Source organism: Oryzias latipes, chromosome 11 (assembly GCF_053564925.1).
Source record: "Oryzias latipes strain Hd-rR chromosome 11, Olatipes_Hd-rR_3.1".
NCBI lineage: Eukaryota > Metazoa > Chordata > Actinopteri > Beloniformes > Adrianichthyidae > Oryzias > Oryzias latipes.
Genome location: NC_136247.1, coordinates 10,699,517 through 10,843,695, shown reverse-complemented (window position 1 = coordinate 10,843,695; position 144,179 = coordinate 10,699,517). Strand labels below are relative to the sequence as shown.

Genomic DNA, 144,179 nt, shown 5'->3' with positions numbered 1-144,179 from the left:
TCAGTCATGGGATTTTCAGGACACGGTCCCAGCTATTTCAAGACAAAGGCAGGATCACCCAGGACATCTTACCAAAAATATGAGTGTTCTTAAATAAAGTGTTTTTAGAATTAACAAACATAAAGTATCTTTCTTGATGCAATTGTCTAAGAACTCAAAAAGAAAAATTACAAGTAGGCACTGGTACTTCCTGTTGTTGTTTTGGACCCCTTTTGCATCCACAAAGCCCAGGATTCAGATAGGCTGATTGTAGGGTCTCATATAACTTGTAGAGATGATTTACTTGAATATATAAAAAAAGTTTTATTTAATTTATTCCTTATTTATTTACAGTAAAACTACAGATTAAGCAACAAACCAACCTACATTTCACCATCCTGACCAGAAGCATCAACAACCATCTGTAGTGTTGTAGTTTCATCTTCTGGAAGGTGTGACGGGAGGACTTCTCTACCAGGTGGAAGGAAACATCACTGCTCTAGTCCAGAGCTTAACAAACTGAAAATTTTGGAATGGTTCTGTATCAATTAGTGTAGTCACACTAAGCAAAGTCATCCTGAACCATGTTCAAAGTGACCTGCCAATTCTTTTTGACTTGTTCCAAATACTGCATTATAGTTATCTGCATCCTTTTCAACTCAAAATGATGCTGAACGAAGCCTAAATATGGATACAATACCAAAAAAACAGATTGACAATAGTAGTAAAGAGGTCAATATGGGGCTTGATTAATATCAGGTAGTTGTGCTTTGACCGCATTAACACAATGGCCATGATAATATCAGGACGACTGAAACAAACTTTAACTTTACAGTCCCACAAAGGAGTGTCTGACATCAAGCAAACTGTTTTGCTCGTACAGCACCAGAAATTTTAAATGACACTGCACCACTGGGTGTGTCTGCCGTCTGCCGTGTCTGGTTGAGCTACTTGTCAAAGGTACAGGACTTGGGGCCTCATTTATAAAACTTTGCGTAGGATTTGCGTCAGAAGTGGCGTACGGATGAAACATAGGATGTGCGTACGCACAGAAATATTCGGATTTATAAAACTGTGCGCACGCACATCCTATGCATCTTTCCCTTAATAAATCACAACCAATTCTAAATGCAGCGCAGCTTTTGCGGCCTCATGACACGCCCATAGTTGCCCATAAATAGTCCGTGAAACGCCCACAAATGAATATTCATTGATTTGCGAAACCATGGCGCACACCGAGAGGAAATCAAAAAAACGTAACTTCACTCAATGTGAAGTAGAAGTTATCGTTGGCGAGGTGGAAAAGAGGAGAAAAGTGTTGTTTGGAGGGCACAGTGTGGGCATTACTAATGCCAAAAAGCCACGTGAGTGGCAGACGCCGTCAATGCTGTAGCCTCACAACCTCGGACCGTGGTTAAATAAAAAAGAAATGGTCGGACATCAAAGTCGAGGCAAAAAAACGTCTGGCGCTGCATCGCCAGAGTGTGTCTGCCACGGGGGGGGGGACACTGGAGCTGACCCCTCTTGATGAGAGACAAGCGGCAAGAATTGGGGAATCCCTTAAGTGGAGTGGTGACTGAGGCGCACCAGATGCACCGGGTGACACACCCCCAAAAGCCCGCAGAGGTCCAACAGGACGGCTCGGGGAAGTCGGAACCGGCTCATAAGCCAGTCGTCCTCGTTTGCCAGCACGTCTTCTTGCTGTCTAAAGATGCGTTCACTCCGAATTCTTCCATTTCCCACATCTTCTAAGAGCGCAAGATCAGCCATTGTGCGTCATTACGCATTGTGATGGGGCATTTTATTTCCCTCCATTTAATTGCATCTGACAAGCTACAGATGTCGGTAATAATCGATGTGGAAATGGGAAATTGTTCAGCGCAAATGTAATTTCTTGTTGCTTTCTGAATGGTCGAGACATACGCCATACATTGTTTTATCAAAAATAAAAAAAACTAAAGGCATATGCATGAATACCATAATTCCATAGTTTATGAAGAAATGTTTTAATATGAAAACAACTTTCCCCAGTGGACAATTAGTGCGTCTGTCCGTCCGTCCGTCCGCACGCCCGCACCTATATCTGCTCCGCCAGACGGACACATTGACGGGAATATCAGTTTTGTACATTATTTCGTTCTGTTAACTATTTTATTTATGAGGATGAATTGCACAACATGCCAATATTGTGGAACATATTTCACTTTTCTTTTTGCAAATAAGTGTTCATTTGAATTTCTGTTGTAATTTTCGTTTGTTGTTTTGCTTGTTTGTTTCACTGCTGATCGATCAAACGGGTCTTCGTGTAGGCTGTTAATTGTAAGACTTGCTTTGTGAAGTCTTCATGTTATTTCTGAGAGGCAGTATTGTCATTTTCACTTTCACGTGTTTCTTCCATCTGCCGACGGTGTCGCCGTTTCTCATTTCACCCGTTTTTGTGCGTACGCCTGGGTCAGAGCTTGCGTGAAGGACCGCACATTTTCCCGTCAAGTTTGCTTTTTATAAATCTCAACTATTGCGTAGAGAGTGGCGTACGCCTTCTTTTGTGCGTACGCAACGTTTATAAATGAGGCCCTTTGTCATCTTGTACTACACAGCACACCATCACACAAAGCTTTTCTATGTCGTATTTGTTTTTGTGACCAATGGAAAACATCCAGAAGCATTGTTTTGCACCTATCTGCATACAAGGATCTTTGCCCTGCTTGTGTGCATCAACGAAAAGCAATCCCATGTATCTGACACACCTTTTCTCTGGCCTTGTTATAGATTTCCTTGGTGAAGTTAGTGTAACAGTAAACAACAAACAAGCTATATTTGGTAATTTAGAAATAAAGAGTTAGAATGAATCATTAAATACACTTCTACACCTGCTTTTTAGAGCATCTTTGTAGGGCTGGTATTTGGTTACATGAATGACTTGATTTTGAAAGACTTGCCACAAAGCGTTAGGTCTTCTTTTAAGGGAAAGCTTTAATTTAAGCAAAAAAACACTAAATTTGAATGTATCTTATTTATAAAAATGTAAAAACATCTTTCAGCTTTAAACTATACGATTTTCCCTGGAGTATACACGCAATTTAAGAAGATTGTCAAATCTCATTATAGCTGCTTTATTCTTTTTCCCTCAATCTTTTCCTTTCTAGTATTTATGTTTTGCATCTCTGTAGATCTCTGTTTTCCAAGTGAAACTGCACGGGGAACATTTTTCAAAACCTCAAGTTACACAAGCCACTTTCTCACTGAACTTTGAAGCAAATATCCTTCACAGACATAGATACAGAGTTTGACCTTTCCAGTTTCTATGCTGTAGCTTTTTGCCATCCATCAGGGATTATTCTTTTCTTCCCCTTTTCAGCTGCCAGCTTTTGTCAAGATAGAATGCTAACTGCTGCTGATTGAAATTTGATGGTAAAGTGCTACAATGGTTGGCACTTTGGCCTCACAGCAAGACATCCTCTGGTTCTTGTGCACAAACAGGCAGACTCCAAGACCTGAGGTTTCTGGAAGATTCTGCCGCTGTTGTCCTAAGAATGCTTGTGTTTTTTTTTTCTTTTCAAAAATGCATTTCTGCAGACTTCTGAATTAGAAAGAACTGACACACAATCATATCCAAGATCATTGCAGAGGTCTATGGGTTGAATCAGTTCCAACCAGTCTTTGTTCAATGACTCATATTTATGCTGTAATAAAAATGTGCAGACATATGCAGATGACACCTGATTCTACAAAACCTTATCACTGGGAGACTTGTTCTACACATACTTTGTATATAAATTATCAGAGCTTTTACCAGTCTTTTGTTTTAGCATCTGAAGCATTATAGCACCTTAATCTGATCTCAGTTCACAACACCAGCTTGTCTCAAAGAAAAGGCCTGAAAATATTCAAGTTAGCTTTGAAGGAGTCATAGCTGTGGCATATACTTTAACTTTACACATAAATCACTGCAGTCATTGTTGGAGAAACAGGAAGAGACACCATAAAAAGCAACAAAGAAAGCACAACTTCCCTGCTCAAGTACACACTTCGGAATGTCAGAAGGAAAGATTAATGAGGCACATCACAAATCCAGCATGAGTAAAGGGTTGATATGAAACCACGCATGGTAATTAAAGCTACCATCAGTTATGCCTTCCTGTTTTCCCCTTTTTCGAGTGTCATATTTTAACCTTGGACATTTCTATTGTGCAGGTTAGCTCTCTACGTGCACATAGCATCTAATTCCTAAATGCTACTGTAAGCGTCTGGTATTGATTGCACAATCATTCTTAGTCAAACAGCTGCAAATCCTCAACAACAAATGCAATCTGTTTGAAAATGCATGCAATTTTGTACTCTTTGTTTGAGGGTTAATTAGAGCTGGAAAATGTGGTTAATTTGTTTCCAGCAGCCAGGATTCCATGACACTTGTCTCTGGGATAAACTAAAGCAGATGCGTGCAGTCCATCTTCATAAGGTCACAGCAGTTAAAAACACCAATCAGAAACCTGTGATTGAGCCTGTGAGCAAAAGAACATCAAGATCCTCTGAAGACCCAATGAAGAGTCTGTAATGTGGATTTTTTTAGGGATAAATTAGTTTCTTTCAAATGAGATGTGAAGCCCCCTCCTAGCAAGGTTACAGAAATGGAGAAATGGAGAACTGGAGCGGCAACACGCTTGAACCTGTTAATGCATGGAAAAAGTAAGCACAAACACTTCTTGTGTTTGAGTGACATCTAAATTGGCCAGCACGTTTTCGTCAGAGCGGGTTCATTTCAAAGTTTGTCCCTGGGCTGATTGATCGGAGGGAGCTGCATTTGAAATGTGTCAATGTGTCACTCCTCTCTTTTTCTCTGCCCAGCGCAGTCTCTCTCAGACACTAAGCTGCACAGATTGACGCTCCTTTTATCGCCATTATTCCATGCATTTTCAAACAGGGTAATGAAACTTGCGAGGAGTTTAAACCAGCGCCACAGACAGCTGAACGCGTCCCCACTATGGACGCAGCTGGGGCCATTGATCTTCCTCTTCTTTTGAGTTTGTTTTGTTGTGGACTGAGGCAAGGCAACATCAAGGGCAAGAACATGCTAAAGGTTTCCATGACAACCACTACCAGGTTGATGTGTAGGTAAGGGCAGTTGGCATGGGAAGGTAGGTCCCTGTGGTGTCAGGATAATCCACAGACAATGCTTGGTGGATGGGAGGTGAAGCGTCCTCAAAGAAAAAGAGGTTTGTACATCTTCCGTTTGAAATCTTTGACTTTTTATGACTTGGATGCCATTGAATTTTCACCAAGACTTCGGTTCTATTGTCTTATTGTTTACAGGCTCGTACAATGAAGCCACAAAACTGATACAATATACAAAATATCAAGATGTCAAATCTGAAATCGAGTATATAAAATTCTATTATTTAAACCTACAGCCTTATTTTTCGGCAATAATTTGTGTTTGTATTTAGATTTTGTGCTAGTCTGTGGTTCACTTTTGGGTGTAATTATTGGTCTGTATTCACTTTTTTATTCACATTCAATGTGAGCTTATTTTGACAGTGACCAGTGGTGTGGCCATGCTCCAAGACCTAGTTAATAGACTCAAACATTACAAAAACTAGGGACTAACAAACGGGGTGACAAAACACATGGCCTGATCAAGAACTGAAAAACCAAACACTTATACAGACTGAGGCTCATTAACACAAATCAAGACAGCTGTGGATGCTTAACAATCTAAACCTGGTGTGATTTACAGGGAAAGCTTGAAAACAGAACATGATAAGAATTAAGGAAATACTACAAAACAATCCAAACTAGAGAACACAATCCTCACAAATTTAGCATTTTGGAGTTATAGATGCATAGTAGGCCAAGATTAAATAAAACTGCTCCTTATTGTCTCATTTTAATAATCTTTAGAGAAGATGTTGATCAAATAATCAAAGGGCAAATTCATCCAAACTCACTGGAGCACCCCTGCAGTTACTTTAAAAAGGACAGTCAGTGAAGACGCCACATTCTTGCTTAGTGCAGTTGCGTGGGGAGTCCGTCTCACGACGGTCAGTTTGTTTACATTGTCTTAATTGCTTACGGTCATCCCCACTCTTCTCTGGATTTCTCTGGAGTGAGTTGTCCTGCCATTCCTGAGTCATCTACATCAAAAACTTTGGCACATATCAGGCTCTTTGCCCTCTCCTTCCTCACTGAGTCCTTGTAAAATCCATGTGTCATAAATGATGTTGTGTTTCTCTACTTGAATCAAACATTTGTCGTCTATGGGGAAAATGGATGACGGTGTTATCTGAGGTGTTAACATCCGATACACATGGGCACAGCGTAACTATAATACGAAATGTTATAAAGTTTTTTTTGAAGTCACGGAAGTTTTAATAAATTGCTTGCAATTTAGTTTTATAAATGGATTTCTTTTTCTGGATATCATTAAAATTTGTTTTGTCTTGTATTTACACACATTGACCGAAAGTGTCAACTCTGTAACGCTTTTTTTCAGCTCTTGGGCTGAACTTTATATTTATAAATTTGAAATCAAGCTGAGATAAATCATATTTAATGTGGTTGATGATTATTATTTATTTTTTATTTTCACAGGTGAAAGGTAGATTTTTTTTTTTTTTTTGCACAATTGCAGAGTCATGAGTCCACCTTTAAAGACTGTCTAAAGAGTTACGTCGAGACTTGCTCAACTCTTTTTGCTTTGCCTTCTATTTAAACCATTCTCAAACTATTTCATACAACAGTAAAAGGTGTTTGGCCACATTTTTTCTGTATTTCTTCTTGTGCCTTCAACACAGTCACACACCTTCATGCACATTTCTTTCTTTTCTTCTTGGTGCATCTCTGCTGTCCTGGATTGTCCTTGTTCTATGACAAAGCCCTCTGCTGCTCCAAAGGAGGGAGGTGTCCGGGCTGTGAAGCAGTCCAAAGGCAGAGTTTGTCTTTTGCTCCTGCCTCATTAGTCAAAAAAGGATGCTCATTTTCAGGGGAGAGAAGAAGCCAAAACTGAAAGAAATCAAGAGAAATAGAAATAAAGGACACATCACACCTCCAGGTGATTTGCACTGCAGTAATCATTCAGCCTGATGAGGTTATGCAGAGAATAGAGGACGTGGGAAAATGTTGCCTACAGAGGGTTAGATGCATGAGAGATTCAGAGAATTTCTGCAGTTGTTTTCGCAGTTTGAGGTCAGAGGATCAAAGCTCAATCACAACGAAACATAGTCATGCTAATGATGGGTAATCATTTTCACACAATCCAATCTTATCTTGCAGTCGCTCACGCCTGAGATGATGTGATACAGATTTTATTTTGGTTTAAGCAACTTTGGACCATTTCAGTGTTGTTTTTCTGATTTGATCCCCTCATGGAATTCTCTAATCTGTAGATATTACTCGCGATTTATACTTGAAATATGGATTTGTGCTTGTTGCTCTTAGGATATATTAACTTTATGATTTGATTTTTCCTTCTGAAACATTACTTTTGAATCAAACAAACAATGTCTGTTTACTCTTTTTGTGGTTGTTGTTTCATTTTTTTCTGGGAATCAACTCTAAAAGGTTATTATTGAGTCCAAACACATGGTTTAAAATAACCTAAGGACAGTTTTTGACTATCAGTTTTTGGAAATAGAATAATAAAGTTAAAGAACTTTTCAAACTAGACTTTAACAAAAATGAAGAACTGATTCATTTGGAGAAGAATTAACTATTTAATGTCATGAAAAAAACACACGCTTTCAAAAAATTGGCAAATTCATCTAAAGTTATGTCAATAGTAGTTGAAAATATAACAAACTGATTATGGCAAACTACTGCGATGGACAAGTTTTTAGACTAACTGTGTGATTGTCAATTCAGAGGCTTTTATATCAATGCCACGGACTATGCTTTACTTTTTGACTGCTTTTTTGTAGTAAATCTAAGTTGAGCAACTCCAAAAGACTGAGTCTCAAGAGTACTTGAGTTAAAAAATTTAATTAAAAGTTCAGTTGAGGTAGACAAAGACAAACAGCAGAGGATAGAATGCAGTATAATCAAAGCCCCCGAGCCCTGAGGTTATAATGGATGAGGTGGGTGTTTTTGGTGAATACAGCAATGGTGAACTTGAGAAAAGTCAATCCGACTCATATGGACATGCATAAGGACTGACACAAATAAGGCTGATGGCTGCTGGATGTAAATGGATAAAAGGTCAGTGTGAGTGCAGAGAAGACAGTTTGGTGATGTATTTAACTCCCTGTGTATCCAGAAAGGGGCAAGAGAGGTGCCAACAATGCCCGGGTGGAAGAAGAATCTGCCGTCAACAGTGGGTAAGAAGGGTCTTCTTGAAATAAAATCTCTCCAGAACTTTGTAATTGCGGTGATTATTCCTGGAGAGACGAGAGGAAGGGGACAGTCCACACGGAGAATCCAAGCGCATAAAACAATTCACAATTCAGGCCCGCCAACCATTATCCAGTTAAAAATCCAGAAGCTAGGTCTACTACAGAAAGATGATCAAAAAAAGAGAAATTGGCAAAGATTTTACTTGATATGAAGACTGGGATGAGCAAAAAACTGGAAATTTGATGGACTGAAACAGAGCAGTGCATAGAGCAGGACACTGATGAACGATATGAGCAAAATCAGTGGATGAAAGGCTAGGAAGACCAAAATTCTAGACATGTGTAAAAACATTGTTGGAAAATAAAGGATAAATTATGCAAAAGTATGAGGGAGATTTGCACTTCTCCTGATTTTAAAGTCAGATTATCTTTTGATCTATGTTCTAAGCATTCCAAGTTCATTCAGTTCATCAGAAATTTTACTCTGAGTTGTGGATGGGGCTGTTAGTGTAGAGTCAGCCGGCCCCCACTTCCTGTCACCCCCCATTTTACACACTGTCCCACCAGCTCACAGCCCCTCACAACCCCAACCTAACAGTACCGGTACAAAAAAGGAGAGCAATATTGGAGCTATCCAGTCATCCAGTTTAGAACCAGATGCCAGCTCAGACAAGGAAAACAAAGACGTTCATGAGTCAAGTCGTCTAAAAGTGGATGAATCAGAATGAAGCGGAGCAGGGAGGTTGTAGCGTGCCGGTTGCGCGTGCCGGAAGCGCCACCGTCATTGCCACAGGCTATTTTAGACAGCATTTTTTTCGTCTGGTCCTGGTTCAGAACAATTTAAATAAAGAAAAACACATGTTAATTTTTTATGTGTCCTCCATTATGAGAAAAATGCTTCCAGAACATATAAAAAATATTGAAAACATGATTTAAATGTGAGGTTTGAGTTGAACTCAAGTTTGTGGAGTATGAGTCAGAAACTGAGTCTAGCTTCACCGCTTGTGTGACTTCAGAGTCTTGAACACACTTTTGATTTGCACCAAGATTCATTTTCAGAGGGACTTGCAATGACCAAAGACAGGAAGTGGGAAATTACATACGCTCCATGTTTATCAAGGGGAGAAACCACAGCCCACAGCTTGAATCTTTATGCTTTTTATCACAGACAAAATTCCTACAGATGTATTTCATTGTTCATTAGGATGAAATCAAATCAAGATAGTAATTTTTGTTATTGTTCCACAGCAGTAAATACTTTGATCATCAGTGAATGTGGCCATTCTTTTATGGTTTGCCTGACCTGTTTTTCTTCTCTGCAGGCTCTTGTGTCATAGGTGAGTTGGTTCCCATCTGCTTCCTCATGTTCTTCAAAAAGGGTCAGAAAACAGCCATGACAGATGCACAGCGTTACGGAATATTAGATGCTTCTCTCTGACACGGGTGCAAAAGGTCAAGCTGCAAAATAAACCCGTGTGCAGCCGTGGATGAATTGCTTTCTTAATCAGCTTTCGGCGTGTTCACAGATGAACTCTGAGGTTTTCAAGATGAAATATTTCATTTAAAGGTTCTTTGATGTGTTGGGACAAAAGCTGACACAAAAGATTTAATCGACTGTTAGAAAAGATACAAAAAAGGGTAAGTAAACATTAAAAAAATAATATTAATAAAGAACAATTGTTCCTTTGAAATGTTATACTTTTCCTTTTTGTCAGTTTAAAAAATAGTTTAGGAAATGCATTTTAGTTTGAGACAAAAAAAAGTAATATAGTCCTTCAAAGTCTGATCATCTGAAGTAGCAATTAAAATTCAACCCTAAAGCTATGGACACACCAAATGTGACGTGCATACAAAAACGCGCTAAACGCAGGCTCTTAAAAACATGTTTATCCATTGTGTTCAAGTAAGGAAGGGCTTCTTCTTTTTTTTTTTTTTTTCTATTGTTCACTAGTGAATGACCACCACCTACAGGAGAAAGAGGCTTGGTGCGATATGTTGGGACGGTGCAAATCTGGCTAATCTTGCTCCACGTTTTCATTTTCACTGCTCAAATCCATCATATGAAAGACTTGGCATCATAGAATTCTGGCTAGGCACAAACGGCAGTTATTAATTACTGCTCAATTTTCAAATGTGACAAATATCTTATGAGTTTCTAGTTAACCGTCTACTCAGACTGTAACTTCTGACATCACAGAGTATATAGAGGAGAGATGAGGCAGAGATGACTGACGCGTCTGATGAAGATCTGCTGCTCGCATTTCCCCAGTGGGGATCTGATGCTGCAGGAAGATGGACATTCATTATGTTAGCGTTACGCTTTTCTCCTTAGAGAATCATAACAAGCAGACATTGGATAAGGGTCTAACTCTGAACGTGAATCCAGAAACTGCAAACAAGTTCAGTCTTTATGATTTCCAAATGTTGTCAGTGAGGCATCTGAGCTGCAGAACTTCATTCCTCCATGGCGGAACACAGAGATGAAGAGTTCCTCTGTGATCTTCTGCCGCTGGGACCTCCAAGTGCTGATTAGGAGGGAGGGGTTGTAGACTCATCTAATATAAAAAAGACTCAGAAGAAGGAGAGCAGAAAGGTCTCATCTTCTAATCTTGGGGAGGACAGAACTGCATGCTAAAAAGTGGAGTAGATGCTTTCTGTAAAGTTCAGTCTTTCCTTAAGTACAGATGACCGTCCAAATTTCTGGATGATCCATGAAGTTCTCAGGGTGATGATGAAGCTGTACACCAGGAAAGATCAGGATGTTTGACTTTGATAGACTAAAGACATTTTTCTCTCATCAATCAGACATAAATTCAATTATCTCAGAAACGAGAATGACTGTCATTTTGTCTGTAGAAAAAAAACGTAAAAGCCGTGAGTCATCTTATCAACTGAAGGAAGGAGATACAGCTGTGGTATAGACTGAGAAGAAAACCCAGTGGACAGGAAAAGCTATAAAAGGATACAATAAAAGTTTTGTCTTCTGCCACGGTAGCAAACAACCTGAACATCAGATTAGGGTAATATCTGGACTTTAAGGGAGGCTGTTTGAATCCGTCTGGATATGAACGAGAAACAGAAAATTCTCTGCTTTTAATTTGAGCTAATGACAGAAGCATGTAGCACAACAGCAAGGCGGGCCACAGCAGAAACATATTTCCATTTTGTCAGCATTGCAGCATTTTCGGAGCTTGTTTGTCTTTGGACCACGAGCCATCATCCTACCTGAGATGAGTCGTTTAAGGATGACGCGAGCTCAAGTAATAGTCTGCTCTGACAAGCTCATTCGGGTGAAATTGCTCGCCCGACTCAAGCTTTCTGCTGCCATTTGTCACACAGAGACGTGCACTTCCCAATGAGATTAATTTGTCATCTTTCTCCAGGAATCATTTGCTTTCTTGTAAATGATCTAACTTGGGGCTTCTTTCACTCAGCTTATTTATGTGAGTGGTCCCTGCACCCCTTGATCTTGTCATTTTGCAGGACTCCAGAGAGCTCCTCCACTCCTGTTCACCACTGACACAGAGCGGATGGATTTAGCGCCTCTGCACCACTTAAGCTAAGGCCCATTTCAGGCTCCATTAACAGAATCGCTTCGTAATGAACCTCTTCCTCAGGAGGAAGTGATTTATAGGAGTGGCCATCCAGGGTTGCATTAGCCAGAAGCGTTACGATCTGCACTCACAGGAATACAAAGGTGGTTTCAGCTCTGTCTCTGCCTCAAACTAAGTGTCGAGTTACCTGGCTCAAGTTATTTACTAAATCCCATGATTTATGTCTGTTTGAAGTCCAAAGCCCCGCACATCTCTACGGCGACCACATGAGACTCCCCTCAAAGCACAGCAGATAAAGGGATTATGTTGGAAAGGATCATTAGGCCTTTTTTAATTCACTTTTACCAGAGAAGGTGTTGGGCTTCAAAGTAAATGAGCAACTTCATCCTTTGGAGTCCACAATTATTCCAAGAACCTAGAAAACAATGAGTGCCCTCAGACAAAAGCACCAGGAGCTATAAGCATGCAAAAGCCAAATGTTAGCTTTAAATCATGCCAAACCCAGCACTGCACTTCCAATATTTTCCTTTAACATATGGTGAAACAACAGCTGCAGAAGATCATGTGTTGCATTGGGGACGCTTTGACAGTCGCATGGCCTCATTGACTTCGGGGACTGATTCATGTTTTGGCAACGATTCAGATACAGATCAAGCAACGGCTCCCTCGGGGACGTCAACTCAAGCTGTGGAGAAAAGCTGTTTTCCACGGCATCAATCCAGTGATCTATGACTTCTAAACAAGCTGTGTAAACTCCGTCAGGCTTGAGGAAAACAGGTCGTTTGGAGGTGCAAAGCTTTTTAACAGACTTTCTCGCCTCTTTACCTGAAACTTAAGTACAGGAAATTAGCACAGACCTTGGCTCCTGAGAGGATTAAGACTGCGACTGCTCTCTTCCGGTGACGGATCTATCAGAAACTGTGAAGAGGAAATAACCATCTTGAATCTTTGACACCCTTAATGAGGTGGAGCGGTGGAGAGTACTCAAAAAGTGGAGGAGCTCCAGAGGACAGTTGGGACTGTCACGTGGTCCAAAACCTGCTGTACTGCTGTTTCATCAGCAACGTTTAGCCCACATGCGAGAACCTTTTAAAGTCACCAGAGGCGCAAGCCATGAAGGTCATTCCAACTGAATGCTCTTCTGTTGTTTTTTTCTCTTTCATTAGCTCATTATTCAACAAGCTGCAGCAGCGCAGCCAGCCGACCTGCCGGAGCTCATCACAGCATAGAGCCAGCCGATTTGACAGACATCCAGAAGCACCCTGTTAATGAAATACAAGTGACGCCCAGGACTGTAATGAGATCCATTCCACACATATGTGTTTGTCCTTGGGGGAAGAAATGGCAAACCATGTGCTGCTCTCTGTGGTCGTTTGATAAGTGACAGTATCTCTGCACTTTGTAGATTTATTAGCTCTGAATGCTGCAAAAATAAATGCTCCAAACCCCAACCTTTTGCTCCCAAAAGTTGACCCAAACCAAAAAGTTACCAAACGTATAATGACCACTGGAGGCAGATTGGAGAAGCAATTTCCTGACTCCTGTTTTGTTGGTGGGTGGGTTGATCCAACAGATATGTCCAACCCAAACACCTAATTTTGAAACAGTGTTGGGGTGGGCGGAGCAAACTATCATTGACATACCTGGATCATTTTTATCATACAAAATCCAATGAGTAAATTAAGCGAATAAAGTTAAACTCCCATTAGCTGTCATGCACCAGCGTGTGTGAAATTTGTTCTCTGCATTTGAGCCATCCCCTCAAGGAGCAGTGAGCTGCAAACACAGCCTTGCTCGAGAACCTTTTGGTGGTTTGACCCCCCAATCCAACACTTTAATGCTAAGCGGGGAGGCATTGGGTCACATTTCTTTGGCATGACTCAGCTATGGATTTCAATTTGCTAGAAGTCTTGGGGCAGACACTCTCCCATAAGGCCACTGTGCTAAGAATACCTGTCCAGTGTTTTCATGTCAGAGATTTGCACACAGCTGCGGAGTCCATCGACAGTGCTTAAGGTCTTAATCACATGCACCGGTGTGGGGGTTGACCTGGATATTTGCTGTAGGTTCTTTGGGTTGTCCGGGCCCAAAGATAGTTGTAGAGAGGAGGAGCTGCATCTTGAGAGGAGTGCAGCTGTGTTTTGCAGTTCCCTTGAGGCTTGTGCAGCCACGGTACATCATGAAAATGGAACGAACGATTGTTGTGTGTGATAAGTGTATCATGAAGTATTTGTAAGAGTGATGTAAGTTATACGCACATATGATGTACAGTTGATGCCTCTGTATGGTGTCCTTCAATAGTCATTCATAAGGTGTGTGTACAAACCCCTTAACACCTATCAGACACTCACACAACCTACGCTCTTATTTTCTAATTTTCTATTAATTTCTAGCAGTCAGGAGTGTACACCTTTCACTTAAACAAAACAAATGGTCTCATTGTGCAGTGAGCAGAATTTGGGGGGGTTGAAAAGTTAAAAATCTTTACAACACATCTCCTTCACCCTTACTCAGAAATCACTTGTTACAAGCTGCTGGTGGCAGGATGCCGGTAGAAAAAAAACATACAAGAATATTTTTACTTCACAGGCTCACCCAGTGGTCCACCACCTTGACGTTTTGTGGCCCGCCCACTTTTCTCCCATACACATCCACTAATAAAGGCGCTAGGGCAAAAGGGAATCTTTTTCTGTAACAATATAGATCAGAAACATAGCATAAGTGATGGTAGTTTACTTTAACAAGCATGTGGGACAAACAAGTTTATTTCTTCTGATAAGTGTTCAAACACACTAACAGAAAAAACACTTTCCACTTTTGTTTTTGGTCTGATCCGGTGCAGTTGAAGAACTTTTTCCATGACTCGTCACTGTCAAGTGACCCCGGAGTCACCGAAGAAGGCTTGTCCTTACTTTAGATTCCCACTGAACCCTGAAGACAAGGTCTGATTGGACTTATCAATTAGACCCGTCTCCTAATGGAGCTGCTGCGAGAGCGCGGCCTCGTCCTTGGATTGCACACTGACTGATTTCAGTAAGACCTCCAGGGTTTCTTTTTTCCAGAATGACTGTGCTGCGCTCTGTCATCGACACACCCCAGGGTCGCTGAAAAAGGCACAATATTTTCCCTTTGACACTTTGCTGGGAGCTTAACTGTGAAAATAGAGATATCCCCCAACAAATCCAGGACTGACAGATACTCCTGCTCATAAAGTGGAGTTAATCCACTCCTCTCATCCCACTGGTCTCCGCCTGACTCATGTTATAGGGTTCTTGCTCACCTGCACAGGTACTTTTAGCTTCTAACCTATGTAGCTTCAACGCCATGAATTGACAATGCAGGTAAGAAAAAAGTTTACACAAAAACAGGAGAATTTCAGAAAGCTTCTGCTTCTTGTTTTGACTCTCCACACTAAATTGCTGACAACTCTTCAATATTAATTTCACTGCTATCAAAACTTCTGCCTGTGGGGTACTGCTGGCAATGGCATTATCAAGATTTTGAAAAAAAATTGCTTGAAAAAAAAATGCTTTTAAAAATGCATCTGCACTGGTTTGAGGTTTCACATGACAACAGCTGAGTTCCTGAGATTAAAAACCATCCGTTTCACACTCAAGGACAGGAACTTCAGAACAGATGAACAGACAGACAGATAATGAATGTACTGTAAATACCCATTAAAACAGCAACATCATGAGTTTTTTTGTTTACCAAGTTACATGCCAGTGTTTGTGGTAGAGCATTATTTTTTATTCTTACACCACCTTATCTGTAAACTACAAGTCTGCCACCCACAGTTTCTTCTCCCTTGACCGAAAGCATCACCAGGTAACCAGTAGATGGCTTTTTACACACACTTCATACAACACAAATCAACTGGAAGATGTGAGAGAGAAGTGAACACAGACATGAACTCACACACAGATAACAACCCCCTTGAACAAATACTTTCAAAATCTTTACAATGCAAAGATATCTGTCGAATACTAAATCAAAAAACCTTTGTGTGAAGGAATAAAAGACAAAATAAAGAAGTGTTTCTATATAGAACATAAAAAAAATGGTAGAAAAAAAGATTCAATTTCAAACTCTTTGAAAGTTTCAGAGTAAGAGAACTTTGTGTTTTGACTTTCAAAACATGGAAGTGCAGGCTAATTAAAAACTGATCATGGAGGAAAAATTACTAATCCTGGTTTGTGCATGGCCAGAATTCTATAACACCAAGTCTTTCATATACTGGAATAGAGTTGTGAAAGAAAAAGTCTGGAGAAAGATTTTCGAGAATTGCACCGCTTCGGCATTTCACACCAAGCCTCTTCTAACTGTAGGAATCATGTGCTAGTAAATGGTATCGACAGTCCAGTGTGAACACCGTACGCTATAATATCGTTCAAGAACCTGCGTTTAGTGCATTCTTGTACGTGTGTTAAATGCCCGGTGTGTTCATAGCATAGTAGTTTTGTGTTGAGCAGCATGGTGGTGTAGGGATTAGCGCACTTACCTCACTGGTTCGAATTCCAGCTGGGACCTTTCTGTGTGAAGTTTGCGTGGTTTTCCTTGTGCATGACTGGGTTTTCTCTGGGCACATGCTTCATAGGTCAAATGGTGACTCCAAATTGTCTGTGTGGTTATGTGACATTGAGATGGACTGATGACCTGCCTGGGGTGTACCATGCCTTTGTTAAACAGTGGTTGGAATAAGCTCCAGAAACGCAGTGACTATGAAAGCGATTAGGTCGGTTTAGACCATGGCTGGATGGGTAGCTTTTCTTCGGGACAATGAAAGGAGCAGGTTACTTGGTGACCAAAACCGCACTGGCACAACAGGAGCTTTTCTCTGTAAAAAACATGGTTTCCCAGAGCAGTGATACCCAGGTCTATCAGACAGGTGTTGGTGCTTTCTGGACCAACAACCACGCCATGTTCAAACCCACATTAAACCGTTAATTTCCAATGCCCAGTTTGAGTTCCAGTAAATCCCATTGCTTGTGTAAGTCTAAGTCTAAGTGCATTAAGCTGCTGGCATACACAAACAAAAATTACTTCTGTTGGTTTTAACACACACTTTCTTTTTTGGAATCAAGATTGAATCAGTGAACATAGAAGCAAGTAAAATGTCCATGTTGTGCTTAGACAGGTTTGAAGAATTTTGAAGATTTTCATTGGAATCACAGCATCATCCAGTTAAACCTTCTTTTTTGAAGTGATGCTTTTGGTTTACCGGCACAATTTTTAAAAACTCCATCAAGGAATGAATCTTTGCATGGATTTCTTTAAAAACATACCATGTTGCAGACCATCACAAACCTCTGACCCCAACTTTCCTTGAGGTTTTTTTTCTAGCTCTTTTATAGCACACATAGTTTGGCATCTGAGGATGACAAATCCTGACTTCACGTTGTCCTCTTCTCTTAAAATAGATACATTCTCATTTATTACCAAGATCTTAAATTTATGAGTTTTAGTTGACTATCAAATGCAAAAAGTAAGAATGTCTTTTAAAATAATCAACAGATAGGTCAGAAAACTACAGAACCTCCTCCATTGACCTGGTAGCCATGGTGACAAGTCCCTCATTGATTTCTGTTTGGGTGTCTACTTCTATATAACTGAGTGAGTTCTTTCAAAAGCCTCAAATGAGTCTTTATGATATTGCAATGGTAGCACACACTTCCACATTCATTTTTAATAGGTTCAGGAAACCTTCAGACTCTGCACAATGTGATTTCTGTCTGACATTCTGCTAAAGCTACTAATGAGGTTTGCTTCTTTAAATTAATCTGGAATAATTAACCAGCCCTGCTCCACTCCATTCTCCACCTGGATCAAGGATTTGGTATGTATGGTAAGGTCACTAACCACCATCAGTATCTAGTCTCTGGGGTTTATTCATCTGTGTTTATCCCACTCATGCAAGATTTCTTCAAAGACTTCTTATTTTGTATCACATATAAATCATTAGTCTTATTCAAAAGATCTCTCCTTTTTGAAAAACTATTTGACCCATCCCCCTGGGCCAAATACCCACCAAAAAAAGTAATATATGATATTTGATGAATTTAATCAAGTTATACATATGATCAAAATTAAAAAATGAAAAAGATTATCACTGCCAACAACAGAATAACCACTAAACTAATTTAACAATATTTCAGATTATTATTTGATTTTCTTGATTTTCTAGTTGCAAGTGTTTTTGTACGGAGATTGGATAATGACATTGTCTTAAAGGGCGATTCTTCTGGCTTTTACGAAAACAGTGAGTTGTGTTTGACTTCTACTTCAGCAAAAAAAAAACATGAATTGATGTATCACAAGATGGTTTGGGAAGCAGATGAACAGTGGGCATGATTGTGTGTTCTAGAGCGGTCAGTTGTAAAAGCATTTGTGTATATGTGCTCTGCAGCGCTACAGCTACAGACTCAACCGTGCAGACAGGCTGGCAGTGAATGAAAGTGAGGCACAGCTCCATACATATAGAATGTGCTTATCTGCACCAATAACAAATTTGTTACAAAGTAAATATGCAAATTATTGGTGATTCAACTGTTGCTCTTTAGTTTGTCATGACCAGACCAATACCAAGAATTCTCTCTCACGTGTGTGTCATAAAGAACTAGATATCTTTTGTCTTGGAAATCTTCCTGTCATAAAACTCCTAAGTTTTTAGAAGTTTCTGAAAGATGAAGCCAAAAAGATGACAATGTGAATATGAAAACTGGACAGAGTGACTGTGACGTCTCTTACATAAAATGGCTTACTTCTGGCTCCAAGGAAATGAAGTCAATTAGAAAAACGTAGTTGAGCAAGAATGGTTATTCTGAAAAATGGAATGACTGAGTAATAGCTGTTTATTTCTCTATAAACGTCTGCAGGATTTAGGCTTCTTGGAGCCAGTGGGTACTTCCGGCCACCAGTGTGTGAATGTGTGAGTGAATGCGTGTGTGACTGGGTGAATGGGTCCGTGACTGTAAAGCGCTTTGTCCTTGTAGGAAGAAAGGCGCTATATAAGTATACGCCATTTACCATTTACCATTTACCATTCCTGTTTGGAACGAGAGAGAGGAGGGGTCACTCAGTTCAGTTATCGTATGCAGTTTATGCTACAGACCTGAAATCTGGATGCAGAAAGAATTCCATGCATGGCCATTTTCTGAATTCACCTGGAATTTTATCTTATATTCTCATGTAACCCTTGTGCTATCCTAGGCACTTTAACATTGGGAGTTGGGTCATCTAGACCCACTAGACAGTGCGCTGAACTTTTTTCTTCAATGATTTGTGAACCTCACTGGTGTCCATGAATTACATGAAATCTTTCCACCTTTATCCACCTTTGTCATGGTAGGGAGAACGCGTTAATGTAAGAGTGGGGTCATCTAAGGTAGCACAAGGGTTAAAGTTGCTCATTCGAAGTTTACCTGGTTGCTCAGGTTACATACATTTAAAACAGTTCTTGCACTGAAGTATTTTTTTATCCTGTAGCATGGTTCGGGTTGAGCAGTGCAGAGTTTCATTAGGGGAAAGCAGATGCACATTCCTGATAGGTGTTGGTGAGATGGGCCTGCGTGAGGGAGCACTGCCTACCGCATTCACAACAAATAAGCACAAGAGAAGAAGAATAAAAGAATAAACAAGAAGTGATGAATTGCGGCCAAATGTAAAAAGAGGGATGAGGCCGAGTGACAGCTGAGAGAGATGCGGGGAAACAGAAGCTTGTGTTTCTGGGGAATTTATGACAGCAACCCACACAGCTCTGCGATGATGGGGTAATAAATCACAAATGAAAAGTCCCCCCACCCCCCCCACACCACCCATTGGTAGACTTTTCTACATGGGCGGCTTTAACGCTGATAGGGGAACCAAGCACGGAGCAGAGCTGAGAGACTCATGATGGGATGGCAGGACCGTGGTTACGAGATAACTGATAGGATGGGCTCCCTTGAGCACTAAAGTTACACCTCAGTGGGTGGTGTTGAGTACGTGGCGGAGGCAGCACTCCACTGCAGCACAGCTCGGCGCTGAAGGTGGACTGACGGCTCCAAAAATAGACCTCATCCTCACTTGTGTTTTGTAACAGGCTTGTGAAAAATGCCAAGTTTATAGCAACAGCTGATGGGAAAACAAAAGACATAGCTTTGCAACAATCACAGATGAGAATCTTGCATCAAGCTTAAAGTCACTTTGATCGTCTTTTGATCTATTTTAAAAGTGTTCTCAGTCTTTTAATTATAATTATGCCATTTTTAGCCAAAACCCAAAAATCTGTGTGGTTTTCTATGACATCATCCAACCGTTTGCACTCTCTTCTGCTAGATTACAAACCCAACATAACACTACTGGTGCAACAAAAATGAAATAAAGTTTGATTTGATTTGATTTGATTAGTGACCAGTAATAAAGTGACACAAAAAAGTGTTGGTTTAACAGTACAGTATTCAAGTTAAATTAGATAAAAATAAGTGAATAGGTGAAGTACACACCAAAAAACAGCCGTTAAAAGAACGAAAAACAAAAAAACCAACTGAGAAACAACAACAACTGCGACAATAAGTATACAAATAAAAGAATGAATGACTGAAAGAGGAACACAGAGTGGTTACATAGTGTATCACTGCAGTCCCGTGTTGTGCAGTCTGATGGCCGAGCAATATTGGCGCTATCCAGCCGTACATTTCTGAGCCAGATGCCAGCTTGGACAAGCACAACAAAGAAAATATTGTCTGCAAATGGATGCATTGGAATGGAGCTTCTACATCACACCTACAAGCTTGTTTGTTTTTTGTCTGCTCCTGATTCACGATTTGAATAAAGAAAAACTGAGAGAAAGGAAAAATGCTAAAAGAATATGTTAAAAAAAACATCTTTTTCATTGGAGTGGGTCTTTAAGCATCTGATCACATGACCACTGGATGCAAACAAAAGACAACAGAATGACAGAACATCTCACCTGCATGGTCCTGTGCGAATTAAAGGGGTTTGAAATGAAGAAGATGGGGCTCTGGCATTATTGCTGCAGGCCACTTGAATTTATTTCAAAGGCAATAAATGCTGCTCACACAGTCTGCCCCTTTTGAAGCTCAGCTTACACAGGACAATAAATGAATTAATCACCCGATCAGTTGTTTCCTTCACAGGGGCTGCTGAACCTGCGCTGGCGCATTGTTTGTGTGTAATTTACCACTCAGGAAAAGATCCCCGGGAATGTTGACAGCGCCTTAATCATAGCTGTCACGCCCATCCTTTCTATCTCCCTGCAGTCCCAGGATCCAATAAAAGGCTAAATAAATCAATGAAACACACAAATCTCAAACATTGGGGCTTAGGGGCTGTGAGGCAAACTGTTTTCGCTTAGTTGTCAGTGATGACTTCATGTGGAAACATTCAAAAATTCTTCCTTCAAAAAGAAAAAAAAAGAACCAAACGCTACATTTATGACAGACAATAATGTGTTGTGACTGAATCCTGGAGTCTCATCTTACCTGGAGAGGAGACGCATCTGGCCAAAGACTCAGCTGTCCATCCATGTCCACCTACTGCCCCCTGCAGCACAAGCCCGGCATGTTTCTTTGTACTCTTCATTATTCTGAAGAACCCCCCACCCCCCCCCCCCACCCCACCCTCTGTTCAAATTTCAAAAGCTGTTGAATAACTGCTTTTTTTCACAATCCAACACATCAAAAAGATGCTATTGTCCGGCCAGCACCAACAGCGATCAATTCTTTTATTGATTTTTCAATGTTTTTTGTTCTTTAAAGTAAATCTATGTTGTGTGTTTTGTTGAAAGAAAAGAAAACGGCTTCACGGAGGTCAGAGAAGCATCTCTTCTTCAGCTGTTCTACAATAAAACTTTAGAATACTGAAAGCAAAGGTGCAGCAGCTTCACCCTCCTCTGCCTACAAATGGAAATTGCAAACAGATCGACAAAACATTTTTAGATTTCACTGAGGATAAAAATCTAGTTAGAACCAAAATCACCAGATTTTGGGGTCTTCCAGAAGTGAGACACAGCTGTAAAGTTGTCAGTCAGAACCACTAATTATAACATTCATAAAACTGACAATTTTGGCAGTTCAATAAACCAAATATTCTATGATGTGTCATCTCTGATCAGTGTTTTCATTTATCTTCTAATATTTTTTAGAGTTCTGGGTCTGGAAGATCAAAATGATCTTTTAAATAGTAAAACAGCTTTTTTAAAAGTTAGTAATACTTTCTGAAATGAATTGCAAGATCCAAAAATCAATCAAACTTATCTTTGCTCTACACCTTTCCAAGCTTTTCTCAAAGTCAGCACTGACAAGAACCCTTTGTCTCATCAAGAGCAAGGATCTACAAGGAAATGACTTTTTTTAAAAGATTCAAAATTATTTTGTTTCATACCCTTGACAGTAGAAAAACTTAATTTAAGACTCAAAAATACACCTAAATGATTTCTTAACATAAGATTTCTTGTTAAGTATACCATTTATTGCATGGACAGATAATTTTACAACTTTTTATTGATTTTCTTCTTAACCCTTGTGCTCTCCTAGGCACGTTGACATTGGGAGTTGGGTCATCTAGACCCACTAGACAGTGCGCTGAACATTTTTTATCTTCAATGATTTGTGATCTTCACTGGTGTCCATGGATTACATGAAATCCTCTTCACCTTTTTCCATCTTTGTCATGATAGAGATAACACGTCAATGTAAGGGGGAGATCATAGGATAGCACAAAGGTTAAGATTAGTGTTCTTTTGTACGACAGAGTTCTAAGGCCAGTTTAATTTTTTTTTTTTTATTACGATTTTAAAGTCCTACATATACGAGAAAAAAAGTCATATAGTTACAAGAAAAAAAAGGTCATTCATTGACGGGAACAGCCACCAAAGTTGTCTGTTTATCGGAGCTTTGCTTGAAGATGAAAGATGATGTGGAACATTTTGTGAAGCTTTATTTTCGGATAGGTTTCAAAAACAAAAAAATTCTGAACCTTTTGGAGACTCAAAATTAAAATTATTGTTAGTTTAGACAGTTTTCCAGGTTTCTGTGCCAGTAAAGCTGAGTTTATGTAAAATAAGGAGCTTATAGACACGTTTGGGTGTAGAGGACCGCTACTTTAACCCTTGTGCTATCTTAGATGACCCCACCCTTACATTGACGTGTTATTCCTACCATGACAAAGGTGGATAAAGGTGGAAAGATTTCATGTAATCCATGGACACCAGTGAGGATCTCAAATCATTGAAGAAAAAAGGTTCAGAGCACTGTCTAGTGGGTCTAGATGACCCAACTCCCAATGTTAAAGTGCCTAGGATAGCACAAGGGTTACAGTGCCTAGGATAGCACAAGGGTTACTCTGCCATCATCATTCACATACCCAGAAGTCTATTTGTCACCCTATGTCGGGTAACTGTCATGCGTACATGAAACACCAAAGTGGAAGGAAAAGAGTGTTACACATGCCCCCTCCTCCAGATGAAATAAAAATAGTGTTACATTAGCATAATAACGTTGAAAATGCCAAAAACTGGGCCTCTTCAGACAAAAGCATCACAGACTTGGAGATGTGGTCTTTGGTGGAGGAAGAAAAGATGGAAGTGGACAGCATGGGTAAGTGATGGCTTCATCATCGGGCTACAGCGAGCCTGTAAGCCACCAATCAATAAATAAAACATTAATAAATTGTAAATCAAACAAATGAGCTTCCAAACATTTGGAACGTTATCAACAAACGTTCAGCTCAGTCAGCTCTGCTGCTGCGCAGCGTTCACTTGCTACAGTCTATGCTCAATTCGACTTTATTCTCGTAATTTTATGAGAAAAAATGTTTACCTTTACAAATGTTTTTCTCCTTATATTACTTATTTTTTCTGCTTTTTTTGGTGGCCCTAAAACTCTGTTGTACTTTTGAGCTTCCACTTTTTGCGTTCCTTTTATTAATTAATTTATTTTCTGTCAGAATGTAGGAAAGTTGTGATTGAGTTCTCCTTTCATAAAACTAAATCCTGGCTTTGAGGCAGGCGCTCCCAGTCCACTGACGGATGTGCTCTAACCTTGCTGGGAGCTTCAGACTTTCACACCTTGTTAAATGTGTTTTAACACATGAGTAATGCCTGAACTGTGCAGAATGAAGAATAAATCCCCAGACTGTAAACATTTCAGAAAACCAGTCGGTTCAGCTGCAGAGAAAGTCCTTGAGGAAATGCCATTAATGCTAAGAGCTATAATCACACTTTTTTTAGAGTAAATATGACAAGTGTTTTATTTGTGTTAAGCTATGGACACACCAGATATGTGACACGCATTTAAGAACATGCCAAACCCGCGTTCATGGTGTTTACACTGGGCAAGTGGGGAAAGGTTCCTTTTCTTTTTCTGTATCAACTGTTTAGTAGTGCATTTCCGCTACATACAATTGGAAATGGCTTGAAATGAGATGTCAAAGCAAATCTGGCTCCAGGCTTTATCTTTCAAAACTTTTCAAAGACTTGGTGTCATTTACTTCGACCGGACACAAACTGCAAATATAGTTTCTCCTCAATGATCAATTTTTAAATTGTTTGCAATTCTGTGAATTAAAAAAAAAGGGTGTCATAACTAACAAATCCAGGTTGTTGACTGGTCAAGGTTCGACCTGGTTTATTCAATTCAATTCAATTCAAACTTTATTTATAAAGCACTTTTAATATGAAAATATAACACAAAATGCTTTACATTAAAACATAAAAAAATATAAAAACAAGCATTGGCGATTTAAAAATCAATAAATAAATAAAATGGGCCCCCCTCCCCGTACCTAGCCCCCCACTCCTTTCACACCTCCCACCCCCTAACTGATGGCAATGGACAATGAGAAATAGGCTGAGCACAAAAACAGGATGCTGGAAACCCTAATAATTGGAACCTCCCCCTCCGTGAAAAGCCGCATAGACAGCCAAATGCAGCATCACAGGCGGGGACCGCTCCACCACAGCGAAGCAATGATGCAGGTCCCCATCTTGAGCCGCAGTGGCTGAACAGCAGCCGACCCAGAGGGAGAGGATCCAACTGCACCGGAAATAAAATTGAATAAAAATGAGAATAAACAAGTAAACATATTGATAAAAACAATAAAACATTAAAATAAGGTTAATTAAAATAATGCGTTAAAAATCAGGTTCAAGTTCATTAAACAAGATAAAATGGATGAATAAATAAATAAATAAAATAAAAATAAAAAGTAGATATAAATAAATAACTGAATAAATACATAAAAGTAGTAAAGCATTAGCTAAAAGCCAGGTTAAAAAGATGGGTCTTGAGCCTTTTCTTAAAAGCATTAATGTTCTCTGCGGCTCTCAGGTCCTCTGGCAGACTGTTCCATAAACGGGGACCATAGTGCTGAAATGCAGCTTCTCCATAGGTTTTAGTTTTCTAAGGTTGGAATGGTTAACAGACCAGTGCCAGAGGATCTCAGGGTCCACGAGGGTTCATACTTTACTAAAAGTTTAGCTTGCAACGCGTGTTCAGCGGCCGCACATTTTGTACGTGGAGTTCGAAAACGTTCTTAGAGATGTGCGTAGCGACACTTGAACGTGAACGTTTTAAACATGGAGACCTGAAATGCGCTTTACATGTAAAAACACTTTCAATTGAAAGTGGTGGCTTAAACACGCATTGCTGAAGGCAATGTGAATGTAGCTTTCAAGCAATGTTACTCTTTGCTTTTCTGGCACTCATTTTTCTTCTCAGGTACCTTTCTATGGAAAAAAAAAAAAAAAAAAAGAAAGTTGTTCTTAGTTTGATGTTTTGTAGTCACAGTGAATTTTTCCCTTCTCGAACCCGGCCACTGAAACCCACCGGAGGAACTTCCACAGATGAGTTTTAGAGAGCATTCTTTGACTGAAGCGTTAAGCAGGTGAACTTCCCCAGCTCTTTGCTGAAACCTTTATGATACGTGTAGATTGATGATATCTGTGCTGTTTAAAGTGCTGTGTGGGTTTTTGTGACTGCAGCACACATTTGCTGGGAAAAGCGAGGTCACGCAGTTTATTGCCCATCACTGCTGCTGTAACAGTATTACCTTCAATTTGCATTCTAATTCTGTACAAATCCGCTGCTTGTTCAATGGGCCTTAGTGAAATAGATGCACAGGTTTATAGTAAACAGGGGACATCATTATGCAAATGAGGGAGATATTACATAGAGGAGTTATAAAAACGACTGATATGTTTTGAGGGTTGTGGTGGAGGGGGTAGGGGCTGGTCTTGAGGAGCGAGGGCACAAATCTGTTCATTGCCTTACATAAATGTCATTAGTCAGATAAGATAGGGAGAGGGACAGAGGCTGGGGAGGGTGCATCTGCATGGCAGCCTGAGCTTCAGTGCCAGAGTGAGTTGAACAGCATTGGATTTCACACATGATGAACGTGACTTTTAATAATCGGGTTTACTGAACACAAAGCAGCACTAATTGTTCTTCAGAGTTTGCTAATTGGCCTTTAGAAAGGACTGTTCAGTGCAAAAGAGGGATGGTGAGGAGCGGATGGGGGGGCCCTGTGTGTGACATCTCAGTGCTTGTGGCTCCTAACTGAAGCAAAAAAAAAAAAATCACACAGTGAGACGGAAGTATTCTGTAGAAAAGGCCAAGTTACTTTTTTGGAGTAAAAATAGCATTTATTTTTAAATTTGTGAAAAAACATATTACTTACATCAGTTACATACATTTAACGTGATATGTGCCCCGTATACACGTTATAAATGTATACAATGGTGGTACATACGTGAAAAGTCCGTTAGACCGCTAGACTTGTGGACATACATGAAATGGTCGTGGAAAGACTGCGACAGACTGGCGACCCTTTTCTGGCTCCAGCAGCCCTGAAACCCCGAAAGGGACAAAACAGGTTTAGAAGATGAATGAATGAATCTCATAAAACTCAAACAAAATTGAGTAGGATTTACATAGTAATTGCGTATAAACTGCATAAAATACTCAAACTGTGTAATTCTCAACCGACCTAGAATTTGAAGCAGTTCAAAACCCATCAGCCGAAACTCTCGACTGACATCTTGCGCACATTGACGAATGACTGCAAGAAACACTTATGAATTGCACATATCACCCTTGTATCATGAAAGACCGAAATTTTATATGTGGAAACTGTATGTAGTGGCTTTGAGACAGGGCCTTTACAACTGGTTGCCCTTTAGCGGTCGTTTTCTGCTAACAACCGCTAAAGGGGTGTGTTAGAGGTGTGTTTATCAATATTTGACAGCAACGCAAAAGAAGAGATGCCATCTAAAACAAACATAGAGAAGAATCTGGTTGTTCTCCTGATCTTGAAGATGTTTATTCTGTTTTCAACGAGACATTATTTTTTTTATTTTAGTTTATGAACACATTTTATGCTGGGCGTGGCGAGTTTATTTAGAGGCATGGAGCTTTTCTCCCCTAAAGTTCGAACTACACTTCGGAGCGACTTATAGGTGTTTTTTTTCTTCTTTATTATGCATTTTTTAGCTCATTTACCTTATCCTCTGGTGAGCCCTGTACTCCAAAATATCTGGTAGTGTTCCAAGAGAACAGTGTCCATTAAGGGCTGCAGAGTCCCAAACCAAAAGAGTCTTGTAAGCCACTGTTCAATGCAAACCCAAGGACGTCATCCTGGCTGGGAAAAACAAGGCTCTGCTTTAAAAGCCACAACCAACACAAGAAGAAATAAAAGAAGAGAGGTTTTTTTTTTTTAAATAGGAGGAAGGTTGAAGGTCAGCAGTTTTTTACTGCAGCATTTGGAAAATGTAGTGTTTAAAGACTTGGACCTTACAGTACAAAACCCTCATAGATACAATAGAAACAAGGTAAGGTAGTCTTGCTGATGCATTCATGGTCATCATGGTGGTTAAAGCAAAACTGCTTTTGTGAGTTTTCTCTGCACAATAGTTCAGGTAAATCCATGCTGGCATAACGTTTTCATGCAATTGCATTCAACATTGTGCAAATATCATTATAAATGACTAGAGACTAGAGTCCTAAAATGAGCAGGATATATAATCTAATATATAATAAAATACATAATCTGCTTCATTTCTTAGTCCAGTGGTTCTATTTGCTGCCACTAAAAAGACTCCCGGCTGTGCATATTTGACAGATTTTGCTGGTCAAAATGAGCCCATTCAAATGCAGAGCTAATGATCATGTAAGTCAGTCAGTCATTTGAACCAGGTATGGTGAGAAATAAGTACAACCTGGTGGGCAGGGACCTTTGAAGACGAGGATGGAAAACTACTGCAGAGCCGACTTCAATTAGCTTTTTGATTAAGAAGAAAGAAGAACATGTACGCCTGCAGTTAGCAGTTTACCGTTTCGTCGCATTCAAAATGAGAACATCATGATGTAGCCCAACCCCCGATGAGATGATGGAGAAGAAGCAGCCCAGAGCCTTTTTGACAACTCAGTTCGCTAACCTTGGCACAGATTGCTTTTTTGCAGCCCGTTTCAAAGCTATCAGTCCCATTTTCTGCGCTTCTTTCTTCACTCGCCTCTATAGTCACACCTGAATGAGGCCATTTCACTTTTGTTTTTGGCTTGGCCCTCAACGCTTGGGGAGCAGAGGCCTGTTTGCCAGCAGCTGATAATGGATGATGGGTGGGTGGAGGGGGTGTCGTATGGTAACTGCTGATCGTTTTAAGGCTTCCCCCTGTTGTAACTAATAGCATCGTGAAAGCCTTTCGCTACAAAAACTATCGATATTTCATTGCCCAAAAGTTTTGAGTCCGAAAATGAAAAGCGAGAACGACTGCTGGGTGATTGAAAGTCAAATGTGCAGCAGGGGGGCCCATAGAGTAAAAGGGGGAGGTGCAGGGAGGGGGGGTAAATGCACCATATGTTTCCTGGCATGTGTTGGTATAACTTACAACTCACTCCTGTAAAATGGATATTTTTGTTTATTGTGAGCTGAGCACCAAGCTGATAAAACATCTGTGCAGATGGCTTTGGGTTAAAATACAGGAGACTTAACATGTGGAAACAAACAATTACTCCCCATCCCACAGGGTACACAAGCGAGGGGAATATCCTTCACCTGTGCAGCGTGCCATAAAGGGTTTAAGCTGTTCATTTAGCTCAGAGAAACCTGTCTGAGCTGATACCTCCTCATCTGGAGTAGATCACACTTTGCTGGCTTTGGCAGAACTTCCTGAAACATTTAGATGTATAAGCAGCCCGGCATCCATCCCAGCTTCCTCAAGCAGTGCAATTCTGCAGCTTTACTCTGAGAAATGCAAAACTGGTTTTGGGAATGGAAGTTTTAAAAGTTTAGCTTAACCTGAGCCGGATTACTGAAGCTATCAGCTGCAGATTTAAGCATGGGGTTGGAGTTTTTTTTCCGGGAAACAGCAGGAAACACCTGTGAGTCATGATCAGGCAGGTTTCTTGAATCTGAATCAAAAGTAATGCACCGCTAGAGACCTGCAATGCAACAACCTGATACCTGAGAGTAGTACCATATTTTACACACTAGTATAGAGCACACAGAATCATAAAGTGCACCCTCAATGAATGGTCTATTTTCGAACTTGTGTCACATATGAGGCACACCAAACTACAAGAAGCATTAAACGAGACAAAAGAGTCAGAGAGTCTATCAGTCAGTCAGGCTTTTTTTCAGTGCGTTCACAGGAACTCCAGAACTAGCTTGTAATACACTACATTAGATGCAATAAATGCAATACCTGTGACTGCAAACATGTTAACACCACGAAAAAAGCAGGACTGATACCACTTAAACAAACCTTTCTGTGACTACGCCAAGTGTGAGTGAGGAGTGAATGAATAATGGACACATTGTAAGCGCTTTGAGCGTCTGAAAAAGCGCAGATAAATTCAATCCATTAGTTAATTACAACATATTTGGTAGTTTTGTCCACTGGAAACACCAGGTTTTCCAAAGGGTGTTGCAGCTCCCCGTGTTTTCATTTCTGTGGGAAACTGATCCAAATGGCTGTTTGAGTGGTAAAGGTTGCTGACCCCTGAGCTAGGACATGAAGCAGAGAGTACTACAACCTGGAAGAGGGAAGGACAAGCTCAAGAGCCTAAATGGAGGTACTTATCAGGTGAGTAGCAGGTGTGTGGCATGCAGAGAGCGTCAAAAACCCAGACTGAGGAGCACATTTTAATACGAGTTTACTTTAAAATAGTATCTTATCATCCTTAAGGTAAACAAAACAACAAAGGAATAATTTTTTGATGCCCTGCATGGACCTCAGTACAAATGCATGCAATGAATGTTAAAGGCATATATAAATACATGATGATTCATATCAGCAGATCAGTTTATGAAAAGATTATTATCTGTATCAGGCGGCATCAGTTTTTTTAAAGAAAATTCTCTCCGATTTTCTTTAACGTGCAACCACACTGGCCATGAATGCATCAGCGCGCCTGAATCCCACTACACTGTGTGTAGTCGAGTCAGGGGAGAGTATATTCATTAAACACTACAAATCCATTATTATTTCTCAAACAAGGGAGACACTTTGTTCTAACTTTTAGCAAAGAATCAAAGATCAAAGGGGAAAAACATTTTCCGCAAGAAATCTAAAATCAAGTGTTGTTAACAAATGAATTTTCCCCTTTGTTATAATAGGTGGCAACATGAAACATTTATACTTCTGGTTCATAGGGGCTGCAGAGAAATGCACCAACGAGGCTGCAGACTTTAAAGAGATTGTTTCAAAGCCCAGGATTTCTCTGAGCTCAAACTCCACCACGCTGGCACCAACATGAAAATTATTGTCTGTAAAAAATATGGACTTTTCTTCTCACAGTGCCTGTAACTCATATTTAAAGGGACTTTTTACTGCCAAAACCTTTGGACTGATTCAGACTCGGCTCCAGAGAAAACAAGTGTTTCTGCTGTTCCACCTGGTGAATGCTCCATTATACTCTCCATGAAGTCTTTTACTGAGAGCTGAGAGGTGGGGGGGCTGGGAGAGTACAGATGGTAGGAGATTTTTTTGTAGCAGGAAAACGACTTATAAAAGCACAAAATGAGAGGAACGTTACAGACCATGAACTCAGACATAAAGACAAATGGCTGATACCCTTCAGAAGGTCCGAAAACACTGTGACCATGGCTTCTGGGGGGGGGGGGGGGGGGGGGGGGGCATCTGCACAGGTCCACTGAGGTCTTCCCCGTATGACATGATCACTGAAGGAGGTGCTCGATCATGCAGGACAGAAGAAAGGTTCAGATCAAATGCTAGATTGAGATTGCTGTTAGGTTATACAGGTAGATTGAGTTTTTGTCTTCACACACAAACAAAAAAAACATCAGGAACTGGTGGTGGAGGACCCAAAATGCAGGAGATCAGGCTTGGTGACAGAAAATAAAATATAACCCTAACCAAACTGAAGCATGACAAAACTATGGGGAGAAACAAAACAGTGAAACAACAGAGCAGATGTCCAGACAAGGATGAACAGAAACCAAGACACTTAAATAGGCTGAGGCTAATCAACTGAACTGAAGACAGCTGTGGATCATGAACCTGAAACTGGAGTGATGACAAAAAGAAAAACAAAAAACATGACCAACAACAAAACACCACAGAATCCTTACCAAAAAACTGTGTTTTTGCTGTTTATAACATGTTCTCGTGGCATTTTTCTCATGATAGAGGACATAAATAAAGACAGTTAAGCTTAAAATTGCATTTCTGATTATTTCTTTAGTCAAATCATTGTGAATCGGGAGCAGACGAAAAAATGCAGTTTGAAAAAGCTTGTAGGTATGACATGGACACTACAATGGCAAGGCACAAGATCCCTGCTGGTAACTGGCTCAAAAGTGTGGCCGGAATATTTCTCGCCATTTTGGTGCACCGCTAATGTTAGGTTGGGGGGTGAGGGTCTGTAAGCTCACAGGAGAACGCATAAAGAGATGGGTGATGGGAAGTGGGGGTGGACTCACTCCACGCTAACAGTTCCGCCCACAACTCAAGGCGAATGTCAGCAGAAAATATGTCCCAGAAAGCAAGTTTTAGCTAAAAATGGCCTAATCATAATTTTCAAATCAAACTTTTTAAAACTGATTAGAAGATGATTGGAGTGTTACATTAAAAAATTATTTAAAAAATGAGGTTAATGAGAGAAAGGTGGAGTATGAAATGGCAGATGTGTGAACTCTGCTCTATGCATGGAGCTGAACGATCGTCTTCCTCCGCCCCCCAGATGTCAACCCAACACTGCACCCATGAGGGCAGCTCATTCCCTGAATTCCATAACCAGAGACAATACGAACACTGTACTTGGGTCAAAATATAAGCTGTGTGAAAGTGTTGTGAAGAACATGGAAAAAGTTCTTGCATCTCCTCTGCAGTCGGAAAATCTGCACATTTTATGATGACGTGAGCAAAAATCTGCAGATTTCCTGAGTGCGTCTGCAGCAGCAGAGCAGCCAGGTGAGCAGATCTGACCAGACATGAGCCTCAGACAACCTAAAATTCAAACAGAAGCTTCTAAGTTCACATTGTCTGAACGCCGACCTACTTCTTCTTTTTTGGGTTCATTGTTTTCCCCCTGAAGTCTCATATTTGATGGTGTGACACAGCAGGCACAAACACCCAAATCCTATATGTTCATATGAATGAATTTGTGTTAACTTTGAAGTGCAGATGAATATTTGCAGTTAAGTGTTTTTCTTATGTGGCAAAAATTGTCCTGCAGCCATCAGGGACTATTACAAAGTTAAGCCGCAGTTCTTCCACATTGAAAAGAGATAGCTGATGGGGTTTGCAGACGAACGCCACATACATGTCAAAGAGTTTGCCGCTGTTGTGACCCAAATAACCACAACTGCTGGATAAATGGATAAAAGAGGAAATTGGGAACATTGGTGGATTTTAGCTCCACCACAGCAACAACAAAACTCGGTGTCAAACTAACAGGTTAGTGGCTGTTATATGAAACGATCCTCAAGTTTTTCTTCCGTCTACTCGTCCTTTTGATGGTTGAAAAAAGCCTTTTGCACCACTAGAGCTTCTGCTAACGTCTGACAGATGCATTACAGGGGTGAGGTCAAGTTTTGAAGAAGGGTTACATCTCCACGAGTTCTGGTTTTGCGTAGGAGTTTGCCAAGCGCCTGCTCCCTTGAACTTGCATTGCAAATATTGATCAAGAGAGGTTGAGGCTGTTTGCTAGCGGCTATCCCATGACACGGGAGCAAATCCAAAGGCTTGAGTGAGTCACGGTGATGCAGCCGCTGCAGTTCTTCCAGGGTTTTCCTGGTTTCCTCTTTTTCTATATGTTCAATTACTCAGACAAATTATGCAAAATCACAAAGACAGGACAGGTAAACCCACCCTGATGGGAAGCGTGCTCCTGCATTTATCTGTGCAGAAAATGAAGCTGGTTTGAAACAGCAGAACATATACGAGTCTGACTCTGGGGATGCTTGATTAAACTGGAAGGAAGCCTAATTACATCAACTACGCTTTGCCTGAGTGAAAGGTTTGTGTATTTGCACACACACTCCGGCTACATCTGTGAGCTCCAGATAAAGATTTATCCGAGAAAATGTTAGGCATAAAAGCGAGTCACCGACAGAAAGGGAGGTCCTCAGCTTCGACTGAAGTTCTTCAGCAACTGATGTTAAATTCTAGTGTGAGGTTGCCGGACGTTTGGCGGCACGGCAACCTGAGCTTTTGTGTCAAGGTGAGGCAGAATCAACTTCAGCTACAGGTTTACAAGAACTGACTGTAACTCTTTTCCAGTTGTAGTCTGTTAAGATGCATTCAAGTAGGCAGAAAAAGGCAATAAAAAAGCTTTCTTGAATTTCACAATGATTGTAAATGGCATATACTCATTTAGCGCTTTACTACCTTCTTTAAAGCACTTTGCAGTCACAGTCCCATTCACACACACGTTCACAAACTGATGACAGCTCTGCTGCCCCACACTAGCACCAACCTATAACCACCAGGATGAATGTGGCGTTCAGTTTTTTTGCCCAAGAACACTTTGACTTATGGGCGGGCAAGGTGGGAACCGAACCTGTGATCATCCAAGCAGAGGTTGACAGAGACAGACCTATAAAGCTTTAAAAATATTTTTGAAAAATCCACTCGATAAAGTTTCAACATGAGACACCCAAAGAGAATAAAAAATGTTAAAAATAAATAAATACGTTTTTGTCATTTCTGTTCTCCTTTGGCCTCATTGAAGCTCCTAGGCTTTGCAGCAGCAGTGGTCGACAGGCTAATGTGATGACATTATTAAAAAAAAATAATAGTAATAGAAACCATATTTTACCATATTTTACAGGCAAAACCAGAAATTACATAGCTGGATTAGCATTGGATAGGGCCACGGAGACTATCAGCTTCTGCTGCGGGTAAATGGTGGTTCCTGTTAGCAGAATCTGTGGCTGTCATTGAATCCACTATGATTTGCACTGAGTGGGACGGTCCAGCCAGTCCGGTCCGGGATTTTGAACGTTTTCACTATAAAATGGACCTAGTAAGGCGGACCGAACCATACCATTTTTGGTTGTAGGTCCAATGAAAAATGAAACGGGCCGGTTCGGGTGGAGCTACTGTTGTCAAACAATGAAACCCGTTGATTGGCGGAAGGTCATTACGACAAAAGAAAGTGCCAAACCAGAGCCAGGGCATTCCTGGACCATTCTAAACTGGACCAGACCAGACTGCTCAGTGGAAACAAGGCTTTCTATGTATCGTTTTGGGTGTGAGGGCAAAGTTGAGGCCTATGGTTAAAGCTTCTCTTTCAGAATGTGAGATTTGGATTGTTGGATTAGTTACGTAGTCTGCTCCTGTCAGGTTCAGCACCAGTTCAGGTTTTTCTTTGTGGCGTTTCATTGTTTTGATCTTCTCTTTCTACTCTTGTTTTCTTACCTAACCTTTTCCAGAGTTCAAGTTTGTGTTGTTTTCACGTTTTGTTAACATTTAGGATTTGCTTTTGAAGTCCTATTAAAAGGATTGATAAAATCTTTGGCAGTCATCAACAGAAGGAGCATGGACCCAGCATCAGATCCTGTCACCTCCAGGTCACCTTTGGCTACAATACCATTCAGTCTGATTGATAAGAGTGGGTCACTGGCACAACCTGTTCTGGGGGAATCAACAATATTCTAGTCTTTTACTCTGGTAGATCCCAGGAACTTTGAGGAATGCCCCTTGTCTCCTAACTTGCATAGTTGCAGAGGTCCAATTTGTTGTTGTTTTTATTGAAATTGTGATGGGGTCAGGATGTTGTGGAAACACTTTTGTACAGCAGATTGCTGTTATAGAAAAAGACAAGCTCATTCCTGAAACTGCCTCTAAAGATCAGTTCAATTCAGAGAGTTCTGATGAAAAGGACACAAGCATTTTCTGAAGAGCTGTAGAGTTTAAACCTGACTAAAATAGTATAACTGGAATGGAGCATGGAACAGAAGACCTAGGTGCAGCTTTGACATTACTACAGTTTACGTTCTGGATGAGGACACAGGGCACAGAAAGCTCCCTGGGGGGCAAGAGGGTAGTTGAAAATTTAAAGAAAAGCTGAAAATTGCTGTACAAAATGGAGACAAAGTCTCAATGCCCCACAACTGGAGTGATTATAAATTTAAAAAAAAGGGGTAACACTTTATATTAAGATTCCTTAACAAGCTTTGTTAACACATTAACAAGCATTATAAATAAATTTATAGGGTGTTAGTAAGACATTTATTAGTACAATAAGTCTAATAAGGTTTATTAAATTACTTAGTTAACACATTTACAAGCATTATTATTAGGATGTTTTCAAGATGCTAATGATACATTTACTGATATTATAGGTGCTAAACAAATGTGTCAGTGTTGATAAGCTTAATAAGATTTATTAACAACCTTTGTTAACAAATTAAGAAGTATTATTATTGTTTGGGGTTCTAGTAAGATATTTATTAGCATTATAGATGCCTGACACAAGCCTAAGTGTTCATAAGCTTATAAGTTTTATTAACTAACTTAACAAATGAATAGGCTTTATTCATTTGTCAGATGCTAGGAAGATATTTATGGGCATTATAGATGTCTTGCAAATACCTGAAAGTGTTAATAAAATTTATTAACATCTAAAGTCAGACCATTGTCTTCTAAATCCATAATACTAAACTGCTTATAAGCTTTACAAATGTATTCATTAACTTTGTTAATAGTTTAAAGTTCTTTTTACAATCTAGGCTTTGTGGTTGTTTGTGGTAAAAAACGTCCACACTTTAGATGAGGTGCTGCAAAACAATTAATAAACTATTAACAAAGTTAATAAATACATTTGTAAAGCTTATAAGCAGTTTAGTAATATGGATTTAGAAGACAATGGTCTGACTTTAGATGTTAATAAATCTTATTAACACTTTCAGGTATTTGCAAGACATCTATAATGCCCATAAATATCTTACTAGCATCTGACAAATGAATAAAGCCTATTCATTTGTTAAGTTAGTTAATAAAACTTATAAGCTTATGAACACTTAGGCTTGTGTCAGGCGTCTATAATGCTAATAAATATCTTACTAGAACCCCAAACAATAATAATACTTCTTAATTTGTTAACAAAGGTTGTTAATAAATCTTATTAAGCTTATTAACACTGACACATTTGTTTAGCACCTATAATATCAGTTAATGTATCATTAGCATCTTAAAAACATCGTAATAATAATGCTTGTAAATGTGTTAACTAAGTAATTTAATAAACCTTATTAGACTTATTGTACTAATAAATGTCTTACTAACACCCTATAAATTCATTTATAATGCTTGTTAATGTGTTAACAAAGCTTGTTAAGGAATCTTAATATAAAGTGTTACCAAAAAAGGATGTTACTGCTTTATGTGAGCATCTTCAAACAACAGCATCAACACCATATGCTGTTTTTTAAATAGTAATCACATGATAAGGTGGCGAGTATGTAGCGGCAGAGGTTTCACCCCCCTCATCAGTGGATTGATTGAAAGAGTTCATGTTCAGACACACTCCACATGATCGCAGATAATGGGTGCAAAAGCAGTTTTGATGCATTTCCTGGTCATGTGAGTGCTGTCCTCTTCCACAAAACTGTCATGAGAATCAAGTGGCTTCTCTCTGGACTTGTCTTCCTCTGCTAAAATAAAGTGCTTCAAGTAAATTAAACCCTGTATTTCTGATGCTATACATGTGCGGTACAAGTCCAACGTGACCACAGTTTATACCTAAATAAGTCCAAGACATAGCAGCGTTCACCCTGCGACTGTTCTGCTGTAGGCGGACCTCAAATACATAATCTTTCAATCAGCGTCTTTGTTCAGCATCAGTTCTACATGTAAATGATATACAGTAGCCTTGCTAACTCAAACCCTGCACAAGGTTACAAACAGATGTGTAATCTAAGGCTGTCTCTGAATACAACAAGACTGTATATTTGTTGGAAAAAAGCATGTTACATAGGTGCTGTGGTGGATCCAGTGGGCATCTAAGTGGTTTAAAGACAGAGCGGTCCCCCTCTGATCAGATGGTCACAGGTTTGGTTCCCACTCTGCCCATTTATGTGTCAAAATGTCTTTGGGCAGAACACAATGAACACCACATTGCTCCTGGTGGTCTTGCAAGGCTTTCAGCCTCTCAGAGTACAGAACAAATTAAAATAAATGTTTGATATTTTTAAAAACTTACACTGAAGAGGCTTACTCAGACTTTGAGTGGGTTGAAAAAAGGAAAGAATCTCTAGGACATGCCTGTGTCTCACCTACCTCCCCCTTGTGTGTTGCTAAAGTGTTCATTACATCCTGTCGGTCACAGCATGCCCATAGAAAAAATGTGTACGAACATTTTCACCCTACACGCTCACCAAGCAGTCTACGACTTGAACATTTCGTCAGTGCCACCTGCGTGTCCTGTACAGGTTTGCCAATTTTTCACCTACAGACGGAACGTATCCAGTAAGGGCAGTTGTGACTCAAGGCTGATCTTACGCTGATCCGTCTGCATCGCATCTCTATTGACACAAAAAATAGAATGTTCATTTAGCAATCAGAATTTTTACTTTGCCTCCGTCATCACCGTGTCTAACATCCATACCCCACAAGCTTTATGCAGGAGCTCTATTTCCAGTCCATTGATGAGTGGATTTTGTGGTAAAAAGCTGTAGAAACTGGAAAGCCGGACCAGGTTTCAAAATAAAACCTTCCGATGTACTTTCAAAATAAAAATGTATAAAATTGTATTATGTATCTAAGGGGGTAACGCAGATTACCACTGTGGATGACACTGCATCCATTTTTGCCGTGGATGAGGAAAGTTTAATTTTGGAAGAATAAAAACATAACATCATTTGTGACCCAAAACATGCATTTCAGAAAAACTCAGTGAGGAATGAGACGGCATTGGGACCAATTGTCAAAGTTTTGTATAAACTACTCGACATGACAAACCACTAGGGGGAAGACAGGTCGGACCGAAAACGCAATGGAGTAAATGTAAACTAACTGATGGTCATGAGGCGGACTCCCCATGCAATGCAAGGGAGACACACCACAGATGGACCAGCGGAACAATGGCATCAGCCATTATAAAGGACCATTGTTCTCAAGAGGACCAAACCAGAGTTCAGGTGCCAAACCAAGAGGACGTTTGATGTGGCTCAAACACATCTTATGTAGGCTTATGGAAACCATAAGCTTGGTTAAGTCATATTTTGAGGGAAAACAATTGATCAAATCTAAGAGCTGCTCTGATTAGCTGATTGTTCTATAGATTTGGTATTTCATATGTTGTGGCTTTTTGGTAATCTGCTGGCACCACAAATGTTTCACAGGACATATGTTTGATGTATTCCTGGTTCTTTATCCAACTCTACTGTGTGATGGAAACGTGCCAAAAAGGAAGGTTCAGCCTGAGATTTCAGACATCACCACCTCCAGCTCCAAATGCTTGGGAGGGAAAAAAAACGCAATGTCAAACTGTCCTCTGCTGTATAATGTGCATTCGGGAACAGGGAGCTGAAGATACAGAAAGGCTATCTATGGTGTGGTAGCACAGAATGATATACAGACTTGTGCAGATATTATCAATTATAGCACCATCGTTTTTTTTAATAAAATGCACACCAGGAATGTTTGAACATCATATTTTTCCAGCACCATCTTTCGGCTCTCTCCTGGACCTTGCAGCAATCTTTCTGAAAGGTCACAGCTGCACCAGTAAATGAAATTTTCTGCTTTTCTGTGCTGACGTTTGTTTCCGTGGAGATTCAAGGTTTTAAATCCCATCACAGAAATACGTTTGACTGGGATGATTTTTTCCTATCAACATTGACGAGTCCTTGAGGGAATCTTTTTCTTTTTCTTTTTTGGGCACACACCATATGCGATCCATACTATACATTATGTTCTCTCAAAGATGTAATTTTGAAATATTTTTGGGAGCAAAAACAAAGCACTTGCGTGTTTTGGAGCTGGCTTTTCTTTTTTGCTGAAAAATGAAAACTGTTCATGTTTACGGCATTTTTGTTTTCAATAACAGTCTTTTCTCATTTTTCTCTTGGATTATCTTTGAGAATACATGGTGACTGTAGGAACCAAAGCTGGTAACAGGATGTCCTTTCTAACCCTCTATAGAAGAGAAATGAGCAACAGAATAGAAACTTACTGTATTTTCTAGACCATAAGTCGCAGGAGCCAAAAAATTAGATCAGGTTTATTTCTTTTGAAGAGTTCTACAAAAGCATCGCTAATCACGTCTCCATAACTAGGTTCATGAGATCATTGTGTGTTTTTTTCCGGTGAGATTAACCTTCTACTGCAGTTGCTGGTCTGAATGATGATACTTTCGTGTCTCTGTGCCCCAGTTTGATGACTTGCTGTACTTCATTAGTCTGGAGAAGGAAAAAAAAAAAGAATAATAATGTCTCTATAAAAATAAGAAAAAATATCAAAAAAGTTTAGGAGGAGAATGATCAGAATGTCCTTAATGTTTGTTTTAGACTGCACTTCTTCTATGTTGTTGTCAATAGAAAGTACTAATGCACACACCTACAGTGTCCTCTAGTGGTTGAAAAATAACAAATATATAAGCCTTAATGTATTTATTTTCAAATCACATATAAGTTGCTCCTGAGTATAAGTTAAACATGGCCCAAGCAAAAAATGCGACTTATACGCTAAATGTTTTTACTGATACTGTCATAATTAAAAGTAACTTCATTTGCCACAAATGTGCAATTTTTGCACAACATACAAGTAAAAAGCTTAAATAGTGCTCAATTTGGAATTGTATTCTTACTTCCTTATAACAGGAACCAAAAGATGTGCTCTTATAAGTGCTCCTTTCAGGTCTTTGCAATAGCTGCCTGTCTGTTTCAGTTGTAATTATAGGATTTTAGCTTTATTATTTTGATATTTGATTGGTCTTGTCCCTTAGAAACTTTCAGGTCCTTGTTTTCAAACACTTCCCTCTGTATGAGCAAAAACCATCAGCTAAGCAAGGGTTTTTCCTCTGGGAATCTTCTGTGGAGATATTTTAACACAAATTCAATTTATCTGATCCTAGGACCTCTGCTAGTTTGGAAATGTTAAAAATCTTCCCAATTTTTTTTTGATCTAATGGCAAACATTTCACATTTCACAAAAACCTGTTTTTTTTTTTTATACTTCTCAAATCTCCTGCCATGTGGAGTAAGCGTATAGGGCACAGTAAACAAAAATAAATATTTTTTCAAGTAAATTGTTGTACTGTAATACTTAAGTTGTACTATCAGAAAAACTAAACTTTACCTCAGTAAAATGTTACATGCGAAACCACCATGGCTTATTTGAAGTATATTTAGCTAATCTGACAAGAAATTAGACATGCTTTAATAAGTTTTTGCAGTGGAGTTTTTTTTTAAGTTGGCGGTCTTAAAGGATCAAATCTTCACTCTGAATGCTGAAAGATTTCAAACTCAAATCAAGCATTGGCCGTTTGGGAAACAGGTGAAAGACCAAAAAAAGAGGAAGAATTTGATTTCTAATGGAAATTCTGCAGAAAGCGACAGGTATCTGCCTCAATAAGTCAAACCCCGAACGATGCCTGGAAGCCACCCGCACGCTTTTTACGGAAAAATTTTCAACCTCCTGCCACTTTTAATATTGACTGCATAGATTTGCTTCTTTAAAAACCCAGTCAGCCGTGTAATAGCGCCTTCACATCTGAGCTCATCGTTTCTCTCCTTCTTTGTTTGATCTGAGTCGGACTCATCTTCTGCTACGATCCTGCATTGATGGAGTTCCTCTGACCCAGCTAAGCACTACTTGCCCAACACATATACACACACACACCTCCACCCAGTTGGAGCTCGCTGCCGTTTATTGTTCCCCTGTGGACACTTTCATTAAGATGATGTCAGGATAGACTCAGCTCCTTCTAAATTCTTTTTCCTCTGAGAGGCTGCGGCTCTTTGTCGCCGTCTCAACAGGACTCAGTTTTTAGGAATGTGTAGGACGACAGATAAGATTTGCATGTGGCACATAAATGATAGTCTCATCTGTGCAGCGTGCAAACAGAGGCAGGTATCTGATGGTATTTTAAAAGTAGTGGGAGACAGACAGGTCAGAGCTTTTGGGGAGATAACTTGAGGTGACTTTTTGTGTTATCAGTGTGGAACCTGAACAATAGTTTGGGCTGAAAAAACTAAAAAAAAGGTGAACACCAGCCATTTCACTTATAAGTCACAATCTGGTGATTTACGGCTGCGTTTATAAAGACAACGGCAGATTAAAAGCAAAGGCTGATGGTCTCACAGCATCAGAAGAGGGCACTTTCACACCAACCTGAGAGAGCTGGAAGGACATACTTTCTGCACATTTATCACCAAAAACAGGCTGCTTTTGTTCATCAAACAGCACAAATGGGAAATTTGTCATGATCTCAGACCGGCGGGGGTGAATATTATTGTCGTAACATTCCTGTAGGACACACAAACACTAAAAACATTGAATCCCTCCCCAGTTATCCTGAAAATCAATGGCTATTCTCAATTGATTAATGTGTTTTAAAGCCCCACTTCACAGCAAATTAAATGTATCTACTAAAACTTGTGCATTATTAGGGGTGTGTCTATGTGATTAGCAGGTGGGCGGACCCATTGATTGAACTCAACAGATTTCTCACTTTGTCCCGCCAATCGCCCATTTTCAGAATGTGGTTGAGTTGAGTGGAGGAAAGTCCAGCCAATATGGCTGACCCACTTAACATGCCTCTTCCAACGTTGGGTGGCAGACATTAATCCAGGTAGTAAACAGTTAAAAAAGAAAAATAAAGAAGAAGCCCTTCCCTACTTGCCCAGTGTGAACACCATAGGCTAAACATGCGTTGAGCCTGTTTTTGAACACATCCCAGTGTGAATGTAGCTTCAAAGTATTTGCTCAAACTTGTGTCAAGAAGAAGCAAATGACTTAACAGGGCATGACAAACGGAAACAATGCACTTGCCATAAAGTCAGATTTTTAGGCAAGGCGACATTCTTCCTGAAAGAGAACGTTACAAACGAGGCTCAAACTCCTTCGTCTTATTTAGTCAAAACCCTCACTTTCCTGTGATTGACGGGATTGACGTGATTATTCTCCGTCATCCTCACACAGCCTGGGAGCATAACTGAAAAACAAAGGGTGACTTTATTTCAGCCACAAAACCAATTAAGAGTTTGTGTTCGTGGCTTCAAGTCAGAATGAAGACGCTGTCAAGTCTGTGTTCCGCACATTGCAATCATTCAAAAAAGGGCCTACAGTCTTGTACTAATTAAAGTCGATTCAATGCAAACTTTTTAAGCTGGTGATGTTAAGAGCAGTCCTTCTATGGGTACATGTATAATTACTATGCACACGAAGGCATTAAGGAGCTGTCATAAAGCAGGTTTTCTTACTGTTCCCACAGCAACAAAGCTGAACTTCAGAGGGTCATCATGGCTTCAAACTCCACGCACAGAGACATCGCTTCTGAAATAAGCGTTTTTTATCACTTGTCAAGTCACAATAGATTTTTCTTGCCCGCTCAGTGGGGGAGCAGCAGCGAATCAATGACTTTTTTCACAAGGACTGGCAGAGCTTTGTATTTCTGCAGTTTCACAGCAATGCTTGTTAAATGTTTGCAGCACCGCCGTGACGGTGACCTGCATTAGGCCGGTTTTGTCAAAAACTTTCTTTGCGAAGCAACCACAAATTGCTTTCTTTTGGTGGAAAAAGTGGATTGCAGCTGCAATCATCTGTATTTTCACCTAAATGACATCAAGCTTTTAGATTTTAACAGAATTCCATTACATCTATACATCGGATGGTTCAAATCGTTTTTCTTCTTCTCTGATGCTGTGTACTCACCAGCTTTTAGCGCGCGTTCAACAACCTGAGCGCAGGTCCTTGAACACACCTGTGGCATACGGTGTTCACACTGGACTGTTAGCACTGTGACACGCATTCAGTGGCAGCGTGCCCTGTACGTAGAACCCAAAAATAGACTTGAAACTTTTGTAGTTATGCGTGAACCTGAGAGTTTTGAACGCAGAAGCCGAAACGTGTCTATATATGCGTTTACAGAGACTTTTCATTGAAAGTGGTTGCTTGAACTCGCGTTACCGAGGCCGGTGTGAATATAGTATCAGTGTTCATGTGGGAGACCATCAAGGATCCATCTTTGGTCTTATCTTAGTCTCTCTTTACAGCAATGATCTTCTAGATATTGGCACAGTGGTGGAGATACGACCATTTGCAGATGATGCAGTGATATTTACTGAAACAGAGACCCTCAAGGTGACTTCTAATTCTCCTGACACGAGAATTAGAATAGGCATCAGTGGCCAGGCACCTCCTGTCTACTGAGTAAACCTTTAAAAACTGCATATGTTGTTGTTCTAGATCAAATGTCCACTTTGAGAGAGGTTAATGGTTGACGTTAATGGAGTTTAAGCACATATGTGTCATGTATGAACTTCATGCTACATATCATGCGATATAAACCCACCTACGTGCCCATTCCGGGCTTCCAGGTTCAAAACTCTGACATTCACACGTAGTTACACAAGTTTTTAGGTCAGCTTTTGGGCTCTACATAAAAAACAGGCAATGATTGAGCATGCATCAAAAGTGAAACCAGGTTAACTTTGACCAGTCAGGGACTCGTATTTGGTAGTGATATTTGGGTAGCCTCCTCTTCAAAAACAGACATGCCAACTGTTTGAAAAATTATCAAGTGATCATGATAGAGAAATTATTTCACGCAAAATTCACAAGATTTGCACCGCTTCAATGTTTCACACCAAGCCTCTTCAAACGGGTGGGACATGTGCCAGCATCAGGTGCTGACAGTCCAGTGTAAATGCCATGTGCTAAAAGTGAGAACAAAATCCCATGTTTAGCGCATTCCGAAACGTGCCACACATGCCCAGTCTGTAAATAGCCTCAACGTTAGGTCATGGTGTAATCAGCAGGTCCCTCAGCTCTAGAACCAACAGAATCATTGATTTTGTACTTGCTGACAAAAAGGAAGCCTTGAGCCTCCTTGTTCCATAATCTCACATTTCCATGCATAAACCTGTTGGATTAAGCCAGGATTAAAGGGGTTAAATCTTACATCAGGATGATTTCCAGCTGTCATGTGATTTTCCAGGTCTGAGATTCGATTGATTCCACATCTCAAATGGTTCTGCTGATTCAGATGTTGAAGATGTCATTTTGTTGGTGTGACATCAGGAAACAAGACAGTGCACTAAAATCTGATGAACCTCATATTGGTGGAGACATGTTATAAAAAAGCCATGATCACAGTTCAGTGATAAGCAACAAGACTCGACAAGAGATAACGTGGAGGGGATAATGTGTGCTGTATCATCTTAAACAGACAGACTCGAATTGGCTTTTACAGCGGAAAGACAAGCAAAGGGAAACACTGCCCTCTAGTGGTGGGTAACAGGTATGTTACAATAAGCTAAATGAAAAAAATGTAACCTTTTATTTATGTTGCCTACCTCATGTTTGTGGCATCAATTTGACTTATTACCCTTTCAAATTGTTCAGCAAATAATACTTGTTTTTTAAACCAAATTATTTCTATTCACTTCCAAAGATATCATATTGCTGGATTTATTTATATTATTACTCTTATAGAAACACATTCATATTCCATAATTCTTTGTTTTGTTTCGTTTGTCATGTTTGCAAGAATCGGTTGGACAAGACCACCAGCAGGGGGAGACAGAGACTGCAGTTTAGTCTTAAAAGGAACTGAGCATGAAGAGTTTTGATCTGTGAACAGAAATCTTGTTGTAAAAACATTTTCACGTATTCAAGTACGTAAAGTTGTATATTTTATTCTTATATTCAGATACATTGAACTGATTCCCAGAATCATATTTAAGTGAAACAAAAGTTTAAATTACATAACTGAATATGATATTCAATAATAAACATTTTCTCTTCTCAACTTGTCAGACTTGATACTAGATACACTGGCTCGTCATTTTTCTGAGATGCAAATATTTTGAGAAAACATAAATTGAATACAACTATAAGCAATGCATCCACCAGAAGACCACTAAAGTTTGAACTAATTTAATGTCCTATTTTTGCAGTATGTGGAAATTAATTAATCAATTTAGCCACAGAAATGGAATTTCACATAACTTGTGCTATCCTAGGCACTTTACCATTGGGAGTTGGGTCATCTAGACCCACTAGACAGTGCTCTGAACCTTTTTTCTTCAATGATTTGTGAACCTCACTGGTGTCCATGATTACATGGAATCTGTCCACCTTTGTCATGGTAGGGAGAACACGCCAATGTAAGGGTGGGGTCATCTACAATAGCACAAGGGTTAAAAGAAAGTATGAACAGTATAGTTGCACATTAGGAACATCGCCCTTTAATGTTTGCAGTATCTGGACCAACAAAGCTCTTAAAGTTATGGTGAAACTAAAGTTAGACACAGAACATCCTTAACTTCTTGTCAGAGTATAAAATGCACTTGAAGGACCAAGCCATGTCCTGGACAAAGATGGCTTTCTGATTTGTTCATTTCCACATTAATTTACCTCATTTAAACTTCACTGTGGGGAGAACAAGCTTAAACTTCTCTTTGGAAAAGAAAAAAATCTGTCATCTAATGTGAAAGTTTAGCTTAGATCATGTGAGTGGATTAAATTAAACATAAGAATCTAGTAGGCCAACCTACTTGGTGACACTTAACCCTTCAGCTTGTGTTTCCATAGAAAATGAGAACAGGAAGGCAGGAGTTGAGTTTGTTTTTATTTTCGTACAACAGTTCCAGTCAAATAGACACTTGTTGTGAGATGCCAGAGGGTATTGCTCTTTGCCTGCATGGACCCCTGCTGAGTGATGATCCTCCTCGACTTGCATGTTAATTCACAGCTTTTTTTTTGTCATTTTTTTAAATACAAAAAGCAATGATCAAAGGGGGAGTGGGATCAGGAGAGGAAAGAGCACAAGCATGAGCGGCAGGAGCAACCTTAGCACTAGAAACACTTGTGAAACAGCCGACGCCTCATCCAACTTTGTGCTACTTTGAGTGTAGAATGCGCGCCAAAAAAAAAAACAAAAAAACGCCATCTTCAAATATGAAACGGGTGGAAGTAAAAGGCAGATGCATAGAAACATGCTTCCCAACAGGATAACACTAATTTCTTTTGGGTTTTCTTTTTTTTTTGTTTTTTTAAAGCTGCATGAAACAAGCTACATGTCAGATGATAGCAAAGGGGCTGGGGGGGGGGGGGGGGGGTGCACATGAATATGAACAGCGCAGATACACTTCAAGCAGGAGAATTGGAAAAACCTTCACAGAGTGGATCTCTCGTCTCAAAAAGGTGAGCACAGAAAAACAAAATACTGGCTGAACGAAAAATAAATCCATCTTTGGATACGTAAAAAACCCTGTACACCCCCCTCCCCCCATCCGCAGCCTTCAGTTTTCTGAGGTGCCCTCTTCCGAGTTGGGATCTTTGGTCTCTTTGTTCTTTCGCACCTCTTCCAACTTCTTGTCCTGTAAGGAGAAGAGGTTTTGAGTGACCCAGCAGGAGGGTGAGGAAGGGGGGGGGGGGGGTGAAGTCACCCACCTTCTCCTTGAACTTCTCGTTCATGGCTGCCATGATGGCGGTGCGGTTCTCCTTGTTGGCCTCCATCTTCTGGTTGAGCTTCTCCTCAGCCATCTTGCTGAAGTTGTTGTTCTCCTCCATTGCTTTCTGTAGCACCTCCTTTTCGTGCTCTCGCTTCTCAGCTAGGTGCTTCAGAACCTCGGCTTCATGGTTCTGAGAAAGAACAGTTTTAGGGGTTGCCCCGTCGACAGCTTAGGACTCGAAGGTGCTCATTTCTTACCTTGCGTCTCTCCTCTGCGGCATCCAGCTTTCTCTGAATCTCCTCCAGGGAGACGTCCTTCTTTTTGGGAGGAGACAGGGGGAAGTCTCCTTTAGCATCGGGGGCGGGAGCACCTAGGATGACCTCGAACGCCTGGCCGGAGGCCCGCTTGTCGAGCTCCTTGACCTGGATGTCTGGACAGGAGGCATACCATTGAAAATCTCAATGCCCTTTTCAGGAGCTGTTCCATTAGAAAAGGAGAAAGTGTTCACCTTCAGCGGCTGCCATGTTCAGCTGTGCTGCAGATCTGTTCACCTGTGCGACAAACGTTCAACTCGGACGCAGATAGACGGCGCTCTCTAGCGGGCAGGTCCACAAAAAACAAACAATGACGACACCCAGCGGCGATATTAGTCACTGCAGGCAACCACCGCCCAATCAATCTGAGAAAAAAAAAAACAGAGGCTCTTTGAGTGGCACGCACGTGTACGCACGCGCCACTTAATAGGACAACAGGGACATTCAGGATCAATGTGCAAACAAGCCGCGCCGGACACTAGAGGGCGGGGCATCAGAGCGAAGGCGTTTACTGGTGATGAAGCTGCAGAAACAAAGAGACGTGATGTGGCGGGCAGCGCGGGGGGGCAGGTGCAGACGAGACAGTGGACGGGAGCGTCTGCAGGTCCAGCCACCTGTGGCGGGGGGGGGGGGGGGGGGGGCAGGGCTGCGATCAATTATGAAATTAGGGGAAACATGTCAACAGACTCTCGGCTTTATGCCCCACAATGCACTAGAAGGCCCCTCCCTGTTTATCCCATCAACCAAACATTTCCATGTTGTCCCGAAAGCCCAAAAGAAAAGACTCGGTAAAGAGCCAACTATTCACAGAGCAATTAGTCATTAGCTCGGTTTAATCAAGCCGGGACCAAACAAAAGGCGCTTGTTGTTGTGAAAGAAGGCGGCAGCAGACAAAGAGCTGACGATGATGACGAGGCTCCAGACCTACACACAAACTGTACTGATCCCGCCTCGACAGGATGACAAAAAAAAAAAATAAAAAAAATATAACACAATACAGCAGCGCTTCAAACCGAAGAGCACGCGCGCAGATCCTCCCCCATTCGTTGGTGCCAATAACTGTGCCTGTGTCCCGGCACACAAAAGGCTAACAGCCCGCCAACCGCAAAGACAAGCGCGAGCTCAAAAAACGGCAACAGCTGTGTGTGTGCAGACGAATGAAGCCCAGTGATAGATCCACATGAAATCAAAACACACAAATGTTAAGTTTACCGTCCAAGACAAATGTGCCAAAAGAACGACGTTAATATACCAAACAAAACAGCTAAAATTAATATTTTAAATCTGGTTTTAAGCCGGCAGGCGTCGTTCGGACGCTGAAGAAGATGCTGCTGTCACACCCACCTTCGCCTTCCCGAGGACGCCGAGCTCCTGTCACCGACTTCTCCACGAGCCCTGTGCGCGAGCTTGGCAGCCGCCTGAATAAAAGGACCGCGGAGGGCAGCGTCACGGCACCAGCAGCCAATCGTGTGCTGTCTTAAAATTACCAAGGACTTTTGGGTAGCGTAGTTAAATTGAGTTCTAAAGACCCACTTGTGTGTGTTTTGGATATTTTCTTCTAGCTTTTTTCTGACAATGAAGAAGATGCACAGATACATTTCAGCTTCAAATTGCATTTCTGATTATTTCTTTATTTAAATCATTGTAAATCAGGAGCAGACAAAAAATGCTGCTGGAATGTGGAAAAAGCTTGTAGTTGATACTTGGAAGCTACAATCAATGCGCCACTTGCTCCCAGTTTGCTCTATTCTGATGCATCCACTTGCAGACAAATGGGTTCATCTTCAGTTGAGTTGTCTGAGCTGGCATCCCGCTTAGTACTGGCTGGATAGCTATTCCTTGCCATTTTTATTGCATCTGTAATGTTAGGGTGAGATTGACAGCACTTCAAAATTCTAGATCTTGTCTTTGCAGGCTTAACAATATCTGTGTGTTGTGCATGAGTCAAAGAATATGCATTCCACCTTACATAAAATAAAAGGAAAAAGTTCTATTCCAACTTTGAAATGGATGACAGAAGGAATATTCAGTTGGATTCTGGACACCAAGAAATATCAGAAGTTATTAAAAAAAAACTGATGGGGAGCTTGGGCACAAGATCCACAACTGAACTAAAGTCCCTTTTACAAATGTTTCTGCTTGTTTCTTTCAGTAATTGCAGCATCTCCTTACTATTAATAAATAAAAATGATCATCCACGCCACGATTCCCTCCATTGTGGGAAATAAAAAAACGCTGTAGGTTGTCGAAATGTAAAGCACAACAATTCAACAGAAACAATTCTAGAATTTCATTTGAAGTTTCAAACAATAATGTTGTGGTAAAAAGAGACAATTAAATACAGATAAAAACAAATAAAACAAATAAAAAGGGATAATTTGACAAGATGCAGGTTGTGTAATTGCATGAAACCAGTAAGCATCTGTACCGGGCCCAACTCTGACTGTGACCTCTGACTCCCACTAAAGGAAGTGGGACGAAAAGGAGGTGTCACCATGAAAAATGGTTTCTTAAACGTGGTTGCTTTCTATCACAAAGGAATACGAAGGATTGTAACTGTGCATGGAGCAGAGGTTTTACTAACAAATCTGCTGGGAGCAGAGAGCTGGAGTCCACTGTTGCTGATCTGTATCATCAGCAAACACAACGCCTCAGTACTTTAAGTCAAATTAGCAAAAAGCAGTCACCCGTGGGTTCGCCTGCACTGCATTATTTTTTTTTAAAAAGGAGCCAGATAATGTCAATTTATAGCATGTGGAAACTGATGTTTTGTGAGTTGTATTTAAATGTGGCAGAGCTCTTCTTCAAACGGCCTTACCCAGACTACAGTCACTGAATTGATATTATTTTTAGCTGATTTTGATGAACAGAGGAGTAGATCGGTGCTTGTTGTGCCACAGTGCTGCTGATCTGACAGTATTTGTAACCGTGGGGCTTACAGCTGGATCTATTTTTATTACTGCAGCGAGCTGATGTCATTTCATGTTGATTTGGCTCAGAGATTAGTGCTGAAGCCACGTTTAGTGCAGAGTTTCAGCGAAGCAAGCGCATGTCGCCTCCAACATCTAGAGTGATATGATGGCAACATACAGCCTGAGGGTGGAGTGGGGGTTCGGTAAGCAGCTTAATGAAAAGAAAACAACAAGAAAACAACTTTCCTTTTCCCTTGCTTTTAATGGTTAGTTTTTTTATATAAAAAACACAAAGGAAGAAAGTCAATCAAATTAATGCTACCATCAAAGTTTGGCGAAGTTCTCTTCAGGCTGGCATGGATGGCTACAAGCTTCACCAAAGCCAACATTTCTATAGATCTGAATAACATCATTGGCAGGAACATTTCTGCTAGCCTTAGTCATGCAACCTGACAACCCAGAGACGAGACAGAGCAGCAGTTTACAACTCTCCTCTGAGCTTCATTGTGCAAACCCCATCCTGGGAAAGTCAAGCAGTTTCTAGCTTAAGCATCTGTGCTGAAAGGCAAGGGAAAGGATTGAACCACAGAAACCTAAAAGTGACAGATACTAGTACTCCCAATAACAACAAGCAGAATTATGATGTAACTAAATTTGGCTTTTTAAACTTCTTCTTTCACTTTCGGCTTCTCCCATCAGGGGTCGCCACAGCGAAACAACCCTCCCTCGAGGATGAGTCGCATGGTTAACTTGCCAATGTTTTTACGCCGGATGCCCTTCCTGACGCAACCCTCTCAATCCAACCGGGCTTGGGACCGGCACAGAAGCAGAGAAGGGAATAGGGAGCAGCCCGGATTGGAACCCTGGTTTCACGGACGGAAGGTGCCACAGACCAGCACGAGCTAAACCGGCACATAAGATCTATTTCGTCAAAATCTCTCTTAGTCAATTCATGATAACAAACTTAGTCTACTAGCCTTAACAGAAACTTGGCTCCAACAGGATGACTCTGTTGGACTGAATGAAACTGAAACTACACTAGTTAGAGTCTCTAATGACTTTTTGTTGGCCTCAGAAAAGGGACTACTCTCTATTCTGGTCCTATTAGACGTCAGTGCAGCCTTTGACACTATCGACCACACTATCTTACTCCAAAGATTAGAGCATGACATAAGGATCAGAGGATCTGCCCTCCAGTGGTTTGAATCCTATTTATCCACTAGGCACCAGTTCGTTAATGTAAATGGACAGTCCTCTCATTGCAATCAAATTTGCTAAGGAGTCCCACAGGGCTCACTTCTAGGACCCATCCTGTTTATGCTTTACATGCTGCCCTTAAGAAACAAACATAATCAGGAAACACAGCATTCATTTTCAATGTTATACAGATGACACGCAGTTGTATTTATCCATTAAACCAAGCCATCGCTGATTGGAGGATGGCGTTTGATTTTTGTTTGAGTTTTTTGAAATGCGACTTCAATGACCACGCACTTATAAAAGTTTTATGAATAGTACGGAGCATATCCAGTATTGCTTCATGCCAAATAACGTTCAGTTGAAATTATGGAAAAACATCATCAATCAGCAATGTCCGATAGTGCCTACTTTTTCCAAAATGGCTCATTTTTATTTTGTTTGTTTTTCTTTTAATCATCTCTCAGTTTTTGGAATTTTGTTTGGATTCCTAATATGTTATGTTGATTTTTCATTTCTTTATTCTGCTTTTTTAAATTTTCTTTGTGATCTTTAATTTGTTTTAGTCTTGAGTGATTTGGTGGTGTGATTTGCACTGCAGGGCCACTGTATTTTACTGAGAAAGGAAGTAAGAACCTTCAAAAATCAATTTAATTAAATGAAAACCACTTATATATTTGTAAAGCATCATGATGATTATACTGTGATGGAGTGTCCAGTGTGTGCCCTGCCTCTGTGAGAGCTGGCCTAGGTGACTCCTGTGACCCTCCTCAGGATGAAACGGATGTAAATGATGGATGGATGAAGATATTCTTTTAAGAGGATTACATTTTTGCTCCGGATCTGGCAGCTTTGACAAACCTGTTAGCAAAACCACCACAGCAGACCACACTTCCATTCCAGAGTCCAAGATGCCGTGACATAACTCCATATTATGAAGAGTCCAGCTATTGAGAGATGTCAAAGCGAGATGTCAAAGAATCTAGCCATGTTTGAAGTGTGCAGTCAGCTGTTTTGTCTATGATGAGAGGCAGATGGAGTTCACGTTTTGCCAGCATTGGGTCTTGTGGATCTGTGGCGCTTCACCGGACAGAGATGATGATAAGAGTCAGCGGCAAAGAGCCACAGGCACTCTGCCTGGGAGCTCACTGGCCAAATTCAGCAGATGTGTGTGCAGGAAGAGGATTAGGTCTTTGGGTTCGGGAGACAAGATTTAGACTTTGTATGTGTTGCTGGTAATATTTGTTTACATTCAGCCTCATGCCGAGGTTTAAATCTGTATTTAGGTCATTGTTTCAAAAGACTGAGCTTGAAATGAGCGTTTTCAGATTAACTTTCCTGGATTCACTTCTCCAAAAACAGCAGGGATAAGTCCTAAACTGGATTGATCCTAAAGCTATAACTTTCAGGGAATTTCAACATTCCAGAATGTTGAGACGCAGTTATGAGATCAGGAAGTAACATTAATCTATGCAGCTAATACTGGGCAGCTGCTGGTATCATGTCAGCAGCGGATCCACAGGAAGCACACGTCCTGAGTGGGAGCCTCCTTTCTGAAGTGCTCAGCCATGCTGGCATGTGTTGTGGCTGGTGCTGGAAGCCTGACCCATTTTCAGTCCATACAAGCACGACGCGGGCCACCACTCCTCTTCCCCCATGTCTGATATGCAGAGAGGCGGCGGATTGAAGGAGAACTCAAATCATAGAACGAAAACCTGATTATTTTTAGGTTGCCACACAACAGGATTGCTTGTTTTATGCGACGACGCAAAATGCATTTTAGTGTATTTTCTGCAAAAAGAAACACAACATGCCTTAGGTTTGAATGGCACCAAAGCCGAAGAAGCAGCCATGTTTATTGTACTGACAATTTTTACGTAACTTTGGGTTACATAATGCTCTATTCGGCTGCTCATGGGAAGCTGCAGGCTGTCTGGTGGTGGTTTGAGCGTCCCTGCCCCCACCCCAGTTATCTCTGCATGTGTGTCCACTAACTTCTATGTATGTGTCTTAGTAATGGGTGCACGTGCTGTAACGATGGGATGTGTTTGTTCTAATTGACCACATCAGTCATCAATCATTCACATTAAGTTGACTTTATGCAACATATTTATATTCTTTTGAGAAATCGTGTTATACCAAAACAATATGAATTTAAGGATGTCTCAGATTAGTATGTACCTACAATGTTTTAGTTCTTCAAGAGAGAGACATCCAATCAGAATGTTTTACCATCACCTTTCACCTCAAATCATTCAACACCTGGCCGTCTTCTTTTGGCGCTAATTCTTTTCTGTCAGCACTTTGAAGCGGTTCAGTCCTGCTTCTTGTTTGGTTGCAATGCTCAAAATGAGAATGTTCCAAGTAGAGAAAAGCAGGATAGGAAGAGCATCTCTTTGTGGACCGGTCAACTGTATCATGAATAAGGAGACTACATTCCTATACAGACAGGTAAAATACACAAGTGCAGTTTCATGGGGATTTGTTTATGTGTATAAAACACTTGTGCATCAAGTTTAAACATTTCAACCAATCAATGCACATTTTACTTGATACAGAATTTTTGTTCATTGATCACAACTTTGGCCAATCACTTTCATTTAAAACAGGTCAAACTGTCCCCAAAAATCAAGAATAGAGGCTCTGACATAAACGCCATCAGTCTAATCAATCAAACATCTTGCTACATTGCAATTTTTGCTGATGATAAAGTCTTCCAGTGACTGAAAGAAAAATTCAATTTGCATTCAGAAAAAACTAAGTTTGGTTTGCACCAAAGTTTAGTTAAAATTTGAGGGTAAGTCTAAGATGAGTCTCTTCAGGTTGAGTGTTGGGTTCTAGTTCAAGTTTTTTTTTAAATAATAAATCTTAAAACTTAAATACTTGCTAATACTTACATTTATAATAACAGAAGTGACCATTAAGAACTTAGTTTTGAGAATCAAAAAACTATTTTCTAAAAAAATTAAACAAATTTTCCCTTTGTTTTGCAGATTTTCTTTCAGTGTTTTTAATTTTGAAAAATATTTAAAATCTTGTTGTTGTTTTTTTAAGTTGGACTCTATCAGATGTTGCAAAGTTGCTGGCGAACGAAAGAAGCCAAATTTACCAGACAAGTTTGTGGTAGAAAACCTAAACACTTGTAACTGAATTTAAACGTGACAAATCTACAAAATAAAAACATGTCAAACCACAGTACAGAGGAGCGAACAATGAGTAACTACTGGAAGCAGAAACAGCTGTGGATGAGTGAAAACTCAAACCTGGTGTGAAGCAAGTGGGACAAGAAACAGAAAAATGTGGACTGAATTAAAAAAAACAAAGGGCATACATATTTTTCCAAAATATACCCTTAAAAATGAAAAAAACAGTCTTTTTTTAATATGTGTACATAACATTTGGTCTTGTAGGCCAATTTTTAATGCAGATGAAGTTTGTAATCCCAATTTGTTTGCCACAGTAATTCTGCTGCAAGAAAGACCACGGAGGTGTGAAATGACCATTCACAGGTCTGTAACTTTTCTACTGTTTTACTTTTTTATCAGCCAAAATCAGACTGTAAGGTCCCTCAAATTTCAGTTGCCTATTTTCAATCCTAATAGGTTATTAAAGATCCACTTAGATGAAAATGGTCTTTTTGGAGTTTTTTTTTTTCACATGTTCTTGTGTCATTTTTCTCATGACGGATGATTTATATGGAGAAGATTTGGATTTTCTGAATATATCTGTATTCAAATCATGATTTAAGAACAGACAAAAAAAAATGCTGCTGGAAAAAGTTAGTATTTGTGACGTAGGAGCCAGAACTGCAAGCCACAAGCTCCCTGCTCTGCTCCATTCTGATCCATCCACTTGTAAACGACTAGATCCATGTACATTTTTGTTTTCTTCATCAAAGCTGGCCTCTGGATTACGTTAGTATGGCATGCCATTTTTGTTGCACCTGTAATGTTAGGTTGGGGGGTGTGAGGGGCTTTAAGCTAGTGAGAGAGCATGTAAACAAAGAGATTATGGGAAGTAGGGGCAGCTTACTCCGCGCTTACATTCTGGTGCTCTGCAGAATCTATGTCCTAAATTTGACAGTTTTTTTTGTTTGTTTTTTTATTTTGGCTAAAACAGCACAATCATAATTAAAATACCACTGGGTACACTTCAAAAATGATTTAAAAGATGATTGGAGTGAGACTTTGAAAAGCAAAAGATTTTTTTTGAAAGATAGACCACAAAAATGATTTAACAAAAGAAAACTAATTCAAATTAAAAAAAAATTGTGAATTTTCACAAACAAAGAGGTCACTACTGATTTTTGTGTGTAGCTGCTATTTAGGACTTCTTTTGTAATGAATAGATTTCCTCATGTTATGTTTCAAGGTGAGGGGTTTTGCTGCCTTTTTGTTCCTTGTTGTAACTCACATACCTCTCATATCTTGCAGAGAAACCACTTTTGTTGAACATCTTTTTCATGAAACCCAAACCACCACCAGATCAGGGATCCTTTATGCATTTCCATCCTCAAAAACCCCTCATTTATCGTGTTGCTAATACTTTCTCCGACTAAAACTGGTTTCCCCATATCCTTGGAAGGAAAGACATGCGCAGGAGTTTCCTGGATGGGTGGGGCTGCCTGTTGCTGTGGGCGGGGCAGAAGAATGGAGAACAGTTTGATATATCATGTCAATCGTTTTGATACACATCATGGATACATTGTCCATCCCTACCAGAGTCTTTAATAAAGTGGAGAGTGACATGACCAATTATTTCACAGAACAATAATTTTTTCTGAAAAGCTTCTGTTTGTTTCAAAGGGTTTGTAGATATTAACTGTGAAAACACTATCAGTAGAAGGCTAAAAAAGTGTGAATATTTCTGAAAAATTAATTCTTTACCTTTTTTTTTTTTTACATGAGGTAGAAAGTACTTTGACATTATGTTTCACTTACAATAAATATTTCATTTTGCTGTTCCCTTGTGGAGTAGCATGGGGGGGGTTGACGGTCCCCAGCCCAGCCTGTGGTGAAGGAGAACCCTGCTTATTTGGGAGGGTTCACTTTCAGGGGGGCAAAAGCTGTTAAAGGGGGCGGGGTCATGGGCGAGCACGGTGCGGTCGGTGAGGAGCGGCTGAGTGTTGCAGAATGGGCAGAGTTGAGTCAGGGCTTAGTGCTGTTACTCGGAGGTCTCCTCTGGGAGCGTGATGTCACCCCCCAGGACAGAGAAAGGAGGCAAACAAAAGGAGGAAAGGAGCAGGAGGGAGGTGCAGTCTCCAGAGGCGCAACAAAGATCTGTCATGTTTTGCTGCTGAAAGCTGTAGGAAAATGTTGGTTGGGATCACATGAGAACTGCAGTTATGGTTGATCTTACAACCAGATTAATATCATTTACCAGCTCCTGAAATAGTGACTTACTTCACCTGGACTGGTTGAGCTCTGGAAAATGCCAAGCACTGCTGGTTTAGCACGGATCTGTGTTGGGGATAAAAATAATCATAATCCTCATTTGGGTGATTAGGTTCATTCCAACATTATCTTACAAACCTCCCTGACAATGGCGTGCAAACTTACCTCTTTTTAAAAGGGTTAACTTGTACCTTCAGGATTCAGAGGTGACAATTGACTAGAGATTATTCATGAATTTCACATTAACACAAAGTGCTGTTCACCTTAAAAACAAGCACAATAATTTAAAAATAGACTCCCTCACCTCAGTCTTCCCCGGACTCTAACACAACTCTCACCCCCTTCTCACACCTCCTACCACCTCAACCGATAATCATTGGAAAACGGAATAAAAGAGATCTTATTGTAACTGCACTGGTGAGAGATGTAAGGAAGACAAACTCAAACATCCCTGGAACATTTGTAATGGAGTAAAAATGATAAATTGTCATTGGAACAGTCACAAGAACAGCTAGAGGGCTGGTTCCAACTGCAGCAGGTTTTATTAGCACATCTAAAAGTCCACAAAGCTAAACCAGGGTCAGGCAGGCGGGGGTCAGAATAAACAGGAGTAGTCAGGATCCAGGTAAGATTCAGGGCAGGAGACAGCCAAATAAAAGTCAGGGACAAAACAGGGTCAGGTAATCAGAAGATCAGGTCCCGATATAACACTTGGTAATGCAGGCAGAGTGGCACAAACAATACTTCCCACTGAATGAGGCTCAGTACAGTGCTTAGGTATGCTGTGAGGGATTTCAAATGTAAGTCAGATGTTTGGCATCCAGAAAGTGTGGTTGCTGGGAGATGACTCAGGCATCGATGGAAGTTGCTGATCAGGGAGGGGTCAAGGAGGTCGTCACCGGCCACCCAGTAGCGTTCTTCTGGGCCGTACCCCTCCCAATCGACCAGATATTGAAGCCTACCCCCCTGGTGCTGGGAATTTGGGATCTCCCTGACAAGATAGGACAGTGGGCAACTTAGGAGAAGGGATCAATCGGCATGACTTTGAAAAGCGATCAGTAACAAAAGAATGGCGTTGTTACCTCTCGAACGGGGTAGATCGTCGATGAAGTCCATCACAATGTGTGACCGGGGGCGCCTGGTCACACATTGTCGAGGAGACTTAGCCATTTGGCAGGATGCACATCGGGTCACGTACAGGGCCGCCAGAGTTTGCAGTTAGAGATTGTGTGCTGGCCATACCAAGTGTGGACTGAACCCAGAATTGACTGACAAAAGTGTGTGAGTCTTCATGAGTCAAACGCTATAATTGACATTTCATACATTGTATGTCTGTTCCTTCTAAAGGCCTGTTAAATGTAATGAGCCAACAGGAGCTGACATGGAAATAACTCATTGACGGCGCACAAAAGGTCAGGGAGATGTAGGGGAGCGGGGGGAGTGACACTTGGGCACTGGAGGAGTGGAGCTTTGTGTGGCTTTATTCAGGGCAGACACACCAGACGGCATAGCAGCCTGTGATGCTGCTGCACATCAGCTCTATGGATTTGGTCTGGCCAAAGCTCGTTTCATCTTATCCACAGAGTGATGCCAAGCGGAGCTGTCTGACAGGGAGCTTACTGAGGCCGAGGAGCAGTACTCTCCTGCTGGGTGCGTGTGAGCGTGCACGATGCCAGGCTCTCTCTGCCAGTCTCCGCCCCGTCACTGTCGGGGTGATGTCATGCCGGCTCAGTGTGATCTATCGGCAAACAAAGGATGGAGTCTTTGCTGAGCTGCAGGAATCAAGTCAAGGGAGGAAACATTCAAAGAAACCTATCAGACAGATAAAAATAGCTGACCTCATTTTCAGCACATCAGCTTTGCTCAATTTAATTCCCCTGATTTCCTGCTGTGGTTCACCTCCACCTCCCCATGCCAAAAAAAAGGTCAGATCAATCTGATTAAACACCATCAAATACATATTTTCAGTTATGACAGATAAGAAGTCAGGGTCCCACAGGGATGCGATCATGGAGGACATAAATCCATGAAATTGGAGACTTGTGAACAAAAACCTATACAATATTGTAAAATAAACTGAAAATCCACATCCTGACACAACAACTCCTCCTACATCTCATTTGCTGTCAGTGACACATCGCACCACACCAGGACCAGATCACCTGCTGGCTTAATCTGACAGCCTCTCCAGGGAACATCTCCTCCAGGGACACCCCACCTGTCGTATCAGGATGTTCTTCAGGTTAAAGAACTGTAGAAAAAAATCTTCTTCACAAAAGAAACATTTAAACTTTTAGAATTGAATAAATCACCATTTAAAAGAGTAAAAAAGACAGCAAACATTTTCTCTACTAAAATCCACAAACATTCTTTGTTTATGTTATCCTCCACAATGCAGGTTTGATCTTTAATTATAGTTTTATTATTATATTATTTCATTATTATACTCAGATTTTTCCTGGAATCACTTCATTTTTACGTGTAGATCAAAAACATGCAGGATTTTATTAGTCCTATTTTTCAGTGTCAGGAAAACTAAATGGAAATGCTGTAAAATGTTTCGGAGGGTTTTCAGATTGTGTCCTGTCCCTCACTCAACAAACATCCCACAACATTTATAACTGAAGTGACTGTTCAAAACTTTATGCATTATTAAAGATGCATCTCTGGCCTTCGGGATCTCTCTGTAATTGTGTGCAGAGGACAGCATTTCTTGAGCAGGTATGGAAGATATAACTGAGACATTTCTGAAAATGGATCCAGGAATATTCCATCTTTAATAAGATGGAGGTGGAAGAACGTCTCCTTCCTGGCTGTGCCACTTTCTTATTCTCTCATGTCTTTTCTCTGCACGTTGACTTCCACGTGAAGGCGTCTTTTCCTCGCTGCCTTCCACGTCTGCATGGCCCCAGTGCCCGTCTGATCACCCGACCGCCCCCTTTCTTTGTCTCTCTGGCTATTTGTCTCTGCTTCCTCCACAGCAGCTTTGTCATCCTGTCTTTAGCCTGGATGCTGAGGGCAGAAGAGGCTGCTGTTCATTCACTTAGCTTCGATTGATAACAGAACATCCTCTCATCTGTCTGCCAGAGGAACCACATCTGAACCGACGCTTTCCTTAACTTAGGCCAGCAGCTAATGCTCAAGCAGCGCTGTTCAATTATGTAAGAAAACAAAGAGCTTTTGCTTTCTCTCTGCAGCATTAGAAAAACAGTTTTACTTAAATTACTTTATGTATAAAAGTCAGTCGAAGCTTTTTATAGATCATTTTGCCTCCTTTGACTGTAAACTGCAGGAACAAAATGGACAATAAAATCTCTTACAGATATTTTTACGACAAAATCTTTCAAACAGAATCACAAGATTGAAAATGAGAAGCAAAATGCCAAATGCCTCTTTTGTGATGAAGAGAAACTATTGTTTGGGATGTCAGTCCTGCACCTCCTCCTGACATAGAAGACCCCAAGAAAGGAACTGAAGTGTCACGGTTTTAGGAGAATTCTTCTGCACAAAGCAGCTTCACTAACATTGTGAAAAGCATGGCTTACAATTTGGCTGTCCCATATTTATCTTTACAGCAGCCCACCAAATACAAGTCCATATCATCAACACACCACCACCATGCTGGATAGGTGGTTTTGAGGAGTTTTTGTAAATAGCCCCTCTTTTGACCTTTTCTTCCAACAATCCAGAAATTTGCTTTAGTTTTTTTAATTTTAGATTTTCCCATTGATTTGAATACATTAGATACTACATCATTTCCTTGCAGATTAATATTTTAACAGTGTTTCCACCTAAGTACCTATTTCAGAATATTTGATATTTAGTTATAATAGTTTCAACCCCATTTATGAGAGGAGACATTACATTTTCTGTATCTATTGTGTTTCATTGCTCCATTGCTTATAAAAATTGCAGCTCATTTGCAGAAATCTTCTGAAACTTTATGGCTCCCTTGGAAATGTTGGAAATGTTCTGTTTTAAACCAAAAATCTAGATAAAGAAAGATGCAGGTAGACTGCGACTCTGTTTTAAATTATTAGGTATGTCCTGAAAATCAGCCAAACAAATGCAAAAACCAACATCAGTTGCTGCTCAAAGTGAACGTTTACTGAGAATTTTTCCACTTTGATTAAAGAATTTATCAGTTCAGTTACTCATTATAAAATGAGAAACATGTCTGATCTTTTTTTTTTATCTGATTTAAATGTCAGAGACCAAAAAGGACTTTTTTGGTCCTCTAAGGTCTCCAGGGACGCTTACATCTTTGAAAACTCCTCAGACGAATGTGCAGCAATATCTGCCTGCCTTTTGATTGGATGCTGGTGGTTTGTTTACTTGTGGAGATTTTGTAACACAGAGCTGAGTTCTCCTGAAAATGGATGAAGTGTTTGCTTTTGCATTAGCGCTCAGTGTGGACTTGAGATGCTTTTATGCAGGCACCGTATTCATGGCTGATGGCAACAATTCTTTGTGGTCTGAGTCCACCCAAACCTTTAAATACATCCCCGTTTTTCGCTTCGCCTTCAAGCAGCAGGACTGCATGTACCGAAAAAAGGTCCGAGTTTCTCAAGGCTACGTTACCGTAGCAACAAGGAGGCAGGGGGAGAAAAGCAGGGAATGATGTGCAGACAAAAGGATGATGTTTGTCTTAGGAACAATAAATAGATTATGCAGGTCTCCTTTATTTGGCACCCATTGGTGTTGTTTACGTTAAGGACCTGATTGCATAATGGGTAAAATAATGTCATGCTGAGCAGCAGAAGACCACTCTGTCTGACATACGTCGCCGCATGTCTCTGCTCTCATCTGAGGATGCTGGGTCATCATCAGATCCTCCTCAGCAGCGTGGGGGCTGCTATTAAAGCTAAATAAATAAATAATAGTAGCATTTTTGCTGAAGCCCTGGGTGTGTCCGTGTGACATTTCTGTGGTTTTGCAATGAAAAGAACTCACAGAGGGGAAGCCAGAAGCTGCAGAGAACACATCCAGGCTCTTCATTTATGAAGCACGTGGAGATCTTTGTGAAAATGTTGCAATACATCTATTTGTTCTTTGTATCATTTCATAACAAAGACATTGTGATGGTTGTTGTGGTGGTGGTGGGGTGATATTGTGGTGAATGTCTCCATCTGCTGCTCGCCCAGAGGAACTGTCCCATTATGTAACAGTAGCTGCCCTGTGTGCGAGTGTATGTGTTTGGGAAGGGATGATGCTTTGAAGACAAACACGATGATCCTTCTTCCAGCTTTTCTTCAGCTCAGTCGACGCAATCGTTTTATGCATTAGGCTGAAAACACCTAAGATGTCCTGCACTCCTCCAGGTTCTTCAGGGCGAAGCTTTTAATGCTCACAAAACTCTGACTTGCCGAAACCTTGAACGTTTTTTTCAGCTGATTTAACAAACTCTGGGATTGTTTTGTGAAATGGAATGGTAAGGAATGCTAACATCTCTCACCCACCTCTCCTCAGACTAGCAGACTTGATATCTGCCAGACCAGAAGGACCATCAGAGGAAGCCAAACTTGGACCAGAACTGCCCGTGTGACTCTGTCCTTAAAGCCTTTTCCTCCTGTCCGAAAGTTCTGTCTGAAATTCTGCAGAAGCTCCCAACACTGTCATCTGGAAAACACACTTCTCATTTCTGCTTTATGTCATCTTTGAAAGCTACAAACACTCAAAGTAACTTTAATATGGTACAAAGTACAATCTTTGTAAAAATAAAAATTTAAAAAAAAGGGAAGAAGTTTAAAGCTTTAAGCATGATAAATTGTCACAAATTCTGGGATTTCTCAGTGTCTCCAGCTGGGTGAGAGCTGCTGATCTCAGTGGATTTCTGAATTAAATAATGATGTTCTATAGTTTTGCTGCAAGCAGATAAAACTCAAACATTTAGTGAATGCTATAATGCTACCACTTTAGAGGAGTGTTAATACCAGTGCCCTCTGGAAATCAAACCAGTCAACACAGCACCACAAAGGTAAAGCTTTTGGGTTTAATTTGGCAAATGTCATCACCAGATAGAGTCAACATGACGAGTTTGGTCCCATTGGGTGGAGTATGCATCATTTATGAGATCAATACGCTACAGAACACACCCCGGACTTGTATTGGTCGGAAATGTTCCCAGCGGCGTTCCAGTGTCCAGAGTGTTGTTGCAGCATCACAGCTGGGACAGAAAAGTCCAAAAGAAGCGTCCTCAGGAGACAAATACAGAACATGGCTAAGGGTTTCGTGTGCAAACAGTGTGGTGAGCAGCAGACTGTGGTTACTTTACAGGGTATTTACAGAGAAAGGAGAGGACGGCTAAACCCGGTTCCGGATGGCGCCGTCCTCCAAACAGCTTCTGCCAGCAATCATTCCTGCTGCTCTTGTTTTCTGGCTGCAGGCACACATCGTCTAAGAAGATCGCTTCATACGTCGTTTTTTGCTTGTATGTGTGATCCATGCATAACACTTCCTGGCATGTCTGAGGAAACATCTGCAGCCCAAAGTCAGAAGATCCTTCACAGCTAGCAAATCTTCAGTCAAATGGGTATTAGGCACATGTTTATAATAACAAAAATCTTTGCTTTTTTTTTCCCTTAGTCCTATTTTGAAGCATCATAGGTAATGGTGGCAGTGGGGCACTGTTCTATTGAGAAAAGTCTTAAGGTCTGACTGACACTTCATGACCTAAAAAAAAAGCATCTGAAACTTATCAAAACAGTTTAAAGTGAAAACACCAGAAAACACCAGATAACTAACATTAGTGTAAAAAGCGTTAGAAAGTTTTCCTCAGGTCACACTTCAGTTTGAACATCACCCCCCCCCCAAATGCTGTCGCTGTCCGAGCAACACAACATGGACCGTTATGAAATATTGTCACAGCAAGAAATGACAGGAGATTCAGTCCCACCTGCTGTTGTTTTCAACAAACCATGTAAATTGCAGCCTACAGTCTGTCACCCCCCCCCCTTCAGATTCTGTTGTGTCCACAGAGGCTGCAGGGGTCCTCTACACACGTACAGGGTAGGGGGGGGGGTTGGCTATGGTCCTTCTGGAGTCGCTCCATCACTCGGTGGTTCAGCTGCTTCCAAATCAGACGGGATCTCCGTAGATCCTCGCTCCCACAGGTGGCTCTCCAACTCGCTCCTCATCCCGTCTCTCAGGTTATCTCCGCAGGTCTTTGGGGGAAAGAAACGGTCGCCTTCTTACGACTCCCCGGTCTCCTCCGAGCTCTCCGGCGGCGCTGGAGGCTCCTCTGCTGTGGGAGACTGAACTCCTCCCGGGCCATCTGCACAAAGAGCCAAGGGTGAGTAAAAGCGAACTAGTTATTTATAAAAGATCGCAGAGAGTAAAATGGATGACATGAATGCAGCATGCTAAGTTAGCTAAAAAGAGGTTTGCAGAATTAAAACGGAAAGAAGAGAACTAACGATTCATGCTCCAATTTTTTCCTCATCTGGCAACCATAAAGCTACTTTCACACCTGGCATGAACACACTTTTGAGCGTGGAAGCCTGAAACTTAAATTTACATGTGTTTACATCAGGGGTGTCCAAATTTTTTGCAAAGAGGGAGAAATCTGGAGAGGTCAAAATGTATGGGTCAAAAACTATTTTAACAATATTAAATACAAATGAACTATTTAATGAGCAATTTATTACAATGGCATCCTTTTTCGTGTCATGACATAGAAAAATATACTTTTAAATACGTTTTTACCTAAATTATTGTCAATTGATCCATTTTTCACACCGTTCATTCCCAGTAAGCTTGTTGTAGATAGCATGTGTTGCTCGTAAATCGTAATTTAGCCAACCCCAATCAACACATTGTGCATATAGTTTTTAGAAAATGCTTGAGGCAGCATATTATTGATTTCATGAAAGGAGCCTGTGGGCCGTTGGGAATTTAAATGCGGCCAGACTTTGGACACGCCTGGTCTAGATAGACTTTTCATTTGAAGTGGCTGCTAGAATGAATGTTGCCGGGGGCGGTGTGAATGTAGCTTAAAAATATAAAAAAACTGCGTGAGAACAACAACTACACACACAACATGTGTGAAACTGATGCTTAAAAACCATCAGTGGGAAATTAATCAAAGCTGCCTATTGGCCAATAGACCAAGTTACCTTTGAGGGAAAGCTCCGCCAGTTTCAGAGGGAGGTCTCCGGGGTTCACACCTGCCGGAGACCCCAGGATGTCCGGCAGAGCGTTCCTCCTCCCAGAGCGGCCAGAGGAGGCGAAGTCCAGCACAGGCTCCACTTCTGTCATCTCAGGGCTGATGCACGTGAAAAACAGAAACAACTTCAGAACTTTTCTTTCTCCTTGCTGTTAATAATTCAGTGTAACAGGGAACTACCAGCATCCGTAGATATAAATATTTCTGCAAAAAAACTCAAACAGATTAGGCTCTGACGGTGTGGCCAAGACGACCCTGAACGCATCAGCATGGAGCAAATTGTATGTGCAGGAGTTAGTCCTGTTTTCATAGATGTTCAGAACAGGTTTTGTTTGTCAAATGCTTTGTTTTTTTGCATAGAATCTGTTTGAAAGTGCTGTTGCATGAAGGTGACATTTGGTGTATCTGTTGACTTTTGGATTATTCCGTCTAGTCCTGTAGATTTTTGGTCTCATCCTGTTGTTCCCGATGCTCAGTCATCCTTTCAAATCTAACCTTTTCACATTTCATAACACTTGATTTGTTGTGAGCTGAGCTATGTTCTGCGATATTCGAAGAAAAAAAAAAAACACAGGTTCCTAATCATGTTGAGAAATTTGAGCATCCAGAGAAATGATTCACAGCAAAGGATGTGTCTGTCTGATCTCTTGGCCATCAGCAGTTGGGGAGTCAGTTCTGGGTTGCACTCGGTGACAGGCAGAATTACATCCCTGTCTCACACTTGCATGAAAGCCCACCGTTGCTATGGCAACAGTGCAGGAAAAGAAGGCACCACTGGCAGGTAGACATTCAACTCAAACACATTTTCCTGCGATCTCAGCCTCGCTTCCTCTTTTGTTAAACAGTCGCACCGTCTTGGGGGGGGTGGGGTGTTTAAATCCCACTTTACGTGTGAGCTCACTCTCCGTTTGGATCTAAAGGTCCGCAGTTTTACCTTCTGGTACCAGAACTTTGTGATTCCACTTCAGAAATGTAACGTCACTCTTTTAACTGAATCACATAAAGTTGGATCAAAGTGTCGCTTTTCTGTCTTTTCTTATTTGGAAATTGAAAAAATTGTGTTGTTTGAAGTATTAACAAATGAAAAAGTCTTTTTTTTCCCAAAAAAATGTATAGAAAAAACTCAAGCCACTTCCATCTCCTAAACCACAAAACAACACAATCCTGCAGAGAAGAACAGTCACAAATAATTAATGCTGTGCTTACTTATTGAGAAGAAAACCATGTTTGCTCTCAGTCTTATGTAAGCCCTGGATCCCTAAAATGATGACGAGTAAAAGATGTGATTTTATCTGAAACCGGCCCTGCTCACTCATCTGAGACTGAATAACTCATAGCTATGAGGCTACAATCATCGAGGAAACCAAAAAACTGTAGCAAGAAATAACAAATCAGATGCTTTTCTTAACCACCAATGCAGATTCACCTACTTATGAAATCAATGCAGAACTAGTGATCATAAAAGAGAGAAAAGCCACAGTTTTTTCTCCCTCATAAAAACACAAGGTTTCAGTACTTCATCCATCTTTGTATAAGGATTATTTAAAGACCCACTCTGATGAAAATTGTGTTTTTAACATGTTCTTTCAGTATTTTCTGGTGGTGGAAGTCATGTATAAAGACATGTAAGATTAAAATAGCATATCTTAGTATTTTTCATTTATATCGTTGTGATTCAGGAGCAGACGAAAAATGGCCGTTGGAAAAAGCTTGTAGATGTGACGTAGAAGCTACAAGCTCCCTGTGCCATTCCATTCCAAAAGCTGGGAGTAAAAGCTGAGCAGCCACATAAACTTGGTCTGCGGTTTTCCTATTTCCACAAATGGGATAAACTTTTTACTAGAGATGCTCTGCTCCACAATATTCCACCAGTTTCTCCAATTTTGTCCATATAATTTACTTTATAATTAATTTCCAATTTTTCTGTCTTTCTTTATGAAAAGTAAACAGCTTTCAGGCTGTTATGTACGGTTTTACACATACAATTTTTAAAATCTTTAAGAGTAGTTTTTGGGTTACATCCTCACTTTCTCTTAAAAGTCCCAAATATCTAACGTCTTTCTTGTGTTTCTCAGAACCATCCAACTGCGTTCACGCAGAGGTCTCAGTCTCAGATTAACTGCTCTGTCGTCGCAGGAGCCAGCTTTAATCCTGAATATTAATCCAGCTTTTCCTCAGGGGACCTAAATGTCAGAGCTGCTCTTTGTTCTGGATCAGAGGGCAGATGAAGATGCTCGTCTGAGCAGAGGCAGCTGGCTCAAGCTGAGCAGCTGATGGTCTATGGAAAACCATAGAAATGAGGGCATCAATCGTCTTCTCAGCGCTGTGTTTTCAGGCTTTTGTCTCCCAGAACTGTTCAGCTTTCGGAAAGCTGACCATCAGCGTCAGAATCAGCCACCGGTGTCATCATAATTACAGCATCTGGTAACTTTGATTAAGCTGCTGGATTAAAAACTGACCCATCATGTGAACAGGTTTATTTAGCTTTAATCCAACAACAGGTTAGAGGGGATTATCTTGTCAACCAAATTGACCTACATTCTCAACACGCGTGCCGACAAACTGCAGTCAGGTTATGCAACATGGTTGTGTTATGAAAGTGCCGTGAGGGGCGAGCTCGCCGCCAGAGTTCAGGGAGGGACCCGCGCTGATATCGGTGGAGCTGCACGCTGCTACTTCCTGTTAGTTGGCTTGCGTTCTTCAAGGAAAATCCTTTTCAAAACAGAGAGGAGAGGAGAGCTGATGACAGAGAGATCTAGACGATGCTGACTGACTCTGACATATTTCTCTACAAAATAAAAAATATGAGAAAAATATGTTCTGGGATGGTTTCAAAGCCTTAAAATTCAACTTTCACTTTTCTAAAACACTTGCTGATTCCAGTAAATGCCGACTCCACGACCTTTGTCTTTCATTGATGTCAGATTTAGTGAGTGTCATAAAATTGCTTGCTCAAAGGAATTTTAGTGATAGAAAGCTTTTACAAAGTAAAGTCATAACAGACAATCATGACCGTTTTATATATATAGAACATAGAAAAATGTAAGAGGTTTGTAAAAATATACTTAGAGCTGTAAATACAAGACTTTACCTGACAAAGGCATAATATGCTTTGTGCAGAAAAAGGTATGTCTGAATTTGCTCACTACTCCCTGATCTTCAAAGACTTTATAGGGACTATTTTAATGCAATTTGGAAATATGCTCACTACATTTTGTTTTTAAACACCATATATGAATGATGTCACCCATTTGCTGTAGTAAAAACCTAATAAATGTGAACAGTTTATGAAGACTATTTACTGTGTTCTGATGATAACAACTGGATGATTTATTTAAAAAAATAATTTTTCAAATGACAAATTGTTCAAACACAATGCATTGTGGTCTATATTCACCGCCAATATAGTGAGCATTGGTGCACACTAAACCCATTTTACGCAGAGACTTCTGGAAAATTTCTAGTACACTGAATTTTTTAAATCTAGATTTTGACACCCCGAAAAAGGGGCAAATGCACTATTTAGTGCACTAAGTAGTGAGTAGCGAAGGGATTCGGACACAACTGAATTTCCTCAGTTACTTTAGTAGTGCATTTAAATCTTGAGGAGATCAAATTTAGCAAACTCTGGAAACCCAGGCTTCAGTGAAAGACAGACTGTCCTGCAAATCAAAGAGTAAAAGTCTTAGTTTCTCCGGAATGGGCCAATAGATTTGACTGGGATGGGCTGGAAAGCTGATTAATGCCTCTCCCCTGCTATCTCGTTTTGTTTTCTTTTTACACATGGGACTTGGAGAAGAGAACCAAAGACTAAAATAATCAAGTTCCAATAGCTGCTCCTTTGGGGCTGCTACTTTCCAAAATGAGTTTTGGCCATGATGGGAAATATTAGGAAGGATCTGCTCCAGGCCTGAGCTGAAATGTTTTATCATCTATACAGTAGGAGACAGTAGGAGGAAGTTTACTACCAATTAATACATAAAAAAGGGGAACTGGCAAAAAGCAGAGCTAATACAGTAACAAAAAGAGTTATGTTGGGATTAAAAATACTCAGGCACGGAAGGAAAAGAGCCAAGAAGATCTTTGGTTCAAACCCAGGAAGCTGACGTTAGATCAATGACTTAAGCCACTTGTCTACTAATTGGTCAATCAAGAAAAGTAATTTGGGTGTATCATCAAAGCTACGTTCACACCGCCCTCGGCAACACCCGTTCAATTGACCACTTCTAATGAAAAGTCTATGTGATGCATGTAAATGCGCGTTTCGGGCTTCCACTATCAGAACTCTCACCTTCACGTGCCATTATGCAAGTTTTTACGACTGTTTTTGAGCTCTACGAACAAAACACATGGCCATTGAACACGCATTAAAAAAAAAATCAGGTCGAATGTTGACAAAATAGAACCTTGAATTTGGTAGCGACGTATGGATGAATGACGTCTCTTTTAATTCATGAAGTGCCGATCATTTGAAAATTGATCACGAAAGAGACATTGATAATTGCGGTTTGTGCCTGGATGGAATTCTCAAGTCAGTCATATATCAGAATAGAGCTATGAAAGAAAAAGCAGGGGGCAACATTTGTGAGATTTGCACCACTTTAACATTTCCAATCGAACCTCTTCCATATGTGGGTGGTGGTCAGACGTTATTAAACAGTAGAAAAAAATAGAAGATGAAACCCCTCCCTGCTTGTCAAGTGTGAACATCAAATGGTAAAGTTGCGTTCAATACTGCGCGTTTACCATGCTTAGTGTGATCGTAGCCTAGGGCCTTGAAAATGAAATATGAAGACTTTAAGAACCATTTTTTTCCTTATGAAGTTAATCTAACTAAAAGTCATTATTGGTGTCCCTGGTAGAGACAAAATGTAAGATAAGTAAAAAGTTTAAACTAACAGTAGAAAAGAACAAGTAAAGCATTTTCTTAATGTTAGATTGTGAATGTGTATTTAAATATAAATAATAAAAATAAAAATACATTTAAAAAATACATAATATGTATTATGTAATTTTAAGTGTAAACAATCATCGTTGAAAAATGAAGAGCAAACACACCAAACTGATTCGAGAAAAAGCAGCAATAAAAGTGTTTGTGAACTTCGTATTTTTTATTTTCCAAGAGAATAATATCATTTAGAATATCATTTGAAGCAAAGCACTTCATCTCCCAGCAACCCTGCCACACAGTTTCTGGATGCCACACACCTGACTTTCATTTGCAATCACTCACAGTACACTTAAGTACTGCACTGAGCCTCACTCAGTGTGAAGTATTGTTTTTGCCACTCTGCCTGCATTACCCAGTGTCACATCCAGACCTTATTTTCTAAATTCCTGACCCTGTTTTGTCCCTGACTCTGTTTGCCTGCTGCCTGCCCCGACTCACATCTGGATCCTGACTATTGTTGTTGGTGCTCTGATGCTCCCATGCTCGTTATTGACCCCTGCCTGCCTGGTCCTGATTTAGCTTTGTGGACTTTTAGCTGAGCTACTAAACCTGCTGCAATTGGAACCAGCCTTCTGCCTGTTCTGTGACATTAAGCGCTCTCCATTCCCAACAGTGACGGGTGTCTGAACCGGGTCATGCCAGCCCCCTGAGGCTGACCTCTGCGCTGGCACTCATCAGTACCACAGAGGACTTGCAAATCTAAACTCTGTCACACTTTGCACCGCTAACAGACTTTATACTAAACATTTTATGGATATCTGACACTGCAGCAGCTTCGCTGTATTGTGGGATAATAATAAAAAAAAAAAATCCCCCCAGGGGTAGTTTCCTTCACTAATGCATAGACAGACGGCTCCTACAAATCGTGTCCATTTGTGGCGTCTCACCTTTGTATTGCATGCCCCTCCCCTCCCCTCCTGTAGTCAGGGTATTAGTCAGATGATAAGACTGTGGGGGCCCAGGCCAGAAACCCGCCCGCTCATCCAGCAAGGAACTACAGGAGGAAAGATGTTAACACAGACACCAGAACTTTCAGATGAATAAATAATGCCTAGGATTAAGTCCTGCACTATTTTTAGTCATCCTTACGCTCTGACTGCTCCCTGTATTTCTTGCCAGTTTTTTCGCTGTTATCCCAGCGCTTAACATGCACTAGCTGCCATGGAAACCGCACCATTGTTACACAGACAGCTATAAAGAGGAGGAGGAGAGCCAACAAGGAAAAAGCCCATCTTCTACATTTTTATTATTTTCCTTTTTTTCTGCCTGTGGAGGTGTCTTTTGTCACTGTTTGCTATCAGATTCTCTTTGAACAAAGAGACAAAAAGATCAAAAGGAAAAAAAGAAATCAGCTTTTCAAAAACATAATTACCGAACCATGATAAAAATATCCTAGCATGTTATTCTAGAAATGTGTTTGCTCAGCAACAAGTGAGCAGAAGGTCATGCATATGTGCTGGAGAGGAAATCAAAGTGTGACTCCGATTTTCAAACAAACTGACGGCTCTTCTTCTCTTTTTTTCTTTTTTGCCAGAGCGACTGAGGAAAAGTGTGAGAGGGGTGAAAGCGATCTAATGAGGCAGTGTGATCACAGCGTCCTGTCAGATCTCACAAACATCTCAGGAGGATTTGGTGCAGCAGCTTCGCCTCACAGCGACTGCCTGTTTGTACAGTTCTCTAAACCAAAGGAAAGCATAACTACAGGCTTACGTTTTACCAACAGCATGCTGACGAACAGATGTTTTCAGAGAGAAATTTGCAGGCAATGACCAAGGACAGTCAATTTTGGAGCAAAATGCCTCTAAAGAGTTTGTGTTTTATGCTGCTGCATTGTGTTTCATGGTTTATATCCCTTAATAGTAGCTGCATGCAGGGGTTACTTGATATGACCATAAGTATAGACTGTACAATACAAACATTTGCAAATTCTTTTACTTTTGCTACAAACACCTGACAGCTTTGTCAGGGTTTTAACAGTTTTGTAGTTAAGAGACACAAATATGAAACTGATTAAACATAGATCAAAGCTCTGAAACCTCAAGTCAAGCCTCAAATCTTATCTTTGTTGGACATCTCAGATCTATGAAGTTAGTTCTTACATCATGGGTGACAGCACTCACTTGGTTCTGAGGATACACACATCTCTACAGGCCCTGTAACAAGATTAAAACAATTATGGGGGAAAAAATGATTACTGCACAAGAAGAGTACTTTTGTTGAGGACAGGAGTGTATCTTAAAGACCCACTCCAATCAAAATTGTGTTTTTAACATGTTCTTATGGCTTTATCTCATGATGGAGGACATATATAAACAGATTTTAGCCTAAAATTTCATTTCAGAGTATTTCTTTATTCAAATTGTTGTTAATCAGGAGCAGACAAAAATTTGCTATTGGAAAAAGAGCAAAATTGTGACGAAGAAAATACGTTGGGCGGACCACAACCTTTCTGCTCCGCTCCATTCTGATGCATTCATTTGCAGACGACGACATCCATGTATGCATTTGTTTCACTCGTCCAAGCTGGAATCTGGGTCAAAATTGTTTGTCTGGCTTGCTCTGATATTACTCTCCATTTTTGTTGCACTGGTAATGTTATGTTGAGGTTGTGAGGGGCTGTAAGCTAGTCAAGATTCAAGAGGAGAGGTTTTTATTGCCATATTCTGTGTAGCTACACAGAGTAGGAATTTGTTTCGGTGCAAATGTGCAACATAAACAGAAGAACAGTAAGCAACAACATTTTTACACAATGGACAGAACAAAAATATAAATAGAGTCAGTAGTGCAAGGAGTGTCAAAACAGTGCAAACTGAGAATGTTCAAGGTGCAGGTAGTGGGATGGTGACTGATTGGACATTGAAGTGAAATTTGGGGGGGGGTTACAGGGCGTTTAAGAGTCTGACTGCAGAGGGAAAGAAACTGTTCTTGTGTCTGGAGGTTCTGGTCCTGATGGACCTTAGCCTCCTGCCTGAAGGGAGTAGTTTCAGTAGGTAATGTCCAGGGTGAGAAGGGTCGGCAGCTATCCGGCTTGCACGTCCCCGGGTTCTGGAGACATATAGTTGCTGGACAGATGGGAGGCTGCAGCCGATCGCCTTCTCTGCTGAGCGCACAATACGCTGTAGCCTGTTAATGTCCCTGGTTGTGGCACTAGTGTACCACACGGTGATGGAGGAGGTGAGGATGGACTCAATGATGGCCGTGTAGAACTGCACCATCATCTGGGCCGGCAGCCGGGCTTTCTTCAACTGCCGCAGGAAGTACATCCTCTGCTGGGCCTTTTTGAGGAGAGAGCAGATGGATGGCTCCCACTTGAGGTCCTGCGTGATGGTGGTGCAGAGGAAACGCACAAAGTCCACTAGGTTGATGGGAGAGTCTGACAGGGTGAGAGGGGGTGAGGGGGCTGTGACTCTCCTGAAGTCCACGATCATCTCCACTGTCTTCTGGGTGTTCAGCTCCAGGTTGTTGATGCTGCACCACGACCCCAGCCGGTCCACCTCCCTCCTATAGGCAGACTCATCATCATTAGAGATGAGTCGGATGAGGGTGGTGTCATCTGCAAACTTGATCAGTTTGACAGAGTCATGGCTGGAGGTGCAGCAGTTAGTGTACATGGAGAAGAGCAGAGGGGAAAGTGGGAGAGAGTGTAAACAGATGGGAGAAGGGAAATGGGGGGGTGCTCACTCTGCCCACAACTGGGACGCAAATGTATAAAGAACTACTAAAATGGGCAAAGCCTGCAGTGGTCAGATTTGTTTTTGAACCATCTAGAGCCAGTTTAGGGCAGCCATTTGAAAGCAAATGCAATCCTAAATGTACAATAAAACAATTTAGATTATTCTTAATACTTTTAACTTGGAAGGTACAGTGGGGCAAAAAAGTATTTAGTCAGCCGCCAATTGTGCAAGTTCTCTCACTTAAAAAGATGAAAGAGGCTTGTAACTTTCTTCATAGGTATACCTCAACTATGAGAGACAAAATGACAAAAAAATCCAATAACATAATCTGATTTTTAAATGATTTATTTGCAAATTATGGTGGAAAATAAGATTTTGTCCTACAAAAAAGCAAGATTTCTGGCTCTTTTAGACCTGTAACTTCTTCTGTAAGAGGATCCTCTTTCCTCCAATTGTTACCTGTATCATTGGCACCTGTTTGAAATCATTATCTATATAAAAGACACCTGCCCACAACCTCAAACAGTCACACTCCACGTCAGTCAAGACCAAAGAGCTGTCTAAGGACACCATAAATAAAATTGTTGACCTGCACCAGGTTGGGAAGACTGAATCTGTAATAGGTTCCAGAATGCTGGGACCTAGTGAATGACCTGCAGAGAGCTGGGACCAAAGTTACAAAGGCTACCATCAGTAACACACTATGCCACCAGGGACTCAAACCCTACAGTGCCAGACGTGTCCCCCTGCTATGGCTAGTAAGGCAAGGTAAGACAAGTTTATTTGTATAGCACAATTTGTACAGAAAGTAATTCAAAGTGCTTCACAAAACAGAAAAATGCATTAGAATCACAATAGATAACAGTGCAAAGATGAAAAACACACATAATCATTATAAAATTACTTTAAAAGAGAAAAGGGGAAAGAGAAAAGAAAATGAAAAGGGGTGTTGACAAGGACCCTTCAATTATATACACGACTAAACAGGAATGTTTTGAGTCTAGATTTGAACCTTAACACAGTCGAGTCCTGTCTCACAACCTCAGGGAGACTGTTCCAGCTTTTAGCTGCGTGAGATTGAGACGTTGATTCCCCTTGTTTAGTCCTGACTCTGAGCACCCGCAGGAGGCCGGTCCTTGACGTCCTCAGAGTCAGAAGTGGTTCATATGGAGCTAACATGTCAGAGATGTACTTTGGTGCAAGGCCATGAAGAGACTTGTAAACAAGTACATGTGCAGGCCCGTCAAAGGTTTGCTAGAGAGCATTTGGATGATCCAGAAGAGCATTGGAAGAATGTCCTATGGTCAGATGAAACCAAAATAGAACTTTTTGGTAAAGACTCTACTCGTCTTCGGAGGAAAAAGAATGCTAAGTTGTATCTGAAGAACACCGTACCTACTGTAAAGCATGAGGTGGGGTTGTTTTTCAGCAAAGGGACCAGGACGACTGATCAGTGTAAAGTAAAGAATAAATGGGGCTGTGTATCATCCAACTTTGAGTGAAAACCTCCTTCCATCAGCAAGGGCATTGAAGACGAAACATGGCTGGGTCTTTCAGTTTGACAACTATCCCAAACACACCATAACGAAGGAGTGGCTTCGTAAGAAGCATTTCAAGGTCCTGAGTGGCTTAGCCAGTCTCCAGATCTTAATCCCATAGAAAACCTTTAAAGTCTGTGTTGCCCAGCGACAGCCCCAAAACATCACTGCTCTACAGAAGATCTGCATGGAAGAATGGGGCACAATAACAGCAACAGTTTGTGAAAACCTTGTGAAAACGTTTGACTGCTATCATTGCCAACAAAGGGTATATAACGAAGTATTGAGTTGAACTTTTGTAGTAACCAAACAAATATTTTCCACCATAGTTTACAAATAAAATAAAAAGCTATAGTTTGGCCCCCTATAGAGGAGGGGGCAGTGAGCAAGACGAAGTGCACATAGACAAAGAAGTCAAAGAGATCCGTAAGAAAATGTATGCTTAATTTTCCAGCAAGGCCAATCTCTTAAGTATTAATTTGATGTGTTTTATTGATTCAGAATACAAACATCCATATCAAGCATTAATATAAAATCATTCAAAGTTGGAATGAGAATCGCTCCACTTGTGCACAAAAGCAAATAGTTTGTAATGAGCTTTATGTGCAACAGCGTCGAACCATTAAATGAGATGAGGCCCACCAACAGCCCCCTGCCGCCAAATATGAATTAGATTGGGCGGCTTTTCATGAGGGTCAAAAACAATAGAGGAGCGCAAGCTATTTACAGCCATTAACACCCTTAGCACACAACAGCAGATTATAAATGGTGAGAGGAGCAGGCAAAGCCTCTGTGATGAAGAGGGGAAGCGAGAACAGGCTGTTTGAGGACATGTATGATCTTATTTTAGCCAGTCATTCAGAGTGAGAGCTGACACTCAGTTGCAGTGAGGAGAAGCAAATGTAGAAGGTCTCTGTAAATGTTTTTTTTTTGTATTAAATATGTCTGGGTTGCTCTAATCTTCCCTTCAGAGAGTGGAGCAACCACTCTGCGTCCTGCGTCCAGACCTTGTCCTCTGGTTTAATTCGTGCCGACTTGCCTACATCATAGAGCTGACAGTTCCCTGGGAGGACTCCTGTTAACAAAGCGTATGAGCGAAAGAAACTACGCTATTCTAGCCCTGCACAATATATCGGAAATTTATCGTTATCGCGATATCAAGCTGTGCAATATGCCTATCCCAAAAGTCTGCGAAAATTCCAATAAATGCTTATCTTAAATGTGCTAAAACAATCATATGGCAGCTTGAAATATATAACGAATCAAATAAATGATTTTTGCATTTGACCCATTGGATGGACTCCTTTACATCATTGACCAATCAGATGGAGCCCTTTTACGTATGTTAGATGCTTGCCTCCTATGTAGACGATGGTCATTTGGAGTGTTATTTAAGCTATGTTGACTCTTTTTTTAAATTAAACTGTTGCAGTGAAATGTGAATTATGTATTCCAGGGCTCCAGACTGCGACCACTTGGTCGCATTTTGCGACCAAAATTTGAGATTGTGCGACTGAATTTTACATTCAGTCGCACATGTGCTACCAGTAAATTTGCCTCCCCCACCCTCCGTATTTATACATTAAACGTGGAAGGGGCACGTCATTGATCAATGAAATGAGCAATGAAATCATCAATGAGACGCGAGCGCACACGCACGCAGACAGACGCACACACTCGCGCGAATACTCATGAGACTGGAGCACACGCGAGCGCACACTCGCGTGTCATTGAGTGATGCCTGAGGCGGCCAATGCGTGTGAGAAGAATAGGGAAAGTCACTGCTAATGGCTAAAATAGGGAGCCGGTATAGCTCGTGCTGGTTTACGGCGCCTTCCGTCCATGAAACCAGGGTTCGACTCCGGGCTGCTCCCTGTTCCCTTCTCTACTTCTGTGCCGGTACCAAGCCCGGTTGCTTTGAGAGGGTTGCGTCACGAAGGCGAAGCTGCAGCGAGACTGAAGCAGAACAGGAATTAGGAGTTGTCCTTAACATTCAATTTAGTTTTAATTTGCCTCTACCCCTACCCCAATGATCTGTGATATTACATCTTTTAATGTAATGTATGTAGCCTTTTTTTATTCAGTTGGTATTTTAAATGATTTTAATTGATCAGTGAACTACAAAAAACCATCAGGACACATGTCCCATAATGCATTGTTTTGTAGTCAGTAGGGCAGCTTTCAGCCAGTTCAGTACTACATTTCCAGCTGCGTTCCGATAGGTTGGGGTCTTGCTTCCGCCCCTATCTGGTGATATTTTTGTTTTGATTGACAGGTGATGTCAGAGCAAAAACAAAAATATGTCTCACACACCAGGTGATCTGTGCAGCGTTTCGTCCATCTGGGTGATCTCAAATTATTGTGCATCTTGGCTGCACCTATTTGGTGTCGCCAACATGAATTTCCATCCTCTAATGTTTACATACATTTAAGTATTGTTTGAAACTGTGAAATGACCGAAAGGTTCCTACGGTAACCACTTGTTACTAAATACTTTTTTTTATTCTAAATTTATGGTATTTTGTTTACTATTTGTACTGTCATGACAGTGATGCTGCTGTCAGTTTACCTCGTTGTTTCATCTTCAAAAGTGTAGAATAAAATGTGACACTTAATTTGAAACAGCACATTGTAATTTCGGCATCTATTATTAAAGTATTTATTCGTAATACAGTGGAAACGAGTAGATTTGGTTAGAATGTTGATTTACGGTATGCGCCCCTAAATTTTCTGGTTGTGCCCCTAAAATTTTCAGTTGGGGGCCACTGTGCTCCTAGTGAAAAAAGTTAGTCTGGAGCCCTGTATTCAGTTGTTTTTCGATTTGTTCATTTATCGCAAGTTATATCGTCATCGCAATATTGATCACTAATATTGCAAATCGCAAGTTTTCCTTATATCGTGCAGCCATACGCTATTCCAATTTAGCAGCTTAGTCAGAGGACAGACGCTGGAATATCAAGGTTCGCCCAGTGGAGGTGGGATGCAGGGGCTTTATCAGCAGTACGACTACTAAGCTCCTCAAGAGCTCCTGAAATTAAAAGTGGTAAATGTTAAAGATTGTAACACCTAGACCTTTCTACAACAACTTTTCACTTTAAAAAATGAAAAAAGAAATTGAAAGTGCCACACAGTCACTACATACATTTTGCACATTTTCCATTTATGAAATGTTGGTCTTTCATGCTTGATATACATAATTCCTCAGTGTTTCTGAGGTGTTTATGACTTTTTACGCATGTACCACCGATGTATAACTTTTATCAGGTTACAATTACATAATTGACGCACAATTTTTGGGTAAGATTTTGATTTTCCGTTGATTTAAGCGGTTTGTTCGTACTTTTTCCATGGTTTTCATGATACATCTTAGAAAATACAATGTAAAGACCGCAACTTTTCGTACTTTTCCCATGTATATTCACGTGTGATCAATTGTCATCAGTGCAAAATGCACAAAATGTATTTAGTGGCTGTGTGACGCAGCCTTTGCAAGATGCAATCTCTATTTGCTTCCCGCTCAAAAGCAATAGAAATAATTTAGTTGCTGTTAATTTAGAATGTACTGAGCGTTTCCAGCCGTACCCTGCTTATTACAGATAACAGACATCTTCAACTACATCTTCAACTTAGATGTTAAAAAGTCAGTATTTGATACTAAGTTCAGGTGGCATCAACTCAAACAACCAGATAACTCGCGGCAAAAGTTCGGCAGCTTGTTTGGCCTGGCATTCAAATCCCCAAGCATTGTGTCCTTGAGCAAGACACATAAAATCTAAAAGAGTCATGTAATAGTTGTTTTGCATAAAAATTGCCGCTAAGTGAGTGTAAACAAAGACAATTGACATCTAAGATGCCGATGCCTACATTTCCTTTGTGAAGAAGAAATAAAACCAGATGAAATGGCAGAGCTAAACAAATACATTTTTGAGTTCCTTGTTCAGATTACCTTAAACAGTAAAGTAGAATGTGAAACCTATGTGGACTTTTTTTTTTTTATATTTCAGTCCTCTCGGGTAAAAAGTCTTGGTGACCTTAACAATAGCCTCAGCCGTCAGCATGAACACCTGTGGGGGGGGACTGAGCCCTGCATGCTGATGATCTGGCTGCTGAGTTCAGGTTGACATAATCGTCAGTCCCTAAGAAACTAGCTTTATAAACTCTCATCTGCACACGATGATTGTTTATTTCCACAATTTTCCAATTCCCATTTTTATAAGCGTGGCAGAATTTAGAGGCTGTCAGCAGCAAGGTTGTGACAGTAAATCTGCTGTATGCTGTGCAAATGTGACACTGTCGGACAACATGTACTGCACACATCAATATTTTATAGGGTCTCTTGTAAGCACCAGTGCAACTGAGGCCAAGGGAAAGCCCGAGGCTCTGTCTGAACTCTACCAGGGTGTCAGCAGTTAGGTGCAGCGGTGATGCAGCACAGCTTCGGCACACTGGTCACCACCACCAAGCTTCCTGAAGGCAGTGCTGGCAAATGGGACATCAGCTGACATCTTGCCAATTTTTGGTTATGCCACCCACACACTGAAGCAGAGTCATCCTGAGTCAGCAGATGACCCAAGATCTTGTAAAAGATGAGAGCCGCTGACTAAATAGCTGTAATAGGGTCTGCTCAAACAAATCCACTGGAATGAATGACTTGTATTGATGACGATGTGAGAGTCAATGATGCATGACGTACAAGTTGTAGCTTGTACGTCTTGAGTTTCTAGATGCAAAACCTTTGACTGGTCCTATTAAATCATAATTTTTAATGGAACCAGGATTAAGGTTATTCACAATATCTAAAAATTAAAAAGAATTTTAAATTAATTATGAACTGTGGGAAGAAAGCAAAGTGCTCAGAGAAAACCCACACGTGCATGGGGAGAACAAGCAAACTCCACACAAAAAGGTATCAGCTGGGATTTGAACCTCTCGCTGTAAGGCAGGAGCGCTTACCACTATGGCATCGTGCAACCCCAAGAGAGAACATGACAGTGGATTCTGGTCTGGTGTCCTGACTGGTCACCAAAAATCAAGCAATGAAATGTCACATCTGACATTATGGTCAGCAGCACTAGAACAACCCAACGGACCATCCTGGCTCTGCTCTTCATCAACTCAGACTTTTTTTTTCATGGTCAAAATTTTGCAGATGACACCACCTTCGTGAGATGTCCATGCAGTGGTAAGTTGAACTTTGAACCATATTTTTCTAATCCGCCTTTAAACAAATAGTTTCTTTTTCGCAAATTGAATGTAATGCTGAGTAACTACTACATTTAAAAAGGCAACTTAGGGCATCCTAGTTCTGTTGGACCAGTTCTGTTTGTCTTATGCTACGTTCACACTGGCCTCAGAAACGCATCTTCAAGCGACCACTTCCAATGAAAACTATGTAAATCCGCGAAAACCTGCCTTTTGGGCTTTCGTGTACAGAACTCTTGCGTTCACGCATCTCTACGCATGTTTTAAGTAGTCAGGCTCTATGTAAAAAACACACGGCCATTGAACGCCCGTTGAAAGTTTAACCACTTTGACCAATCAGGGACTCAGATTTGGTAGTGATGTGTGAGTAGCATCCTTTTCAAAACACAGAAGTGCCAACCGTTTGAAAATTGATCGTGGAGGCGAAATAATAATTGCAGTTTGTGTCCGGCTAATCAGAAGAGAACTGTGAAAGAAAAAGCATAGAGCAAGATTCCTGAGATTTGCACGGTTCGACATTTTACATCAAGCCTCTTCCAACTGTAAAAACCTGCATTAGTATTGGGTAGAAACAGTGCAGTGTGAAAACTGTATGCTAAAAGTGCATTAAAGAATGCTTGTTTAGTATGTTCTTGAATATGCATCATCTGCTGGGTGTGTACGTAGCATTTTTGTCTCTAAGCTTCTTTCTGCTCACCAGTTAGCTGATCATGATTTCTGTTTGCTGCTCAGCAGGTCGTATAATGTTGCTTTGAAAAGCTTTGCTCTGATGTAAAAAGTCTGCGATGACAAATGGAACATAACTAGATTCAACAGATCCAGTGGCAACCAATGAAACAACAGTTAAACTTTAACTTTCTGATTTTTTGTTTGCCAACTTTATGAAAAGCAGCCTTCTTGTGTTTGACATTTAATCAACTGTTTTAACAGACCTGCATTTTGGACAAAAGGGAATCTACAATGTACTTAAAGGGAAAGTGAAGCAGGTGGTTCTATTGAATGTGTTGGTGCAGTCAAAGGAAAGCTGACCTGTGCAAAGACATCAATGTCCGCTGGCCATCTAATGATTCTGGAGAGCATGGATGACAACGAAAAACCACAACCAGCCTTGCAGCAAGGTCTAATGAGTTGCCCTGAAAACCCATTGACTGTCTTCCAACTAAAAATGACTCTCAAAGGTGGAGGTCAGAAGATTCTAAGAGGAAGAAAAAGAAAAGGTCTCCTCTTTTCTCAAGCTCATCGTCTGTCCTCCACAGCTCTGTAAAACACAGCAGCTGTCTCTCTGTCCTTTGCAGCGAGGCGCCGAAAGAACCCACAACACATTTTAATGGCAGACAGATAAAAGCCAATGGCACCCAGCACATGGGTCAGGGAAAAAGGGCTTTACAGAGACATCGGCTTGGCCTACATTTTTATAGGTCACCGGTCAATAGGGAGGAATAATGAATGACTAGCATTTCAACGGGCATATTATTCTTTCATTCCCATAGGAGAGAGGCTCGCAATCAATAAAAATTCAATTCAGGGGCCCAGCAGGTAAATAGTAAGTGGCAGGTGACCCAGCTCTGTCCTCCTTTTGTTTTTCTCACTGCATGGAGACATTTTTGAGACTTAGAAGAGGAACACTTGCCTGATTACAAAAAAAACCTTCAGACAGCCCCAAGTCAATACAGTTAAAATATATATATGTATATATATATATATATATATATATATATATATATATATATATATGCCTGTGGGTACATCCAAGAATAAAAAAATTTGGGGATACTAAATGTAAGGAAAATATGTGGTATTTGATCAAATGACATGTAGAAATCTCATGATAAGACACCTAAACCCTCCACCATTACTCATATACATCTGCAACAGTTGATAAAATATCATGTTCTATGTAAGCTGCATTGAACTATAAGTGTGTATTCAGACTGGAAAAGTTTGTTGGGCTGGACTGAGTCTGGTTAAATAGGGCCAGATCAAGTCCTGAACTTTGTGTTTGGCCTGTATTCAGACTGCCTTCAACCGGACATTTTTGTTCCAACCAAGAATTTCTTTCTCTTGATGCTTTACCTTGCCCTCGCAATTCTTGGCCAATGACTGAAGACATCTATAGTAACATGCTTTTATTTACAAGCTTTGGTTCGAAACATAAATGTCCGGTTGAAGGCAGTCCATTTATGTTTAGTCGTTTAGATTATTGTAATGCCCTGCTCTCTCGTTTACCGAAAAAGTATCTTCCAAATTTACAACTGGTACAGAACTCTGCGGCTCCCTGTGTATTTCAGGATTGATTTTTAGATTCTTTTAATGGTCTTGGGCCTTTTTTATTTAAGTGATTTACTTTTAAAGTATGAGCCCTCGTGGAACCTGATGTCCTCCAGTGCTGGCCTTTTAGTTCTCCCTAAATGAGAGTAGTAAAGTAAAGTATTTTTAGATAACAAGCATTAAACAACTGGCAGGCTGTTTGAACCATCCCATTTCTCATTTTTAAAAAGGAAAGGGTTTGTTGGCGCCATTCTGGCCTAGATGGCAACACCTGCAGAGAACAACGTGCTTTCAATAAGTTCAGTGTAAACTAGTGGGTCACGTGACCACAGAGCTATGAGGTACTCCAAAAGCACTCCTGGAAAACTGATGAAGACACAAATGTGTTGAGCTTAAAACAAAGAAGAGGTGGAGAGAAGGATCAAAAAAGTAAGCAGTGACACTGTGGTTTATCAGTCTTTTCACTTATGCACCTCTTTCTGGCAGTGACGTAAGCTTCTCAGCAGTGAGGGAGTCCCTGAGGATTAGAGTTCATAGGTTAGGTGTCATCTGTTTGCTGATATCCAAGGCAGACTTTGTTCCTTATAAATGATAAACAATAAGGCTTAATGGGACTTTTGAAGAGTTTTACTGATAAAGGCTGAGCAGCGATCTATGTCTGACACCTCTGTGACTCCAACATCATTGTGGCTGAGATGGAGGCACTGGCATCATCTGCCCGCCCTCTGTGTTAAGGCACAGCAACGGGAGGCCTGATTTCCAGAAAGTGCAGGCTACAGGAGGAGAAGAGGCTGACGGAAGGTCAGATGAGTCACTGGAGGGGTGACAGAATGAAGCCGGCCGGCCGCCTGTGATGACAGCGGGAGAAGAGAATTCCACTTCCCACAGGATAATATAAAGCAAAGTGGAGCTTGAGTGTAACTACAAGTGACCATGTTCCCATGACTGCTATGCTGCCGATGTGAGCAAAAATCGCACAAGCATGTCCATCCATTGCTCAGGGTTTTAGATTTAAAACCGTTTGGGTCATTGCCTGATTAGATGGTCGAACCCTGTGGTCAGCAGACCTGCAGCTTTATTGTAGGCTTCCCTAAAGTTTGCTCCACTGTTGTCACAATCGTAACTGGATGAGGCTATCAAACACTTTTCTTCTAGAAAACAGACATACAGTTAATAAGGCTATAGCTGATTGTTCAATGCAGGGCTCGACATAGCCATTTGTCCGCTGGCCCGGTCCTGTTTTTCGAGCAGTACGGACCACAAGACTTTATTTTTTACTTGTCCGCTCGGGCCACTAAAATATCTAACAATTAATACATTTTTCATCTTTTACAATAAAGTATATTTTGCTAAAACGTGTAGATTTACCTCGTCTTTATAATTCACTTTTTCTGCTAGTCCTGTGTTCAGACTTCAAGGGTTTCTATGGGAAACCTTTGATCACTCTTCTCCTCCTCTCCCGCCTGCGCGCGCGCGGCTGTCACTGCCGAGCACCACGCGGCACGAGCTCACTCATTTTTTTTTCAAACTTTATTGAATGTAACAATTCAATACTAAACAATGTTAAACAGCAACAACGAAGGAACAAGCCAGTGGGTTATTATTACATTTTAGGCAGATATATTTAAACTGACACACATATCAACGCGCCCCCTGGTGGTTTTTCACCGCGATGATCATAAATCCAACACCGTCACTGAAGAGAGACCGAAGCATGTCAGAGATGTGGAAGACATGGCAGGAATAGATAGGAATATGTTAGTAGTTATTAATTAGTAGTATGGACAGCAAGATATTTAATGAATGCATTGAAGATGAAACTGTATGCACTAAGCTTTAAGCTGAATGTCAAAGAATCAAAGGCAACTCAAAAAACCTGAATCTCAGACTCAAATGGAGAATAAGGTCAAACTACTTAATTTTGTTTTTCTTTACAACACTGTAAGCAGTAAGTATTTCTAGTTAGCTGAATGATCTCAGTAATTTAATTGTATTTAATTTTTCAATTATTTAATTTAATTAGGTAACTAAAAAGTAAATGTAACTTTGCAACAGTAACAAAAAGCAGAACCTTAAGGCAGTCAGGGCAAAAAAGTCAATAAAACTTCTTAACTATTGATTAGGAACAAATGTGAAATAGCAGTGATTAGAAGCAGCATGAAAACTTCTTAACTAGTGTTTCCTACTACACTGCAGCGCTCTCTTCAAAACATCTGAAACAGACTAGAGCAGGTTTAAGTTTGATATGCTCTATTTTCAGTCATTGAAAAGTGTATAAATTAGTGTTAGATGTCACCAGAATGCACCAAATTGCACCATATTAAAATTTTCCGGGGGGGCATGCCCCCGGACCCCCCTAAAGTTGCAAGCACCTGCGGAGCGGCGGGTCTCGCTGTGCGCGGTGTCGGGCCAGTAACTTTCAAAAACTACTGGCCCTGTGGGCCAGTGCAAATTTCTGGGCTATGTCAACCCCTGCAATGATTGCATGTCTATCAGCAACCCACGCCCCTATTTACAACAGTTGAGAACTCAATATAACAGATCTGGAAACACATGTTTCCCATTAGAGTGACATCAGAGACAAACTTGGCTCAACCTACTTTCCTTCTTAAACCAGTTTCAAGAAGGAAGTGACAGTAAGCCTGGACGTACAGGCCCTGAGTTTGCAGTTTTTAGAATTACCACACTCTGGAATCAAACCCACAGTCACCCAGCATTCGGGAAAGACAACCAAAATGTGAACATTGAGACATGCTTTAAAAAAAAAGGTGCACTGGACTGTGCAAAGAAAAATAATCATTGGAAAAAACCCTCAAATGATTATGAAAAATGTGCTTTGTTTTATTCTGTATGTAAAATCCATTATAAAGCTCCATGAAAAGCTCTGTGGGCCTTAATGAAGTATAAAAAATAAGCTAATAAATTAACGCCATGTATTATATGTTACCAGACAGTCCACCTGTGGTTGGGTTCAGTTGAGGGCTCTAAATGTCTTATGCTTAGCACCAAAGATGCTTGGCTGGGTTTCATCAGAGAGGGGCAACTCCAGGTCTGAAAAGCCACTGTCCTACTTGTTTTCCAAATCTTCTTTTCTCTTGCTGATTACCTGGGTCAGATGTGTCCCGATTACAGAAGCTGTAATATCAGGGGTTTTTGGAAAAAAACTAAAATATGTTGTACATGTTGCAGTAATTTTAATCCCATTTAAGATATAGATGTTTTTTCCCAATTATTAATATTCCCAGAAAACAAGTCAATGCTTAAAACGTGTCAAGAACTTTACTATAGTAAGTGAAGAGTTTTAGGATCTAACGCCACAAGAAAAGAGGAAAAACTAGACAATACACTGAAAAATACCTATTTGAACATCACAAGTAAATAAAATTCAGCGGAATCACTGATGGATTGAAGGTGGTTCTTCAAATCCACAGAGAACATTTACAGATTATGACATTATAAAAATCATCTAACTAAAGGGTGAAACTATCGACAAAGGAAAAGCTGTAGGTAACACATCAACCTTGACTTACTTCCACACCTGACATTGCACAACACGATTAACCGAGGAGCTCTCCGAAGATGACCTTTTTTAAATCCTTCCTGACCGTTTCTCCGCCACAAGAACGAGCACTCCTCTGTGCATTTTCCGCATCGAATCGGCAATGAAGCACGTGAAGGTCACCGTTTCCACAGCTTTAATAAACTGGAGCCGTTAATCCAGCTGCCATGGTGGAGCTCACCGCTGTGCGCCGGTGGCATTTACGCGCAGCCGGTGTGCACTTGTGAGGCGACAGGTGCGGCTGCGCCCGAGCTTCACCTCCTCATACAAAGCCGCTGTTCCAAGAGTTTGACCGAATGACAATTTAGGTTTGCGTTATTTGGATTTCATTTAGTCGTTTTCGGTGCTGAAATTAGATCCTGCACAGCTGGAAAATGTTGCAGCTGCCTTCTTTTCCTGCAAACATCCGTACCCTACCTGTGGAGTGGAACAGGTGATGCCGAGGACGGACGCTCAACGCCCGCAGAAGGGGAAAATCACTGGGCGCGGGTCCGAAGTTGGAGTTATCCACCGCCTTCTGCAGCGAAGAAAGGCGCAGAAAGTGCGCAGCGTCACGGATGGATGCGGCGCGCTGGTGCGGTTGGGCTCAGCAGCACCGCCGGGTCCGCGCGCATCGGACCACGAGCTGTGACGTCTCAAAGACGCTCGAGCGCTTCGCGGTTGGCTCGTGAGAGAGTGTCAAGATGCACGTGCTCAGCGCGGACAACAAGGGAATCGGGATATTTTCAAAATAAATCTCTGTTATTTTCTGGTTTCATAATTTATTTGATATCAAACGACTGTGTGTGTATAATTGTGGAAACGTCCTTATACTTTTAAATGTTTAACTCTTACTTGAGTAGTTGTCGATGATAACAGAATTTTTACATGTAAAAATGGTCTGTGTTTATTTGACTCCTGTGTGTTGCATTTATTTTGCAGTAAAAGCTATATTTTGCCAACAGAAAATGTCATTTTTCAGTTAATCTTGAATTTAAATGAATAACAACTGTAGATATCTTTTCAACTGCCTAAATTTTAGATGTTCTTGACAGTAAATCAGAAATAATTTTTACTCTACTTGAGGATACTGTATATTTTATTGTTCCTATTTTGTTAGCTAATGTGATTAAAAAAAATATTAACATCTACTGAACTACAATTGTTTCGAGGCTGCAGTTCTTTCTGATTAAAGTTGTTGACTGCTTCGCCCAAGTCTCTCGAACAGCTAGCTACAGCTCGTCACGCGGACATGCTTTTACTTTGAAGTGACAGGTGGACATCCGGCCGTCATCTGGATTGTAGTTCACTTCCGTTTATCCCCGAACCTTTACGCCTTTTTGAGGATTTTCGACAGATTTGTGTTTTAGGAACATCATGGGTGCGTGTTTAGCGCTCGGGTCCCTCGCCAGTTGCGTAAGTACACACTATGAAATTAGAAAATGGGTGAAAATCATAACAAAGACGGGCTGTTTTCTTGTTTTCGACGAACAAAGTTTATGATTGTCTCAGTCGCCAGGAAATAGAGTTGACATAATTGACATTGACGCACCGACAAAGAAACTTAACTTTCAGTTGTTCAATTATTCGTCAGCAGGTGGTCTTAAATGTAAACATTTCTTTACTGACTCAGCTTGGAGTTATAAACGGGATACCGTGAATGAATCCTTGGCTTAGTTGTGACGTATAAATGTAAATGTAATGTGTTTGAAACTCTAGTCAACAAACAAAGTCCCTAAGTTTTCTTTTAACTTTATTTGATGTTCAGTTTTTTTTAGTATCCACTTTAACGAAACCTATTTATAACAGTTGGCTTTTGAAAAATAAGGACAAAAACAGAGTTTCCGGTCTGGAGAAGAGTGCAGCTTCCGCCTTTCTTCTGGACACGCCCCTTCTTGAAATAACAACAGTTTGGTAAAAAAAAACAAAAAAAAGAACACATTTATATATAATCCTACTTTAATTAACACTTGATGATATTTCAAACTAAGGAGCATTAGTCGATAGAATTGATTATTGGTATTAGAGTTTAATTTGAAATGCAGAATCTTCTATATTGAGCAAAAGTCCCATCAATTGTCACACACCTCGGTGTGTTTGTTCTCCACCCTCAGGAAGCATTTGATGGATTACTCTCTCTATCCAACCTCTTAATGTTAGTTTTCAGTCAGGGAGGCGTTGGTTTGCATTTTTAGAATCTTTGGTATGACTCGACTGGATTTGAACCGACAGCTTTCCAGTCTCAGACAGTGTGGACGCTCTACCACAAGGCCACTGAGTTCTTCCATTGTTGCTTCTTTCCCAATGCTATTGTTCAGGCTCCCTGCCGTTTACTTCAGGGCAGAAATCAGAATGGAAATGAAGGGAGAAACCTCCAGGGGTGTTTCAAAACAAAAAAGTTTCTAAAAAAGACTGACTTCTGTAAAGTTATATAAACCATTGTGTAAAATAGAGATTTGTGTAAACCTAAAATTGGAGGAAATGTGGGACTGGATGATCAGATTTGATTACAGCTAGAAGTCAGACTGTGGTTTTTTCCATCGTTTTTTATGCAGATGGAATCCCTGTAATGCCTTCTTAAGTCCCCTGAGCTGTCCTTTGAGTGCTGGTCTGGCTGGTTTCAGCGTTTTCCAGTGCTTCGTAGAAGGGCTGCTTGTTTTCAGGGCCAGCCTGAACTCCAAAGACTGGAATCCTTTGCTTTCCTCTGCACTAGGCCTGCACAATATACCGCAAATTTATCGTTATCGCGACATCAAGCTGTGCAATATGCATACCGCAAAAGACGGCGAGAATCGCAATAAATGTTTACCTTAAATGTGCTAAAACAATCTCATGGCAGCTTGAAATATTGAAGAAATGAAACAAATCCCTTTATGCATTTAACCAATCGGAAGGACCCATTTACGTTGTTGATCAATCAGATGAGCCCTTTTATGTTTGATGTTTGCCTCCTATGTCGACGAGGGTCATTTGGAGTATAATTTTTAAACTGTTGCAGTGAAATGGGATTGATGTTTTTGGTTGTTTTGCTATTTGTTTATATATCGCAAATTATATCGTTATCGCAATATTAATCACCAATATCGCATATCGCGAGTTTTCCTCATATCGTGCAGCCCTACTCTGCACCATGTCCAGTCTGTGTGCATGTTTAGTGAAGCATGGTGCCTCCCAGGGCTGGCGGTGCCCTGCATTTGGACTGTACAGGAAGTGATCCGAGTTAAAGGAGGAGTGATGAACCTCTGGAAACAATAGTTTAACTTGCGGTGAAGACATACGTTGTACTGGCAGCCACTTTGTCAGAACAGCCTGACCCCCTCCCCCCTAATTGAAAGAAGTACTAACCAGTTTGAATCTCCTCACTACCCCTTCCCTCCTCTCCTGACCACCCAGGCATCCTGTCTATGCGGCTCGGCCTCCTGCCTGCTGTCATCGTGTTGCCCTTCAACCTTCAACTCCACGATCAGCCGGCTGGCTTTCTCCTTCCTGCTGCTGCTCGGGACGCTAGTCTCCATCATCATGATCCTTCCAGGCATGGAGGAACACCTGAAAAAGGTTCTCCCTCCCTGCAGATTTACTCCAACATACGTTCTTGTTCCTAACCTCTGCTGCTTGCTGTCAGATTCCTGGTTTCTGTGTGGGCGGGTCCGGCCTACCTGGCATACAGAACAAGATGAACTGCGACATCATTGTGGGTTACAAGTCTGTGTACCGCATGTGCTTTGCCATGGCCTGCTTCTTCTTCCTGTTTTCCATCATCATGATCCGAGTGCGCACCAGCAAGGACCCCCGAGCTGCCATCCAGAACGGGTGAGGATGTGTGAGGCAGTGCTGCTCTCTGGTGGCCACACAGAGGCGCTGCGCCTGAAGGAACAATGTTTACAGCAAGGAACATCTTTGTCTTCGCAGGTTCTGGTTCTTTAAGTTTCTGCTGCTTGTTGGCATCACTGTGGGAGCGTTTTACATCCCAGATGGGTCTTTTAACATGGGTATGAGCAGCTCATGGAGCACAATCGCTCTGGAAATTCATTTTGAACAAATACTGAGTATTTGTTTTTTGGAAGCAGAAAATGATCAAATCTTTGTTCTAAAATATGTCCTGTATTTTCACAGTGTGGTACTACTTTGGCGTGGTGGGCTCCTTTGTCTTCATCATCATCCAGCTCATCCTGCTGATCGACTTTGCTCATTCCTGGAACCAGTCCTGGCTGGAGAGGGCCGAAAACGGAAACCGCAAGTGCTGGTTTGGAGGTAGAGGTTCAGCGACTCACACTGCTACTGCACCAAGAGATACTAAAAAGAGGGACATTTGCTCAAAGGTCCAAACCTGAGAAAGTATTAATTTAGGTTGTTTTTTTTTATCAGGCTTGTAGTAAAAACAATCATCCAAAAATCTGGGATTTATCTGGAAATAATGGTTGCAACAGATAAACACACAAAAACTGAATAATCAATGTTGACCAATATTAACCTTTCTTCAGGAAAGTCTGGCAGGTACAGTTCTGCTTTGTCTGTACCACCAGGTGGACCCTGAACGCATCACTGCCAGAAACAGCTCCTGACGTTCTCGTCTGTTTCCTCTTAGCTCTGCTGTCTTTCACTTTCATCCACTACGCCTTGGCCTTCACCGCCGTCGTCCTTTTCTACGTCTTTTACACTCAAACGGATGACTGCACTGAGCACAAGGTCTTCATCAGCCTCAACCTTCTGTTCTGCATCGCTCTATCCGTCGTGTCAATCCTGCCAAAGGTTCAGGTGAGGAAAAGGTGGTGTCGTGCTTTTTTTAAGGTTAGAAAGTAAATCAAACTAAATAAAGCTGTGAAAATGTTTTGGGCATTTTTAGTTTTTTGAGTGGGGTTGATGCTCTGTTGGTCAGCACATTTCACTGCAGAAAGGTTTCTGGTTTGAATCCCCTGTCCCAACCGTCTTTGGGGCAAATGATTGATGGATTCATGCCATACGACGGTGATGCTAAAACACGTGGTGTGACCTAAAACGCTGGGTGTGACCGGAGAAAGGAGTGGGCGGGACCTGTCTGCAGCACCTCCTCTCTGTTGTGTTGACTGTACATGTGTGTTTCCACAGGAGGCTCAGCCCACATCCGGTCTGCTGCAGGCCTCCCTCATCTCCCTCTACACCATGTACGTCACCTGGTCGGCCATGACCAACAACCCCAGTGAGTCCAGCAGCTGAACGGAATCGTCCTCCTGAGTGGTTTGGGGGAAAATCTCACTCTGAGTTCTTCACTTTCAGATAAGCGGTGTAACCCCAGTCTGCTGAGTCTGGTCCAGCATCCTGGTGCCACTCCACCACCTGGACCCGCTCCCACTGAGGCCCCAGGGAAAGCGCAGTGGTGGGACGCTCAGGGCATCGTGGGATTGATTATCTTCTTGTTCTGCACCCTCTACGCCAGGTATGGAGCTGCAGAAGAACCTGCAGGTGTTTCCATGCAGACTTTTCGCAAAGCCTGACGCTGAGCTCTTCGCAGCATCCGCTCCTCCAACAACGCTCAGGTCAACCGGCTGATGCAGACGGAGGAGGGGGAGGGTCTGACCGTGGATGCGGGGGATTCCACAGACGAGAAGGGAGTCCGGCGTGCCGTGGACAACGAGGAGGACGGGGTGACCTACAGCTACTCCTTCTTCCACTTCAGCCTCTTCCTGGCTTCACTCTACATCATGATGACTCTCACCAATTGGTACATGTGAGTATCAGATCCCCCACCCCCCCACCCCAGAAACAGCAAGCCAGCAGAGCCTCCTAACACCCCTCGTCTGACCCGACAGGCCCAACACAGACTACGAGTCTATGCAGACCGCCATGCCGGCCGTCTGGGTGAAGATCAGCTCCAGCTGGATCGGCCTGGCCCTCTACCTGTGGACTCTGGTGGCACCGCTGGTGCTGCCTGACAGAGATTTCAACTAAGGGGGGTCTGTGTTGGGGATCAGGTGTTCAGCACTGCCAGAAAAAGGTTTTACTGGTGAATGCTGAATCAAACCTCCTCAGAAACACATTCCAGCTTTCACTTGTTCTCGCTTCCCAGCACTCTGATGAAGAAATGCACTACAGTCTTTCCCTGAATGATCTTTTGTCATGTTTCTTTCAATCAGAGAAGTGTGCCTTGTTGTATTTTAGTCTCAGGTAACGTAATAGATGTATTTTGCTACACAGGGACCGTCGCCCTTTCTACGACATTTACCAAAGTGCCTGTTCAAATTCACCTTTTATGAAAATAATAAAGGTATGATTCTCTTCAGTGGTTGCAGTTCACAGTTGTGTCCACCAGGGGGCGCTCAGGTGGAATCTTCCAAAGGTGGGGTCAGATTGTTTTGTTTTAAAAACTGTTTTATGTATATCCCACAAACCTGCTTTTTTGCTGTACGAAGTTTATTAGGTTTGATTTCTTAGAGTAATCCGATTCCAATTTATTCAAATTCCACATTCAGACGCGAACTCATTTGGTATTTTATGAACTTCAATATGTTTTATGGGTAGAGGGAGGAGCCTACATTTCAATGTTAAATCAATTAGTCATCCCTCAGGGAAGATGTTTTTGATCCAAACATCTCTGACTGTTCAGTCATGAACTCTGACCTTAACGGAATCACATGAGGCCTTATTTTCGACTGTCTTCTGATTCTTTGGATGAGTTCTCATCTGTTCTGGGAAGGTTGTCCACTGTTTCCGTATTTTCTTTAATTGTGAAGGACGATGATGCAAAGACAGATTCCAACATCTACTCAAAGATGGCCTCTATTCCAATTTCTTTGTAGAAGTTCAAGTAAAGGACAGCAGATGTAGAGATGAAGACGATTAGGTTTTGTGCTGATTTTAAATTTGCATCCTGGTTTGAATTAGATTATGAATTTGTGGTGTTAAATGTCAGCATATCACTGAGCAGGAAGGGGCAGCTTAATGCTGTTCTGTAAGTCTGAGTGAAACTCTGAAGCCCGTTATGGGTTCACACTCCACCGGGGACGCTCCTCTGTCTGTCTGATCTGACTTACTATATTCAGCATTTCCCAGGAGGAGCTCCTCCTCAGAATTGCCAAGAGCGACCACACCTGTCCTCCATGAGGCAACCAGAGGCCCAACAGAGCTCATGAGGCAGAAGAATCTTCCACGGGATGAGTGGTTCCCTCAAACCTGTCAGTGGAAGAGCTGACAAGGGAAAAACAGTAATGCTGTACAACATAAGCCATGTCTCCTACTCCTAAAAATCTAAACAAAGATAAATAAATTTTAAATTCAGTAATAATTTAAAATTGGGGAATTGCGTGACAGAGTACACAATGCCAAAACTACATTTTTAAGTAAACATATATTTTTTAAAGGTATTTTCTATGACAAGATTTCTCACACAATTCACAATATTAGGAAGTTTGTGTTCTTTCCTATTTTTTCACAACTAATATATTTATCAATTCAATATAAAATTAATCAATAAATTATTTGTCAAACAGAAACTGAGCTCAACTAACTTATAGAAAAGTGCAAACGTTTTTTTTTCTCATCCTTCTGATCCTATGTTGGAATTAAGCCTGAACATCTCTGCCAAAATACTGAACTGATAAATTTAATATTCAACACAATAAGCCAATAAGCATATTTGATTCCAATAAATAAAGTGTTCATTAAAATTCCAAACGAATTTTGATCGCTTTTGCAAAACAAATTTTACCTAAAGGAATATCCTTAACGCTAACAACTAGTGGTACCACTTGAGCAATTGTGGAACTTTTTATTTATTTATTAAAAAAATAGCTTTTTTCCCCAATTAGCAAGAAGTTGATTCAAAGTGAAATCAATAACTTTGCTGAATGGAGATTGCATCGTCTTAGTATAGATTGTATTTGATTTAGCCTCTGAAAAACCCTAAAAATTGTCATACTAATTATTCTCTTAAGATGGTTTTCATTAAATTTTGTCCAACTTTTTGAAAAGTTTTAGGATGTTTTTCAAAAAGCAACTACTTTTTGAGGTTAGGTCTAAACAGGTAAGGAATTTTATTGCTTCGCTTACATAAAACAGATGGCACATCTAATACACCATTCTTTTATTAGTGGTTTTCAAAAGGTCTGCTAATTCTATGTTAGTGATTTGCCTAAATGTGACCTTTTTTTCCTAAAATATGGATCACTCACCACGCTGTTACAGTATTTTCAACTATAATCAGAGCTGTAAAGCTCGTTACAATGTCATGACTTCATATCCGATTTGAAAGAAATGTTTGATTATGCAGTAAACTGTTTTCTGTGTACAGTTCTATTTACTTTGAACAGCTCAGTTAATTATTTTGGTCATAAAGCTTAAAGATGTTAAAGATGCAAAGGTCACTAAAAAATATAGTGTGACATTTCAAATCAGCAGCGAAGCTTTTATTTTGAAGGTAGTGTGATGGGTCATCCGGCTTGGTGAACTTAATATTGCTTGACGCGGTGGAGCCACCGTGGCCGCAGCGCAGAGAAGTGAACTTCAGCATCCTGCAGGTAATGTGGGCTTCCTCGTAACGCGGGGGAGATATTTGGTGTAAAATTTACGATAGTTTTTTTTTTTTTTTTACGTGTTTGTTGTTGGGCGGTCATTAACGCGTTGTTCTAGTCGCTGCTAACGGTAAGGTAAAACACGGGATGTGCAAAAACAGAGCTGACAGGTTGGGTCTGGCTGCTTACATGTGTCTTTTCATTTTGCAAACACTCCGAGGTGATGCCGCTCGCCTGGTATATTTGTCCAAACCTGAAACTGGCTTCATTCATTGTCTCTGAGAAAGAGGAGGAGGCGCTGAGCTGCGCAAGTCCAACGAAACTCAGCAAAAATAGACCGGAAGTGAGCTAATTTACCGGTCTTACGCTTCAGGTGCAGGTTCTGTAGTGAATATGTTTAACGTCTCGTGTGGTTTTATAATCATGCCTAGCAAATAACGCACGGAAAAGACGACAATTTCTGGGGTTTTTTTTATGTTTTATTTTGAAGGAATATTTTGCAAGCTTGTTTTTCCGCTAGCTTGACGGCGGCCGTACTATCTGGGCGCAGTGATAGATAGCATTGTGCAAAATTACGGAGAAAACCTCATTGCTGTTTATGTTTATTTGAACTATCAGTTTGTTTGTTTTTTTCTTTCTTTTTTTTAATTTTCTCGCGGGACCACATCATTCCTCAGCTGATTTCTGCTTTAAATGGTCATGGCCTGTTTCCGGGCACAGGTGTGTGTGTCACCTGTCTGGGTTTGTGGGTTCTAACTGCCGTTGTGTGATGTCACTGCCAGCAGCGGCGCTTTGCGCAGCCCCTGGAGCCTCCATTCAAAAAAAAAATCTGGCAAGCAAGTTAATATTAATCGATACGACTACAAGTGCGCATGCTCAAGAGGGATTTGATCGGAAAGAGTGTTGGAGATGTCGGCCAGCTGTTTTGGGGGAGAAGGGGGTCATTTCTTGCTGTGTTTACAGTTTCTCCCTCGCTGCAAATGAAAAAATAGGGAACAAAAGGTTTGGTGCAAACGCGCGCGGCGGCTGCATGCATGCAGGAGGACAGCATGACCGCCTTCCTGCTGCTCTGCAGGAACGAGGAACACAACATGACATCATGCATGAGGAGCAGTCCTTCCTGCAGCCGCAGCATCAAATCTAACACAATATTACATAACCTCCACTAAGCTTAAACAGATCTGCGCTGTGGATAAGCCTCTGCTGCCTGATTTTTTTTTCTTCCTCTATTTTTTTGGGTATGTTGTCATTTTTTTCTGTCTGTAAAATCCAGACTGAAAGGGAAAACCATGTGTAAGGCAATGTGGCAGCATTGACTTAAGTCTCCTGACCTGCTTTGCAGAAGCTGGAAAGGCTGTTTGTTCAAATCAACACTCATAAAACCCAACTTCAGGTTAAGTTAACTCGTTAGGATTTAGTTTGTTGCTATAGCAGCACAGTCCCTACTGCCAAATAGAACGAAAGCAAAGGAATTAATGATATATATATTTTTTTTAAGTAGTATTTCCGGGTTAATTTATGTGTATAATTGGTTCTGGAACACAGATATAAAGTTACTGCTTTTAAACATATCAGATCTGAGGATTACAATTGTTTGCTTACTCCCTGCTGTTAGATCTTTGCAGTTATGTGCATTGACACTAAGTATGTGACGCATGTTCAAAAACACACATTCTTGTATGCAATTTTAGCCCATGACGTTCACACTGAACTAGCAGGGAGGGGCTTCTTCTTCCTTTTTTTTTTTTGCTACTGTTTACTAGCGCATATCCACCACCCTGTTGGTGCAAAGTGTCGAAGCTTTTTCTTTCACAGTTCTATTCTTATATAAACCACAATTATTAATTACTGACGATCAATTTTTGAACGGATGGCACTTCTGGGAATGAAAAGAAATGCCATCTATTCAACACTACCAAATCTGTGTTCCTGTTAGGTCGATGTTCGACCTAGACAAACTTTCACTGCGTGTTCAGTGGCCAAACGTTTGCATTGGTCTGGTTTAAAGCAAGTTTTATTTTATTTTATTTATTTATTTATTTTTAATAAAAAAAAAAAAAAAGCAAGCTATTTTCAGCTTTGTCACTAGCTTGGGAATATAGGACCCCAAACAGGTTGTTTGCACATGTTCACAGCTGGTTTTGCAGGATTATGAGGTCAGTTTTTGGTAATGCTGGAGTGTTTTAATCATCCAGTGAGTATTTGGCGAATTTACCTGGCTCCAGTTTATTTATATTCTACATGTGCTTCAGCTTTGAAGTCAAAGGGTTTAAAGAACACAGATGATGTGCTTGCATATTTTTGGCTTGCTCCCTTCAGAGCAGAGAGGGAGGGGCACTGTGTGCCTGTTGCATTGTGGGATGGCTCTGTATGAGGAGGAAGAAGACAGCATCGGCATTCAGAGCGCCTGGTCTGATGCGGCTTCACCTATCAGTGTCCTCATGACAGGTGAAAGGCGAGGACACCCGGCCCTCTGGGGCTCAGAGCCCCCCCCCTGCCGCTCATCAAAGTGGGAAAGTGCAGAGCCATCAAAATGTTGGCATTCGCTGCAGGACAGTTAACACAACTGAAGCAAGTGAAGGTGGTTTACTCAGAAAAATGTGCTTCCGTTGAAGGTCGTTTTGTGTTTTTTTTTAAACCACAAAACAAACAGCGATTCCCAATTATTTAGACCAGTGTCACACAAAGGAAGACAAGTTGATGGAAAATCTCTGCATTCTTCCTGAGGGTGGGGCTTCACACACCTGTAATTAAACCACACCCCTTTAACATGTATAACATTTAAAAACCTCACTGCTCTGGATTTCGTCTATGGAAAATTAAGTTGTTTTCTGTCTAAAAACTAAAAGAAAACAACTGCATGAAAAACTGAAACCTTTTCACATTTTGTTTGGATTGACTAATTATTCATTTTTTGGTCTTTTGGAAGCCCCCTCTCTCTTCTGCGCCTCAGTTTGATTTTTTCTTTTTTTCCATGTTGCTTTTTATTTCTTTTCAATACATCCGTCATCTTGTTGGTGCTTCCTGTTCTCCAGCATTTGTGGTTCTTTAGGAAAAATCCAGTATTTTCCCATTAAAAGACATAGAAATCATTTTATGTTCCTTTCCATGTTATGAAATGATCAACTTGGCTCAGTTGTGATTGAACAATGGAAAGCTCAAACCCTAAAAATAGCCTTTTGAATTATCTAGCATGTAAAAGTCTTGCTTTGAGTTACAGCGATTATTAAAAGAGAAGAGAAGTCCCCATGTTTTATTAGACTTTTTAGACAGTCTTTCCATCAGCAGACAGAGTTTAGGAATCATTTTGGTCTCACTTACTAATTTTTGAAACTTTTATCCAAACTTTTCTGGAAGATCTGAATGTGAAAATCTGAATCTATCTTTATATGAATTGATAACATCATAACATGCAATAAAAAAGAAAAAAAAGTCGGTGAATGACCTTAAAAGTGGTCACTTTCCTTTGCTGAGATGGAGATCAATGCTCAATGTCATTGATCGTTTGTTAGTCTAAATATGATCTGGATCATCAAAACAAGTGTTTCAGATTATTACCTAACCCAGAAAAAGATCTGTCTTTTCCTGCACACCATCAAAGCATTTTGTGACTTTTATAGAAAATGAGCTTAAGTGGAATAAAATGGGAAAATTGGTGTGTAAACCTCCACTGCTATGGTAACCTGTTCCTCTCTTTTGACTCGATACTTTCTTCAGAATACTCCAACCCTCTGTGAAGAGAAACCCAGTTCAGGGTAGATGTTGGCGTTTTCTGATGGTTTCATTTAGAACAAAAATTCTGGACGAGCTGTCCTTCATCTCTGTGGTCCCGACTGTGGAGCTTAATCAGGATCTTCATTTGAAATTTACACTCAATTCACACATTTATGGTTTAGCTATTACTAAATCTAAACAGTTTATCCTGTTTATTTTTATGTTCTTAAATGTGGATTTATTACATTTTTTTAACAGAAAGTTTTGTTGTCTTACTTAGTTCTTAGCTCTTAAATAGCCTTTCCCCTTTACCCTTTTTTCATTCAAAAGAAAGTCATCCTAAAATGATGTTTGAGTGTTTATCTAAGCTGTGGAGTTTGGCTGGAATGCTGCAGCAACGCCTGAAAAACGGACTCATTTTAACAAACAGGCGCTTCAAGAATCACAAAAACGGCAACAACTGCAGTGATGTTTTCCTGAACAGGCTGAGAACGCGCAGTCCGCCAGGTTTCTTCTTCTGCAACATAGACGTAATAAAAGCGTCGGGCCACGCCGTGAAGAAATGCCCTTAGAATAGAAATCCCGAAGCGTGAAAAAGTGGTTTTCATCTCCAAACGGACAGCATCCTGTCCACCTCCCAGTCCAGCTGGGTGAAGCTGCAGAAAAGCATCCGGAGCTCAACAAAAAGTCAGTCAGACCAAAAACCCAAGTGTTTTGCACATTCCTGAAATCCTGAAGCATTTCTTAACAACCACTTCTTTTTGTATCACAACCTTATTTCTAAAAAATACAAATGAGAGCCAGAACAAACAGAATTTAATGTCAGAAGCGTCATCTTTGCTGCTGAAGAAAGAAAAAAGTGATTGATTTGTTAAATAAAAGGAAACCCTCCAGCGAGTTCTTGTCTTTTGGAACGTGCATGTTTGAAGCTCTCAATGCGGGCCCTCTGCTACAGAGTTGGATGCTGTTGGATGCCATCAGTGGGCCTGCAGGCGAGCGTATGGACACAGCTTGGGCCGCTCTTCCAGGTGGAAGGACCTCTGGTTCCCATGACCCCCTCAGAGAGAGCCGGCTGTCGGGCAGAAGGCCTGTCAGCTGCGTTCTCGGATCACCTCCTGAACTTCACACGACCAAAACCAACAGAACACTCTCATGCCTTCCCTCCTCTGTAAAGACTTGTTACAAATCGAAATGCTTCCATGGAAATAATTCGTCAAACTCGTCTCCATTCACAGCTGGAGATAACAGATTGTGGTGGTCCTGCGAACAAAGTCTAGATGAAACTGTCATGACTTGTCAAACAAGAACTGTTGAAGTATTTCTCATTTCTTCCTTTGCTCCATGTGAAGACATTTTTCACCAAAATCCAAAGACTTACAGACGAACATGTATCTAAAAAAAAAAAAAGAAAAAACTAAAGTAATACCAGTTTACATGCTGCACAATGGCATCATGTAATCCTTTACTCACCAAAAAGTTCAAACTCATAGCTCTAGATGTGTAGGTTTGGGTGTTTAGTTTGAATGGATGCTGAACAGTTGGGGACGCTCCCATCAATCAGCCACAGAGCAGAAGCTCATCGTCCTTTGAAGAAGATCATGCAAAACCAGATGCATTACACACCCGGGCCTTCAGTAGTGCCACGTCTGAATCACTCAACCCCATATTGAGCATTTTACGATGCAGAAACAAGCTTTGCATTGCATGTAGAAAAATCCTGTAGCCACAATAAATGCCTCTAAATAAACTGAATAAACAAAACAGTAAAAAAATCATGTTATGCAACTACAACCAGCAAAAAACATTGAAAATAACCGCATCAATTTTGAATATCATTTATTATTATATTTATCATTTCACTTATCAAAAAATTTGATTATTTGAAGACAAAATATAAACATGATTCAGATATTTTTTATCTGGCCCTGACAGCCCACCACTATGCAAAACAACAAAGCTTCATCATGTGAAGGATGTCACTGGGCTTCCTGTAGAAAGTCTTAAGTCTTTACAAAAAAATGAATTTACAGTCGGTATAAATAATCTTCTAAATAAAATATCTGGAATTAGATGTTTTTAAAATTCTGTTTTTGTAAACTTGTTTGCCAACTGTAAAAGTGTTTACTCTCCATTTCTACACCCAACGGTGGGACAGACAGTTAGGTTAGTAATTATTACCAAAATATCCGAGCTATTTTATAAACTGTCATTAATGTGATTTAATCTGCTGAGAATGGATGTTTATATATTTCCAGAAATGCAGGGATATTTTGCATTTGCATTTTCATAGCTACTTTCCTCCTTCTTTTTCACAGCAAAGTTGCACTTATATGCTTTCAAAGTGTCATTTTATACCTGTTAGAATATTAATTACAAAGCTTAAAAAAGTATTTGGCCAAACAATTTCAGATGTTAAAGGACAAACGGCGAGTCTAGATAACAAGCAAGAAACGAGAATGCCTTTGCTGAGTTCTGGATCAGTTTGATATTCCTTTGGGACATAAAATATTTGAACTGTATCTCATCTGCCTTCATCTCTCTTTAAACTCTTGTTGACAATCCCATCTCTGATAAGCCTTGTTTTTTTTCCAAGCAGAGCTAAGACTGTGGCAGCAAACTGCAGGCTTTTGCATTATGTAACTGCAGTTTTTTGTTCTTTGTCTGGATTTGTCCCCAGTAAGTCTTTTGTTGTTGACCTTCCCGTGGTGGAGAGTGTTGCGGTTGTAGACCGCTCCCTCTCAGATGCGGGTGGCGTTTGGTAGACCTTGTTCTGACTCATCAGTGAAGTTATCGCTAATACGTTTGGTACCAACCGCGCGTCTGTGGAGCACGTATAGATTCCTGAGCAGGCGGGCTCTCTGGCACGCTGCCTCGCCCCCAAGCTGTTGATTCTCTGTTGGTGAAATCAGAGAGCATATGGCCGCTCTCTCTCCACATTACATCACCTTGAGGTCCAAGCAGATTGGTTTGCATTTACACTGCAGCTCAATGAAAAACCAAGCTTCTTGGGTTTTGGGGGAGTTTGATCCAGACTAGGCTTTGCTGCAGAATTGAACCGGATGTACCAAGGGTCAGCAACTTCTCCTTTCTTTCTGCATTTTAGCAATGCTGCTTAATCCAGCACCCAGCCCAATCTGATGTCCCAGGCTTGACTGTGTCAGTGTTGATTCATGGGAAATCTTACTATACTCTGTGGTGGTTAATCTGACAGAGTTTTATAGAATCAACCTTTGAGGTTTTCATCAACTACACACAAGTTTCCATTAGCTTCTAAATTGAGCCTTTCTTTCCGGCTCTTTTAGTGAACAAATACAAAGTTATCACTTATGTTTATCCAGTATTACTGTTAATTTAAAGTGAATACAAATAAAAGGTTGTGAAATGTGTGCACTTGCATAAACCTGGTATTAAGTCTGTATTTTCATGCCTTAAGGCAGTAGCGCAAATAAACAGCAAATGTCTGCTTAAATGAATTCTGTCAAATGTCTGTCACTGTTCTGAGGGACTGAGTGGTTCTTCCAGGGGTGGCAGAGAAATGGCCATTGGCCTTCTGGGCCGTCATGGTGACCCTCTGGAGAGCTTTCCTTGATCAGAAATCAATGCTGTGGGCTGTGTTCCTGCAGCTTCGTAACATTCAGCACATTAAGAGCAAAAACACTGTGGTGGCAGATTCTCCAGCTCTGTGGCTTGGACTCCAACACTTAGTGTTTTATGGTTTTTATTTCTCAGTATCTTCAGCAGCACTATGCCGAGGTTTCTGTAGTTGGTTAGACTGGGATTTTGCACTATGCAATACACCAGTGCTGTTTGCTCATTGGCATATTTCAGTGTTTGATGGTTCCACCCTCTCCTGCTTTCTTCTGGGTGCTTTGTTGTACATTTTTCTTTACATGTACTTCTACTGACATTTTTGCATTCATTTATCATGGCCTCCATGACATTTACAGATAACATTCAAATGTTATAAGTTTTAATTAAACAAAATAACTTATGTCCAGGTGAATTGCTGTTTGGCTTCTCTCTTTTGAATCTGTGATCCATGGGATATTATGGGCATCGTCTGAGATCGGAAGAACAATTTTGTTCACTTTCAGGTTATATACATGTGTGTGTATATATATATATATATATATATATATATATATATATATATATATATATATATATATATATATATATACACACACACGTGTACACACAGTCCCCTAAAGTCAGACCAGGTTGCTGGTCTGACTGGAGGGGAAGCCTTAAAGCAGAGCATCTTTGTTACAGTTCTGGTGACGAGTGGTGTCTGTTTCAGTCAGTGGCTGAGCAGAAACCCAAGCTCACAACCAGAGACCACAAATGTTCACACAAACAGCCCAACTTAGATCTGGAGTCAAGTATAACCAGTGGCTGGTTGTTTTGGGCATTTCCTCTCTGCATTTGCAGCTTGTTTTTGCTTGGTTTGCACAATAACTCCCATTCTCTACCAATCTTTCCTTGTCCCTGATTTGGACTGCAGCTGCTCTAAATATACAGTTTTCCACTTTTTTTCCTCAATAACCCTATTGTCACCGAATCAGTAAATATTGACGAGGCATTTTTTTAGATCTGTGGATCATTCTTGGAAATCACTCGTTTATAGAGTTTGGTGTGGCCTTTGGACCATTTCCTTCTTTTTCTAATCCTTTTAAACCCCAAAGGTTTGACTCGGTTTATCGTGAGTTGCTGCCCAGTGTGGCGTGGAATTCAACAGCTGTTCCAGGTGTGTTTTTCCAAATGGGATCTTAAATGGTTTGAGATTTGCCCGGCAATCAGTGTAAAGAGCATTAGTTAGAACAATAGTTACGAGTTATTTTGGTCTATGCTTCCCATTCTTAAAATGTAACTAATGTGAGTTAGCTTCAATTTAACAAGGATGACAAAAGTGTTTGTCAGTTAGAAAAAAAAAAAAAAAGCTATTTTCACTGAAAAATAAGTGAACAAAACAAACAATTGACCACTAAGCTGTAGAAATACTCCTGAAGGCAGTGCAGATCCAGACATCTGAACAAGCTTCACACATATAATCAGAATGAACAAATTACTCATCTGATGGCATTTCTGGAGATGATTCCCCATTTTTGACTGACAAATATTTTACACAAGTTTACAGGCAACACCACAGTGGTGGTGTCACCTGCAGTTATTTAATATTTTTTGAGAGAAAATGGCGGGCAGCAAAGAGGAATACAGTTTAAAAGAAGTTTGGCTGGTTTGCGATCTGGTGATCTTCTGCTGGTGCTCCATACAAAGTCTCCTAAAATACTGTGTTGTCATATGGTCCACCATCTGCACAGAGGTGCTGAGGATAGTACTCCAGTCTAAAGAGTGATAAACACATCCTAGAAGATTGTTTGGTGTTCACTTCTTACACTAACAGAATTGCACAGTTCCCTCTGCATCATGAGAAACCGAAAACATCCTTAAGGACCCTTCACACCCTGGACACTTTTGTTTTAACTGCTGCAGTCAGGTCGACGATACAGACAAATCAGCCATACATTTGACATTTGGGGCAAGCATGGTGCAGACATGGACCAGTTGACCTCTGATCGGAAGATCACAGGTTTGGTCCCCCGGCCATGTGTCGAAGTGTCCTTGGTAAAACATTGAACCCCACATTGCTCCTGGCAGTAATGGGTTGGTGCCAGTGTGAGGCAGCGGAGTGTGAATGTGGGTGTGTAAGGGTGACTTGGATCGGGACTATAAAGTGCTTTGGGCCTTCTAAGAAGGCAGTAAAGAGCTATATAATATACCCCATTTACCATATTCATGCGTACACATACAACAGCCATGACTGCATTAACCAACCAACAAACTACTGCTTTGAAGGGAATGTACAAGAAGTGACGAGATGCTCTCTCTGGTTTTTGTTTAGTTTTGATCTATTTTTAAAATTCTGTTTGAATAACTGCACTGTTAGATTAGTATGTTATGAATGAGATTTATTTCTTCTGAGAAAAAAATTCCTCATGGGGGTTTAGAACGTTTCCAAATATAGTGAGAAAATGGCAACACTGAAATCAAAACAAGATACTGGAAGGGATCGTACCCACTGTTGAAACATGGGGTGTACTCGTTTTTTTCCACACATTGCTTCTGCATTTAACTTTTTTCCTGATAGTATATCTACACAAACATAGACATTTGTAGTAAAATGCACCATATTGTTGCCACAGGGGTGTACAAGTCTCCATTGGTACACCTTGAACCTACAGATGGGCTTTTTTGGTCCATAAAGGTCTTCTTGTAAAGGTGTTCTTGTGCATATGTGGTGTTTGTGTGCCATAGGAAGTTTAGCAGCCGAGTCCAAAGGCAGCACGACCTGCCACAGCTAAGCTCTGCTCTACATCTGTCCTCACATTCTAATGCTGGGAACCGGGACGTCCTTCTGCAGCTACAGTGGCTATTTTTCCTCTGTGGGCCCTTAAAATTGTGGCAGCCACAGACTAGCCACAGCTGTTTTTCTGTGGCCATCAGGGCAGGTTTAGGTTGAGAGGGGCATCTGTTCCCTTCTGGTGGAGGGTGGAGGCTGAGTCTCTGTTCTACCTGTGGGTGGGTGTCTAGAGGGATGGTGGGGGGAACCCTGTGGTTGTGGGTTTATGTTGGGATTGGGTTTGCACACACAAAGTCATGTAAAAGTATGATTCAATTTTGCTGATCCAGACAGTTTTTATTTTATTTCTGACAATACGGTATATGAAAAAAGTCTTTATATGGACTACACTATAACAGCGCGATAGGTTTAAATGCATTTAAAGAAAAATAAATTCAAGTCAGTCTTGACTCAAATCGTCATCGTATGTTTTCTTTCTACATTTGTTATTACAGTTATTGTATCAACCGTTTCATTAAAGAAAGCTCCAACTTTGATCATCTTCTTGTAAGAGAAATTCAAAGGGAAAAAAAATGTACCAAGATTGAATCCCATTTTTAGGGATCCGTGATCATTTTGGCAATAGAATCTTTACTGGCAAACTTGTAGTAAGTTTATATAGTGACCAACATGACCATTTCTCCAGCAGATGTAGTCCATTAGAGATTTAAGAATGTACAGTTTTTATATTTCAATTCGATTCATTTTTATTTATGTAGCCCAATATTACAACACAGTTGTCTCAACGGGTTTCACTAATTGTACAAAACATTAAATCAGTTACAATACAATAAAATGGCGGATAAACTAACTAAATGCACTAAACAAAACTGCCATCCCTACCCTTAGACTCGCTAAGGAAATTCTTATCATAAGTTTATTAAGCCTAGATTTAAAAAAAATCTCAAATATATATGCCAAAATGTTTCTAATCTAGGCTCAAAGCAAATATAAACAACTAAACAGGATATTGCTACCAGACGCCAACCAAGTCAGATGTTGAATTAAGCCCATGCATTGAACAAAAGCCAAACACTTCAGAGAAAAAACTCATTGGCTGCCTCTTTATTTTTCACTTTGAACTTTCTCTTTAGAAATCATGACCTGGATAAAAAGAAATAAATAAAAATGTTTGATTTATGAAAACACGAGTGGATAGTTGTGGACCTTAGTTGAAGGTCTTAAAGGATATTTATCGACAAACTGGAGGCAGAAAGACATCAAGCACTGAAGGAAATGTTTACGTCCTCGTTGTAATCCTCAATCACAGTGTTAAAGGCTTTTTTTTTATCTTGTAGTTCTTGGTAGATAACAGGGATTAAGAGCTGCCAGAGCTTTTCCCAACACCATTTCAGCTTTCTTGTGATTTTTCCAGGTGATAATCACCAGCTTCTGTAAAGCCGTCTCACTATAGAGCCCACACCCAATGAAGCTGAATTGGTTATTCTAAACAGAAAATCCAAATAAACTCTATATTTCCCCTGAAAGATGAAGCAGTACTGCCATTGTTGGACAAACATGACTTATGTAAGCAGAAAACAGTTCAGAAGCTATAAAAATCCCTTCTGCTTCACCATGGTTAAATGTTAATGAATTGCACAGCTTGAGGTACAGTTGAGGGAGAAAAACCGTGCAGAATCCTGGTTTGTTTCCTTCGGAGGTTTATGACGACTGTGCAAATAATTCCATTTGTAGATGCTTGATGGCACATATTGTGACCAATATATTATGTCAGTGGCCAAGTGGTAGAGTGTCTGTCTTGAGACTGGGACAGCCGGGGGACCCAATGGTTCCTGTGCACGGCTGTGACTGCCGCTCACCTCTGCCAGGGGATGGGTCAAATGTGGAAAACAAATTTCTCACACCCCTAGATGTGGAAACACGTGACTTGCAAAATCCACGTGTATGACTCAGCATCTGTGACATTGACATTAAATCACATATGTGTGTGACTTTAACACAACACACTATTACTGTGCAATGGCCTGAACATCCTTGTGATTCACTTATTCCAGCAGAACTCCATTCTTTGCTTCATTCTCTATTCTCCATTGCAATATTTTAACATGAGTAATCCTGTTATATCCTTATTGAAAACTGTAAGTTCTGCTTGTAATCGCTTGTGCAATTAATTTTAGAACATTAACAGCATATAGTACACAGCTTGTGTGATCTATTTCCATTTACAAACTATTTCTATTTAGGATCTTGACAAATCAGACCCTCTGTTTTTAGCCTCAGGGAAAGATATCAGTCCTGAGGAAAAATTAATCATCATGCATCCTGCATTAGTCATTATGTCATCAATTATGTTAGATTATGTTATTTAGTCTCAGTTTAGCTGAAGAACAAAAAATATCCTTCCTTATGATTTTTTTTCACAATTTATGAAAGTGGCTGCATCCATTTTTTATATCTAAATAAAGAAAGAGCAGGTTTTAGCTTTTCACATAGTTTCAATCATAAATCAGCAGTTGAAGCCCCCCTCAGCTGTCTCCCCTTTTTTATGCTGGCTGAGCGAGCGTCTCATCATCTCATCCAGCTGCTGCCTTCCCTCCCCAGCTCTGGTTCCTCTTTAGCCAGCTGAGCAGCGGCGTGAAGGAGCTCAGAGTGATGTCTGCAGCATGACCGCTTCTCCCAGGGAAACAGAATTTCTTTTCCAGGGTTTTTCCTCAGACAGCAGCGGCATCACCTCTACAGGCGTGCTTGGAAAAACACACGAAGTAAGCCGCCCTTGCCCCCGCCCTCTCCCCACTAAAGCCAGCTGTGCAGCCTGAGACCGCAGCCAAAAAAGCCCAAGCTTACGTCAACGTCCACATCCAGAGAGAAACGCCACCAGAGAGGTGGAGATGGGGGGGGGGGGGGTGGATACGTGTCCCCTCCTCTTCATTCACATGCATAATACACTCAGCTACCTGTTTGTGAGCTCAGTGCACGCAGAGCGCAGACTCCACTACAGCATCTCATTCATCCTTTTCCTATCTCTCCTTGTCTTCACCTCTACCATTGAGAAGCAGAAGCAGAGGACCCCCCCCCCCCCCCCCCCCCCTTCCTTCTTCAACCTGCACCCAGGTAAAGGAACGGCGCACTCACACTCCTGTTTGTGCTGATTTCATGTCTGAAGTACTGGCTTTTCTTCCTTCATGTCTTTGTTATTGCACTCGGCTGCATCATCCACAGGCTAGAGGAGGAGGTGGGGTGTGTTTGTGCTGGAAGCAGCAGAAGCTTGTAAGCGTGTGGGGAAGATTCATGCGTCGTATGTGTGAATGAAGGGGGGGGTGACTGCGCTGAAGCTAGCAGCTTGATCTGAATGGGCTGCCTGTGCTGTACATGGATGCCCCCCCCCCACCTCCCACAGCCACCACTAGTGTACTCCCAGTCACACATGGGAAGGTGTCTGTGCAGACTCCCATAGGACTCTGCTGCATCCCCGACGAGCTGTGCATCAAACTGTACTTCATGTTCTGTTTGTGGCTGACATGGAAACAGCACAGGTGACGGGCAGAGGCTGCAGGTGAGTCTGTCAAATCATGAACTCACGCCTCTGACCAACCATTTTCTCCTTTACTGGTTATTCTTGATGTAACTATCGGTGAAAACGCAGCGACACAATTTATGTTATTCTCTTCAAAGTGTTCTCTCTCCCAAAAAAAAAAAAAATCTGCCTCTTCTGGAAGGGTGGGGGCACCTCCGCCTGCCTCACTCCCTCTCTGTTTTCGGTGAGGATGCTGGAAGATAAATTTAGCCCTCCAGCTCTCCTTCCATCTGCTACCACATGGTTTAGGGCCGTAACCATAGGAACCACCGCTGGGTGCCCATTAATGTGAAAAGAGGAAATTGACAAGATTCTTTTAAAAAGCCATTTATGCATTTTTTTTATGCAAGCATGTGAGGTCTGCGATATTAATTCTGGACGTGTTTAACTGCCCCACAAACTGGCTCATAAGATGTCATTGTTCAGTTTAGGAACTTTTCCTCACCTGGTAATCTTTTCAATTCTAGGCGGTTCTATGAACAAACATAGCTGGGTTTAACTTCATGTGCAATCTGATGTCTTGTATAAATGAAGGAAAGTCAAGGTTGACCCGGTTCTGCTGGATCTAACAGCAGCATTTGACACTGTAGACCATAGTATTTTAATATGCAGGCTCCAGAACTCTGTGGGGATCCAAGGTACAGCACTGGACTGGTTTAAGTCTTACCTGGCAGAAAGAACCATGTGTGTCAGCTTGGGTGGTTTAGAATCTACCACAACTCAGGTTTCTTATAGAATTCCACAAGGATCGGTTCTAGGGCCACTCTTGTTCTCTCTGTATCTGTTACCCTTAGGGTCAGTCTTGAGGAAGCATTTCTTTTCATTTGCTCGCAGACGACAGCCAGATCTATCTGCCGTTTAAAAAAAAGATGATCTCTCCATGAAGCAGCTCCTGTCATGTCTTCAGGACATTAAGGACTGGTTGGCCCAAAGCTGTTTGAGTTTTAATGAAAATAAAACGGAAGTTTTAGTTTTTGGACCGAATGATTTTAGTGAACTTTCCCAAGTTGATTTTGGTCCCTTGACTAACTTTTTAAAAACAAATGTCTCTAATCTAGGTTTTAAACTGAACAGTCATTTTAAACTGGATCAGCAGATAAGCTCAGTGGTGAAGTCGAGCTTTTTTTACAGCTGCACATTTTGAAACCGTAATCCACGCGTTTCAAAATGGATTACTGTAATTCTCCGTATATTGGACTCAGCCAGTCGTCTCTCCCACGTCTCCAACGTGTTCAAAATGCAGCTGCCAGTCTTCTGGTTGGAAGTCGTAAGATGTTGTGTTTTAAGATGTTTTAGTGTTTCCTCATTTCTCGTGTTCAGCACTTTGAGTCGCCTGCTGTTGATTGAAAGTGCTGTATAAATGTAGATGAGTTGAGATGAGTTGAGCTGAACTGTGATTTTTTTTTTTTTTTTGGGTTAAAAACTTGGTTTATGAAGCACAAAACACTTATTTGCAAACATGCACCAGCTGATGGTGACTCACTGAGATTTTTGAGACCTGCCCAATCATTCTCTTTTAAGTGTCTAAGCACATTTTTTTCCCTAATATTGAGGCTATTTTGTTTTAGTCTTTTTTTCCCTATTTGGCCAATGTTATACTTTTATCCTCTGTTGACTTAAGTTCCCTGAGTTTTGTGAAAACAGAGTTTGTTTTTCATAGACGAGGGGAAAAAAGTGTTGGACTCACAGTGGTTGCGTTTATAAATAAACGGTAAAAAACCAGGTTACCATCACCTTTCTGCTGCTGACCTGTATTTATAAATATCATCTAAACTGGAATCATAATTTTTACCGGAGATACCATACCCAATCAGCTATGAAGCAGGCTCCTGTCAAAAGTGTGTGCATGTCCTTCTGACCTACAGTGTTTATTCGCTTTATTTTCAAAATCATTGAGACGCTTTGTGCAAGCTGTAGGGTTCCATCATCAAGTTTCATCTTGTAAATTTGCTGATACAGCAATTTAAATTTAGTCAACAGATAAAACAATAAAACTGCTGGTCATTAATGCAGAGCTCATTTTTCAATTTTAATAATTAAAAGAAATTAATCTTATTTATGGTAAATATTGAAGCTTCACAATGCAGAATAGCTTTTTTTTTTTTTTTTTTTTTTTTTTTAGGTGCGCAGCTTTACCAGTCCATTGATCCTTTAACATCAGAGATGCCACTGGCTACATCTAAATAATACACGCTCTTTGACCTAACATAACCTTTTGATCGTTCTAGTTCTAGTTCTGAAATGCAAAATAGTGTTCTTAACAGAGTTTTGCATAACGGCAAAAACCTTTCTTCATAACAGAATCAGCTTCTTTGATTGCATAAACACTTCACAACAGTGAAGTAATGCAGCTTCAGAATTCGCTGGAATTACATCAGTTGTGTAAACGGTTGAAGAGTTACGGTAGGCAAAAGAATGTCAACATTGGAGCTAAAGCTCTGGTGGGAAACCGTTAAAAAAGGTCGTGACAAACTGAAATCTGTGTTGTAACGAGCTGGCTGGACAGAAGTAGGACTGCAAGCTTCTGTCTATAAAACACTGTCTTCTTAGTGAATGACTCATTCAGGCATGAATCCGATTAAACTGCATGTTGCTGCAGCTTGTGTTGCCTTTGAATTCATTCATGCTTTGTGTTAATTGTAGTTGCAAATTGGGAATGCAGCATGCTCTCCTTGTCCTCCCAAATGGGAAAAACTGCTGTGAGGACTGAAAGTTGGTTACGGTGAACTAGATTGTTTTGTCCTGGGAAAGGAACTGCTTCTCCTGGGTGGTGTGTAAAGGACAAAATTATGACATAAACTTGTGCTTATAAACACGTTTTAATCAACTGTTTTATGGCCAGTCTGACTCACCTTTAGTTGACTTTTCCAGTTAGTGGTTGTTTAGTGCATCTTCAGGTGGGACATGCAAGAGGAGCCTCTGATGCTCCACGAAGATTTCCCAAAAAGGAGTTTTGATCTGAATGGATTTCTATAAACTTTTACACTTTTTAAATTAAGAGACAACTGTTTTCTAAAAGGATCTAAATGACACATACATCGCAAGTTAATCCAAAGATGGTTATCAACCTGCTATCAGTCATTTGGACAGATTCCAGCCGCTCTTCTGTCTTCCACCAGAGTGTGGGTGTAGAAACCAGCTGGTCAGTGCGTGGGATGTCTTATTTACTGTTTCAGTGTGTTGGCACAAAATGACATTGGGATTTTTTTCCATTTCTATTACAGAGAAACTTGTAGGGGGAAAAAATCTTTTTAGCACATGTGGTTTGAGCCTTCAAATGATCTAAAATCACAGTTTTTGAATGGATCAGAATGCTTTGGGTTGAAGCATTGCCAACTTCCGAAGTCTCTGTCTCAAAAATCATCTTAGTGGGACTCATTATGCAAAGGAAAGCTCCAGTGCCATAAAGCATGAAAGCTAGAAATGAGAAAATGCTGTTTACTCCAAAACATCATTACAGACTAGTGCATCAACATTAAGCAGTGTAATAATGATGTTTTTTTTTTAAGAATCTCAGTGTTGTTCTTCATCCTGACATTTTTTTAATTCAATATTAAAAAATGTTCCTTGAGCATCTTTTACTTTTTCCTCTGCTTATCATCTCTGGAATCTGAAGTCAGTTAAATTTGTAAAATGATGCACAATATCTGCACAGGATTGGTTCTGGCAGATAATGCCATCCAAAAGTATTTATAGATACAAACAAGATAAACATTTTAGTCGGTAAGTCTCGCCAGTTAAGCTCTGTCTTGACCCCCACAATGACCAGACAAACAACTTAAATCAAATGCAATACATTACAATACAAAGAAGTGTATCGCATCATAACAACAGGCAAGAAACCCACTGTTTGAAGTTATTGGGGAATAAATTGTAATTTACCAACAATTTTATAAATAATTCTAAAATAAGAAAGAAACTGAATCTAAAAAAAGAATAGAATTGATGAAAGATCAGTTATCAGTATTTGCCAACGCATATGTTAGCAAAAATCTTTTATTGTGCATCTATAATATGTAATTATGCACTACCCAACAAAAAAAGGTTGAAATCATTGATGAACTGCTGAGAAATCTTCAAGAACTATATTTCAACTATGTTGTAATAGAAAAGCACAAAGATTCTGTGTCTTGCAGCTAAAGCTGTCCCAAAAAAGGTATTGCATAAACCATTCTATTTTAAAATATCTGCAGTCAGAGTAAAGGAAGCGATGGATGTTATTATTATGTGAGAGGTAAAGCATATGTATCCATAATTGTCTAAAATAAAGGTCTCTTATTTCAAAACCTTTGTTTGTTTTCCCGTTTAAGAGTTTATTTTCTTTTTTTCTTTACAGATCTTTATCATGAAAGGAAAGAGGAATCATAACTTCAAATGATCCAGAGGATCAGCATCATGTCTGGCATTAGGATTTGCAAAGTTCTTCACAATGGGAAACTTTATCCCAGCACTCCTGAGGACTATTACTGCATCCAACTGCTCAATATTACTAAAATTATTTGCAGTTAAGCAATAATTTTGGCAATACAAAGCCTGAAGTGACAAAAGAGGAGGTTTTGATGGAATTCACCAATGGTAAACCAAGTTGATGTTTTTTCTGTAGTCTTGTAGCCGGATTTAGGCAGATTCTACACATTTGTCTACCTAAGGCAGTCATATGCTTTATGGAGGCCTCGCCTAGTCCCCTAACTACTGGGGAGCTGTCCGGATGTCAAGAGCATTGTCAGCCAGAGTCTCCTCAGCGTGGCCAAAAGGCAGAGTCTCCCTCCCAGCACCAGGAGGAGGAGCACAACATTGTCCCAAAGCCCCATGGTGAACCACATCTACCCAAACAATCCAAAAGACAAAATCCTGAGCATAAGCGCCTCAGGCATCAGCAGCAGGTCGTTGACCCGGATGCTGTGCTGGAAAACAAAGAGGCATGGCCAACATCAAAAGAGCAAATGCATTCCAGTTTGTCTCCAGTTGACCTACCTTCATTGGTGGATATTCCTAACCAGTCTAAATCTAAAACCCAAGAGGACAACCCAAAACAAAAGCGGGAGCGTAAACCTCAGAGACCAGGCAAATATGTTTGCACGTACTGTGGCCGTGCATGTGCAAAGCCCAGTGTGTTGCAGAAGCACATCCGCTCCCACACAGGTGAAAGACCCTATCCCTGTGTCCCATGCGGCTTCTCTTTTAAGACTAAAAGTAATCTGTACAAACATCGCAAATCTCATACTCACAAGGTCAAGGCAGGTCTGACACTTGGGAAGCCAAAATCTTTTGAAGAACATGTCACAGAGTCAGAGGATGAAACACGACAGCTATCATCGAGACTGGCAGATAGACAGAGGACAATAAGCTCACTGAAGAGCTATGAAACAGAAGGGGGAAAAAATTGCACTGGAGGAAACAACGACTCCTATGCAGTGAAAAAGAGACTAGCCCTGCGTCTCAGTCGAGGTAAACATGCACCTCAGGAGTCATCTGATGATAAGACTTCTTCTCTATCATTAGGGAGTAAAGGCAGTACAGAATCTGGTTATTTTTCTCTGTCCGAAAGTACAGACCAGTCACTTGATAATTCCCAGAACACAAGTGCCAAAAGTTATGCAGAGATCATCCTTGGTAAATATGGGCGCCTCGGACATCTGGAGAAGCTGTCCCGTCATCATAACCAGCATCCCTCTGGTCAGGAGGACAAAAACACTTCTTTTACTGTACCCAAGAAACACGTCATAGACCATATCACAAAACTAATCACAATCAATGAGGCAGTGGTTGACACTAGCAAACTTGACAGTGTAAAACCAAGAAGATTCTCTCTCTCTAGAAAAAGCAGCTCGGAGTCTCGAAAAGGTTCAAGTATCAAAGAATCTCTTGTTGTCAGCCCCAAAACTGGAGATTTGGGGTACAAAAATACTGGCTCCATCAGCATGGGAGTTCCATGTGAAAGATTCCATAATTCATCTCAAAATTTGGAGCAATCTGGTAAACAAATATCCACTGCCTCTCTGGTAAGAAGTCACTCAATGCCATCTGCCCCGAGTTCCTATGATGCCTCCAGTGGCAACTCCTTCAAATTTCGTCCAAGTCAGTCCTTTGATGGACCTCGAGCTTCAGAAACACAGATGTCCCGCTATGGAACGCTAAGACGGCAGGCAGCTGTTGAAATCCCTCTCGGTGCTGAGCCTACTAAAGAGGAGTTTGAGGTTTCTCGTGCATTTTACCCCAGCAGCATAACCTGTCTTCCCGACCACAAGCGATGCCGGCCTCAGCCGTATGAGTGTGAAGCATGTGGTGTTGGATGCAAGGATTGGGAAGGTTACAAGAAACACAAGCAGAGCTTGTGCCTTGCTCTTCATCCTCAAAATGAGTTAGTAAATAGTCAAATGGACTGTTCACAGAAAGGCAACAATGCAGTGAGAACAGGAACTCCAACAGTCCGCAAAAGAAGGAAAGAGGAGAGTTTTGACTTTGAGGACCCTTCATCACCTTCTTTACCATCCTCCACCGTCTTGTCAGAGCAGTGTCAAATTGAAACTGGGGTGTCTCACAAAACCCCCAGGGGGCCTGCAATACAAACTTGTTCGGTAATTCAACACACTAGTACATTTGAAAAACAAGAATTATCATCACATGAGACTCCAAGTTTGGATATAACAAAAAACATCTCCACCTCTCCACATCAAGAATATCAGCCTTTGCCTAAAAAGCAACCACACCATCAGTCAAAGCTTTCCGTCAGAAAGCTGGTTCGTCAAAACAACGTACGGGTTCCAGAAATCTTAGTGACCGAGGATTTCAACAGCCCAGAAGCCTCAAATGAGGCATCCAATACATACAATCTAGAGAAACTTGATGAGTTTCAATGGCCGCAAAGGAGTCCTTCTCTGTCACAGCTTCCTATTGAAAAGCTTCCACCCAAGAAGAAGCGCTTGCGTCTTGCTGAGGTTGCCCAGTCTTCAGGAGAGTCTAGCTTCGACTCAATATCTTTGCCCCATACCCCTAGTCAGGATAGTAGTGCATCATATGCATCAAGTCGCTCCACCTCATTTGAAGAACCTAATAGGCCTGAAATGGAGACTGCTGCAACAACGCCCTCAAGAAGATCACGAGGCCCTCACATGTTAGCAGTACCTGGGGTGCATCACCACAGGGAGATGAGGCGCTCTGCATCTGAGCAGGCGCCTCATGACGCACAACCAAGTATCCTGATCGCTGAGAGCCGTAGTAAGTCTTTTGACCACAGTTGTTTGTCTCCTGAGCGCTCTGCAGCTGGCTGGAAGGAAAGAACAAAGTGTCTTCTTATGAGACATGCAACTATTAAGGATCCAGATGAGGAAGAGGGTGAGGTTAGCCATAACCTTGAACACATCAGTACTGGCAAATCTTCTCAGGCAAACCCAACATCTGCAATTGGCAGCAGGTCATTCTCTAACTCCACTTCAGAAGCAAAACCCTTGGATAGTGTATCAATGTTCCCTGAATGGAAATTGGATCAAAATGTTCCAGCTTGTGGTGGCCCAAATCTTTTAGTGACCCATGAGCCATCTGTGGATGTAAAAAAGGAAAACTCTTGCATCCATCCAGACCAGCTTCCTCCCCAAGTATCACATCCCAACTCTTCATGTGGGCTGTCAGGAGCAGCTAGAGCTCATTATCTCCATTCGTCTACAGGTCTTAGGCTAGAGATTCCTGCAAGGCAGGACTATTCAGAAATTAGGACTGCTCAAATCAACAACCACCACTCTGGTCCTCACATCATTTCCAGCTTGGAGCTACTAAGGCCATCCACATCTACAACAGTAGCAGTGCGCCTCCAAACAAACACCCTCATCCCAGCATGTGCCATTTACACTACACTGTCTCGAGCCATGTCCCCAAGACCCCAGGAGGCTGTTGATGCTGTCTCACCCACTTTAGGCGTTTCACCAACTGAATCCAGAAGCACAGGGATGATGAGCCCAGATCTCCAACAGTGGCCTGACAATGGACTAAGGTTATCTGTTTCTGGGGGCAATAAGCGCATGCTTTCCCCATCCAGCAGTATAGAGCTCCACCCTGACTCCCAACAGCAGCAGAAAAGAGTGAAAGAGGAAGACAAGAGTGGGGAGCAATGCACTGGCATGGGAGCCTCTCACCTCAGCAGTCAGGAGCTTAAACAAGAGAATCCTCTGTGTTTACCAGACGTCTGTATGCCAAGGTCACCTGATGACTCTTCATTCCCCAGTTTGTTGTCCAACACTTGTAACAGCTGGTGCTATCTGAACTACACCAAACCAAATCCTTCTGCTCTAGACGAGCAAAAGCCCTCAGTGTATTCATCATGGTCTACTAGCAGCTACAACCCCAACCCTCCTGGACTCTCCAGCAGGACAGCGCTCTCCCTTCTGCACTGTAAACAGCGGCTAAGCCCCTCCATTTACACCACATCCCCCATGTCTGTCAGAACGACCGAGACAACAGAGCAAGATGACAACAAAAGGCCCTGCACCACTGAGGTAACAACACCAACCACACAGACTGCAGTTGGTCCTGTTTAAGTACTCAAACATTATGTACAATACCTAAAAATGTGTAAGAAGGGACATAAAGATAAAGATTTTTAGGTTTTTAAAATTTTTAAAATCACTTATAACGAGGATAAAAAAAGTGTAACATTTTGAAAATCACAAAAGTGAGAAAGATTAGAAGAACAAGCAGGAACATCTTAAAAGATCTTAATGTTTTGATACCAGACTGTTTGAAATGACTGAAAGGATGAAGTTTAAATATGCCAAAGTTAGTCGGAATTTTTCACACAACTACAAAATGTTTTATATATGCTTATAAGGCTATTATTCTCTAAGCCTGTATTGTAATGCTAATCTGAATAATGGAAACTGGATTTTAATGTCCACCAGGAACTATATCATCCTTCTGCTGAAGCAGAGTTGGTGAATTTGTTTGTTATTTACGAGTTTAGGTCTTCAACTCCTGCTGTAGAGACCATGAGGACCCAGAGATGGGACGTCCATCCCCAGAAAAAAACTGGTCAAAACAAACAGAGGGGGAAGAGGAGAAGAGCCAAGAGGAAGAAGTCCAGTCATGCTTCAGAAAAACACCCACACAAATGTGGGTCTCTCAGAAAGGGTAAATCTCTACACTCCTGAGCCAGGAAACATTAGTCAAACCACTTCTTTTTTTTTAGAGTTTACATTAAGCAGTGTATTAACTTCTGGAGCATTTCACTGCACATCATGTCAGATATATATCCCTTATGATGACTTTTAGGGATGTTCCAACTTCAGGGAGTATTGGGTCAGTGATGATACGAGTGTTAAGTGTAAAGCCCAAAACAAACCAATGTTTAACTTGAACAATGGTTTTGCCCAATTTATACATGTCTTTGGCACTGACATATTTTTAGTAGTATTGTCTTATTCACACTCAATTAGTGTGAATAAGACACTTGATGTTATATTCTCTGTCTCGTGCTCTACATTAGGGTTGGGCGATGTCCCCTAAATTGGCCGTTGACGATGTTTGCTGTCAACCATCGGGATGGACGATGACATCGTCGGGGGGGGGGGGGCTATTTTTACATTTTTCGTTTTTATACAACTGCTATTCGTTATTTAACTTTTTAAATTTTATTTCCCAACTAATGACTAATCCGCGATGATCCAGTATAAACTGAGGGAAGTGACTTTAACAAAAAGAGTAACAAACAAAATAGAAAAGAAGTAGTCCGCTCCTGCACTTAACTAGTGAAGTGGACTGGCGGAACGCGGACTTCCAGCTTTGTGTTTGATGGGAAGGGAGGGGGGGTGCTTTGTTACATGAGCGGTATGTGTGGGAGATTTAAGACTGCGATCCGTCCCGCACCTCTAGGGGTACGAGGCTACGAGCTACCGAACTCAGAACCGGGTCTAAAAGTGTGTCTGAGCACAGCTCGGATCGTCAGCAGACACACAGGGGTTTGAGCTTCAAAGCAGAAATGTCGCTCAGTCCTTAGAAAACATTCAAACAATCACGTGGATTTGTGTTTCCAGTTGTGTCCCGACTAAATAAAGGCTGATGTTATTCCCACATGTTTACGTGCAGCGCCACCCAAAGCTAATGTTGTTAACCCGTGTTAGCATACTGCTAATCCTGGCTTCTTTCCGGCTCCGTCCAGAAAAAGCACTGACCACACGGATTAAAATTCAAATGATGAGCGAACAGGTGTTTCATAATAACCGTAACATTATTAAAAGCACGTTTAGAAGATCGTCTCGTATATTACCGAGCTGGCATGTCAATGTATATAGCCGCTCGGCGCTGTTTAACATCGTTTTGTATTGAATTGTTACATTCAATAAAGTTTTAAAAAAAAAAGCCGCTCGGCGGAATTTTCCCCCCCTTCCGGTTTTCAAACCCTACTGCGCATGTGGGAATGATTTATTCCGACTGAAAGTGTGACCTTAGTGAACGTTTTTATATTCTGAAAACATTTTTCTGGGCCCATGTACACGGTTGGACTCTAATCCGACCATTGATCCCATCAAGATATTTTGTAAATGTAACCGCAGCTTATGGTGTCGACTCGCAACGTGGCGGGGACGTGGCATCACGATGGTGTCTCTCCATCGGGATGTCAGTCACCCATCACGATGGACGATGATATCGTCCATCGGCACAACCCTACTCTACATACAAAACGGGTGTTTGCTGATTTTTGCGCTGCAATTTCGACCAATTGAACTTTTGACTGTTGAAGTTAGAATGTTTACCTTTTTCAATTAATTTTAATGCGAATGAAATACAGACCAACTTGTTTGTGTAACAAGTCCCCCAGTGGTTATCAGGTGAGCTGAACTGGCTCCAGGTACGTTCATTTTCAGGGCAGGCTTTGTTAACATACTTTGGCAGACCCAGCTACAGCAGTAAAGGCCATGCTGCCATTTAGTGCTTGACAGTGCAAACATGCAAAGCAAACAACATCAAACACAAATTGAGCCAAACAGCAGAGGAAGTCATGCTCCATCTTTTTCTAAAGTTACTACAAAAGCAGAGAAACGAGTGCCTCTGGAGAGGTGAACTATTAGGGTTACCAAGTGTCACTTGGACAACATTCCCTCACGTTAGAGGTTTTCAGTTTTGATGCCCGTCTAAAATAGACAAAGCGATCGTACACCATAGAGAGCAGGTGTCCTCTTCTGCTGCATTGATTGTTTGTGCATAAATGTTTGTGGGTGGCTCATGTTGACACTTCCTGAAAAAGTGAGTCAGCCTCTTGGCTGCGAACTCGCACTTCTCTATGTCTGTTCAGGCTCAAACAGAGGCAACTGTGCTGGTAAAAGCTGCTCTTTTTTTCTTAGTCAGGGAGGAGGATGCTCATAGCACCAAGAATGATATTTTGAATTGATGTTACATGAAAAGTTACCTCACAAGCTTGAGTATAAAGTGTGCTCCCTTTTCACTAAGCAGAGCTTTTTTCTAAAATTGTAAAAGCCATGTGTGAGACATACTGAGCTTACCCAGCCTCAAGTGGAAATAGCAGAAGAAACAGTCCACAAAAATCCCAAACAGTGTTTGTTCTGAAAGTGTGTTCGTTTGGTGTTTTTTCACCTGCGTTTGGACCAGCAGCTGCTCCTCTCCTGGGTTTCCCTCCTATCTGGTCTGTTTTTACTGGCTGCGTGCTGGGCGCTCCCTTGTTTGGGCTTCCCGGTGGCGTGTGCTCTGAAGTGGTTGTGAGATGGTGGGAGGTGGGAACAGGAGGAGGTCAGATTTTGGCTGATGAAAGGTGCTCCGTTGTAGCTCAAGGGGGTGCCTCTCTAAGGGACCTTTCGTATGTAAGCAGGGTTAGAGCCCTAGCCGCCGCTGCAGTGACAGCCAAACAGCCAACACAGTCCCACTACACAAACACAGCTCTGAATGTGGGCTTACAGGTGCTGAAGTGGCTGCAGGCGCTTTGACAGCTCCTGTAACTCTCTTATTGATCGCTGCCGTCGCCCTGAGAGAAGCAAATCAATCGTGCAAACCTCTGTCCGTATTTACATTTACAGATCAAATACCCTGAGTTGTGCTGTGAACGCTGCAGACAGATGTCGATGTGAAGACCTCTGCAAGGAGGCTGCTGGGGCCCCCACAGATCCTCCGCCATGTGACTGGAACCCCTCCTGCAGCTCTTTAGCAGCCAGAGGTGAGAAAATGAGGAAGTTGCAAGAAGGTATAAAGTTTGAGACAGAGATGAACTCAATTTTGTCCGCGGCTTCTTTCGGACATGCCGCCACATCTGAACATTTGTTTGAGTCACAGAGTAACAACTAGTAGGTTGGGTAAAAGTCAATGAGGTGGGTATGAGTGAACACAAGAGGGAAAGTTGAATGGTGTCATCCAACCGCAGCAGCTTTACATACACTAAAGGTCTTTTTTTTCATTTATTGTGCCTTTTTCTGTTGGTTCACCATGAGCTCTTTTCCAGCGAGCCTTGGGCAGAATGAAGAAGAAAACATCCGCTGTGCTGTGGACACTTGTAAAGGTACACTATTTGTCTTTAAACTGTCTCTGCATTTCTGTTACAAGTGCTGCCTCACAGGAACCAGCAAAGTTACACTAGTCAGAATTCTAGGTTTTATCTTTATATATTATTTTTTTATATGCTTTTTATGTTTTATAGCAAGCATTGCCTCTCAAATATCATAGTTCATCATAATCCTGCAAGTTACATGCCTCTAAAGCAAGTGCTAACTTCTTTGCAAGCAGTAACTTAATCCAGGTCAGTTTCCCATGTAGCCATTGGGGTTCCATAAGCGTTCCAGTTCATCAATGAGTTGGAAAAATGGCAAGTCACCAGATGCAGTACCAGCTTTGAGCACTGGGGTCAGGGAAACTGATTGCTCCTCAAATACTAAATTCCTCAAACTTCTTTCTAATTCACTTTGAAACTAGCAAAACTTCATTAAGTTTGAATCATGGATTATTTTGTTTACATTTTTTTGAATTTCAAAGTTTATATATATATGACAAATTTGATCTCAACTTTGTTCCAGTCGTTTCTCGAGTCCCATCAGCAAATCCAGACCAACAGAAGGATGATCGGAGCTCTGACCTGAGGAACCATGCAGCTCACAGAGGTGATGAGGATGTCAGACTCAAGTCCAGCTCTCAAGACGAAGATCACGATGAACCTCATCCAGGAGACCAGCCAACAGAGTCGGCGTGTGGCTCCTCTTCCTCCTCCCCCCTCGTCCACAAGGAACCGTGGCAGAGGAGCTCAGCCAGTGCCAGGAGGGCCCTGTTTGCCCGCCGGCGCCTCGATGCCTCTGCGTCACAAACTTCTCACTTTCAAACCCAGAATCCACAGAGGGGGTTGTCTCCACCCCATACCCCCTCACCCAAACCTTCACAGCCCCCCTCCCCTCCTGCATCCCTCCCTTCAGGCTTCCATCAGACACCAGGCTCTCCAGCCAGAGGCCCTCCTTCAAACCAGATCCAGGGACCTTCAGACCCTCAGTATGGAGCCTGTCCTCGACCGAGGGAGCACCCGTCTGCATCAACTCAGGTGGGGCCTCAACCTCAGAGTCAACAGGCAAATATAGACGCATGAGCTGAAACCAAAGCTGCAGGTTTATCGGAAAGGAAGAGCCTCTTTTGTGTTTTTCATCAGTCAAACCTGCACCTTTCAGCTGAAATGAGGATCACGAAACCCACGATCCCCAAAAAACACCCAAACTCAGACCCCCCAGTCCAGAAGACAGCATGTTTGAACTCATCCTGTTGACAAAACTCTGCAAAATTGAAATATTTCTCATTTTAAACTGCAAGACATGCTAACTAACTGAAAGAATCTTAAATGCACTGGTATTTTTATGTGCTTAAAATTTAGCTGGTTTGTTTGCTTATTGCATCAATATTTGTTGTCATATAAGGAGAATTCAGTTAATTTGGCTTAACATTAAACTAAACTGATTTGTAAAACTCAAAGTTTTTGCAGTGAAAGAAATTTTCTCCTTCCTCATATGCTGCCCTCCCCATTGTCAGTTTTTTTACGTCGCATGTCTCTTTGTTGTTTCAGTTGAGGGACGACGCCAGTCTGGCCCACATCACTGTACAGCCGCCGCGGCTACGAGGCGCCATCAACCTCCTGAGCCACCTCCCTCTGCACTCACAGCAGTCCAGCAGGACGCTGAGCCTCCTGATACCGATCGGGGGGATTCACATGATTCAGCCCAGGTCTACCCTCCCTCTGTACAGCCTGAGGGGCAGCAGCAGAGCCCCCACGCCCTTGTGTGACTCTCCAAAGGAGACGCAACAGGCCGTCCTGAGAGAGGCGTCTCCCAGCAGCAGAACTGCTCCCCCAAGCCCCGACTCATCCCACTTTGACACCAGAACTGTGAGACTGGCTGAGACTCCCCAAGGGCAAAAACAGACCCCCCCCTGTCAAACGCAGCTTTGATGGGAGGAGGAATTTGGAGGGACAGTGCAACAAGCTGGAAGGCTGGGACAAGGGAGAGCATCTTCATCTGTGGTTGAGGAAAAAACGAGCGGCATCACATGGAATATAGTAACAGTGGGGCGAGGACGCATTTGTCCTTCACAGATTCTGCAATTTTCCCCACATAAAAAAATGGATGTGAGAGATCTGTAATGTTCAGCATAGATAGCTACACTTCAACTATAGAGACAGAATGTAAAAATGTAGTATGTAAGAATGTAAGAATTTAGTATTTGGTCATAACAAATTTTCACCTAAATACTTTGTAATTTCATCCTGGTGAACAACAACAGAGGTCAAAGGTTTCCTGCAGATCCTTTAGCAGGTTTGTACCATAGCTGCTGTGTTGGTCCATTCTTCCATACAGATCTGCTCAAAAGCTTTGATGTTATAAGGCTGTCAACTTTCTCTACAAACTCTCTTTCAGATTGAGGTCCAAATGGATTGAGGCTGGCTAGATCATTCCCTAACATTTAAATGCTTTTTACGTAGCCACCTCTTTGTTGCCTGGGAGATCTGTTTGGCATTTTAGTCTAAAATCTCCCCATACATGACGGCATTTCCCTTTTTGGTTTCATCTGATCACATGACAAAGTCCCATTCCTCCTCTAGATCATTCAGATGGTTTCTGGCAAACTTTAGACCGGTCTAGACGTGTGCTGGCATCGGCAGGGGGACTTTTGGAGCCCCACAGGATTTTAATCAATGATAGTATTGTATGGTATCATAGTAATCTTTGTTACTGTGGACCCAGCTCTCTTCGGGTGATTGACCAGTTCCCCTGTGCAGTTTTGTTTCATCACCTGTAGCAGGTGAGATCACACGTAGAGCTCCAGGTGGAGGGAGATTGTCAGTGATCATCTATTTCTTCAGTCTTCTAACAACAGTTGAGCTCTTCTCATCAAGCTGCTTGCTTATTGTAGATTAGTTCATCCCAGTCTTGTTCAGGTGTCAGTCTTTGGTGTCTTTTGACAGCTCTTTGGTCTTCGTGATGGTGAAGAGGTTGCATTCTGACAGGTGTCTTTTATGCCGATAACCAACTCAAACAGGTGTCATTAATACAGGTAACAAGTGGAGGATAGATGAACGGCTTAAAGAAGAAGCAACAGGTCTGTGAGGGACAGAATTTTTGATAGTTTGGAGTTAATAAATACCTATTTTCTGTCTCAATATACAAATTAATTATTTAAAAACCAGAAAATACGATTTCCTGGATTCTTGTTTTATATTCTGCCTCTCACAATTGAAGTGCACCTGTGCTGAACATGGAAGACCCCTCCCATTTTTTTAAGTGGGACAACTTGCTGAATCAGTGCCTGACGAGGCCCCACTGCATTATAAAGTATGGCACTATGTTAGATATGCAGTATGTTTTGTAAATCTTTTCTACCCTCCTATTTGATGTCATAGGTGTTCATTTATTTATGTGCTAATATGCAAATTCTGTACTATATGCAAGAGCAGCTGAAATGAAAAGTTTCCCCCCAGTTGACAGCTCTGATGTACTATTGCTGTGTTATTGTTGTACTACTACCAAATGGTTAAAAGTACAACAAATATTTATTCACCCAAACAGTATTTTAAAGTGCAATTGAATGTCAGGATTGTGGTTGAAATGTCCTTCTTGAAGCTGTGACTCTTCTTCTTATTTATCCGACTTTAGTTGTTGTCGTCTTTGTGTTTGGGCAGCAGGGTCACCATCAGAAACATTGGAAGTGCACTGACAGACAAACACACACCTGTGTTGTTTTTTATTTAATGATACAATCACTCTCACATTCACATGTTTACCATTAAACTGATCATTTTTACAGATTTATATCAAAACTTTGCCACATTTGTCCTTTTTTAAATAGACTTTTTGTCCTCGACAGTGAAACAGGGACATGCCAAGTGTGCTTTGTGTCCACAAGGTGGAGGCAGAGGTTTGTTCTGGCTGCTACCACAGAATTGAAAAGCAGAACATTTATTTATAAATGTTTAGAGTTCTGATTTTAAATACTAATAAAAAAAAGATTTAGAGAGGCAGAAGCAAGATTTTTATTTTTTGTTCAAATCTGATTTGACTTTAGAAATAAATTACCCAAAAATCAACTGTACCAAATCATACTCTCTTTTTTAGTTAGTAGTTCTAAATTATTATCATTATATTATTTTAGAGAACATTGAACATAAAACTTTTGAGACTGTCAAATAGAACAAAGGAGAAGATAAATCTATCGAGAGATGAACTGATATGATGATAACATGGTTTTCTAAGCATTTGGAGGAATCTTCTACCCTAATCTGTCAGTACACCCAAACCCTGATATTCTACCTCCACCCCATAGTGGGGCCGGCTAAATCCATGCCTATTCAGTAGATCTGAATCTATTGGGTTAAAAAAAACAATGTTTGTTCCCTTTAACCTTTTTTTTGACAGCAATAGATTTAGTTTTTTTTACATTGAGTACAGAAGTATTTTTGTTAGAGAAATTACTTGAGCATTAATACGGTAACAAAGTAGTTTATTGTTTAAAACTAAGCCTAAACCCATGTAAATGAACTTATTTATATAAATTTAAAAGCAAAAATTCAAAATACTGTACTAGAAAACATAAACCTAAAACACAAATGGAAGATCTGACAAAGTAAAAGGTCAGTTGTGATAAACATAGTGTAAACCTGGAGCAGCAACAGAAGCTACAAATCAAAAAATAACCTTAAGGAGACAAGAAAAGAAGAAGAACCAGACAGGAAACTCAACTCCTCTCACACAGCCCGGAAACCTGATGCTGTTCCTTGTGTGTTTGGTTGACCTGCATGCAGCTGTTAGCCTGGATGCTGCTTTGACATTTTTACACACCTGAAAAGTTTTTTGAAGGGTAATCCCCAAAACGGGTTTGAAATGAAACCAAGCCTCTAATGGAAGTGGACTGGCCTGGTGGAGATCTGTGGGAACCAGGCCTGATCCACAGGAACCACACGTTGAAACCCTCATGGCTTGGATGAGTAATGTCTAACCTGCTGGTACCAGACCGGCGCTCCCATGCTCGTCATCAGTCGCCCTATGGATGAGACTCTGTGGCGCCGTGATGGTGGCTTACCCAATGCCAGCGGGTGGCCATCATGTAACTGACTGGTTGAAATGTACATTTCTGAGGCTAAAGCTCCAAATGCACAAAAGTGATGCAATGAAGTTAAAAGTACATTTGAATCATCACTGCTGATACAAAACATTTAAACATGAGAATTAATTTAAAAAATTAGACTTTTTATATACTTTATAGTAACATTTTATCCTCTAAGTCTGGCTTTCTTACATTATTCCAGTTGTGTGCATCCTTAATGACAGACCACCGTCAAGGGTCTTTAACAGTTATACATTCATTAATTGTCTTAGCTGACATTGCAGGATTAGCTGGTCTTTAAAATGTTGATATACGAAACATTTTTCTGAGTGATTTTTGAAGTTCTGATGGCTGATGGGGAATTCAGGTGCAACACACCAATGCTGGGGTGGTTGTTTCAGTAACATTTGTAAGTACGCCTGCTTTGCTGCTTAGTAGTACCACCAAAACTTTTAGGGTTGGGCAAAGAGTTTTTTAACGTCCCAAAAGATTTTTACCCTAGGCAGCAGTTTATTTTCTGAAACAAGGATAAAGTTTTTGGGAGTTTTATGTTTGCTGCTCCACAGAGAACAGCTTTACTAACAAAGGTCAGTGGGACTGTGGGTTTGCCATGAAGCTGGTTCTTAAATTTGGGGGTGTTAGCTCTATAACTACCACTGTCTACCATATAATAAGAAATAGTGAATACTGCGTACATTAATGTTAGGCTTAAAATCCTTGAAGGCTAAATTCTTTTTGTTTACAAATGCATCCATTTGTCTGTGCACTCACGGCAAAAAATGAATCTTAAGAAAGTAAAAGACTCTTGTTTTTAAAAAAATTGGCTTACGTTGAGATTTTTTGGTTGTTTAAATAGTGTAAAAAATGTTGACTTATTTTTAAGGGGGTCTGGGGGAGGGGTAGTTCCTAGAAGACTAAAAATAGTTTGTTTTACTGTATATCAATCCAAAACAAACAAAATGATAAAGACTGTAAAGCCTTCAAAAGTCTGACACAGCAATTTTAACATCCACTTCCAATTTGGTTGTTAGTTCACAAAAGAACAAAGTTTTGGAAGATCAGATTTAATGTCCGTTATGGTAATCAAAGCATAACATTAATTTGATTTTGAATATAAAATATGTTTATAGAGGTGCAGATTTCACAGTACCAATGCTTTAAAGTGTTTATCTTAATTATTGATGGAATCCGTACAGTCTTGTTCCAGACATGGTGATATTGAACATTAAAAGGAGAGTTAGTGAGAAGATCTGAATCCTCTTCATCCTTTTGAAATCCTGTTATCAGTTTTCTATCGTTCCCGTATTAGCATGACCCGTCTTTCATTAACTGGTTGTTTTTGGAGGCAGGTGTTGCAGACGCCCTCATCTCCTCCAGCGATTACAAAGACAGTTTCAGCTTTCAGAGTGTGCATGCTGGCACGGGTGTCACTATCAGAGCCACCATCTACTCCTGCAGAGCTTAAGCCCATATTTTTTCAGGTCAGTCATACACCTATCGTTGGGTGAGTCACTCTTCTGGATTCCACGTCTTCCTTTAACTCTCCATTGGAGGCTGACAGTCTTAGGGAAGAGGGGTTTTCTGTGACGTAGTGTCACATTCCTGAATGATTACTGATTTACTGAAAAATAAAAAGTCACAATGAGCAAGCCAGTTTTGCCACAAAACGTTAAATGTTTACCAAGACTTCCTGCAGCAATATTGAAGGAATAAAAAATACAAAAACATCTTATAGGAAATTGAAAATATCACTCAAAAGTGCATTAAATGCCTATTTAATTTCCTTTTTTTTTTGTTTTATCAACCCATTGGTCAAAAAATCTTTGATTACAGCGAGGAAGGCCAGATAAAGACAGAGAAGAATGTGCTGTTGATGTGGAAAAGGAACAAGGACGTTAAGTGTCCTAATCTAAACCCCTGCAAATGTCCGTGAAGCTATTAAGATAAATCAAAAACGACTCGTTTTGTTTTCTTTTTAAACTGAGTTTAACTAAACAAATTAGATTTTATTTGACCAAAAACACAAATTCTGGAAGGAAAACAACAGGAAAAATGGGCAGATTCTCATGAGGAGAACAGAATTGCAATAGGATCTAATGAGTATTTACTACAGTATTTATTCAAACTAAATTTGAGGTTTATTTCAGTTTTCACATAAAAACAAATCAATGGCCTAATAAATACTTTAACCACAAGATAAAATGTAAATAGAACGCCATGTCAAGCATGTTTCGCTGGTTGTACTTCTCTTGATAATCAAACTCATGTCATCCATTCCAACCGTAAAGATCTAATCACAAAAACAAACAAAAAAAAAACATTTTCTTAGTCTCAAATTTAATTCCAAACTCCTAATTTACATTTCAGAAAACTAGAAAAGATTGCTTAAAAATAAAAGAAACATTACAAAAAACAATAGGGTTAATTGGTTTTGATAAGCCTCTATGATTTCACCAGCTGGAGGATCAGAAAGCAATAGTGTAGCGACCTGGGGGTTAGCCCTGCCTTCAGGCCCAAAGGCTCATGGGAAGTGGGGAGCTTTAGGGGTGAAACCTTGAGTCAGAAGGTTGTGCACTGAAGTCACCCTCCATGCTGTTTGGCTCTTTGTAGTGTTGGAATAAATGGGCTTGTTGCTCAAAAGGAATTAGTGCATCTCTTCCTGCTTATTCCTTCCTGACACTGACCGGAGTCGTGCGGTGTATGGGGCACGGTCAGTTCTCCAACGAAGTCAATCTAATTAGCAGTTAGGCCTTTGCTACCCTGCTTAAGTGACGGTCCGCCTGGATCGTTACAATAGTTTGACCCCAAAGAGGTCATTTCCCCGTCCACAACCCGGAATTAAACCACTGGCACTGAACATGCCAGCGTCTAGAGGAATTTTAGGATCTCTAAAAATTACATCAAAGATGGGAAATGTTTGACATCCCTAACTTCAGCCCTTAACGCGAATAAAAATATCACAGATGTGATGAAGTGAACTAAAGACATTTAATTGAAGTGCTGTCATTCTCCTTCACTTGACATCAATCACTTCCTTTTTTGAACTTCAGGTGTCCTCTATCCTCTGAACCGTCATGTGTTTCACCTGCATCTTCAGGTATTTAGACAGTGTCTCACAGCCACTACGTACATTTTGCGTATTTCCCAAGTGTGAATTTAGCGTGATTTTACGACATGCACACGCAAATTTGTGACTTTTCCACGACCGTTCCACGCATGTCAGTGTATGTCTGTCGGACTTTTCATGCATTTTCCACAGATGCATAGCTTTTATATCACGTATACGGCGTACATATCATGTTCCGTCATTGACGCACAAATCACAAATGAATTGAATATAAACAGAGCAATGATGCAATTGATGTTCTTTGTTAATTTATGTGTTCTTTGTGTGGTTTATTTGTACTTTTAACATGGTTCATTCGTGATACATCTGTGAAAATTTCATGTGTATACCACAACTTACCTCACTTTTTCCAGATATATTCACATTTGACCAATTTTCATCTATGCAATATGGGCAAATTGTGCGTAGTGACTCTGTGACTCTGCCTTTAAGTCCAGTCCAAGCAGCCAACCTTGCTCTGTCCATGACAACGGTTGAGCCAGGCCATGCTGTTCCTGCTGTCTGCTCTAAGCATTGTAGAAATTGCATTAAAAATAATAATAATAAGGCATCAAATTAAAGGAAATTATAAAAAGATCTAGAGGGTGTAGCTCAAAGCCTTTGTTCTTCATCACAAATATAAACCATTCACATTTTCATCATCAGAACGCAGTGGATTCCTAAATAGTCTTCATGAAATGTTTATATTTTTCAAGTTTAACTTTGTGAAATTGATGAGATCTTAGTGAGCATGGTGTTCATATTGCTTTTAATCCAGGGTACCAGGTAGCCCCACACTAGATAGCTTTTTGTAGGAGTGGAGAGGGAATTTTGACATTGCCAATAATTTTAATAAATAAAAAAATAGTGATGACATATATTACAAGTTTCACCAGTTTTCTTATCTATTATGACTGACTGATGATTTTCTTTGAACTTTTTAATTGATTGAATCTTCTCATTATTCAGGTCTTTAGATTTGAATCACAGAAAACCTAAACTCTAAAATACATGCTCTCATAATTGTTGTTTTAGTTGACATTTCTATAGTAAAAATCACAAAAACAAAATAATTGTCTTATTCCTGATAGATGCATAGTTGTTCTAATATAACAACTCTTTGGTTTAATTTTTTATTTATGCTTTTTATTTGTGGTTTTGTTTAGATTTTTTTTAATTTGGTAAGTTGTTGAAAAGGTTAAAGTAAACCATTTAATGTTGACAATAGTTTCAAATTTGTGTTTTTTTATGGTTGCATCATTAAGATGTTAAAGTGTTTGATTTCTGAGTGGATAGCATTCAACAGCCACAGTTCCTTTAACTGGAGTCAGAGTTTCCCTAAGATGGATCATGACGTGCCCCACCCCAACATGTTTACTGGACCTCTCTTCAGAAAAATGTTCTGGAGGCTCAAAACAGTCATCCAATTCTCCTGATGGACTCATGCTTCTTTTTATTCGCTGGAAACGGACTGGCAGCAGCTTTTCAGAGCGCTCTGACATAATATCGCATTATTTTTCCTAACCCTTGTTAAATGTGATACACTTTAGACGCCTGGACAGGCTTCATCTGCAAAATGACCAAATATTTTACCCTCTGAACTCTTTCTGGGTCATGCAGCTCACACGAGCGCTCATGCTTCTGTGTTCGAGCTTCCTCTTGCATAAGAACTTCAAAGGTCACATTCAAGCTTTTTTTCTAGACTTTTGTTTAATTATGTCACAGCGTACATTACACCTCACACTTGAGGAATTTCCAATTATTCTGAAATCGCAGCTCTACTGATTGTTTGTCATCGTGTCGCCTCACATTCCTGTGCTGGGGGCAGATAAGGCCACATTTCTTCCTGTGTCTGAAGAGGAAATGAGGGCCAATGGGCACCTTTAGATTGAGCCCATTCCTTCATTGGAAAAATATTTACTCGAGATCACAGTTTGGAGTTTTTTTTCTTCACTGTATCATGCCTTTTGGCATTTCCTCCTCACCTCAGCCCTTTGAAACAAGGCCCCAAATGTGTTTTTTCCTCCCGTTGTTTCTGCGAGCACCTTGTATCTTTCAGGTTTCCACTGGTGAAACATTCCTGGACGAGTTTTTCCATGCAACGCGTCCCCAAACAATGTGCCCCTTCCTGTTTTTTTAAATGTGGCCCTCTGGACGGCCGTGTGCCTCTGCGGCGCTCTGATCCATTTATGGGAAAGAGATGTTTAAAATGCAGACAGTGACAAATACTCCTGCACTTTAGGAAATTATTCAGTGACGGTGTTTTTAATACCTTCCTCCTGACTCCTGAATATTTGAGTTGTTAGGCAATAATAGTGGGCAAAAACAAAGACCACAGTCCTGCACATTTAATCTGTTCTTTCTTTAAACACTTTTACCTGAAAAGCTCATTTTTACTGTGAATTCCTTCCATCATAGACGTTTAGTTTGTAGTTATTTTGTCAGCACTTATGAGATTTACACTGTGCAGCGTATGCATTAAAACCCAACAAATGCATTTGAAATAAATGCTTTATCATTATATTGTAGTGAAAACAAACCATCAACCATAACTTTTTGTCCAAGTGAAAAAAAGGAAGTTGTTTTGGTGAGACACTGAGTATCACTCCTAAAAAATGTTTTTTACGTTTAACGTTTTGCCTGAAAAAACTGTTCCAGATAAGACTGATGTCATTCCCAGTTTTATTCTTAGCTGTTTTGTTGTTGTTTTTTTCTTTCTAACAGGCAAAAAATAAAAAATGCTTGTTTACTGATCTAGGAAATCTGATTTATCTCTGCTCTTTTTCCTTATAGAGTGGTACTTTTGAACCACGGGCTCATTCCATGATACTCCCGCCCCAGTTTCTGTTTACATTAAATCATGAAGAAGCTAGAAAGCAGTGGTCAGATTGGTGTTGATCCCACTTTTCCACGTCCCAATGATGTGGAAAATTCAAAGTGGGTTTGTTAAATCTCCAATTCTTTCCACTGTTGATCATAAACTGACTTTACTTCAATTTTGATGAGTTTTGGGGGTCAACAAAGACCTTTTTTTTTGTTTTTCAGGATAGGAGATTCCTATATCTTGTATGTATAATATAACATTTTGGATTAGAAAAACAACATGAAAATCAAACATTCAGTAAAAGATAAAACTTTTAACAGCATCTTTTCTATTTCCTTTTACATTAAGCTCTCCCTCCTGCAGCTCTGCTTAGATAAATACTGTGCGCAGTGTTCTCTTATCATCTGCTCACACTCAATCACTTCAGTGCAAGAGCACACCTTTGCATTCATAAGCAGTTGTTCAGGTGATTGGATGTTTTTTTGGTTTTAACGTTTTGTGAGTTAGGAGTGTGTGGCCTCCACAGAGCACATGTGTCTCTGCACAAAGGTCAAAGCCAGCCGAGTGCAGAAGCCACGGTGCCGTCATTAAATAACATGCCATGTCTTGACCTTCCTGGGGGGGGGGTCGCTGACAGCTCTCCTATCAGCATAGAGGGGCATGCATCCAATTCATCCAAGAAAACCTGTTTTTCAACTGCTGGAAGATCCGCGGCTCATAGGCCTCAACGCTCGAAGACTTTACAGCGAAATGCATCATCACATTTTTTTATTCAACCCCTCCGCTTGTGCTCCTCTGATCTTCTTCACTTTGGGGGGCTTTAAACTTATCAAAGGGGCAAAATTCCTCCTATTTATCTCTAAATTTACTTGCATAAACTATTTATGTAAGGTCAGCATTCCCGTGCCAAAGGTTGGCCGGGTTAATTGCTCCCTAATTGCTTTATTGTTTGTTGTATCAGCTTCAATGATGCGCTTGAAATCCAGGCCACTAGATAGTCCTGCACTGTATCTTTTTTTTTAGTAGTTAGGGAGTAGGAGGGGGTTTAGACATGGCCAATGAGTCTCATGAATGAAAAAAATAAAAAATATTTTTAATTAAAAAACAGTAATAGTATATATTTTGGAAGTCCTCTGCGCCACTTTTTTTTAAAAAAAAATCTCTGGGATAACATTTCTGTGGAATTCCAGGAGCTGGAGTAGCTTTTCTGTTTTCCCATCTAGACCCTGCCTCTCAGTGTTGTTACATGACCACCGTTGTGTTGTGCTGCAGTGTGAGGGAGGCGGAGCGTCTGGTGTGGGAGGGACTGGCGGGGCGTATAAGTAAATGTTCCTGGCGGTGAGTTGAGCAGAAAGCACCTGTTGCTGCCTCCCAGCCTCAAATCCCAGGACTAGAAAGTGTTTTTAACTCTCATCAGAGCTTTGCGATGATGGAATCGTTCACAAGCAGGATACTGACCCTGTTCGTCTTCTGCTGGACTCTGCATGCTGGTAAGTTTCTGATAGTTTTAAAGGAAACAATTCCTCAGTTTGGAGATTTAATATCTGAAATCTTAAACTTATGGCTGAAAAATTAGAAAGCTATATCTCTTTTGCAACCTCTGACAATAGAATTTGAAAACTGAAAGTTGTCCTAAAATCAATAATGTAAAGATATTTGTCAAATAGAAGCTTCTGTTTTGTTGTCTTAATTAGTTATTTCTTCCTTTTTTTAAAGGCTGTGGACTTCCTTTATGGGATAATCCAGAGAAGCAGGATGAGCCTCTGCATCCCGCTCACATCAGGACCAAGCGCTGCTCCTGTAACAGCTGGGACGATAAAGAGTGCATCTACTTCTGCCATCTGGACATCATCTGGGTCAACACCCCAAGGTAAGTGTGCCAGATGCCTCAGATGATCTTCAAAAGTCATAGTTTTTAAATTAAACACCATTAAGAACCTATGTCTCTTTCTTCTGACAGTAAAATCCTTCCTTACGGTTTGGGAAACCCCCGGCGCCGCCGATCAGTCGACAGATGCAAATGCCTAAATCCAGTCGATAAAAACTGTCAAGGCTTCTGCCAGCAAAGGTGAGCATCTAACTTCCTCCTGTTGTCATCTTCCCCCATACCAACCTTTATGAATAAAAAAAGCTGGTCTTTCCCCTCCAGATAGTATCAAAGTTTCTTCTGTGTCTCCATCCGTCTGGTGTGTTTGTGGAAAAATATGCTGATGAAGATAACACAGATGCAGAACGAAGTTAACTCAGATAAAGGGAGGAAACTCTGACAGTCCCCAGGATCTTGACAAATAGTTTATTAGCAGTGCAGCTATTTTTGGAAAGGTTACCCATCTGCTTTTGCCCACAGGAATGTTTGTTGTGTCTTTGGGTTGTTGTGGTGGAGAAACCACCACTGTGTGTTTAACACCACCTCTAGATTTTATCCTTGGAAGTTTTCTTAAGATTTCCCTGGAATTTTACCTTTAAATTAGGTTTGATTGAACTTGAAGAGTTTTAAAAGATTTAACAAAAATGTTTTTTGTTTTTTTTAGCTCCAGAACTGACACTCTGGGTCTACTGACAAAACCTGACCACAGAAACAGCAATAACTTGCTTGCATCCTTAAGGTTAGTGCAAAAACAACTTTATTTATGTTTGTTTCTTGCAGTTTTTGATCATTTTATTTCAAAAACCTAGAAAGGTCATTTATCTTATTCATTTTTTTTTGCAGATCTGTGATTAAGACCAACACAGAGATGGCAAAAGACTTTCTGTCACCAAAGAAGAACTCTTCAGGACACAGAAAGCTGAAGAACCAAACTAGGAGTTAATAGCAGCAAGAAGACATTATTTCATTACTCGTTCAGCTTCAGAGGATGGACTCCATGGAACAGAGAAGAAAAGAGAGCTGGAGGAAGGACTGATGCAGCAAAGCAAAAGCTCGGACTCAATGAACGTCAAGCTTTATGGAAGAGTCTTTTAGAGGATTTTAAAAGACGGGAGAAAACCATCAATGAAGGCTGAAACATCCAGACATCCACAATGGATTGTTTAGAAACTTCCCAGCGTTGTCAAACTACCCTAACTCTCCAGTCCCATCAATCTACAGTTTGGGAAGACAATTCGCTTTAATATTTCTCTGTATCAGAGCTGGATTCTGCTGTTCTGCTTAATATTTAAGGCAATGTAGCTTTTTATTGCTTTATCATGCAGTACTTGAAAGTGGCAGCTAATTCCCTACTGACACACCTCTTTTAGAGGAAAATTACCCCTTGAGATTTTTGCGATAAACAGTTATCTTCTGCAGGTTCAAGATACTTTCTGTTTGCATGGTAACAGCAATAAAAGCAGGCTTGTTTTGAAGCCTGCACGGCATAAAGCTCCCACTACACCCGGAGATAAGACAGAAGTTTGACTGATATGCTGCTTGTCAGACTAGTTTTTTCACACTGCACTACAAAACCAAAGGACCTGCATTATTTCACTGAATCATTTCAGTTGTGAAGCATCTGACTTGACGGAATTATAACTTTTCAGAAATCTCTGTGCTGTATATCGTTGATAGTTTACAATCTTTAAAGTTTACCAGAGACTAAAGGATTGCAGTCATTTGAAAATGTTTATTTATTTCATAACTTATTCAGAGATGTATTTATGTTTATTAAGTGAAGCCCTGAATTTTGTAAAAGAAAACAGAATAAAAGTCTTTTAAGTATTTTTCTTGGATGGTGCTTTGATTTCATTTGAAAAGTTTCCCACGAAACCTTTAGCTCGGATTCAAAGCAAAAACTGCAGTATTTGAACCTTCTTTGTGCAGATAAGAGAGTTTGTTTGCATTCTCCAGTCAGCACTACGGTGAAAACAACAGGTTCATAATCTGCAGAGACAGGGGAAGAGTGAGAAAATTTTCTTCTTTGTGGTTTTGTTTCAGAGAAAAGATTTCAGCTCGTTCCTCAACACATCAAACCAACCTTAATTGTTTTTCCTGCCACAATTTCCAGTTTGGGATCTTCCGTTGGCGTCTATAGCAGTATGTTAGCATGGCCAAAGGACTGTCATTTGACTGAAAAATGTAACGGAGCATGGGATGCTGGCTCACAGGGAAATTGTTGAAACTCCACATTCCAAACAGCCCTACTGAGCATGCTCAAAAAAAACGACTGTCATGTTTGTCCAGCAATTCAGTGATGTCATGTCCAGACAAGATAGTGATGACCATGGCGCTGAAATTTTTGTTTCAAATTACCCAGAGAGAGGACTGCACTGTGATTCCTGCTAGACCTTTAGTTTGCATGTCCTCCTCATGCATGTGTGGGTTTTGTCCGGTCACTCCAGTCTCCTTCCACAGTTCAAAATTGTTAGTGCCTCTGAAGTATTGTGATGGACTGGCCACCTATCCAGCGTGTACCCTACCCTTACCCAACAGTAGCAGGGATAGGCTCCAGCAGCATTGTGACCCTGAAGGGGGTGGAGCAGTAACCTAGGCGATCTTAGCACCAACTGACTGAGAACCTGAAGGCCAGAGACTGCACCATACCTTTGGATATCACCTCAGAGAATGTTCCTGCAAGGTTTGGAGTCTCCAGACAGAAGAATCACTCTAAAGCAAACGTAATATATACATAAAGTTAGAGCATGCTCAGTAAGGTCATGATAGAGCTGACAATATGCTGTCAATCAAACAAGAACGCCAAATTTAAGTACACTTTTCTTTTAATGCTGCAGTGCCACTATTTAGCCCTTGTCCTTTCTTAGATAACCCCACCCTTACATTGACGTGTTCTCCCTACCATGACAAAGGTGGATAAAGGTGGAAAGATTTCATGTAATCCATGGACACCAGTGAAGATCACAAATCATTGAAGAAAAAAGGTTCAGAGCACTGTCTAGTGGGTCTAGATGACCCAACTCCAAATGTTAAAGTGCCTAGGATAGCACAAGGGTTAAAGATGTGTATTGATTCATTTATTATGATTCAGGATTCAGAATATCTTTATTGTCATTTCACCAGAAGGATAAAACTAAATTTGTGTCTCTGGTCCTGGGCCAGCTGTTTACAGTGCGATTATGACAGGAAGTAAGAGACGTATCAATGTGATATGATACGATTTCTATGGAGTCTTGCACTGTTCCTACGATAATTGGACAGAAATTTAGCACAGGAGAGAATATATATTATTAAAGTTGTTTTATATGCAGTGAATAAGAAATGATTTACCACCTTGTGGCCACCAGGGAAACTGATCTGGTTCCAACAAGCTCATCATCAAGCCATATTATATGTTTAACAGCTTCACAAATACATTAAAAATATGCATCAGACCCTCCGCGCCTCCCTGCTCTCTGGCTCTGGGGGCCTCGCGGCGGTCCTGCTGGCCCTGGCCTGGGTGGCGGTCTTGGTCGCCCGGGGGGCGGTTGTTCCCTGCCCGTTCCCGTGTGGCGTTGGGGGGATTCCGGCTGCCGCTGCTGCTGCGGCGGGGGTCTGGGTGTGGGGGTGGCTGGGCGCTCCTCCTCCTTCTTTTCACATTCCACCATCCATTTTAGAAGAACATAAACACTCACCTGAGCACAGGTGTTTGCTCACCTTTGCACTAATAGTTTGCATGATTGAATGAATGAAAGATTTCACACTAGTTGGTTTAAAGGCATAGGTATGCGTTCGTGAACACTATCTGTTTTGTGTACATGTTGACATGTGGACATTTTTGCAGCTAGCAGGTGTGTTGATAATATTTGAGTGTGTGTGTGGACAGGCCCCGCCCTTTTTGTACTACATTTGAACCTTACCGTAATGATAAACAACCAGTAAACCTGTCTGCTCCATGCTGCTTCATGGTCTTACCCCCCCTCTCACTATCACCCTCCCCTCTCTAGCGTCCCTCTCTCTTCTTCCCTTCTTTCCTTTTCCGTCCGGTCCAACACCAAAGATTTTCAAACATGGTTGAAATTAATAAAGTTTGGCCTCAATTACAAAAGGGGTTTATCCAGACATACCTTTGGTTTGTCTGAAGATTAATAACCCCTATTGTTAAAGTAAAATATGTCCAACACAAGAGGCCCTCAGCTCTCATCTGCCTGCCTAGCTGTTGGACAGGACAAGTTAAAAAAAAAAAAAATGCCTCAGTTATTTTAAATGCATCCCCCTCCACAAAGATTGCAGTCAGACAACAACAAATGCTTTGTGCTTTCTGTATCAATAGACAAGTGCATTTAGGAAAGAAAACTGAAACAGTTTGAAAGTGCAACTGAAACATGCAAATCTGTGCAGATTAAATATTCAGATATCATTTATTGAACTGCAAACATACAAATGAGGGAGACAACGAGCATTTTAAAGACCATGACCATCCTAAAAAAGTCACAGTACGTGTCCCATTGTTTGTCCCGAAATGTATTTAGTTTCCTGAAGTCTATGAGAGGCATTGCCTGGCAAAATACGATACATGGACGATACATGGAAATCAGAGTTGCGATCCCAAGCAGCGCCAGGAGCTTCATCCAGTGTGTTTAACTATGAATCCACATGGGGGCCCAAGTCTGGATCCCCCTGTGCCAGTCCCCTGCCCGGATAAAATACAGGATTGCGTCAGGAAGAGCACCCGGATGTGCTGTGGCGACCCCTGAAGGGATATGCCAAAAGGTGTAAGGATTCTGTGGTGTTTTGTTCTTGGTCATGTTTTTTGTTTTTCTTTTTGTCAGTCACTCCAGTTTCAGGTTCATGATCCACAGCTGTCTTCAGTTCAGTTAACTGCCCTCAGCCTATTTAAGTGTCTTGGTTTCTGTTCATCATTGTCAGGTCATCTGCTCTTTTGTGTCACTGTTTTGTTTCTCCCCATAGTTTTGTCATGTTTCAGTTTATTAAATGTTTTATTTCCTGTCACCAAGCCTGGTCTCCTGCATTTTGGGTCCTCCACCACCAGTTCCTGACAAAAGGTGTTCTTTGAACTTTAGAAAAAAAAAATTCACATAAATAAGTCAGTATTAGATCTAGAAATTGCCTATCCATGTATTCTGGCTCGATGCCTTGCATGCACATAAGGGTTAATATATTTTACATGCATATGTCGTCACAGTATTCAGCTACAGAACAAACTGCAGGTTATGATGTCAAGAAAACAACAAAAAACTAGAAAACAACAAACAGCTTTTTTTTAAAAAGTGAATTTCTTTACTCCAGGTCACATATAGAAATTTTCTTTTAAGGAAAAAACAATTGTTGTCAACTCTCTACTCCCAAGGTGCTGTGAAGGAAGTTTTTATTTTTGCCATTTTGTTTCTTGGATTCCTTTAACACATTTTTTAATAGAATGTGAAAACAAAAAAGTGTAGGAATATATATAAGGGAGGACCAAAATACTTGCTTCTTCTTGAGTTTTGATTATTTGATTTCCACAAACTGGCAAAGTATTGGATAGTGTCTCCATGTCAGTAAAAAGAGCCCTTGAGCAAGACAGCTAACCTCTGAAATCGGTGACACTTTGAAAGCTGTTTCCAAACTGCTGTCCTTCCTCAAATTCCATTGGGATGTATTAGGCTGACTATGGATTCACCTTGAGGGTAAGGCGATGTGTCAGGGGTACCTTTGTCCTGTAGCTGCACAGATACGCACCTCCCCTTCAGTTCTTCCACACTGGGTGTGTAGGGCCTTTGAACACCACTACAAACTGGAAGTTTCCAAATAAAAATAAAACACAATCACCAAAATGTGTAATACATTTAAGTAAATACACATTGGATGCCACAGACACATACCTACACATGCATTGATTTTCTGTCCTCTTGTGGGGGGAGCCAGCAGTTGCTTCAAGTGTAGCAGTTGTGTCTCAGAGGGAGATGCTCATGAATCATTAGCATGGATGGACCTCTGACCTGGGGCTCAGGCTGGTGCTCTCCTTACTTCTGAGCCCGCCTGGTTTCCAACAATGGGGGCTCCTGTGGTGGTCTCTTTGGTCCAGTCTCTTGATAACCGACATGAAGTTGGTGGTGGATCTCCTTTGGCAGCTTTTTTAGAGGGGCAGATCCAGGGGGACCTGTGTGGGGAGGTCCACACCCACCTGAGTTGTCAGTTGTCTCAGTTTTCCCAGTTGTCTCAGCTTTGCACAAACAGAATCTGTTGCACGTGTGCAGAAAGGTCATTTGTCTGTAAATGTGGGAGTCTGCATGGATGTGTGTATGCAGGTTTGTGATAACATTGGTGTGTATTCGTGTTTGGCTTTTTAGTATTGGTGTTTGAGTGTGTGGTTGCGCACAAAAATCTCATGCAACTTGACTTGTCACATTGCACACTTTTCTTTATCCAATCTGTGCTATCCCATGACCCCACCCTTACATTGACGTGTTCTCCCTACCATAACAAAGGGGGATAAAGGTGAAGAGGATTTCATGTAATCCATGGACACCAGTGAAGATCACAAATCATTGAAGAAAAAAGGTTCAGCGCACAGTCTACTGGGTCTAGATGACCCAACTCCCATGTTAAAGTGCCAAGGATAGAACAAGGGTTACAAAAATGAAAATGCTCTTTCCCAGTCATTCATTGACAAAGAAAACAGAAAAACAAACGTTTTGTATGACTTATTTTAAGAGAATAAAACATAGCAATCTTTCTGAAACTTCAGGTTTTTGGGGTTACATAACTCGGAAACTTCATGTAATCATCTATGTTTTGTACAAAACTCAGCATAATGTGTAAGGTTTGACTAGCACATGAACTTTTGAAGGAATAAATTCATAGAAACTGTCTAGCTGACCAGAAGAAGGCGGATCTTCCTTTGAAGTCTTGCGTAACTTTTAACTACCAGGCAATAACAGTGAACTTTCTGTAGAGCACTGAATAAAAACGAAGCGTGTCCTCGGGGAACATAGACCTGTGTCTCTGTCATTCCATAAAGTGATGTTTACTTTAGATAGGCTGTTCTTGGAGCGGAACGTGAGCTTAGAATGTGTTTATTAAGGAGGATGCTGGGGGCAGTTGGCTGCAAATTATCTGCAGGATGTCCTGGGCTGTGGATCAAATGTTTTAGACGTGACCGAGAATGACTGAGGGACTGGCTCCATTAGAAGACAACGACGGGTTAACATGAACTTTGATGCCAAGGTGATGTGTGCCTTGCATGAGGGTTGAGTTGATCTCGGTTCTCACAGTACTACCTGAAGTGAACAGCTTTTTAAAAATCATTCCCTCTTGACATTAGTAGTTTATGGTGTTTTATTTCCTGAACTTTGCTGTAGCTGCAAGTTCATTTGAATGCAATTAGAGCAGACGGACTCCTCTCAACCAGCTACATGCTAACATTTGTGTTCCTGTTTTATTCTTTAAGTATCTCAGTTCTTTGACTGTCATAATTACAATAAATCCTGACGTCTTGATACAGAGGTCACTTATTTTTTAGTTTGGTAAAACTATTGATTTTATTTGGGACAGTATTTCATTGTTTTCTCTGCATCTTTACAGTCTACTCATTTAGCTTGCAATCAAGCTTGCAAGCTTGCAATTTCAAAATGGATTTTACAATTTAGAATTCAATATGAAAAATTAAAATTAAATTTTACTTTTTTTAAATCAAGATTTTGAATTAAAGCTAAATCAATTGCATTTTAAGTTGTCATGGGTTTTTGGTACCAAATTCAAATGAAAATGCATTTTGCAAATTACAATTCAACATTGAATTTGGTCATGCATCGTGAAAATGCATTTTGCAAATGTCAGACAAAATTTTACAAAGTTTGCAGGTTTAAATGTTCCAGAGATTTTGTGTTTGGAGTTTGTGTTTGCTAAAGTAACGAACACTTCTTGTTCTTCTCACCTCAGTTGTTCCAGTGTTTTTGATGTTTGTCTCTTTGCTGTCCTTTCAGACTCCAAATCATTACAGCAGATGGCTGCTCTTACTGAGTCTTTAAAAGGATTTTTCTTCTCTATTGTCGCCTTGTGCTTGCTCAGATCAGGAATTACATTGAAAACCTTTTAACTCTTGTGCTATCTTAGATGACCCCACCCTTACATTGACGTGTTCTCCCTACCATGACAAAGGTGGATAAAGGTGGAAAGATTTCATGTAATCCATAGACACCAGTGAAGATCACAAATCATTGAAGAAAAAAGGTTCAGCGCACTGTCTAGTGGGTCTAGATGACCCAACTCCCAATGTTAAAGTGCCTAGGATAGCACAAGGGTTAACTGGATTCTACTAATCTAGAAAATTATCTGGAAGATTATCAAAATCAAAAACCAATAAACTAACAACACTAACATTTCTTACCCTTTTTGTGGAACTTTGAGATTTGATGAATTGATTTAATGTGTCATATATTGTTTGCATACAAATATGTCTATTTAGTATTTATGATAAAGAGTTAAAAGATACATGCTATTAAATAATGACATCAATATGTTTTTGAATATACATATATATATATAAACCCCCCTCTAAGAGCCTTCATAGGAAACTCGATGAAGCTGTGGAAAACCACCCTTGAAGCCAATGGGAAGCCACTTGCACAAGTGACCATCAAATGTGGGATATACCAAGGTGACCCTCTGTCCCCACTGCTGTTCTGCATAGGTCTGAACCCCCTCAGCCAAATAATCAACAAGACTGGCTATGGATACCGACTCAGAAATGGGGCCAACATCAGTCACCTCCTCTACATGGATGACATCAAGCTATATGCCAAGAGCGAGCGTGACATTGACTCCCTGATCCACACCACCAGGATCTACAGTACTCACATTGGGATGTCATTCGGGCTCGAGAAATGCAGCCGGATGGTGACAAAGAGAGGCAAGGTAGTCCATACAGGAGGGGTCTAACTTCCTGAAGGAACAATGGAACTATTAGTTTTTTAGTTTGGGTTTTGATAATCAAAAATAATCTTAGAATAGCCTGGAAAATGTTCTCACACTTAAGTTAATGAAAAAGATGATAAATTATAAATATAAATGATAAATTTGGGAAATTAGTTCCGGTTTCGGATGGAGTAGTCGCATCTAGAGCACGCTCCGGCCGAACTCTTACTTTTCACACCTTTTCAGCCCTCATACGCTTTAACTCTGTCTACGTTTTTCCTACTATTACTTCCTAATATCACTGGATCGGACAAAAGGGACTAAAATGCCGCCTAAAGGACAGAAAGCTATTGATAAAGAGGATGCTAGTGCTAGCCCTAGCCTGACACTTCATGCCATTAAAGCGCTACTTGAAGAACACTGTGAAAAGCTGTCAGCAGAGTTTAAGTCGTCCTTTGAAGCGATTGACTCCAAATTAGACCAAAACAAACTCCTCCTGGATGATCATGACCAGCGCATCTCTTCACTTGAGCTTGCCACTGATGATCTAAGCCAGCGTGTCATGGATTTGGAGAACACCTGCTCTTCTCTCCGGGAGGAGAACGCTAAGCTAAAGGCTAAGGCTGCCGATTTGGAGAATCGCAGCCGCCGTCAAAACGTGCGCATTCTTGGATTGTCAGAAGCTACCGAAAGCGGTAATCCAACCGCGTTTTTCTCCCAACTATTGCAAGATTTATACGGGAAGGAAATCCTGCCATCGCTTCCTGAAATTGACAGAGCCCACCGAACGCTGGCTCCCAAGCCGACTACTGGAAAGCCTCAGCGTCCCGTCATCCTTCGCCTGCACCGCTTCCAGACGAAAGAGCTGCTCATCAGAGAAGCACGGCGCAGGGGAAGGTTTTTCTACAAAGGCCAGCACATTCGCATTGTGGAGGATTACAGCGCTGAAGTGGCGAGCCAACGAGCACGGTACAGAGATGTTATGGCTGGACTGTATAAACAGGGTTTGAAGCCGGCTTTATTGTACCCAGCCCGCCTCCGCATAACAACACCCAATGGAGTCAGAAAGTGGATTAACACCGTGGAAGAAGCACAGAAATATATTGATGAGCATCCTGAACTATCTGATCACGTTTGAAGGATGTGTTGACATAAACTGGGTCAAGGATCACTTCTCCAACACTGACTGCTGCTTCTTCAGCCTTCAGCGCCATTCTGGGTGATATTTCTCTTTTTTTTTTGTTTTTCTCCTCCTCTCTCTCTCTTTGAGGTTCTGTCTTGTTTACTTTCTTTGGGCTGGAGCATTGGCTTTTGATGCTTTTTTGTTGTTTTTCTTTTTGGGAACTTGAAGAGGACTTTTGAGATGTTTATTTTACAGAGCTTGCTGCTGTTTGGTTTAGTAGCTGTCTAGGTTGGGGAGGGTGGGGAGGGGGGGTTCGTCACTGTCAATAATGCTACTGAAAAAAGTGCTGATTACATTGTTCTCTTGCTCCAACTGCTGGATCTTTGTGACTTATTTATTTATTTATTTTTCTTTCCACCACATCTTCCTAATTATGCAGCATGACTAATCACATCAATTTTACAAGCTGGAATGTTAAGGGTTTAAACCACCCTGTAAAGAGAAGAAAGGTTTTCTCCCATCTCAAACGATTTAAAACGAAAATTGCTTTTTTACAGGAAACCCATATTCGTAGCAC

The 144,179-nt window shown here is 40.9% G+C and overlaps 5 protein-coding genes and 2 long non-coding RNA genes across 10 annotated transcripts; 5 read left to right on the top strand and 2 right to left on the bottom strand.

The window, feature by feature from the left end:
• Nucleotides 1-46,103: 46,103 nt before the first annotated feature.
• Nucleotides 46,104-48,739, bottom strand: stmn1a (stathmin 1a). Of its 3 annotated transcripts, none has more exons than XM_023959996.2 (5): nt 48,601-48,739; nt 47,451-47,621; nt 47,200-47,372; nt 46,941-47,132; nt 46,104-46,867 (listed from the first exon to the last, which is right to left on the bottom strand). In XM_023959996.2, the coding sequence occupies exons 2-5, from the start codon at nt 47,464-47,466 to the stop codon at nt 46,790-46,792; spliced, it is 459 nt and encodes a 152-aa protein (XP_023815764.1). In that variant the 5' UTR covers nt 47,467-47,621; nt 48,601-48,739; the 3' UTR covers nt 46,104-46,789. The 3 variants fall into 3 exon arrangements, with proteins under 3 accessions (XP_023815764.1, XP_078811455.1, XP_078811456.1); XM_078955329.1 differs by having other exon boundaries at nt 48,469-48,612; XM_078955330.1 differs by lacking the exon at nt 48,601-48,739 and adding an exon at nt 47,769-47,865.
• A 5,902-nt stretch (nt 48,740-54,641) lies between these two features.
• Nucleotides 54,642-56,115, top strand: LOC144995547 (uncharacterized). Its single transcript, XR_013659106.1, has 2 exons — nt 54,642-54,874; nt 55,799-56,115. It is a non-coding gene; the product is annotated as an uncharacterized LOC144995547 (long non-coding RNA).
• A 6,616-nt stretch (nt 56,116-62,731) lies between these two features.
• Nucleotides 62,732-86,814, bottom strand: pkib (protein kinase (cAMP-dependent, catalytic) inhibitor beta). Its single transcript, XM_011481074.4, has 3 exons — nt 86,532-86,814; nt 64,873-65,021; nt 62,732-64,031 (listed from the first exon to the last, which is right to left on the bottom strand). Exons 2-3 carry the CDS (start codon nt 65,012-65,014, stop codon nt 63,949-63,951), a joined length of 225 nt encoding a protein of 74 aa, XP_011479376.1. The 5' UTR covers nt 65,015-65,021; nt 86,532-86,814; the 3' UTR covers nt 62,732-63,948.
• Nucleotides 63,911-71,908, top strand: LOC144995599 (uncharacterized). The gene is made up of 2 exons (XR_013659140.1): nt 63,911-64,049; nt 71,408-71,908. It is a non-coding gene; the product is annotated as an uncharacterized LOC144995599 (long non-coding RNA).
• Nucleotides 86,815-87,350: 536 nt separating the features above from the next.
• serinc2 (serine incorporator 2) lies at nt 87,351-92,349 on the top strand. Its single transcript, XM_011481076.4, has 10 exons — nt 87,351-87,509; nt 89,487-89,648; nt 89,716-89,903; nt 90,003-90,082; nt 90,207-90,344; nt 90,679-90,848; nt 91,179-91,269; nt 91,347-91,506; nt 91,582-91,797; nt 91,880-92,349. The coding sequence occupies exons 1-10, from the start codon at nt 87,471-87,473 to the stop codon at nt 92,016-92,018; spliced, it is 1,383 nt and encodes a 460-aa protein (XP_011479378.2). The 5' UTR covers nt 87,351-87,470; the 3' UTR covers nt 92,019-92,349.
• A 2,143-nt stretch (nt 92,350-94,492) lies between these two features.
• Nucleotides 94,493-124,501, top strand: hivep3a (HIVEP zinc finger 3a). Of its 2 annotated transcripts, none has more exons than XM_011481077.4 (7): nt 94,493-94,582; nt 112,562-116,714; nt 117,179-117,345; nt 120,243-120,379; nt 120,662-120,718; nt 121,230-121,741; nt 122,255-124,501. In XM_011481077.4, the coding sequence occupies exons 2-7, from the start codon at nt 112,890-112,892 to the stop codon at nt 122,633-122,635; spliced, it is 5,079 nt and encodes a 1,692-aa protein (XP_011479379.1). In that variant the 5' UTR covers nt 94,493-94,582; nt 112,562-112,889; the 3' UTR covers nt 122,636-124,501. The 2 variants fall into 2 exon arrangements, with proteins under 2 accessions (XP_011479379.1, XP_023815769.1); XM_023960001.2 differs by lacking the exon at nt 94,493-94,582 and adding an exon at nt 107,620-107,762.
• An 8,564-nt stretch (nt 124,502-133,065) lies between these two features.
• On the top strand, nt 133,066-135,408 carry edn2 (endothelin 2). The gene is made up of 5 exons (XM_004074105.5): nt 133,066-133,204; nt 133,431-133,584; nt 133,675-133,782; nt 134,246-134,320; nt 134,425-135,408. The coding sequence occupies exons 1-5, from the start codon at nt 133,141-133,143 to the stop codon at nt 134,522-134,524; spliced, it is 501 nt and encodes a 166-aa protein (XP_004074153.1). The 5' UTR covers nt 133,066-133,140; the 3' UTR covers nt 134,525-135,408.
• Nucleotides 135,409-144,179: the final 8,771 nt, after the last annotated feature.

What these genes read in the sequence shown, in the direction of transcription:
- stmn1a (XM_023959996.2), bottom strand. An exon ending in CCGCAGAGGAGAGACGCAAG is followed by an intron (nt 47,133 to 47,199) that starts GTAAGAAATGAG and finishes GTTCTTTCTCAG; the next exon opens with AACCATGAAGCCGAGGTTCT. An exon ending in ACGAGAAGTTCAAGGAGAAG is followed by an intron (nt 46,868 to 46,940) that starts GTGGGTGACTTC and finishes TTCTCCTTACAG; the next exon opens with GACAAGAAGTTGGAAGAGGT.
- pkib (XM_011481074.4), bottom strand. Translation starts at nt 65,014, where the DNA reads ATGACAGAAGTGGAGCCTGTGCTGGACTTCGCCTCCTCTGGCCGCTCT. An exon ending in GGCGGAGCTTTCCCTCAAAG is followed by an intron (nt 64,032 to 64,872) that starts GTAACTTGGTCT and finishes CTCTTTGTGCAG; the next exon opens with ATGGCCCGGGAGGAGTTCAG.
- serinc2 (XM_011481076.4), top strand. Translation starts at nt 87,471, where the DNA reads ATGGGTGCGTGTTTAGCGCTCGGGTCCCTCGCCAGTTGC. An exon ending in AGATGGGTCTTTTAACATGG is followed by an intron (nt 90,083 to 90,206) that starts GTATGAGCAGCT and finishes GTATTTTCACAG; the next exon opens with TGTGGTACTACTTTGGCGTG. An exon ending in CAATCCTGCCAAAGGTTCAG is followed by an intron (nt 90,849 to 91,178) that starts GTGAGGAAAAGG and finishes GTGTTTCCACAG; the next exon opens with GAGGCTCAGCCCACATCCGG.
- hivep3a (XM_011481077.4), top strand. Translation starts at nt 112,890, where the DNA reads ATGGAGGCCTCGCCTAGTCCCCTAACTACTGGGGAGCTGTCCGGATGT. An exon ending in CAGCTCTTTAGCAGCCAGAG is followed by an intron (nt 120,380 to 120,661) that starts GTGAGAAAATGA and finishes GCTCTTTTCCAG; the next exon opens with CGAGCCTTGGGCAGAATGAA. An exon ending in ACCCGTCTGCATCAACTCAG is followed by an intron (nt 121,742 to 122,254) that starts GTGGGGCCTCAA and finishes TTGTTGTTTCAG; the next exon opens with TTGAGGGACGACGCCAGTCT.
- edn2 (XM_004074105.5), top strand. Translation starts at nt 133,141, where the DNA reads ATGATGGAATCGTTCACAAGCAGGATACTGACCCTGTTCGTCTTCTGC. An exon ending in ATCTGGGTCAACACCCCAAG is followed by an intron (nt 133,585 to 133,674) that starts GTAAGTGTGCCA and finishes TTCTTCTGACAG; the next exon opens with TAAAATCCTTCCTTACGGTT. An exon ending in AACTTGCTTGCATCCTTAAG is followed by an intron (nt 134,321 to 134,424) that starts GTTAGTGCAAAA and finishes TTTTTTTTGCAG; the next exon opens with ATCTGTGATTAAGACCAACA.